Source organism: Sinohyriopsis cumingii, chromosome 6, assembly GCF_028554795.1.
Source record: "Sinohyriopsis cumingii isolate HCF-2022 chromosome 6, ASM2855479v2, whole genome shotgun sequence".
Classification (NCBI taxonomy): Eukaryota; Metazoa; Mollusca; class Bivalvia; order Unionida; family Unionidae; genus Sinohyriopsis; species Sinohyriopsis cumingii.
This window is the reverse complement of record NC_142966.1, coordinates 166,996,452-167,106,438: the sequence shown is the minus strand read 5'-3', so window position 1 is coordinate 167,106,438 and position 109,987 is coordinate 166,996,452. Positions and strand designations below refer to the sequence as shown.

Below are 109,987 nucleotides of genomic sequence, written 5' to 3'. Positions count from 1 at the left end.
CACTTTTGGCTATATAATGCAGAGATCATGGGAGCTAGGTGCCCTTTCCAATGACGCATATTGCCGAAGCACGCCGGCATGGGCAGAGATAGAGCCTGCAATCGTTGACGAGTCCATACCTTCTACCAACCGAGCTACCATGGCTTCTGAATTTCTTGTATGATTTTGAGTCTTCTATTACTAAGACTTACCACTCTCCAGGAAAGGAATTACTCATGAGATAGTTGGGCATCGCTCACAGTGTAAATGAACACTTTCCCAAAGCATATAATGAATGGTTACTAATTATTGCAAATTACTGATATTTTTTATTGCTTGAAGTAATTTAATTTAACTGTCAAATGAGTTGTTGCTTGCACACTGTATTTATGTTGTTGATAAGAAATATTTGTCTTTGAAAACATTCCTGAATTAAAATCATCCCTCTTTGTACCTAACTAAAAACATCAAGCAATTATCGCTGTTATTTTGATAACAATAGTTACGTATTTTGAAACAAAATGTACTTTACTGAGATTTATTATTTATAAATGTGTCAAGAAGAACTTTTGCAAGTTAACAAACCTTTTAACTTTATGCTCGATCAAATGCAAAATGTGTAAACATACATCTGCTGTCACATAACGCGCAATGAGTGAGATCACGCTTTTTCCGAAAAGAAAGCTTTATACAGATTTGATACGCTAAGGAATTTGTGTATATCCTTATAATGAACATACAAAACTTTAGAAACTAACTCGTATTGCCGTCATAAATATATTGGATGTGAGAATATATCGAGCGGATAAAGGTCATTTTTCATTTGTATGTTACGACCTTATATACTCTGCCTTGTATGCCTAATCCGTATACGATAAATCATTGAAAAGGACGTTTAGAATTGTTTCTTCCTTTGGAAATACAAAGTCAGAAGATGATTCGAAAATATGTGGAAAGAAATCGTAAATATTAAATAAAGGAGAGACAAATATGTTCTGGAACCGAAAATTATAAAGTCGATACGTACTTTTTGGACTTTTGACAAGCCTATATATATATATATATATATATATATATATATATATATATATATATATATATATATATATATATATATATAATATCATGCAAGTTAGATGATAGAGAACTTTTAACTGTTACTCCACGGCGATTCGAAAGCAGGTCCCTGGGTAAACGGCACCCTTCTCCTTAGCTGTACGCACCAGACTACGTTCCATCAGGACTAAGAGCACATCACCAATAAAACCCAGAGAGTGTTGTGAAACTGTATAATCAAGATTTAATTCAGAAGCATTTTAAAACGGTTATGAAGCAAACGGATCAAGATCATATACAAGGAAGGAAAATGAATATGACGCACCAGCAGAGGTCGACTGAATGCGCATATTGATTAGGCAAGTCAATCATGGCTTTAAGCTATTTGATGTTAATGAAAATAGTTATGAATGCTTAGAAGTTATGAGTCCTATTTATGAGGATGGATGTTTACTGAATAAGCTGTGGCAAAAAAATATTTTGTTTGGATAAAAGTGCCAATGGAACAATTCAGTTAAATACGAGTACGATACAATTCAATGCCCTGAATTGCTTTCACTTAAAAACAATTATTGTTGTTCGTCTTTCACTTGTTACAGTTCAGTTTTAAAACTTGTGATTCTTGTTTTGGAATCTTTTTCCGTATCCGTCTGAGAGTGATTAAGGGTGCTGAAGTAACCAAAGTTGTTGAATACTTTACTTTATGCAAGATATGTATTGTGCACAGTGGCTAAAAACAAATGTAGGCAATACAACTAATCGATTACATACTGAGCGACCTTGGCGAGATTTTTGTTTTGTTATAGAGATTAGTTTAAGGTTGCTTAAGTTGATATCAATCAATTCTTATCGTCTCATGATTTTTATACTTTAGCCTCAAATATTTTTTTCCAAGTTTATTTTTTCTTTGTCCTAGATGCAGATAAGTAACAACAGGAGGACGTAAAGATAAAGTATATTATGTGATATTATTGCCATAATAAAATGGAACATTCTCCGTTGTTTTTTAGCAGTCGTCACCTCCGGTTACTATAATACGAATTATTAATGTTGACGCGAAATGTAGTATTTTGCTGCGAATAAGGGATTTTAAATTTAGGGCAGTTAAAAGTTAGCGACTGCTGGCTTAGGTAGGTACAACCAGAAACATGTTTATACCATATTAAATGTGTTTATTGCTTCTCTGACAAAACCTCTCGACTAAGCATCACTAATTAGGATCAGTCAAAATTATAATTTTATCCAACATGTGCAAATCAAGAAGACCAAGGCAAGGAAGCGTATGCTGTCATTTAGTTGATATGTTACTGTGCTTCGTTACAATGATACTATCCAACTGTGTCAAACTGATATCGTCTGATATAAAATACATCATACCAGTGCTATTGCTACATTTGATTAACTGTTGCGTGCTATCATCTCCCGTAGTGACGCCTGGAGTTCACATTACTACATAATGTTTATATGACTTATAGGAAGCAGGCTGTTAACTCATTTTTGGCAGTATTACTGACAATGATCAATACATTATATTATATTATGAAAACTTTAATTTAGTCATTATTCAATTGATGTACAAATAAAAACAATATATACCCTCATTAAGGAAGAACATTTATTTTTGGATGTTATCTATAGTATTTGTTCAGTTATTTTTATCCAGCGTGTGCTGTGTACTGAGACTGTTGAAACACAAATTTAGAGCAAATATATTTAATCTAATAATATATTTTGACGCATTAAATTCCTGAGGTCGCCGTTTCCACGGTCTTAAACGTTATTAAGTCTCTGTTATGAAATGATTTTGCTCATTTATTTCGAGAAATGTTCTGCATCCATGATGAGAGAGAGAGAGAGTCTGAGAGAGAGTTTATGCTCCCTAAAATGGGCGTCACTCTTAACGGATCAGACATACATCCAGTGAAAGGCTGATCGAGAGGGAGGGGTTCGCTGCAAGAAAGACGATCCGATGGGTTCTGGCGAATCGAATTAATTTTATTGAGATAAATGAGATAAATGATTATAAAATTTGGTTATATATATATATATATATATATATATATATATATATATATATATATATATATATATATATATATATATATATATATATATATATATAGTACATTTTCGATATAACAAATACATATAAAATTTTCCTGCAAGCTGACCAACTTCATACAATTCTATAATTTCTGTCTTTTAGAATAAAATGCATACAATTAAATATCAAATAAATTCACGGTAGCCAAAAGTATGTAAAATGTCAACATCTGACACTAATACAACAATAATTTTGTAGAAAAGTATTTTACTGAATTTGAAATACAATGCCAAAATAGTATTCTCTATTACTTAAACAATATTTTATTTCTAAATTAATTATTACTGACCATGACGTTGGTAGTGACATCGTCGTTTACAATAAACAACAGCTTTTTCCATGAAACAAGTAAACTTTACTGATATACTCAACAGAAAAGTATTTGGCTTGCTCAACACACCTGGCTACTGAGCCTAAATGTGCTGACTTAGAATATAAGAAGAAACGTGTTATGCAATGCGAGGGATTTTACAATTCCCAAATAAAAAGCTCAAACTTTACAAACATAATGAATATTTGCATTACAAGAATAAAACAAATTCCATTGAATAAAATTTACTGAAACTTCAGTGCTAACATCTTTACCACTTGAATAGCTTAATATCGGTTATTACATCGAGACAAGCATATTATAGATTCATACCTGCCTACCTATCTACTTAAGTAGCTACCTGCCTACCTACCTACATTTATATATAAAAACTACAAACATAGATACACACTAACACACACACACACATATACATGTGTGCGTGTGTGTGCATGTGTGTGTATATGTGTGTAGGGGAGAAAAGTGTTACATCGTACAGTTAGATATAAAAAAAATCTTACTTCCTTGAGGCTTTGATAAGTACTAAAAATGTCAATATCCAAAACAGCTGAACATTTACATTAAATTACATTCAAATAAATGTTATCAGAACTGTGAATGTTAATTTAAAATGATCACTGCATCAGTCTCTGGACATGCGTTCATCACTCTTTGTACTTGCATTGTGGGGCGAAATACAACATAAAATAAAAAGCGTGGAGTAGAAATGAAAATAGCAAGCCATTTAAGTTCAAGTAACGGATTGCAATGTGTAATATTTTTTTCCTAACAAGCATACCGACTGAGCAATTTAAACTTGCACTATGAGGACATATCTCGATTCGCCTCAAACAACTGCTACATTTTTCCATGAGAAATATGACTCGTAGCCAAGGATTTCTAATTGATGTTAACAATAATAAAACTTAATGTATAAAGTCCAGGATTATCCACGTCCGTCTCATTTTCAAAACAAGAAATGTATCAAATACATCTAAACTAAGTGCAAAAATATGACTGAAGTTCAAAAATAGCTGAAACCTTTCTCAGGTTAATTGAAACGTTTTGCAAAGTTAACAGCAACGACAGCTACTTCATTAATAATAGACTCACCAAGAACATGAACTACTGCTTCTCGTCGAGGCAAGTAGATAGAGGAACTAAACAAAAATGTTTGCAAAGGCCTCCGAAAAATTCCTTCCTCTTTCGTCAAGATTAAAATAAAAAACTAAACAAGAATAAAAGAACAACCGTATCAAAATAAAATGTAACTATTTGCCAGGTTACTGATTCAACAACTGGAAGCCGCTTTCCCGACAACAATTTGATATTATTTTTGGAATTTTTATCTTTCTTCGGTGGACACAAAACCTTTGCTGTGAACTCCTGCTGCGTTTTATTTTCTAAGTAGGTACTCTCTCTCTCTCCTCACTTTCTCTCCCTCTTTCTCTCTCTCTCTTTCTTTCTCTCTCTCTCTCTCTCAGCTTAAGAAGTTGCAGCATTCCGACGAAAAGCAGTTACTGCATATTTATATATGATCATAATTTAATTTAAAGAGAAAAAAGAGTTACCGCAATGATTCGACTCTAAAATGTACTTTGAAGGAGTTTGTCTCCTTGCAGGTACTTGTTGAAAGAAATGGTACCTGTATTGCTTTCGTTGTTCTGGCTTAATCCTCTATCTCCACATTCATATGTAAAACATTAGATAAGGCATAACGCTTTATTATAAACCATTAGATCTCTTTGTCATGTCACTGTTTTAAGTTGAAATTAGTAATTTAACGTTCTTTATCTAAAGGATTATTTCATTGCCCACTTGTTCTATAACTCTGGCATTAGTCATTTCATTTTAATCTTCAATATATTTCATAAATTGTTAATTACTACATGCACACTAAGTCATGTGGTTAATAATTAGGAATTCATAAACTTAAATGTTTTTCTGTTAAGTACTTAGTCTCTTGCATTGAAAACAAAATAAATTATGTCACAAATGGTCATCGATAGACCAAATGGTGATATCAACCATAACCTGTTAATAGTATACAGAAATGTATAATACATGTATATCCTTAATCTGATGTACATTTCCAATACAAAAACAACATACATTCATTAGAGCAAAAATGTTATTAAGACAAAAGTTTTACATATTGTTTCATTCAATAGGAGCTGATACATTTATCGATACTTTATTTATTCGAAGTCTTTCACACTATCCTTTCAAAGTAGGGGGTATATAAACAACTTATGTTAAAGTAACGAGTTTCACAATTTATGGATTCGTAAAAAATACTGACCTAAATATCGTTTTTCTTAAACCTGAAAAATTACATTATTTGAATTTGAGCCTTTCTTGACGGGTCGTTGGCTTAACTCAAATGAAGTATTACAAAATAGAATTGGTGGGCATCACTTTTGTTTATTTTTGTTTCTTCTTTCTTTCTATGTTCGCTTGTACGTCTTCATTGGAAAAAAAAACAACTCAAAGAATGATAAGCAAATACTTTTAAAATGTTTCTCAGAGTAAACATGCAAATTGTCAATGTCCCGAAATACTAATGAGAGTCTTCACGCAATAAAGCCCGCAAAGAGAATTGATGTGTCCAATTTTTCTTGCTTTCTTTGTATAGTTTGCCCAGTGGAAGACGGAGTGCTTACAATAAAACTCCTCTCCTACCCATGGGTTAGGTGTACTAACTAGGCTATTTCAATTAAGGTTTGAAAAAGTCGAGAATCATGATCATCCTTCGTCAGATCATATTCATTTTTCCGTCAAACAGATTGTTTTCCGGGATGAAGTAAGCAGGCAGATTGTGGTTCTCCACACAGGATTTCAGAAAGTATAGAACTTTCATTAGACGATCTAGCAAATGATAGGTCCCAGTTCCTGGTGTGGTGATGTTCTAAGTACCATAGGTCTACAGTTTACATTGTGTACGATGTTAATTAATCTTGGAAATCATGGAGGCTTTCTTTAAGATCTTTTGCTACGATTTTTTTAGCAAAATGCATACGTGTTTTTGTGTCAGGTTGGATAACTGCAAAATTAATTTTTCGTGCACAGTGAATGAGGTACACCATTCCATGTGTTCTGAGGGACTTACCTTGAACCCTTTGGGTACGATATGTCATTCAGAATTTACAATAGCTCTCACGGTAGATTCTGGTGGACATCTATTTTCCCGACATCTGTCCATTCATTTGGACGCCTGTGTGTGCCAGGTTTGGTGGGAAAATGCACATACCACATACTCATGTACACAATGACCTAGCAGCTGCACTGCCGGCGCTGGCATCTGATGATTTTCCATATTTGACGGAAGAATACCCTGCATAAATATCTTCTGCTGAAACTGCTTAAAGACATAACCTGTCCTGATAAGCTGAATTTGCCCTCTCCATTAAAAGCAGAGATTTAATGATTTCTGCATCCTTTAATACCCTTGATGTGCTACTCGTAACCGTGTATAACCGTGATGAACTCCAGTGTCATTTGTGTAGAACACTGTATGTAAGTGATTGGGTGAAATAATATGTCGGCCGCTGACTATTGTTAATTTGGGGATATTCATTGTGGCGGTATCACCCTGTTCTAATTGCGGTGTTCCGTCATCTTTTCCTCCTGTTTGGACCAAGCACACAAGCGGAGACAACAATGAACCTATTACGTCTATGTGCATTGTATTGTTTATTCTGAAGTCCATTATATAGACTAAAAGACGATCCATATTAACCATCTTAAACCAGGTTTTTATTTTATCAGACCAAGGGAAGACTAATCTGTGTTGTTTATCTGAACTGTGATATACATAGCTTACTACCCGGTCGATTTATCTCTGCTGTGGGTGTCCAAATCGGGATATCAATATTGTCATGGAAAAAGAAGTAATAATAATAATAATGATAATGATAATAATAATAATAATAACAATAATAATAATAATAATAATAATAATAATAATAATAATAATAATAATAATAATAATAATAAATTGATCATGATGACTGTTATGGTATTGGTAATCGGAGCATAATGAGAGGATAATAATTTGTTTTTGCAAATAAAGAAAATATTCTTTAGTAAAAACCATAAAATAATTTTCTTTTCTACTATGATTGATTTGAACGTCATATTCGCATACATATATATTTGCAGGTAGTTTTATATTGTTGATCCGCTTCTGTTTTTTTAATCATAAATGTAGCACGATCAATTGTTGGTTTTAGAAAACACCATGAGCGCATTGCTGGCTATGTGATGCATAGAAAATTGGAGCTAAGAGCCCTCTCCGAATCCGATGACACGTTGAGGCAGCCGACGCAGGCTGGAAAGAGAAGGTATCGAGCGGGCGATCTTTGACGATTCTACACCCTCTCCCAACCGAGCTATTGTGGCTCCTTATTTTCTCTTGTGATTTCGATTCTTCTGTTATTTAGACTTTTTCCATTCAAGTGAAAGTTCTACATTATTCACGGTGTAAACGAACGTCTTTTTCAAAGGCGAATAATGAATAGTCATTAATTATTGACAATTATTCATAAAATTTCTTGCACGAGATTAACATTTAACAGTCTAATAAATTGTGGCTTGAAAACATATATGTATTGTTGGGATAATATTTTAATATCATCCTGATAAAGAACTATTTGTCTCTAAAAGTATTCCTGACTAAAATATATTCCTGTTTATTCCTAATTACCAAATGTAGCTATCATAAATATATCTGATAATGATAGTTACGTATTTTGAAAAAAGTAGTTCACTGAAATTCACATACATAATACACCCAATCCAATGCCGACAGTGTAGACACAAGTCTGCTGTCACATAACGCGTCATATCGGGGACTAGAATTTTCCCGAAAGGACGTTGTATACACTGGTTAATACAATACTCTTAATCTTCTGAATGATACATGTTCCTCCACATCTTACACAGTAGCGAGGATCTGATGTCACAGTTTCTTCAAGAAATGACAGAAGCTACATTTAAGGGATGAATTTTCTCCTTACTTAAATCCCATAATAAAGATAGTTTGAACTATTCAATCAGTTTATTATGAAATCACTACTCTTCACCTTTTTAGAACAAAGTATGGTAACGAATAGAGACACGAATAGACAGGGGTACTGAGATAAATGCTTTCTCGGCACTTGTGTTTTGAACCAATGAAGCATGTCTTTGTAATTGCTCAATATAATGGGTATTACATAGCCAATGGATATTTTGTAGGCTCAATGTCCATAGTGTTGGACTCATAACAAGAAGTTGCTGGTTCGATTCCCACTATCAGACCTTCCAGTAAAGGCTGCGGAGGCGTTTATTTAGGCAAGACACGTTTCTACGTTTCTACGCACGGTATTTGATGCGGTATAACATTCAATGAGATGATGTGCTTTAAAACATCAAACTTCCAAATTTTTCTCAGGGCTTGAAGCAAACAGTCAATATAATAAATTGATGCGGTGAAATATGATGACCATTTTAAATAACTTTAACAAACACCAGAGAAGTCCAGTCGTTTGAATATATGCACATCTTCAGATGATTATCAGGACATTTACCACGTTTCGTGGTGATCCGCTGAAATATGTGATACATGTTGTGTTCAGAAGATTCTATCATAACTGAATTCAGCAGCAACCAAACAGAGCCAAAACATTTATCCATATTCCGGTAACAAAGTGAACTGATGATACTGGCAGTTTCAGTTCATGATCACTATATTCGTCGACATGTGCATCTTTGGCTCAATTGGGCAAGCTTCATGGCAATCCATGAAGGACTGTGGGATTAGCTGCTCCAACGAGAGTGTAACTTACACTACTGCATGACAAAACTGCATAATAACGCTAACAAAATTTGTTGATTTGTCGATTTGCTCATCTCCTGGTGTTGATCATGATATTTAAATTTATTTAAGGCAATCGATCAAAAACTCCAAGACTAACTGCACAAAGGAGAATATATCCCAGACGGCAAGATGTACGAACAGAAACTAAGATTATTATATGCCATCGCATCAAGAGACGTGCATAACATAAAGTCAAAGCTTGGAAATGATGCCTGTGTATGAATGCACATTTTATAATCCTTTCCGGCAATGAACTGTACTTGTAATAATAAGCCAATACCTTTTGTGAATTTTTTAAATTGCTCTAGTAAGGTATTTGGATTTGTTTGACGAATGCAATTTGTGGCTGTTTGCATGGAAGCATTAATACGCCTATCGTCTTATTTAAATGATTTCACCTTTAATGTGTTTTATTAGAACACTGAATGAATTATACTCCTTTTTATTCAACTTTCAGATATGTTTGATTGGAGACTTATAGCAAAGATACCAGTGTGTCAACGATTATTCCCTTAAGATAAAATTTCCAGCCCTGATGTTTACTTATTCGACTTAGGCTCAAAAAGACTCAAGTATTCCATTATGTAACAAATATTGAAAACTCCTTTAATAAATAATCAGATGAAAAGCAACAGTGTCCTCTCTGAACTGACGTGTCGTATCGGATGGACCTAGAAATACTATTATTCAAATAAATTGGAGTGAGGTAATTTTCAGCAACAAAGTTCGATAATCACTTTAATTCAGCAAAGCCAGCAAAAGAAACTCACACAGATATTTTAACTTCTTTTGCTGAAAATCGTTTCCTAACTGGAGGCGTGGGGCATCTCTCAGAAGAGAGTGAATATCAGTCCCTTCTGAAGGTTTGATTACAACCAAAACCTTACTTGGCTTGTACTTCATTTGTGTTGAAAGCGCCATATGGACCGATTTTTTAAAGACATTAGTGTCATAGTCTTCATGTGTCAAGTCATCTGTGTCAAAAAGGATCGCAATTACTGAGCTTTCTTGCATACTTTCATCAAGCTCATGGAGTAGTTGACTTCCAGGCATCAAATCAAAACAGGAAGTGATATTCAATTTGGTTAATTCACAAAATGATTGCTTCAGCCTCCGTGTTAAGTCTTGGTTACATTTATTGGCAAGGAAAAATACATGTACCTTCTCTTCGTTGGCGTTGTCCTGATCAGAAAACCTGAAGTCAAATGCATCTCGAAGTCTATTTCCAGCTAAAACTGAATGACCCTTTGCTAGTGCCTCCATGGCTCCATCTACTTGTGCTGTGATAGCAAACTGCTGCTTATTTTTAGGCCAGATGTCTAACAGAATCAGCTGCTTTAAAAGAAGTAGCCCCATATCGAACAGTTTTAACTTAATGAAATGTTCGGCAATCTGTTCCTGCTGATTAGGAGGAATCTCACTTTGTTTTTCCTTAAGCTCATCCATTAATTCAAAGACACTATCACTGTCTCTGAGAAGCTCACACATAGCGATTTCTTCAATTATACAATCTGCAGTCCTTTCGCCCAGCTGTAAAAGATACCTCATTTCTGCAATAGCATCTTTTTGAAGTTTTGTCATGGTCGGCAATTCATCTACAGCTTCGTCGGTGCTATGGTAAGATGGGCTTCTGCAACGAGCATGGCTTGTTCGTAAATCAAAAGACATTTCAATAGCTGATGTAAGTAACTCCTTGGCTCGTGTAATGGTTCCACCATTTCTCGACAAAGCAAGAAGACATTTGGCGTGATAAATATGACAAAAGATCAGTACATCACGGTCCAATTCTGCCGGTTGTATTTCAGTAGTTTGCAGTGATTTATATACCTCATCAAATGCAACGACAGCGTCCTTGAATTGGCCAATGTGATATAAAAACTTGGCCTTGTGTTGCATTGCAGAAAAATTCACCTGGGTTTTGATTGATGAATCGAATAAATGTACTATTTCCAGTATCTCCTCGCAGTAAGGAATACATATTGTTTGATCTTGTCTTGAATTTGTGTTTTGTAAGCGCTGCTTTTTCATAAACTTTTTCACCAGCAGCAAAGCAAGCAATTGGTAAGCTCTTCCCGATTCTTTACGACATAATGACTGTCGCAATATATTCTCACGATCTTCATCCTTACCGGTGTTCTTCAAATTGCGAGTGCACTGCTCTAGTGTAGGTATATCATCTACATTTTGGTTTGCCTTTTCTGCAATGGCAAACATATCATCAGCAGAAAGATTTCTGAATTCTTTTGGAAACAAAGTGTTCCGGAGTTTGCAATGTGTCTGTTGCAGAATTGCTAACTCGGCCCAGGCTCTTGCCCTAAATCTAGGTATTTTGTCTTTCTTGGCCACTTCGGACAGCAAGACAGCACAGCGTTTAACTCGATCGTCTAACACACTGCTGTTCCCATGAGCACCAAGATATCGTCTTATTATCAAACCACACCCATACTGCCACAGAAACGAAGGCAATTCGTCCTCGTCTTTGACTTTATCAAGAACTTCTTCGTACATAGTTTCTGCATTTTTGTAGTACATAAGTCCAAACCGAGCATAGGAGTATGCAATTTCAGCTTTTGCTTGAAGAAGCTTGACCCTATTCGAACATAGTTTCTCAGCCATTTGTACAGTGTTCTCTATTTCTTGGCAATACGTATCACACCTTCCCTCCAGGTGATACAGCATAGCTTTATTTCCAAGAGCGACAATGCTTTCAGGATCCATTGTTAAAGCATTATAATTACAGTTTTCTGCCTCATCGATATTTCTACAAAAGTAATATAGGTACGTGATCAAATTATAATATCGTCTTTTCTCTTCTTGGTAATCATATTCTTGGCATTCAAATTCTCTTTGCAGTTTCTTCAACAAACATTTAGCTCGTGGCTGAGTTAGATGCTTTATTTTTAAATTGAACGATAGTGGTAATTTCTCCAATCTGTCTAATAGTTTATCCTTTGCACCAGCTGCCATACTTCCACCTGAAAACAAGTATTTTGTTAAATACTATTTTATGCAAGAAGGGTAATGCTTACGATACATGATTTCATTTGTGTTTACCTCGGTCTACTTTACATGCTAGTATATTAACTTTCAAAGACATTAGTTTGGGGTGATGCTGCTCTCCACGCACGTGAAGCAGTTCAAAACTGAGATTAACAGCCGCTGCATACGCAGGTGGTCTGTTTTGACTGGGATTAATACTAAAAGTGAGTGCACTATGAATATTATTCTAACGGTCTGAACAGAAAGATAATTCTAAATAAATTTGTTAATTAGTAACAAGAGTTCAGATAACCTGTATGTATAATGGCGTGGACTCTGCAGAATGATTCATGTCTACATAGGGTTATTTTCTGGCAGCAGCCATGTTTTAGTTAATAATTCGAGACATAAAATCCGTTTACCATAAACTTTTTTGACTATATTAACCCTTTGACCCAATAAATCTTTTTGAGACTTTAAACATTTCACATAGGGTTTTCCATTACCTACCTAGAGTATGTCGTATTGAGGTCAACTCGAACGCTGTTACTAAGCTTCCACCCCATTGAGATTAGTCACTTGCAACACTGTTGACTTTCTCCCAATGTCCAGTGTCGTGGCGTCACCCATGTTATTTTCCCTTTTGGTCCCAAGTGATATTCCGTGTTAATTCCATGTTAGGGTCTCATAAGCCTCTTTGGGTCTCAGGTGTCACATATAACTACTGACAGTTTTATCTTGCTTCATCACGTTTTCATTTGAATCTTGCTACCCACCCAATCCAAACCACATCATAATAACCAACGATGATTTAGGATTTTTAAATAAGAAAGTATCAGTAGATAAATAATATGAGACGATATTTGTACTTCGTAGCGTCACAAATGTATTAGATGTTAAAAAACAAAACTTTCTGTTTTCTATTGACATCAGCTAGAAAGGAATCACTGTCGAACATGAAAAGTATTCATGAATGCGTAATCTTAATTAGCTATTACTATTTCTCCTGCAACAACCGATTGCAGAACATACGGAAAAAGATTAAATCGTGACCTCTTCTTTTCTTTATTACTAATTTAGTATACATTCAACAAATTCACTTAGCAAGTTATATTAACAGAAAAGCTTCATGAAGAAAATTATCAATCAATCTAATGAATGTCTATGTTGAACATTTTTTAATTTTTAGAATGTGAGGGTAGGCGTGGGCGTTTATTAAGTACATAGTATGCTACAATAAAGATCATTTATTTGTAAATTACTTTGACACAAGTTCAAATTAAATGAATGTTAATAATATCGTGGTCATGATACATGCTTTATAATTAGATAATCAGAACTCGTTTGCAATTATACGTTATTGTGACCGTTTGTAAATATATACTCATGGTTTAGCCCGATAATCTCCCAACCGAGCAAAATATCATATAAAAGTTAAAGTTTTTTCTTTGCAGGGTAAACCCTACCCATGCGAAATTATTTTACTTCTTAAAAATCGCTGAATCTGACCAAATTTGAAAGAAAGTTTCATTGCGAGATTCAAACTTATATGTAAGCACATTGCCATTTTAAAGGCTGATTTATTACGCAAGGTTCCGTGTGTGTGTGTGTGTGAGATTTTATATTTTTCTTTGGAAAGTTACTTTAAAAAACGTGATATGAATTGGTCCTCCTCACTCAAGATCCTAACTGATGGTACGCGGAATTCTTCCTGGGAAAAGTTTCAAAATGAAATTTAACTTTCAGTCGTTAAAGAATACCTATTCCAAACAGAACAACCATTTTCCTGAAAATTCAGTATTTGCATTATTGGACCAGTGAGTATATGAAACTTTCAACTTTCCGAAATGTTAAATTAAACATTGCAAGGTATATATCGCATACCATAATCAGTAACATAAAAACGGTTGCGCATTACCTTGACTAGGATATGATCGTAATGGCTGATAAATGAAAACAAATGAAAAGAGCACAATGGTTAAAAGCTAGGTTATATTTTCACACATTCACAATGAGGTAACGTGCCAATCATTGACTAACACCTTCTCCAGCTAATAAGTGCTAAGAAAATGGGGTAAAAGAAACTATGTATAGATGACAGTACCGCCTCGATATCCGTAGCAAATATTCCAGTTTTGAGGGATGTATTAAGGACGGGATACACAATTAACTTCCACAACTATTTAAAGACATTTTCTACCATCTGAAATAAATGTCGACCAATATATTTGCCATGTCTTTGAATAGCATTCTTCTAAAATTTCCAGGGATTATTCTACACATTAACGTATCTATACTGAATTGTTACGACATCTATTAATACAACTTATATATTTTTTCTGGATAGATTGGATTAATCGCCGACGAATTAGGATAGCTACAGGTTTAATACTTTCTTGGGTCAATATTCGAGCTTTATTAGTTAAAAAGGAATAAACCAGAAGAATGTCAAATGATCATCGAATTAGCTTCTTAACAAAATTCCTGCGTGTTCCAAAGAGACAAAATAGTATTAAAACATACATTTTCGATCCGTTCATCTACATATGGGAAGTAAAGACCGCTATCAATTAGATTCAAACCTTCCTATTGTTTCGTAATACTCTCTTCACTAGTATAGGATACAATCACCGTTTTCTCTCTTTCTGTCACTGTTCTATTAAGAAAGCAAGCCTCCAGATATCATTCAGTGCCCTTAATTGCTTTCATCTTAGAAACAATTCCTTTTTGTCGTCTTTCAATTGTTGCAGTTCAGTTTTAAAACTTGTAATTCTTGTTTTGGAATTTTCGTTCCGTATCCGCCTGAGAGTAATTAATGGTGCTAAAGTAACCAACGTTGTTGAGTACTTTACTGTATGCAAACTATGTATTGTGCACAGTGGCTAAAAACAAATATAGGCACTAAAACGTTTCAATTACGTACTGAGTTCACACTTAATTTTTCCTTGGCAAGAAACACTGATTTCTGTTTTGTTATAGATAATAGTTTAAGTTTGTTCAAATTGACATCAATAAATTCTTATCGTCTCATAATGTTTTTATACTTCAGCCTCCAAATATGTTCTTTTCAAGTTCATTTTCTCTTTATCCCTCATGCAGATAAATAACAACATGAGGACATACAAAATAGTATATTATGTGATATTATTGCCTCAATAAAATGGAAAATTCTCCTTTCCTTTTTAGCAATCGTAGCCTGCAGTTACTATACAACGAATTATTAATGTTGACGCGAAACGTACTAATTTGGCTTCGATGAAGGGATTTCAAATTTAGGACAGTTCGAAGTTAACGACTGCTGGCTTAGGTAGATACAACCAGAAACATGTTCTGCCATATTAAATGTGTTTATTGCTTCTCTGAGAAAACCTCTCGACTTCACATCACTAATTAGGATCAGTCAAAATGATAATTTTATCCAACATGTGAAGATCAAGAAGACCAAGGCAAGAAAGCGTATGCTGTCAATTAGTTGATATATTACTTTGCTTCGTTACAATGGTAATATCCCAACTGCGTCAAACTGTTATCATCTGATATAAAATACATCATACCATTGTTATTCCTACATTTGATTAACTGTGGCGCGCTATTGTTTCCCATAGTGGCTCATTGCGTGCACATTAGTACATAATGTTTAAAAGGCTGTAGAGGAGGCGGCCTGTTCAAATAACTTTCGGCAGTATCACTGACATTGATTAATTAATTATATTATATTATTATGACAACTTTAATTGAGTCATTATTCAAATGATGTACAAGTAACAACTATAAATACCCTGATGAAGGAAGAACATTATTTTTGGATGTTATTTATATTATTTGTTCAGTCATTTTTATCCAGCGTGTGCTGTGTACTGAGACTGTTGAAACACAAATTGAGACCAACTCTATTTCATCAGATAATATATTTTGACGCATCAGTTTCCACGTTCTATACGGTTATAAAGTCTCTGTTATGCAATGATTGTACTGAAAACTGTTCTTAATCCATGATTTGAGAGAGAGAGAGAGACAGAGACAGAGACAGAGAGAGAAAGCGAGTTCATGCTCCCTAAAAGGGTGTCACTCCGAATGGAGTATACCTACATCTAGTTAAAGGCTGATCGAGATTTACGGATTGGCTGCAAGATAGACCAGGCCCTGTGTTCAGGCGAATCAAACTAACTTGTATTGAGATAAATGAGATATATATATAACCAAATTTTATATATTATTCATCTCATTTATCTCAATAAACAGTTCATTTTAGATATAAGACATACATATAAAATAAAACGTTTCCTGCAAATTTACCAGCCTCATACAATTCTGTAATTTATATATATTTGAATACGATGCATATAATTAAATATCAAAGAAATTCACGTTATCCAAAAGAGTGTAAAATGTCAAAACATGACACTTATGCAACAATCATTCTGTAGAAAAGTATTTTGTTACTGATTCTGAAGAACATAAATAACAAAATATTATTCTCTGCTATTTAAACAATACTTTATTTCTAAATTGGTTGTTACTGATCATGATGTTGATAGTTACATTGTCTTTTAAATAATCAACAGCTTTTTCCATGAAACCAGTAAAGTTTTACTGATATGCTCAACAGGAAAGTATTTGGCTTGCTCAACACACCTTGCTACTGACCCCAAATTTGCTGACTTAGATTATGAGAAGAAATTTGTTATGCAACGCGAGGGATTTTACAATTCCCAAATAAAAAGCACAAACCTTACTAATATAATAAATATGTGGACTACAAGAATAAAAAGTTGCTTTTTATACAATGTACCGAAAATTCAATCCTAACATCTCTACCACTTCAATAGCTTGGTATTGATTATTACATCGAGAAAAGTATATGATAGATTCATACCTACCTACCCATTTGTTATACAATACATACCTACGTACATAGACACCCCCACCCCCATATATATAATATAATATAATATGATATAATATAATATAATATAATATAATATAATATAATATAATATAATATAATACAATATGATATAATATAATTTATCGAATTCCTTTTAGTATGGTAACCCCAGACAACTACTGATACTTTATTGAGACATCTTTTGCAATAAACATGATCAAATTTATGATGGAGTCAGACCTTGGTATGAATAATGTGCACATCTTTTCGAAATGCAGCAGTAAGGTATCACCTACGACAATAAATCGAATGACCAGGAATCATTTAGATTCACCCGAATGCTTCACGGCGGTGGAGATGTAAATATTGACTTCGACGTATTTTTTTTATACGTCTATTTCAGTACTTGCTTGCAGTCACTGATGGGCATTGAAAAATGTCATCAAACTTAATGTATCCGTGCAACTTGAATCATAATTAGTTTATCATTCTTCAATGAATGCAGGGATTGCGGGATACTATTGAGACAGTTCTCTTCAATTATTTACTATACACGTTTGTACAAAGCGACTTGATCACTTGAAATTCTTGTAAATAATGTTTACTGGATTTTGTGTATATATATATATATATATATATATATATATATATATATATATATATATACCACCATATCGAGGCCAATTCTGCGCAACGATACGTCATTTCTGTAAGCATTGGGTCACGTGTTATTTGGGTTTAAAATCCATTTTGTATCAAGGAAGGACGCTCGTACTTCAATTAAGAAAAGTGACATTCATAAAGTGTGTATAAATATCCCAAATTTAGTCTCAAAAAGCACATGAAAATGTGATTTCTAAAGGGCAACATGTAGATCCACTCAATGACCCTCTTGAACCTGTAACCCAGAAAATCCGATTTACTATGTATCTTTTAGAATCATACAAATAAATACGTTATATAAAAGATGGAAATGTATACCGTAAAACAATACTGCATTTAAATCCAAGTTTCCATTTTTGCAAGACGTTGCTCCATACGTACAAAATCGTCTGCTACCCAACGTGTCAGCTTACCGCTAGAACATAAATTATCAAGAAATTCACCGGCTTATAGTCTGTTTCTAAATTCTTTAATAATTTTTTCCCATCAGCAGGACGTTGTAAACACATTACATCCTATTCATTGTTGTTTCTCTTCCACATAATAGATTATTTTTTATAAAAAAAGGATTTACTAACTTTTTACAAGATCGGTTTTGTTTGCTTAATATATATTGCCATTTATTGGCATTTTTAAGTTGAATTTTGTAAAACTAGATATAAACCTGACCTAATTACTCGACTTAAATGCTGACAGTCACAGTCCAAAGTAATGCTTTTCATTTATATTGCCTATTAATAAATATCACATCTTTTCAACGCTGTGCGAAGAATAGGCCGACATATCGCGAGTCATGAAAATACTGGGGTGGTATCCCCTGTGTCGAAAATTAATATTTTTGTTAAAGAATATTCTGGTGACAATTGCCTCTTTTGCAATGGTAATCATCGCTGTATTTTATTTTCGTCAATCGGTCGAATTCTATATGCGCTTTATTCAATATTGAAAACGGAAACCTTAAATGTACAGAAATGCCCGATAGCATTATATTTATATATATATATATATATATATATATATATATATATATATATATATATATATATATATATATATATATATATATATATATATATATATATATATGTATATATATATATATGTATATATATATATATATATATATATATATATATATATATATATATATATATATATATATATATATATATATAACCTACTAAAACCTAAATAAAATATATTGTCTGTGTTTGCTTCCCGATTTGTAATGGAATTACTTTTACACTATAAATGATGTACAACATGAACCTTGGCTAGCTATGAATACAAACTGGTGTACGGTTTATTTTTGCCTTTTGTTAATTGGAGAAGCTATATGACACAAATAATAAGAAAGAAATAAAATATCGAAGCTAGGTCATTGCGTAATCAAGTTTACTACTAGTGACAAAACGGTTTGATCATTCAGTTAGATCTTTTGTCTTTCTTCCCTGAGGCTTGGAGAAGTGCTAAAAATGTCAATATCCAAAAATTAAATTATATTGACGTATTCAAATAAATTTTATCACAACTGTGGAACTTTGTTTAGCATGATCTCTGCATCACTCTCTGCACTTGTGTTGTGGGGCGAAATACCATATAAAATAAAAAGCGTGGAGTAGAAATGAAAATACCAAGCAATTTAAGTTCAAGTATCGGATTGCAATATCTAATGTTTTTTCCTAACAGGCATACCGACCGAGCAATTTAAACTTGCACTATAAGGACATAATTCGATTCGCCTCAAGCGACTTTTAAATATTTCCATGAGAAATATGACTAAGGTTTGTAATTGATGTTAACAATAATATAAATGAATGTATAAAGTCCAGGATTATCCACCTTTCCTCATTTCGAAAACGAGAAATGTATCAAATACATCTTAACTAAATGGAAAAATATGACTGAAGTTCAGAAATAGATGAAACCTTTCTCAGGGTAAATGAAAGCTTTTGCAAATTTAACAGCTACGACAGCTTCGACATTAATAATAGCATCACCAAGAACACGAACTACTGCTTCTCGTCGAGGCAAGTAGACAGAGGAACTAAACGAAAATGTTTCCAAAGGCCTCCGAAAATTCTTTCCACTTTCTTCAAGATTAAAACAAAAAACAAAACAAAAATAAAAGAACAACCGATTCAAAACAAAATATAACTATTTGCCAGGTCACTAATTCGACACTGGAAGCTGCTTTCCCGTTAACAATTTGATATTATTTTTGGAATTTTGATCTTTCTTCGGTGGACTCAGAACTTGTATTGTGAACTCCTGCTGCGTTTTATTTTCTGAGGAGGTACTCTCTCTCTCTTTCTCTCTCACTCACTCTCTCTCTCTCTCTCTCTCTCTCTCTCTCTCTCTCTCACCGCTTACAAAGTTGCAGCATTCGCTCGAAAAGCAGTTACTGCACATTTATCTTAGATCATATAATTTAAAGACAAAATAGAGTCATCGCATTGATTCGACTCTAAAATGTACTTAAAAAGAGTCTGTCTCCTTGTAGGTTTTTGTTGGAAGAAATGATACATGTATTGCTGTCGTTGTTCTGGTTTAATCTCCACATTCAAATATAAAACATAGATAAGGCATAAAGCTTTGTTATAAACCATTAGATCTCTTTGTCATGTCACTGTATGAATTTAAAATTAGTAATTTAACGTTCGTTATCTAAAGTATTATTTCATTTCCCACTTGTTCAATACTTCTGGCATTAATCATTTTATTTTAATCTTCAATATGTTTCATACGTGTTAATTACTATATGCACATTGAGTCATGGGGTTAATACTTAGTAATGTATACGCTAAAATGTTTTTTTAAGTACCTTATCTCCTGCATTAAAAATAAAATAAATTATGTCACAAATGGTCATATATAGACCGAAAGGTGCTATCAACCCTAACCTGTTAATAGTATACAAAATGTATAATACATGTATATCCTTAATTTGAGGTACATTTCCAATACAAATATAATGTACGTTCATCAGAGCAAAAGTGTTATTAAGACAAAAAGTTTTACATATTTTTTCATTCAGTAAGAGCTGATAATTCTACCGATACTTTTATTTATTCCAAGTCTTACACATTATCGTCGCGAATGCTTTTCGGGTCGGTACGTTACACTTTGAAAGTAGGGTGATATATAAACAACTTATGTTAAGGTAACGAGTTTCAAAATTAAAACGGTCATGCTAAAAACTGACCTCAAATTGTTTATCTAATAGCTGAACAATTACATTATTTGACTTTTAGCCTTTCTTGACGGAGCGTTGGCATTACTCAAATGAAGTATTACAAGATGGAATTGGTGCACGTCATTTTTGTTTATTTTTGTTTCTTCTTCCTTTCTATATTCGCTTGTACGTCTTCTTTAAAAACAAAACAAGTCAAAGAATGATAAGCAAATACAATAAAATGTCTCTCAGAGTAAATATGCCAAATGTCAATGTCCCGAAATTCTAATTAGAGTCTCCACGCAATAAAGCCTGCAAAAAAAATTGATGTATCCAATTTTTCTTGCTTTCTTTGTATAGTTTGCCCAGTGGAAGATGAGGAACATAGCCCAGACGAGAAGGAGTCTTTTTCTGGTCAGACGGAGTGATTACAATCAAACTCCTCTCCTCACCATCGGTCATGTGTACTAACTGGGCTATTTCAATTAAGGTTTGAAAAAGTCTGGAATCATAATCATCCTTCGTCACATCACATTCATTATAAAGAATCGCAATGACAGAACTTCGATGCATATTTTCTTCAAGACTGCTGAATATTAATCTTCCTGGCATCATATCAAAACAAGAGGTAATATCCAGAGTAGTTAAAGCAGTAAAACATTCTAGCAGTTCCCGAGTCAATTCTCGTTGGCATTCATGTGCAATGAAGAAGACATGCAAACGGTCTTGTGTATCCTGATTTGGAAAACGTATGTCAAACGCGGCTAGAGCTCGTGTCCGACCTAAAATAACATCTCCTTTCTCAAGAACGTTAATTGCACCATCAATATGAGCTTTGATGGCAAACTCCTTTATTTGTTCAGGCAAAGTATTAGATACCAACATTTGATTTAAAAGGAAAAGGCCCTCATCGAATGCAAGTGAGTTAATCAAACGTCTGGCGACTTCTGCTGGTTGTTCTACTGTGAATATGTCTTGTTTGCGATTTTGTCTCGTAACTTGTCTGCACATACTTTTCGTCCAACCAGTTCAAGCAATGCGATTTGTTCATAAATTGACTCTGGTGTCTCTAACTCCGTTTGTAGCAATTTCTGCAACTGTGTAACGGGAAGTTCCAAATAACTGTTTTGCTTTTTTGGCTTCTTTCCGATTCCAACATACATTTCAATAACTGACCAAAGTAATTCCTTTGCCCTTGCAATAGTTGTCTTATCCTTGTGCGAATCGACAAGAAGGCACTTAGCATGATATGTCTGACAGCGTGCCTTCACTTTCCAATCCAAGTCTTCCTGTTCCTTATCAGCCTGTCGAAGTGATAAGTATACATTTTCAAATACTTCAATAGCCTCTTTATCCTTCCCGATCTCCATCAGAAATTTACCTTTGTAACCCAAAGCAACAATATTCTGTCCTGCGATAGCAGAATCGTATAATTCTAGTATTTTGCGAATCTCAGCACATTCAGGATCTGGTTTCGTTCCTTTCAGAGTCTTTAACAACTCTTTCCTTAGATTTCCGGCATGGCATTGATTAGCTCTGGATGTTTCCTTTACTCTTATTGTTTTGTATAGTATATCATTGCACTCGCTGAGTTGACCTAACCGTTTGTAATGGTTTGCACATTGCTCAAGCACTGCGATATCACATATCTGAATGTTCATTTTCATTGCTGTTTGAAACATCTCATCACCTGGCAGTGTCCGGATATCTGCCGGAAAGAGATCTTTAGGATATCATAAAAGTGCTAGATTGCCTAATTCGGCCCAGGCCCTTGCCTTGAATCTTTTATTTTCATCCTGCTTTGCTACTTCGAACAACAAGGACGCGGCTCGCGCAATTGTCTCATTGTACTCTTTATCATCTCCCTGCAATCTGTCTTTGCTGTTATATAATAGTCGTTTTTTTTGTCAAGCCACAACCATACTGCCACAGAAACACTGGTACGTCATCCTCAGGCACGACATCCCTTAATACATCTTCATAGATAGATTCTGCCTTTGTATAATACAATATGCCAAATCTAGCGTAAAAATATGCCATTTCTGATTCTGCTACAAGAAGTTTTAACCGATCGACAGAAAGTCTATCGACTTGTGTCAAGATTTCCTCAATTACCTTGAAATCCTCATAACGTTCTTCCTCTCGAGAACATATCAACGCTTTATTTCCTAGAGCGACAATACTTTCGGGATCCATTTTCAAAGAATTACTATTAAATTGTTTTGCCTTCACGAAGTCTCCACACCAGTGATGTAGGAACGTTAGTAAATTATAATATCTAATTTTCTCCTCAAGATGATCATATTCATCACATTCAAATTCCTTTTGTAATTTTTGTAAAACTGTTCTTGCTTTCCTTTGCGTTAAAGTTTTCATTTGCAAATTGAAAGATGATTGCAATTTCACCAGCTTTTGCAGTAGAGTATATTTTTTCCTTGCTTCCATTTTCGACAACAATCTAGAAAGGTTTAGATGATATTCTTTATTATTAAGTACAGTTTGTTTCAACAGGTGTTTAACCATTATCTAAGTTATAATGTATATGAAGGGTATACATCTACCATGTGCAGGGATGAAGGTGGTACACTTAAAATAGAGCAACGTCATCACACGACAACATTTGCGATTCCCAATGATCCTTTGCGGTTTTATTCTTCTATATTCGTACATAGTCAGCTCTTGTGTCAGAATTGTTAAGGTTTAGCCTGTGAGTTTATTCCCTCATGACTTCCGTATCAGAACTGGTGCACTAGTGATCAAAAGATCATAATACCATAGGTATAGGTATTTAAGACAGGTTCTATCATCCATAATTTTGGTAACCAATTCGTTTCTGGTTTGGTACTTTTAGCTTAGCCTTGAAGAAGCCTATGATATTAAATACCTCTTTGTTTTGCGCGCTTATTTCATTTATATTTACAGTTACTGACAATGAATATTCCTTAATGCACTACTGTTAGAATGGAGTTCCCTCTTCTTGACTACTTCTAACAGGATCAGTGGTCACACATTCCTGATGTAACTTATTAGTTTTAAAGAACATACAGCAGATAAATATAAACTAACTTTTTAATAAGAAGTCAATGGATTTGGAGCTACGTAACTCTAAGCCGATTACTGTGATGTTTAAAGTGATGGCCGACAAACACTAAATAGTATATGCCAAGAGACCAATAACTAATCATCTTGTGTGCCCTGGGTGCTGGTAGACATTACTGTGTACGACTTCAATTAATTAACTTTGGATACTGAAGAACACTATTTTTTTCCACAAACGTCGCGATCTAAATGAAAAATTGAAATGATATAAATTGCTTCTGGTTTGAAAAATCATTAAAATGAAAAAAATCTGACATACTCGAGGTTAACAACTAATCAGGATATGAGACAATTATTATTTTTATGTTTTATAAAACAGTTATGATGTAGGAACAGTTGTTAATTTTCTGAAACCGAATGGTTTTTGTTATCATTTTTCTAGCCCTTTACTTACCAATAAATTCATTTGATCAGAATCTGTGTTTTTATTTTTGTATATTACCTGAAATTACTTTCACATGGCGTGATATGTGCTCAGTTGATAATGCCGAAGGAATTATTTCGAGCACAACCGGCAGACTTATCAGATAAACGTTCTCTCCGTTTCAAGTCATACCATAATTTTAATGTCTTTTATTTCACTAGTTTCCATGTTGTTGTAGTCTAATGACATTTTCACAACTTTTTTCATATAATATTAACGTCCTATGTTTATAGATCATATGCTAGTTTACAGCTTTTTTACTTTAGTTGACAATAGTCCCCATCCCCAGTCTTGCTTTTCATAGTGGCGGCATTTTAGCCCCATCACTTTCTCCATCCTTCCTCTAAAATCTCTGATTCAAGAGCTGTAATAAATTCTCAAGATCATGCTTTTATATGTTCTTCCCTTTTTCTAACTGCTAGACCCTAACACCCATGGAATAGCATGTTTCTGATTATTGCAAGGAGTGAGTGTCCAGAATCCCAAGTCCTCAGATGTATGCATCTCTATCATACCACTCTGCTGTTGCTATTTTCTGTGCAATGTAATAGGTAAACATGTTTATGTCGAACCAATGCATTCAGCTAGCATGATCATATTTAATATTTTATTATTTCATTGAGCCATATCGTTCAAAAGAATTTCCAAACAGGTACATCTTACAGGTGATATTGTGTTTATCATGTCTACGTTTTACATCTACTTTAATCAGCATTCATGAATGTTGATTAGGTACAAATAGATTAATTTAATAATGAAAGCTTAGGCTTTCATACTGATGTCAGGGTACCACTTTAGGAAGCCATGGGTGAATCTATAATGATAAGTTTGTTTTATCTGGTCGACATCATGTTGTTAAGTTGAATGTTGACTCAACCGCGCGCGAAGACAACCCGTTGTTACATAAATGAAGTTAACAAACATTCATCCGTCTTACAATTAGTGGCAGAGATATGACATTTTAGGGCCATGGTTGAAGATAATACTACTGGACAACAAAGGACCGAGATGGTGAGAAAACAGACATTAATAGACACCGAAAAGAAGAGAAGATATACGTTTTAGCTTTCCTGTCTCACTGACACTCAGTATTTGGCAGATTGGACTGAATCATAACTTTAATTTTGGCTTTGTCTGTTTATAACAGACTATAGTCGCTACAACTTTTGATCATTATCGTTCTTAACTAACTAATCTAGCTCTTCGTTATATTATCTAAGATCAATAATTTGATGGGATAAATTCTCCCAATGATTAGGCCAACTAGCACAATAAAGATTGTTACGAGTGAGTACAGATGTAGAGGCTTTCTATATTTAATAAAATAAAGAGATCAATTTGTCTCAAACTTATTTTTTAAGAGCTAAATTGCTGTATCTGAACGGACGTGTCATCATATTGGTAATGTTACGATAGACAGAGTTTTGATAAAGTTTCAAATCGCGGATGCTTTTATATTACAATCTCAGTTACAATTATACAAGATTATTTGATCAACAATTAGAATGGGTTCATTCAAAACCAATCACGAGGAATGATCTTAATCAAAACAGTCATTTCTATGACAAGTTTCTATACGAAGGCCATCGAGAATCAAACGGATGCACTGTATTGCATAATGATACCTCCTTATCTTAGACATAGAAACTAGGTGTGGAAGTTCACAGACTGGTCAACAAAGAAGAACACAGACGCGCCAACGTGAAATAAGGTATTAATGTGTGGAGTCAGCTTTGATAGTATTGCGTATGCTAAATGTGATGGAGGTAGAGGTGCTAATTGACAATGAATCAGTGTCTGTATTGATAATCTAAAAACTAGCATAACGTTGAAGTATAAGATGTTTATTTTAAGTGTCACTTTTATTTGAGCTAATGTAGAATCATTTGAACTTGAAGGTTAAGCAGGCGCGATAACTGGGATATACTGTATAACTTTAACCTACTTAACATAACCGGTTAGTGATTTGTAACACCAAATAATTTGGTCATAGATAAATTCTAAGCATTGAATGCTACGATTGACTTCAGAGCAAAATCAATGAATTGAATAGGTGTCTATAATAGCACAGTAGAACTAAAGGCTCATTAAACGCTCCAATCTGTGAAGTTGTTTTCTGGGTTCCCAGCATCACTTCACGTGAACTCTTAATAGTAGTTCTGGCAAAAAGAAAACCATGAAGCAAAGAGTTCAACAACTTTTGGATATTTGGTGCCCTCTCCCACCTCTAGTGAGAGTTGTAAATTTATTTAAGAAAAACGGTTCTTTGTATAGTACTTCTAACATAACGACGTGCATGTTGTTTGCTCAGAGGAAACAGTAGAACATAAAGTAACTTCGTTTCCACCGCCAACATCGTTAGAACGAAACTCTATTAGTAATAAGGGCAAAATAGCACAATAAATTAAGAGCTAATGTACTCTACATTAGACCGGGCTACGTTGACAGCATCTCTGGCGACTCTCAACATATATATTAAACCAATGATGCAAGTTCTTAATCGCTCCGAAATGAAGTAAGAAAACATTGAAAATTTTACTTTCCAACCATTCTGTAGCTCATTAATGCCGCTTGTAATGTTGATACCAAGCAAGCACAATCTAATATGGAACTTACAGATTTTGCAATTTAATCTTGAGTGAAGACAAAAACGAACACAAAAATGTTGGTGTGACCAAAACGACCATATTATCTGCACTGTGGAATATTATATGAGAGGGACAATTGATAATTTATGAAAAGGTCAGTCATAATTTTGCGGCGAGTTACATTCAATTACGTCAATTGGAAAACATAGGGTTTTACACTGTAACAGGATGAGCGAAGATGAAAAATTGGCTGTCCTCTGATGCCATTCAATAAAAATGCCGGCTGGTCAAGGAAGTTTGAAGATTACCAGAGGTGGATTGTCTTGCTTGCTTTAAATTGTACTAAAATATTATATTTAGCAACGTTTGTCTTGATTTTCATAGAGACCATCTTCGTACGACTAAGGAAAGAAGGGAATTAGATACGAGGTTATTCTGACTAAATAGAAGATATTCTGAATTTTAACGACCTGTTTGTGAAGTGCTTGAATCAAAGAGATAATGTGTTTCTCTACGAGATATAGAATTAAAACCAAATGTTGTTTAGTTATCATGGGAAACGAAACGCCCTTGTTAAGGTAAGGACAGAGCTAGGAATAAGTATATTTTGGTCATAATGGATTACTTTGCAAAATGTGCAATCACATGTACACTAAAGGATAACAAGGCAACACCAATGGCAATAATGTTATTAAATTACTACGTATGTCAATTATTCATGAGACATAACACTTCTCCGCATCACTCTTGATATAAGGAACGACACTCCATTTAACATGAGGTTTTACTTTTACGCCTACCACTGTCAATGACTTTTTCTGGCACGACAAATATGATTCAACAAGACAGGAAATGCACAGAATAACGTTACTGTTTGCCGAGTACAGAGAACGCTAATAAGTTTACATTTTAACATAGTATTGTCCATTGTATCCTTATGCTCTCTCGCTGGATTTTATGAATAATATGACACTTTCACAGCTTTCTAAGTAGTAGATGTTCTTAAAAAGGAATAGTAAACACAGTCGTTTATGTACAGTAACACACCAATACCTCGCAACCAAATTCGCATCGGTACATGACAGGGTGTCGGTAACCAAAACCTTTAAATACAATTAAATCGTATTAAGTGGGACATAATGTAGATCCATTTGCTTAGATTGGGGATCACCTCAAATGAGCTCTCTCTCAGACATTCACACACACACATATATATATATATATATATATATATATATATATATATATATATATATATATATATATATATATATATATATACTATTAATATATTCCCTCAATACAAGATCAAGTTAGGTTAATCAGTATGTTAATATTTTGAACTATATAACAAAAATGTTTTAAAATCGTTTGCAAAGAAATAAGTCAATAAACTATTACATTCATGTCTCCAATTATTAGATTCAGGTCCATATTATCAGTGAGTAGTTCTATCTTTCTACCTATTGTATCCACTATGTTCTACAAGTTTTGGAAATTTACTACATGAATTAAGCTTTATATCTGTTTTCTAAAGGCGCATGTCATGCACCGATGAAGTTATCAAATTTACTAAATGACAATAAATTATAATTGAATCAGATAGATATTTGTCTAAATAAGTGAACAGGTTTAATGTGCCTACTTCAATCAGAGCGTTCATATCGCTCTTGTCCATCTCATACACAAGACCGTAGTTTTGTAAGTCTGTCTGAATTTTAGCAACAATGGACAGGAACTATTCAAAGTATGCCAACGAATGTTACTAACATTTTTTAATGCACATATATATGCAGGAACAACATGAACTTGATTTTTGACTAAGGTAAATTACAAATTAGAAATATACATAACAAATAATCATTAAGAAAAGCCAACAAATTACAAATTAAATGTACATAACAATATATTTCCCAAGTTGTTAAACCCAGTTATAGCACATGACACCTTTGAGTTGACCCTAAATACTGTATTTATAAACATGCGCAATATTATTATCTTTATTTTGTTTTATATTTGGTCCGTTAGAACTTATTATGTTGAAAATATTTCAATTTAGGCATATAAATCATGCAATTGTCTGGGGCGGCCGGTGCACAAGCTGTACACTTGTCTATTTAGCTTTCATAAAGTTAATAATGAATGGGCTATAATCACTTGTCGCATATCAAGCGCATATTTTAGAAAATCTATTTGAAGACATATAAATACATATAAAATTGCTCATCAAGCGTTTGAAATTAAAAAAAATTTCACTGAGAAATGTATATTGACGCCCTATTTAATAAAGGATTACTAAGTTTCAAAAGGATTACAAAATTAAACTGGACAGGGATGCAATATATAGTTATGTTTATTTAATTTAATTGTTTGTTAGTTATTTAATTTTTATTTTTTATTTTATTTCATCACACGCTCTTGTAATTTAACATTGTATATTGGACATGAGTTTGTCAAAAATTGAATTAGTTTCTTGTTGACTCAAATTGACTTTTTATTCGTTGTAAGCAGCTAATTCATCCTTAAATTATTATCTATATGTATTGGTTTAAAATAAGTATTCATATTAATAAAAGAAAAGCAAATATGTTTATTTGGGTTAAAGTTTTGAAATTTCCTAAGTGAATTATACATAATCCAGGTTATTGTTTTGTTAACATCAGGATTATACTCGAATGTTATTTTCCGTTAGGTATTTGAGTTTTTTAATAGAAAATTCTAATTGTGACCTTACGTCAAGTAGAAAATTACATAATCTTGCAACGGCGAGGATTTGGTCATTCGTGCTTTATCTTTTAGCAGAACCAAATTGTATGTTGTGTCCAGTATTTGTTTTATCTCAGGCTGGAAGTGATTATTTTCTCTGGACATATACATATTCAGCATCTAAGTAACCCATTATTATTTTAAAATAAACTGTTTTAAAAATATTTCATTTAGTTCGTGTACATTCTTTTTTTTTGACAGCTGTGAGGTTTGGTGATAATTAACCTGAAATTCTTAAACAAAATACTAATTTATCACCTGTCAAATAGAATAAAGTATTTTGGCAGGTTTACACGCACTTTCTAATATAAAAAATGTGTCATCGTGGCGTCTGACTAATATTTTTTAATTTTTAAAAGATTTAACGGTTCCTGTACCTGATACACTTTTTTATTTTCCTTACATTTTGATCTTTTATGTTTCTTGCTGAATTATTTACTATCTATTAATTTATCGTGGAAAGAGATACAGTTGTCTCTTTAATATACTATACCTTTCAAAATTGTCCTCTCTCTTTAATTGATTTTGTGATCCGCAGTGGCGCAGTGGATAGCTAGCTGGACTAGCGAACGAAATTGTGCAAGCTTGAATCTAACCTGGTCTAATTGCCACAGCAATGAAACAATCTAATTGTGTTGCGGCGCTGTAAAAAACGAAAACAAACAAACACATGATTAATTCTATAGAACCCTTGCCTTTGTATAATATTGTAAATAGTTCTTCATCTGATACAGGCATTTTGTGTCAAAAATTTGCCTTGTCTTGCAAACTTGTAATTGTCACCCTGACAGTTATAGTTAGTATCAAGTCATTTTAATATTAAAAATCTGTTATTTGAGCAATGTAATACGAATACAATATTTTTATGTAGCCTATAATTTGTTTCTGTATTCATTCCTCTCTCTCTCTCTCTCTGTGCGTGTGTGTGTGTGTGTGTGTTATCCTCCTATTTCCTTCCAACACCCTTCCGTCCAGCCGAAGTTAGGTTTATATTGATTTTAACTTGCAATATATTGATAATTATTGAAATGATAGTTACACAGAGGCAGCAATATTACATATCATAAAAGGACTGTCAACTTATTAACTGTGATACAAAATCATATAATTTAATAATATTTTTTTAAAAGTTACAACAAAATATGAAATATTAAATATATAATGGCACGCTTTGCTACATAAATAGCAATCTGAAAAGAATATATAACTTTTACACGTAAGTGTAGTTGCTGGAAATTTAACCGAAAGGAGAAAAGTTAACAAAATATCAAATGCCACTTTGGAGAGTCACCTAAATAAAACTTCTGCTGGTAAGTCATTTTCTATTTTTCCGTAACATTCCGAGCAAAATGAAGGATAGTAAGTATTCGGATCAACTAAAAGGACTCTATCGTTTCTTCAATTTATATATAAAGTAATTATGATGTACTTTGAAGAGGACCCACTTTAAAGACTTCGTCTCAAGGTGACTGTTTGGTTCTTTTATGCAGTAAGGTCAAGTTAGGGAAATGGATTTAATATGTACATAAATGTAAAGAATATGTTCCATTTTGCATACAAGGCGGTATAAATGTAAATCAGGGACACAAAAATAAATTTGTTTTCCTTTGATTATGTGATTATGATACGTCATGAAAACGGAAATAATTTTACAAAGAGTTTGAAAAAAGAATTTGAATAAAGTACTCATATTACGAGCTGTAGCATGTGCATGACATGCAGTCATAATGTAACTATTTATAAATCTGTATTTTAGTATACTTATCACAGATTACATTGTTCGGCGGTATAACTTACACCTATTTATCCATCAAGTATGATTACTTTGATGAATTTCTTTGAAGAAACTGAAAATTTTGATAAAAAGAACCCAACCAAATTGGAAGATTTTCATTAAAAGTAAACTTCAACCAAGGTTAGACCATGATGCTCTTCTTCGGAGGGAAGTAATGGTTTAATAGTAAAAACAATAATTAGTAGAGAAACTAAATATAGCTATTAAGTATGAGAAAAAATATACAACAAAATAAACAGTAATTTAAGGGCAGAGATAATGAAAAGCGAAACTAATGCAAGTAGGAAAAGATATTTTCCTTTCAGCAGTTTATCTGCCAAGGTTGTATTACACAGAAAAAAGAAACTCCTACCTTCATTATCAAGTAATCCAAAGTTACATATATCCCAACATAAAGCATAAATATATAAAACTTTACTTTCGTTATTACTTCCAGGGATAACATGGCTCTGTTTATACAGTATTATACCTGTAACAAGATATTGATTTTTAAGTGAGTCATGTAGACGACCTGTATTCTATATACACGCAATCTATATTGCTTTGCGGTATTTGACTAAGTTTCTAGTATGGTTTAACCTACATCCCGAAATCGACGTGGCCAACTTTGAGATTTGCCTCTCTTCTCAGGCTGCCTTCATGCCAGTGTCTGATCTCGTTCGTTTTCACATCCCACACCAACTAATATTTAATCACTTTTAATATCTGATAATATAGCATGTAGATATACGGGACTATGATCGAGAAATACTCCTTCAGGCGTACGTATGCATATTTGTATCCACGGATGTATCATTGAACGTGTAAATAGGTATACGTGTTTGTATCTAAGTACATATTTACTTATGTATGTATATATGTATGCATGTATGTATGTATGTATGTATGTATGTATGTATGTATGTATGTATGTATGTATGTATGTGTGTGTGTGTGTGTGTATGTATGTATGTTCTCTTCATTTAGGCTTTCTATATTTATTTTTAAAAAATATTTTACGCAATCTACTTCACTTTTTGTCATACTCCTCAACACGCTCATAATATGAAACGGTGTTCAAAACAAATTATGTATTCCTTTGCAATTCACTGTGCGTAAATAAGCTTTAAATTGCGATTTTGCTCTCAAGCTAATCATATTTCAAGTGCAAAATAAGATGAAACACGGGATACCATTTCCCTTACTTACCCACAACTGCATTACATGCGTCTTAATACGGCATATAGATAGACAAAATATATCCAGTTTCTATACACAATTGTTCGCAAGCCACATTAGGACACATGAGGGTATTTACTTAGTACATGTTTTATGAAATCGTTATATACGCATGAGACCGTCACCTATGTTTAGTCATTGTTCCTTTTTAACCAGGGGTTTTGTAGTGGATCACGAACATATCAAATTTCTTTATCGCAAAGTATCTTTTTTCTCTTTATTTCGATGATGACTCGGACAAGGCAGATCAATAAGAAGATTGGCACGTTAGTCATCAAGCAAAGATATATTTATATCGACAAGCATGCATCTTTGAATGTCAGTGATATTGTTGAAGTTAATGCTGCTAAAGAAATATTAATTCCCTCAAAATTTTGTAGGTTTAGCCAAGCTTTAGGTGTGATAGAAGGGAGCTCCACTTTTGCAGCACAGTATATAGTCTTGAACACTGACTTCATTATCTGATAACACCGAATTTAAGTTGCCTTTATTTCAGATTGTGATGCGATTAGTTTGTGTCACTGCATTTCCGCTGTTAATAATTTCCTGTCTCGTTTTCTGTTTGCATGTATTGGTATGTCATCGGATGCTGCTTTGTGTAATTCGGCGATTCTTCATTAGCCCAAATACTGTTGATATTTCCACAAGTGCCAACACTGCATTCCATACATAGATTTCTTTTCCTGCCCTCTAAAATTGAGTAATAATATATTTAGTTCACATATTTGATTGCATATCACCATTGCGCTTCATGACCGCTTTATCTTTACATAAGACTTCTACGCATAAATTTACAATATCGTTCTTACTTGTTTAACTTGTCACATAATTTAAATTTTAAAAAATTATTTTTTGATACCAGGGGTCTTATTCTGCCTTCGGGGTTTAACATTATTTCGGTGCTGTCTGCAAAGATAGCGTCTCCTACACCTAATAAGTCATGGTTTAAAATCAGTATGCAATTGCATTTGAACGTTCATAAGCTATCAAATGATTGGGAGCAAGAATTATTATAGTGGTGGACAACAATTAACTAACAAAAGTCAATACACTATATTTGCATTCCTCATTCAATAATACGAGAACTGTACTTCTGACCCAAACGTGCTTGATTCAGCTGATGCAAGTGTAATGACGGTATGACTACGTATCGGACTTGTTCAATAATTTAAATTTGTTCTGCACTGGAAGAAACAATATTTTGTGAGTAGTTGCTATTCGTAATTTTACGCAAAGATCTGGGTGATTATAAGAATACTTATCATTTATATGAACAAGCTAAATGTGACAAAGAGATAATACAAACATATTTGCATGAATGGTTAACCATCCAATCAATCTACACAACGAAGCGATAATAATACTTCCCTTCACAGAGAGTGGATAAAAATCATGAGGATGATCAGTCACATGCAGACTTGCTTGACATTTAGTCCTATGAATAATGCAGCAATGAATGCACATTTCGACATTGGTACACGTGTTTTAAAATATTCCAAATCTGAAAAAGTAAGAACCAACAAGTGAGATGATTGGAGGTCAGAGGTTGTTTGGATCGGTGGGTCTATTTTGAACAATGTGATACAACTATGGATACTTGCATTGATATTAATGTTCCGAAATTACCTGATATTAAATCCATCCCTAGGAGCTTTTTAGAACAAAGTGGAGCTTCTGTGACAAAAATTGTTTTCCATGTATTCAGTTTGTGAGATGGTGGGGCACGGATGCTCGTGTGTTTAAAGTAAAGCGGGTAGTAATGCAAACCTTTTTGTTGTTGATTTAGAACAAACAGATAGGCTATACATTTCGGCCCGAATAAATTGTACATTTTCTTTTGGATATATATAAGATATAATTTTCCAACCAGAAATATTGTCGTAATATGCGTAACAAAATATGACATGACGAAACAACCTATCTTGACAGGTTCATCTATTCTCCTTCTATATTTTCCATATAATATTGCTTCTGCTTGCACGGTAAATATGATCACAACTGTAGTCCATAAATTATATTGAATATCAAACGGCATTTTTCAAAGGGAGATATAATAATGAGAATATTGGGAATGTATATGATTTAAGTACACTTAAAATTCCTAGTCTGCTCTCTTGAATGGACTTAAAAATGCATTTGCTTTTGCTTATATTGTATATATCTTCGCAGAAGACTATACTGGCTTTTGTTAAAGATGTTATGCATCACATAAAGTGGATTCAACGTTGCACGGAACTTCAAAGTATACATACACCAATGTATTCATATTGAGCGAAGATGTAGAAAAAAGTCCTCTCTCCCCATGTGTTTACGTCATTTTATAGTTATTGACTCAGATGATAAGAAACATGCTCGAATACTAATGAAATAAATGATGGCGGTGCAACCAATCTCTTATTTCTCAAGGTATCATAGAAGTTTATCTTTCCATTCCTGTTTTCGCAAGGGTGAATCTCATCTGCCTTGCTGCTTTGCCGTGAGTCTCGCTCTCTGAGCTTGCGTTTGAAAGTCTTCTTGATGATGTTGAAGCCTGCCTTCTTGAGTGTTTAAACGCTGTCTTCAAAATAGGCTCTTTGAAGCCTAGGTTTCTAGTTCAGTACTCTTGGTATGAAAACATCATCCTCATAAAACATATTCGTATGTTTCGCTGTGGTAAGGCCGAGAGTTTTAGATGCAATGTGCACATATCGTCTCTGAAGTATGTCCAGTTCTCAGATTCGCATCAATTGTTTCTGGTTTACAACACAGCTAATTGATTGTACTGCCCGTGACTGTTACACAGGTGTCCCTGGAAAGTCTTCTCTGGCGGATCAGGCGGCTGAGACAAATGGTAAGAGTAATATGGACAGCGCAGGCATCGGCTCAGGTGCGGAAGGACATGATGGCCATCTACTGCATTCAAGATCGTCTCTAGGGCTGTCGACATCGTCATAGAGCCATTGTGTTCGAATATATGAGAGTGAGGTTGACCCTATGTAACTGTTCCTCACTTGAATCGAACTTATGAACAAGGTGAAGACCTTATCCCCCTCACCCTCTCACCCAACCAAATACCAGTAAGTACCGTGGCGATGGGTGAGAGGCAAATCAACATATGAGGATGCAGTTGCCTCTGTAGATAAAGATCTGCGTAGACATTTGCGCTTCTCACAAGCAGTGCAATATCGGCTGCCCGATGGTCCCATGTTGAGGGTCATACTTCTCACATTCGCAGCATGAGAAAGAGGCTGGAAGAGGTGACCTAAAATTGACCGCTTTACCTTACCTTATAAGAAAATCAAGTCCACGTGAGGTACCTTCTGGTGACAAGTGATCATTGTGTTATCAAATTGTAGCTCCAAATTCGTATCTATAGGAAAATCTTAGTTTTGCCCATGAAACTCCTTTGGATGATTATTTAATGATCACTAATGCTTATGACAAGATTTTGAATCAGTTCTATTGGTCAAATATTACAAGTGATATTAATTAATAATGCAGATCATTTCACACATGGAAAATAGAAAGAAAGACCCAATCAGACCATAGCTAAGGCTTATGTGCAACCTATCCCTGCATTTGACGAACTATTTATTATCATAATGGTAGAACATGTTACGTCCATTACCTAAAACAAAGTCAGGCAACCAAATCAAGTTGACCATAACGTTTGAGTCTACAAGTTTGCCAGAGGCAATTCCTTTGAGGAATATTAAAATTAAAACATAGTAAAAGCTTCGATAAAAAATGTTTACTCAATTTGGCCTGTCCAAATCTCCAATGTGTATAAGGGTCAAATTTTATGTCTGGAATTCTTTAGCAAGGTATGCATGAATTCTGCATCTCTCGTCTTCTATCTATCACCCTGAAAGCCAAGCGGCTTAAAACAAAATTCATCGAAATGTGAATCGGTCATATTTATAGGATGCTGCATTTGTATGGGAAAATATGAACGAGTTTTGGGATGGAATACTGCACGACCTTGGGAGTGCCGTATATTCTTCCGACAAAACGAGCTCATATTGTCCCATACGAATGCAGTAACCTTTTTATTATATGCTCATTTTTTTATTTTACCTAAGGCTTAATTATATAAACAAAATACACTACAAGAAACAACGTAAATGAATGAATGCCGTATTCCAAACTAAATACACCAGCGCAGATTTATCATTACACAATTACAACATTATTAATGTGCACATAACTCCTCCCAGATAAATTTTAATTTAGTCGAGCGCTCGACATAAGTTTCGAAAGAAAATGGCGTGGCTGGATAAAATTGAAATTTGCAGTCATATTGTGAATGAATGCGCATTGCAACAACTTTTCCATGTGATCTGGAATGAATATATATTTGGTATTTTGCATCGATTCGACGAAAGTTTGTGATTTTGGATTGGATTCATCTGTGCAAATTATACATGAAATACATCGGATTGAAGTGGCGCGGGAGAAGCATGTTTACATCTGCAACTGTGTTTCTGTTTCTGTCATTGAATGTTTGAAATCATAATGTGTGAAAAATAATGAAGTCTTTCAATTCCAATTATCAAAATGACGCTATGGAATTTAATGCTTATTTCATTTTGAGTGCAGTAAGGAGGATGCAATTGCACTTATCATCGAAATTAAAGCAGAATTTCGAAATGTGTAATCCAGATTGAAAACCTATGACATGGCTCATGTAATTCGGATTTGCAGAATTAAGAAAATACATTGAAGAAATTCATGATGTAAAACTGTTATTATATTTTATTTTGCCATTCTTATCACCAGCTAAGATGGTATATGACTTGTCACTTGTATGTTATTTGTAAGGACCTTATCGTTCGTCTGTTATATAATGTAGCTAGCCTAAATCCATAACATTGTATCAACGCGGAATGTGCCAAAACAGCTGGATTTTTCTTTTGAAGTCTACGAAACATGTTTTAGTTCATTCAGAAACAAATTTAAACAACCACAACGTAAAGAGCCTCTTACGTGAGTGTACATGATTTTTGTACAAATCAAAAGTGCTGGCGTCTGCGTCCATTGTTTGTTTACAATATAAAGTAGTTCTTTTATGCACGTGAATGCTATATGTGTATTATCGCACGAGTTCAGTATCGGGTAATATTGAACGATTCTGACAATGTAAAGTTAACGGGGGAAAAATGAGCATATGATAATATTTTAATACTGGATAACATTGGGACAAATGTGTTCATTTACTGTTGTTTGCGTTGAAACCTAAGTTCAATAATCATTCGGATTTAGTCCTGTTGAACTAGTATTTTGAAATACTGTACGTAGACTAATTCTTTCAAATGAAGATATAGAATCTAATTTTCTCGAGTATGTTTCTGATTTCAAATATTAGTTGTCAAAGGCTCGCGAGGTTGCAAGAACTAATTTGCACTCTACTCAGTCAAAATGCAAACAAAAACATGCAAAGGAAATGAATTTCCCATTTGATGATAAAGTGCTGGCTCTCTTGCAATTTCCTATGAATCCTAGTCAAGCAAAGTGCTAAGGCCCCTAGGCAGGTGAAAAGAATGTGTTAGTGATCTAGATTAAATCAATTTTGCCACATCAATATTTTGACGGGAGATATCTATAGAGATAGCCTTGTTAATCGTGCAGTCTATTTAGTTGTACCCATCGAACATGCTTAAGCTTTATGAGGTGAAATGCAATCGGACTGTAGTAAATTTGGTGTAACCAAACTCCGGAATTAAGAAAAGTATGAACAACCTGGACCAAAAACTTTCACATCTTCAGCAACAAGAAAATAATTAACTAAAACAAAACTTACTTGAATATAAGAACTTGTTCCCCGATGTTCCTAAATGAACAAATAAAACCTGCCATGACGTTGACATTCTACACCGGTGAAACAGCATCTGTACAGGACGAACCATCGTAAACAGTAATGTTTGAACAAAGAAATTCTGGTTTTGGTCGAGAATAATTTCATAGAACCAAATATATGTGATCGCAGCTCACTATGTCTACTTGTACCGAAACCAGATGATATTTTCCGCATGAGCACTGACTTTAGAAATGTGAAGAGCGTGACCAAAACAGATTAATATCCATTACCAACAATATATGGCTGCATTGACAAAATTGGAAATGTAAAATATGTCTCGCAAGTTCATCTAACGGATAGGGCGTATGAAATTTCGGCATTCCAGATTCCAGATTAACTGTATCGATATAGGATGATGCCGTTTGGGATGAAAAGTTCGACTTGTAATTTTCAACGCTTAAAGAACACGATTTCATCTTGTCTAGATAATTGTGATAATTACATAGATGAAGTCACCATCTACAAAGACACCTGGAAAGATTACTTACGGACATTTTGGAAATTCCTTGACAGACTCACGGCTGCAAATCTGAGAATTAATTTAACCATATGTGAGTGTTGACGTGCTTGTGTTACATAGCAGAATTATTTAAAAAGTGGTTTTTTGACTCACTTGTATCACTGAGTAATAAAAAATGGTCGAGAGAGCCCCCCTTGGGTCTATATACTACTGCGTTATGGGGTTTCTAGCTCACAGCATGATAAATAGTGTTTCATTGTCTGTGGTTTTCTTTTTCTTGCGATAATGTCCGTGTGCGAGTGTGTGAATACCATCGTAGGAGTAACGCTTGTGATCAAAAGTACAAAGTCCTTTTTGTTGATGAGCATGGCGGATATGTTATGTCGTTATGATCGGAAAGTTCAAATGGAATAGTAGTGTAGATGTCCTTGAAGTGACTGTAATGATCGATAGTGGCGATGTGACCAATGATGGGCTTTTTGACGCCTTTTGCATTTTTCCCGATGGAATCATCAAGTATTTGGCAGTACATTTTGGAACCAATTCCTATCAATTCTGTGATGGGTATCCCACAGGTTTCATCCTTGAACTTTACAAATTCCATTTTATTATCTTTGCAGTAGCATGTACTTGTGTCAGGATAATCGCTAAGATCAAACAGGTCTCGATGTTGATATAGATCCGTGTAGACGTCGTCGGTGCTAATTTCATCTATGAGTGAATCGGAATCGGTCATGAACAGTATGATTTTGTCTCCGTATTGTTGTTTGATGTAAACATAATGAAACTCGGGCATGATCATTTCGGTTAGTTCGAGAACGGCTGCGCCAATGTAGACGGGTTTGTCTTGAGATGTGTTGTCTGGATTCGATCGCGACGAGTTTTTCGTCAACGTTTGAGATTGGGTACTAGTATAAAGGAGATCAACTTCTACGAAATATCCATGTTTTTCATCCTATCCTGCTTGCTTTCCTCAAGTTGCTGTTCTCCAGTGATGAATTGAAAATCTCGGGTTGAGATTGTTGACGTTGAGGTACAGAATGTACGTTGATGGTTTTATGGATCGTAGTGTTTCATGTATTTGTTGCTAACGAAGGCGTGCTTTTCTTCGGTGAACATGAACATGTCCGGATTGGTAAAGAGTTCAATCTTACCTTGACTCGTCTTAAAAAGGGCATCCCAGAAGAGGCCAGGAAAAGAGAAACACCAGTGCGGATCGAGTTGGTAATGATCCAAGCACATACATCTGAACTTTTCGAAGACATCCTTGAGCAGGAGTATCTTCGTTTTCAAGTAGAGTTCGTGCTAATCTCCGAAGTCGTTCCATATCTTGTTAGTTTATAGGTATTTCTCATCAGTGATATCGGAGAGACGTAAGTGCTAAAGGAAGATGTCAATGGGCGGCAACGAGGTTTCATCAAATCTCGACAACGCATCGATGTATTCATATGGATCAACTCCTTTTCGCTGGAGTAGATTGGCATGGGGCCCAAATTCATTTTCGAGGTGTGTGAATTTACCAGAGGTATCAGCAAGTTCTTTTGGCGACGAAACCATGAACTGAAACAATTCGATGAATTGAAAAGGTCTAATCGTGAACGATATGTACATCTCAAATTTTTGGGATGCATTTGATTTGGCAGAAACCAACCTATGCGAGAAGCGTCCTGATGTGGGGTTGACTGAGCTCTACGATGTTGAAATGTCCATCTTATCTTGGCAGAATATGTGCCATCACCGGTAGAAACTCTGGATCTTTGATTACAATCAGCATGAGTAGCTCCTTGATAGTGACCAGTGATAACGTACTTGCATTTCTCACCTGATTACTATCCAAGTAAATTCCCGTGGTCTCCTTGAGTACGTGATTGTCATTTTAACCATACGACACATCCTGCATGTACTATCGTGAAACAACAACTGGTAAAATTCAATAGTAACTCTGACCATTTCCTCCACAGCGCAGTTTATAGAATCGGTTAGATCAGCTTATCCAATGTAAAAATTTTGAATTAACTTAACCCAGGATTAAAAGGTTCTGCCTTGAGTTCAATTAATTTAAACGTGAATTTTTCGCGCCAATGTAATATCCATGTGTGGTGACTCTGATCACTGCTGTACCGTTGTAAAGCATATCCGTGGCGCTGTCAGGCTTTATGTTAGCGAGTCTGCGTTGTGTTCCAGAGATGCACCCATGCACTTTCAATTTTCAGATGGCTTCTGCATGAGGTAGCTGCACCTGAAGCCAAATATTGGATCTAATTTCATCCGTGGCCTATTCGTTTCTTCAATCGGACACCACTAGGTGATTGGCAAAAAAAATAATAAGCCTTGTAAGAGCTTGTAAATTCTGATGAAGCTGATAAAGATAATTCACATCGGTTTCTACTACTTCCTGTGAGTGTTGTAATTTATCTTCAGCTGTTTCTGACGCGGCGCGTGTCCACGTACAGTGCTAACTCCATGTTGGCTGTGGGTGGATAATCCGTCACAACCAGTTTGGCTCCGTCCGCAGCGGTGAGAGTTCCTGTATTCCAAACGTTTAGAGGATCTGAAACGGAAGCAGGAATTTGAGGAAAGAATACAAAGCAAGCCCAAACGAGAGGAAACGGAAACAGGAGAAGAAGGTATCGGAAGACACCGTCTCCATGTTGCCAGCATCCGCTACTTCCACACTCACGCCAAGATCTTCTCGCGTCCCAAATTGCTGATCGGCTATAGGCAAGTGGGAAATATTGGTGTGGAAATCGATAACGAGATGGTACAGATCATCAATCATCTTCTGGATCAAAAGATGGTCAGTATAGAATTTTGTTGGAGGACGTAATATAGAGAACAAAGTGTTCCGCTATACCACGCTGATATTTGATTCGCGTTCATCACTTCCACGGTAAGGTATAACCCTCCTTTGGAATTAGACAAACAGTCGTCGTACGAAATCTCGCTGATCTCCGCCGAAATATAGAACAGCTATGTTAACGTTTCCGCGAACACCAATCGGTTTTCGTACGTGCCATCACGATTTTTGCTAGGTGCATACATCATCACAGGCATCGCCACGGAAATCTCCAAACTGATCACAGCTAAAGGAAATGTCTCTGCCAATACTAAAATATAACCCAATTACTTTATGCTTTGTACCAGAATTACGCTCTAGGGAAATTTTACTTATCATAATACTTTTCGCCAAAATGTATCTTATTATACATAAATCTAGTAAGAATATATGCCTATAGTATTTCTGGCCATCGTCAGTTATTTCTGGCCTCGATATGAATCTTTCACATACCGATGCCTCTATACGGCGATGAAAATTGTAATTTAGTACATATTAATTAATTAATGGTCTGCAATATATATTTTATCATGTGATCTTCTTCAGTGCTTGACGTATTAATTTCCTAAGTTATGTCAAACATTTCAATGTACATGTGTCCGAAATCCATAAGAGAAGTCCCACTTGACCAGCTCACATGGGAATCTGACGTGCATATACAAAACTGCATTATAGTCTTATATCAGTGTATCGAAGAGTGGGGGCATTTTCTTGAAACAGTTATGTTATTTTGGAACTAAAATGGTGTCAGTCGAAAACTGGATTCAAATTAAATTATTGCATGACAACTTTCGCACAAAATCCAATTTTGGATTTTATGCTGGCTTTTTTTTATACAAATCCATGTAATTTCAAAGCACGCTATGCTCAGAAAATTACAACAATATATCATAAATCACGATTCTTACTGGGATTAAATGCATACGACCTGTGTCGAGAGAACTCAGAAATAACTGGCGAGGTGCTGTATACGAATAAGATATACTTCAGCTGGATATACGTGTAATTATATCGGACGAATAGCGAGAGTTCTACCCTGTCCAGACTAGGCATGCAAGTGACTTTAAAACATGTCATGATGGGCATGAAAAGGTTATATCTCCAGCTTTGGAAGCAACTAATTCAGATCCCCCACCTTCTCAATAGTTGCAAGAACATGTCTGCTCTAAACATATTACCTGTCTTACTTATCATGCTCTAGGGTACTTTAATTTTTTTTCTTCTCCAAAGGGTTAATGAATATGAACATTCTGGCTTTCCAACAGAAGTATCAGATAATTTACTGTCTATCATATATCAAATTAAGGAAAGTTTTTCAGTGAAAGATAATTGTTCATTTAAATGTGATATAGTTACAGCACATTTTTACTTATTTGATAATTAACCCGATTATGGACGTATTTGTACCTTGTCAGACTCGTCATGTCGTCTGCAATCTCATAACGCCTAAATATGAAAAACATCTGAACCTACGACTGTTACGTTACTACTGTAGTGTGAAATCATGTGCTCTTGTATTTTGGACTTCAATTTTCTTTTAATAATACGAGTTTATTAATTTTCTTTTAAATATTAGCAAATGCCACTCAGAGTAAAGATTTGTCGATATTCTCTGGTCGCTGATCAATACTATAGCTAGAACTGGTAACGTGAGTTACGTTATCACAGACAGTGATAATATATTGATTGTTTAATAGCAAAGATTGGGTTCAGTAACCAAACATATAATTAATAGCCGTTTCAAAATCAAAACAGTTCTCGTTACTAGTCAATCAGCTACGTCAAGGATAAGACCAGAGAAATCATATGCATGAACAATATAAATGTATCCCTTAAGTGTGTCCAGAACTAAAAGACAAGGGCAGATCTAATTTAAAGAGAAAATATTGCTTGTCGGAAATACATATTTTGCAATTAGTAGTTCATCGTTGAAGATTTGAGAATGTATAATATTGATCACTTACCTTTGACTCCGATCAATACAAAGTGAAACTATGTCTCAAAAGTCAATACTATATATGTTATACTAGCGAAACGTTACTTCTTGGTATTGTTACCTGGAATCGTATTATCTATTCTTGCACTTATTATATAAGAATTTATACGCGTTGGTAAATCAACCATACAAACGAACACCATTCTATGAGCACGATAGCTTTATTGTGTATTGGTATTGGACGAGACGGTTAATATGATTTACCCTACATCCCGATGTCGATATTACCTCCTGAGAATTTGACTCGTCTTTCCAGATGGTCTAAATGACAAATTGTCTTCTCATTGGTTTTATCATTCCAATACAAAACATCACTTTATAAATATGATACTATAGTATGACAGGTATGTGTCACTGAATATAAAAATCATTCAAACAAACAACATGACAGTATTTATGGATGGATGAATAGATTCATGCATGTATGTATGCATTCATGTATTATTTATTGTTAACGTACGCATGTAAATACATGCGTACGTTTGTATATATGTATGTGTTTATGTGCGTACACATATATGTCTTGTATGCATGTTTATTTGTATGCATCTTCCCTTAATCTTACTAGATGTAATTCCTATAGTTGCTGAATTTAATATGAAACTTTTAAACCAAGTATTTAGAATTTTCATAATTTCCAAACATTTTTTAAATAAAGTAAACGATAATTCATAATTTCTTGTATTTACTTAGGATTAAATGCTACGAATGTTAATGAGAGAGAGAAAGAAACACAAAGAGAGACGGCGATTTTCTCTGTACCTTTATTCGCAAGCTGTGTTGGAACACGTAAGAGTAATGTATTCACGTTTATTACGTACACATGATTCAGTGAGTGGCATAAAGTCATTTTCCTTCATTTTAAACTGAAACTTTGTGATGGTTAAAGACTAAATTCTTTGCTTGTATAGCGTCGTGTCGTATTTATCTTTACGACGACTGGGACAGAGAGTCAAATTCTTACAGGTCCTGTCTTGAAATGCATCACAATAGTCAAAAACATTATATTTTCGTATTACGTCAATATCATGCATTTAACGTAGCGCCATTCATATTCTCGCATGTATGAACACTAAGAGGTTAGTGGGGTTTAGGGATATTTACATGTGAATGTGAAAATTGTCCAAATGTTCAATCTGTACGAGGCATTTGTAGTTATATATACACGTTGAGAATGATTATTAGTATGTACTTAACTATTCCTTTTGGATGTTCAGGCTTTGAGACACGAAGTGCATTGGGTGTTATTGGCACATTTTTTGACAATCATGTATGGAAAGAGAAAGAGGGAAGAGGTGGGTGGCTTTTGGACCAACTGCTGTTCAGCATGATTAGGGCAATGCGAAATATGGACTCAGAATGATGATTTATTTACGGTGTATGTATGTATGTATATATGTATCCTTTAATGACTGATATACGTATGCATGCATGTATGTATTTAATGTGGCAAGGTACCTTTGCTGACTTTGTAAATGGTTCGCAAAGCTAGCCTGTTAAGTGATAAAGGTCACACTAGGTCAGTGTGTTTGTCTAATGGTGCCGTAAAATGGAGAGACGATCTGATAAGGACAGATGCTGGCTGGTGCGTGTTCTTTAGGCAGTGCTATTGTTATAGGCTTCAGATGTAAGGTTAATGACCTTGTGGTCTTGGAAAAGATTGTAATATGGCACTGTCAGGAACAGTTATAGGGAGGATAGAAAAATCTGAGAAAATCTAGCAGTTAAGTTAGTATAACAGAATCCATTGTAAGATCTAGACCGGGTTGCATGCTACATTATGTATCTTTTTATGTATGTATGTATGTATGTATGTATGTATGTATGTATGTATGTATGTATGTTCTCTTAATCTTTACCTCATTTAACTTCGATGCATGTAGCATTAGTATGTTTAACCTGCATTTACATACTCACACTTTTTTCAATTTTAAAACTGTTTAAAAACTAATTTTATAGTCAATAAACTGAAGCAAGCTTTTTAAAATTCCGGTTCTGCTTACTAGTTATTGATTGTTAAATCGCAAAAATAAAGTGGTAAACGGACATAAATTCGTTTGTTTACCCTACAATGCATTCGTTCTGTCTGAATACGTCTGTCTTGTTTCTATCTCATGGATATAAACATAAGATAATACTTATATCCCTGCACAGTATGTTGCAAGCTGTAGTTTGATACGTGAGGGTACTGAGTACATGTTTACTGAATTTGTTATATAGGCCTTATTGTGCTAGCTGAGCATAGTCACTATAAATTACTCCCATTTAATAGCGAGGCTCTGTATTGGATCACGAATGACGAGCGTCATAAGGCACAGCTCATTGAATAGTGGGTCACGGCCATCTTTGAAATGATAACGATAGAATTCTAAACTACTGTCTCATATTAGGTAAATATCATGCATCGGACACAATACAACACAATTGTTTGTATTATTGACAATTAAGACATTAGTGGGGATTCAGAAGTAGGTCCACATTGGAATTCGAATAAAAAATATCAAATTGTCGAATCTGTACAAGTTAGTTATTATTGTATAAAAATGTCTAGAAAGATTGTTTTGAATGTTACACTGAAAACAATCTTTCTTAACATTTGTGTAGAACACTACATAGCTATTTTGCTTTCAGTGTATCCTTTAACTCGATTACAACTTGGCAATTAACATCAATTATTACAAATCAACACGAAGTTTGGTCATGTAGCTTCGTGGGGTAATGGACAACATGGACTCAATCTGTTAATTTAGTTGCTTATGTTGCTTGTGAGCAGTAACTGTTTGGTGTGTTGCACTTTAAATCTTTAATCGACTGCTATAGTAAACTATCGCAGCAAAGTTCATCCTCTGTTATACGGCAAACACTAACTTTACAAAATTTTCAAATTCAATCATATATCCTTACTTTTTGAGCAAAGTAAACATTGCGACTGGATAATTCACCAATATTCCACCTACAATCCATACTCGATTGACCGTAAGTTTAACAAATATGGAGCAATACGTTATGCAGAGTGTGAAAAATTTATTGCGTAGCTTACAACATTATATAATGAAAAGCACAATAGAAACCTAGTATATTGTATTACGTTCAATCAATACTGAGATAAAGTGTTATTTTTGGAATAGTACATTCAGGTTTGTGATGGAAAGATGACCGAGTTTCATCCTTCCGAATCCAGTTTCGTGGGGTTTTGTACCTTTGTTTTTGTCGCCTTATGGTTTTTGTGGTGAAAATATTGAACTCCATTTGATACGAGTACCAAGATAATGTTTGTAAAGGGTGGTGTTGGGTGATAAGAAGTTGTAACATAGATGATACTATCGTCCCTTCTAATGCGACTATGCATTAAGTTCTGCTGATGTAACAGTGCGAAGTGTTTAAGGTGTGATGGGAAAGCATCACATAGTGTATCTTGCCGTGCGCAGTGTGGCACAGCAAATTAAACTGACTAATGGGTCTATGGACCGTATTAAATCTATCCTTGCAACGTTTTAACATCTCTGCTTGGTGCTTGATTAATTCCGAATTAGTATTCGTCTTGATAACGGTTAAACAAATGGACGAGAAAGGAGTATTGGAGGTATAAGGACCAGAAATCACCTAAGTTGAGCCGATTAATAGACAATATTGTGACAGTTGAAATAAGTGATACAAGCAAGTGTTTCAGAAATTGTTATCAATAAGAGCGGAATAGAGAAAATTATTCTAACTTCGATAGGTATGTATTATTAACGGCTGATATATAAATTATTCCTCCTCGAAAAATTAATCAGTCTAAATTTTTGTTGGAAGGCAAGAAATTCCTAGCTCGGAGGTAAAATACCAAGTATATATTCTCGTTTCAATTATTTAAGGGACGTGTCTCTGGAAGCTTGAGGGACACGGAACCTTACAGGTACATTTAAATTCTAAATCATCTCCATCCTATGGCCTCCCATAATTCAAAAATACTTTGTCGATAAAGAAATATCATGCAATCGGTTATTTCCATCTGAGGGTTTGTTGAAAGTGTTCTTATGCAATTTCAGCCATTATTTATGACGTGTGGCATGGTGAGATAATGCTCAGTTTTATGTATGTGCTTTAACTGTGTCAGATGTATTTAAATGGAAGATTGATTGATTGTGTCTAACAGCTAGTTTACGTTTAGTTTCAGCATTTACTGGCTGGGATAAAATAAATCAGTATACCCAGACATCCTATTAGAGAATTATAACCATAATGAGTTTTAGCTCACAAAAATTTTGAATATTAATTGTCCCATATCTTTTCGTCCCAATAAATAAATAAGTTATTTGATACTACCTAATATGAGCTACGGTATTGCACGTATCAATCTTTGCATTATAATTATATATTGATCAGGATTATAACCCAGTATCATACACGAATGCATTATATCATTTAATATTCCATTTTTTAAGTATACTAGTGATAACGAAACTTACCTAGACAGTACATTTTCAGAGATTTTGACTATAGCAGGACGGATATATTGTTGAAAGAAAACAGAGCCCTGTATACAAGTTAAATCCATTTAACGCATTGACCTTAAAGATTGTAGAATTCGAACTAGTGGGATAACTGAAATTATTGATTCCAAAACGTTAATCAACCTTTCTTATCACATCATATTTCTATAATAAAACTAGGCCATGTGTTCTTTTATTTACGTCTCCGTTTTATGCTTTTGTTAGATTTTAATGAGTTTTGGTTGAAAAAGTGGAGTCCTTGATAGTAAGATATTTATCAAACCGATTAATTAGCCATTTTGTCATGTAGACAAAATAATTTACCAAGCTGTGTTTTCTATTATTTGCGTTAAATGGACACAAATGTTTTAAAACAATGAATTTTCCTGATGTTTTGATGAATACAAATTTGTAATTTATGATGGGAATACTCCTATATATTAGGAGGTTTGGGTCGTGTTTCGTACTGCATGGCCTAAAGTACCATTATTCTACATGGAACGTATTATTGATGTGTTCTACAAATGTGAAGTAAGATAACGGATCGGACATACATCCAGACATACAACCAGTGAAAGGCTGATCGAACGTAGGGGTTCGCCGCAATAAAGACGAGCCGCTGGGCTCTGGGCTGTGGCGAATCAAACTAATTTTATTGAGATAAATGATTATAAAATTTGGTTTTATATATATATATATAAATATATATATATATATATATATATATATATATATATATATATATATATATATATATATATATATATATATATATATACATATATATATATATATATATATATATATATATATATATATATATATATATATATATATATATATATACATAAAGAGTACATTTTCGATATCAGAATTACACATATAATTTTCCATCAAGCTTTCCAACTTCATACAATTCTACAATTTCTGTCTCTTAGAATAAAATTAAGTATCAAATAAATTCACGGTAGCCAATAGTATGTAGAATGTCAACATCTGACACTAATATAAACAATAATTTTGTAAAAAAGTATTTTACTGAATTTGAAATAAAATGCCAAAATATTATTCTCTATCACTTAAACAATATTTGATTTCTAAATTAATTGTTACTGACCATGACGTTGACAGTGACATCGTCGTTTACAATAAACAGCAGCTTTTTCCATGAAACCAGTAAAACTTACTGATATACTCAACAGAAAAGTTTTTGGCTTGTTCAACACACCTGGCTACTGAGCCTACATGTGCTGACTTAGAATATAATTAGAAATGTGTTATGCAATACGAGGGATTTTACAATTCCGAAATAAAAAGTTCAGGCTTTACAAATACAATACATATTTGCATTACAAGAATAAAACAAATTTATTGGAATAAAATTTACTGAAAATCAGTCCTAACATGTTTACCACTTGAATAGCTTAATAATGGTTATTACATCGAGAAAAGCATATTATAGATTCATACCTACCTGCCTATCTACTTACGTAGCTACCTGCCTACCTACCTACATTCATACACAAATACCTACCTACATAGACACACATAGACATACACACACACACACACACACACACATATATATATATATATATATATATATATATATATATATATATATATATATATATATATATATATATATATGTGTGTGTGTGTGTGTGTGTGTTTGTGTGTATATGTGTGTAGTGGAGAAAACTGTTACATCGTACAGTTAGATATTAAAAAATATTACTTAGTCTCGATTCGTCTCAAGCAACTGCTACATTTTTCCATGACAAATATGACTCGAATCCCAGGATTTCTAATTGATGTTAACAATAATAAAACTTAATGTATAAAGTCCAGGATTATCCACGTCCGTCTCATTTTCAAAACAAGAAATTTATCAAATACATCTAAACTAAGAGCAAAAATATCACTGAAGTTCAAAAATAGCTGAAACCTTTCTCAGGGTAATTGAAACGTTTTGCAAAGTTAACAGCGACGACTGCTACTACATTAATAATATCATCACCAAGAACATGAACTACTGCTTCTCGTCGAGGCATGTAGATAGAGGAACTAAACAAAAATGTTTGCAATGGCCTCCGAAGAATTCCTTCCTCTTTCGTCAAGATTAAAATAAAAAAACAAAACATGAATAGAAGAACAACCGTATCAAAATAAAATGTAACTATTTGCCAGGTTATTGATTCAACAACTGGAAGCCGCTTTCCCGACAACAATTTGATATTATTTTTGTAATTTTTATCTTTCTTCGGTGGACACAAAACCTTTGCTGTGAACGCCTGCTGCGTTGTTTTTTTTTCTTCTTAGTAGGTACTCTCTCTATCTCTCTGTCTCTGTCTCTCTCAGTCTCTCTCTGTCTCTGTCTCTCTCTCCCCTTAAGAAGTTGCAACATTCACTCGAGAAGCAGTTACTGCATATTTATCTCAGTTCATATAATTTAAAGAGAAAATAGAGTTACCACAATGATTCGACTCTAAAGTGTACTTTGAAAGAGTTTATCTCCTTGCAGGTACTTGTTGGAAGAAATGGTACCTGTATTGCTGTCGTTGTTCTGGCTTAATCCTCTATCTCCACATTCATATGTAAAGCATTAGATAAAGTATAACGCTTTATTATAAACCATTAGATCTCTTTGTCATGTCACTGTTGTAATTTAAAATTAGTAACTTAACATTCGTAATCTAAAGTATTATTTCATTGTCCACTGTCACTTGTTCTATAACTCTGGCATTAGTCATTTTATTTTAATCTTCAAAATATTTCATGAATTGTTAATTGCTATATGCATATTGAGGCCTGTGGTTAATCATTAGGAATTCATAAACTTAAACGCTTTTCTGTCAAGTACTTAGTCTCTTCCATTAAAATAATAAAAAAATTATGTCACAATTGGTCATATATATACCAAAAGGTGATGTCAACCATAACCTGTTAATTGTATAATACATCTATATCCTTAATCTGATGTACATTTCCAATACAAAAACAATACACGTTCATTAGAGAAAAAAATGTTATTAGGACAAACGATTCACATATCGTTTCAATCAGTAGGAGCTGATACATTTATCGATACTTTATACATTGAACTGTACTTGTACTAATAACCCAATACCTTTTCTAATTTTGTTAATTGCTCTAGCAAGGTATTTGGATTTGTTTGACGAATGCAATTTGTGGTTGTTTGCATGGAAGCATTAATATGCCTATCGTCATATTTAATTGGTTTCAACTTTAATATGTTTTATTAGAACGCTGAATGAATTATACTCATTTTTATTCAACTTTCATATATGTTTGATTGGAATTTCATAGCAATGATACAAGTGTGTCAACGAGTATTCCCTTAACATAAACGTTCCAGCGTTGATGTTTACTTATTCGACTTAGGTTCAAATAGACTCAAGTATTCCATTATGTAAAAAATCTTGAAAACCTCTTTAATAAATAATCAGATGAAAAGCAACAGTGTCCTCTCTGAACTAAAGTGTCGTATCGTATGGACAAAGGTCGATATTCATTTTAATTCAGCAAAGCCAGCAACAAAAACTCACACAAATACTTTTCCATCTTTTGCTGAAAATCTTTTCCTAACTGGAGGCGTGGGGCATCTCTCAGAAGAGAGTGAATATCAGTCCCTTCTGAAAATGTGATTACAACTAAAACTTTACTTGGCTTGTATTTCATTTGTGTTGAAAGCGCCATATCGACCGATTTTTTAAAGATATTAGTGTCATAGTCTTCATCTGTCAAGTCATCTATGTCAAAAAGTATCGCAATTACTGAGCTTTCTTGCATACTTTCATCAAGCTCGTGGAGTAGTTGACTTCCAGGCATCAAATCAAAACAGGAAGTGATATTCAATTTGGTTAACTCACAAAATGATTGCTTTAGCCTCCTTGTTAAGTCTTGCTTACATTTATTGGCAAGGAAAAATACATGTACCTTCTCTTCGTTGGCGTTTTCCTGATCAGAAAACCTGAAGTCAAATGCATCTCGAAGTCTATTTCCAGCTAAAACTGAATCACCGTTTGCTAGTGCCAAGGAGGCTCCATCTACTTGTGCTGTGATAGCAAACTGCTGCTTATTTTTAGGCCACATGTTCGACAGAATCAGCTGCTTTAAGAGAAGTAGGCCCATATCGAACAGTTTTAACTTAATCAAATGTTCGGCAATCTGTTCCTGCTGATTAGGAGGAATCTCACTTTGCTTTTCCTTAAGCTCATCTATTAATTCGAAGACACTATCATTGTCTCTGAGAAGCTCACACATAGCGATTTCTTCAATTATAGAATCTGCAGTCCTTTCGCCCAGCTGTAAAAGATACCTCATTTCTGCAATAGCATCTTTTTGAAGTTTTGTCATGCTCGGCAATTCATCTTCAGCTTCGTCGGTGCTATGGTAAGATGGGCTTCTGCAACGAACATGGCTTGTTCGTAAATCAAAAGACATTTCAATAGCTGATCTAAGTAACTCCTTGGCTCGTGTAATAGTTCCAACATCTCTCGACAAAGCGAGGAGACATTTGGCGTGATAAATATGACACAAGACCTGTACATTACGGTCCAATTCTGCCGGTTGTATTTCAGTAGTTTGCAGTGATGTATATACTTTTTCAAATGCATCGACAGCGTCCTTGAATTGGCCAATGTGATATAAAAACTTGGCCTTGTGTTGCATTGCAGACAAATTCACCTGGGTTTTGATTGATGAATCGAATAAACGTACTATTTCCCGTATCTCCTCGCAGTAAGCAATACCTATTGTTTGATCTTGTCTTGAATTTGTATTTTGTCCGCGCTGCTTTTTCATAAACCGTTTCATCAGCAGCACAGCGAGCAATTGATAAGCTCTTGCCGATTCTTTATGATATAATGACTGTCGCAAAATCTTTTCACGATCTTCATCCGTACCGGTGTTCTTCCAGTTGCGAGTGCACTGCTCTAGTGTAGGAATATCAGCTACCTTTTGGTTTGCCTTCTCTGCCATGGCAAACATATGATCAGCAGAAAGATTTCTGAATTCTTTTGGAAACAAAGTGTTCCGGTGTTTCCAATGTGTCTGTTGCAGAATTGCTAACTCGGCCCAGGCTCTTGCCCTAAATCTAGGTATTTTGTTGTTCTTGGCCACTTCGGACAGCAAGACAGCGTTTAACTCAATTTGCCCTCCCTCAAAAGTGATTCTCTACAAAAGTATGACAGCTACGTCTACCTGTGCTTTTGCAGAACCAAATTGTCAACATTCTTTTACTGAAGATCTTAGTATATTATGGGTTGATGCCACCGAATATTTTACAGAGACCGTGTAATGCACTGTTGACAAATTTGTATTGATTTACCTGTCTCATTCAGAAATATAATCTGTCTTACAAATTTTACAGAGGATATCTTTAAAATCAGGCATGCACTATGAGGTTATCCATTTGTTTAGTAACTAAAACTTATGTAGGGAGAGTAACTATAGGGTTATGCTATCTATTATATAAGAACAAAAATATACAAATAAAAATATGAAAACATATTAATTGAAATCAATATAAATCAACGTTAAAGCGATATGTACTCACACAATTAAAGCTATGATGAATCTTTTAACAGTTGGGAAACAGTGAAACACTCCATGTGTCAAATACACACCGCATCTTGGGAGATATTCTAACTCTGTCAGACTCAACCTTTAGAGAGGACGTCTCAAACGCAAATATGTCAACTGTTGTGACTGGCCAAGAACGGTTACGCCTTAAAACATTGTATGTGCATACAGTGCTTTCATTATAGTGTTCGATTTGAAATCAAAAGTAGATAAAGGTGTCAGTGGAGGACACATTACTTGATTGCCTACTGAGCAATACATTTTTTTAAGTGTGTCGGGGATATTCAAATAAAGAATAATTGGTCTGGACAAATGCATAGAAACAAGTCAATGCCAATAAGTTTGGAAATTGTGGGGTTGGAATTTGCAACCAATATATTGCTTGTATCTATAAGCTGAAAACTCTGAAGAAGCCCACCTACTGTATTGTGGCAATTACTATGTGGCAAGGTACACTGTTACTCAGTATTTCAGTTTCTTTTATACAAACTTATTATTAATCTCAGCACATACATGTACATTATATGCTGGTAATTGTATTTTATTCATTTTGCTTGTAACATAGCTGGTCATATTAGCGCCACCGATGATTTTGTGACAATCTCTCAATTTGGACTGTTCTCCACTGCTCTTTGGGACATAACAAGGTCCATACCTATCCAGTCTTTGGTGTTATCCTCTAATCTCTTCTCATGTCTGCCTTGTTTTCCCTTTCCTTTCATTGTGTTTTGTATGATTGTTTTTGATAGGCCACCTGCGCGTAATACGTGACCATGCCATCCTAGGTTGCGTCTCTTTACGGTGATGAACATATCTTCATATGCTCCAATTGCAACTTTGATTCTAATGCACATCGCTTCATTAGACATTTGTTCTTAGTATGAGATTTTCAGGGTCATATATATATGTATATGTCTGTGTGTGTGTATGTGTTTGTGCGGTTGTGTTTGTTGTTGTGTGTGCGTTTGAACTGAACAAAACCCAATGGCGGTAATTTAGCTCCTACAGTGATAGTTATTTTATTTTACCCAGACGAAAGACATTCAATTTCTAGCACCTTAATCCCACTCTTAACTTTGTGGAGGTGCCTGCTGGCTTTTGGTTTGCAAATCTGAGTTTATCCCGGTAGTCGGGCAAGTGAATTGTTTAAAACACTGACAGCCGTCTGGTCCAAGGTAATAATCAAATAGGATATTTTGTTTAGGGATAAGGTCTGAAATAATAGAGAAATAGAAAAAATACATATATTTGTAAATAACTTATATATTAGAACCTATACATACTACTAACACTGTTGTATGTACGCTTTTAATCTATCATTGAGCTTGTTAACAGTGTCATATGTGAGGCACCATCTGCGCCAATGTCTCCAATCCTCGTTCGCACAATACGAATCTAGCGAAAGCTTGTTAGTTCGGTCGTTATTTGCGTTTGTTTGCAACAGAACAAACGATTGAGTGTCACGTTTAAAGAATCAGATGGCGGTTTGTCACCACCTATAAATTATTTTATATGTTTTGCTCTGTTACCTGCATAAGGCTTGAGGGTTAGACGAAAACGGTGTAGGCGATCTGTTTACTTTTGTTCTGTTTTTATCTGGGGAAAAATATTCATCTAGGTTAACAATGCAAACTTCATCAGTACTTAAAGTCTAAGATAGAGCCTTGTTCATAAATAAAATATATTTTGGAGTGTTTACATATGATATACAGTGACAGAAAGCAAGAATATATGCGGAAGACCTGAATATCTGATAATCTATGTAGTGTACATTCAAAAGGTAATGTTTCATTCACATGATATTTGGTCGATTCGCTCATATCCGATGGAGGTGGTGATTTTGGTCGTGAGATATGGGAGACTGTTGATATCCCTTGCGTAAGAATAAGGTTATGCCATCCACCTGGATGGTCTGTGAGTGAATATGTTATATAGTTAGCCAGCTAGTTAGATAATCATTAGAAGCACTGGCCTTACCCTAATTATTGTGTACCTAATACCATCACACCATTTCTACCCGTATACTCAGTATCATCCTTTGGAATTCTGTGGACTCTTGATATACCTCGAGACTGCTTTAGAAAGATTTATTTATCAACCGAAGTTAGGCAAGCAAGTGCATGCCTTTATAATTTATGTATTCTTCAAATGAATACACCATTAATACACTGCTTTATCAATCTCCTCTATATTATTAATACTTAATATTGCAGGAGCAAATTATAGGACAAATAAATAGCAATTACAAACAAATATATATGTTTAGTTTTTAAAGTTTTTCTAATTTCCTATATATTTATTTATCCCTAATTTGTTTTAAGACGCATAAGAAGCACGCTATCCGTGTAGAAATTAAACCGTCATAAAACATATTATGCTTATTTTAGCTGCAACTGCAAATAATATGTGCGATCTGCATTGGTTCTAGAGACTACATTTTCTTATTCTGCTCCCATGAGGCATAACTGGATCATTACTTCGAAATTATTGCGAAACGACGTTTTCAAAAACGCAGCTAGGCTTTGAGGCCAAAGTCTATCCCAGTCTGAGACTTTGCTCCTACATCATAAGTTGGAAAATATTGAGATCTAGAAATTTAATTCTATATACACTGTATTCTAAAAGTCAAATATCATTGGTCTTTGTTTCTTTTCTTACTCAATGCCTGTTTTATGTTAACCACACATGTAGTTCTTGCTACACACACAGCAAGAAGAATAGGAAAGGATGGGTATGGTCAAAGCAAACAATATTGCCTTGCAAAATATGGTAACGTCAAATGCAAAATGATCTTAGAAGTCCAAAATCTGTGAGAAATCATTTGATATGGTACATATTTCTATTTTCATAGCAATTACCTAATTATACCCTGAATGATTACAGAAATGGACATATTCCTCTCTAAGTCTATATGTCCAAACGATGATTCTGGATCTAGTGTAGCACAATAGTGAAAATCAAATTGTTTATGCACATTTTATTATAGCCATACATAGATAACCTAATGTTACAAGATATTAAAGCAGTTTCTTAATCCTGGGACACATTTCTAGCATTTGGAAGACATAGTCTTTATAACCATGTAAATCCTGGCAAGATTAGACTAAATTTACTTTAGATAGACATATGAAATGTAATATTCACTCTTATATTCAAATGTATATGACCTATAAAATTTGCATACATTTTTTTGTATTATATGTACAATTGCTGTTACACAATTCAAGATACAGAAGTCTTGTTAGCAGGATTATTCGAAACTCGTTTGAGTCAGACTTGAAATTATATATGCTTTTTTAGGAATATGCAGATGACCTAATTATATTTCCATGACATAAGGTCAAGGCTTCAAAAATCCCTGTATTATTAATTTTCGTTATTGTATTGGCCAAAACGTGCATATGTGTTTGTCATACACAAATCGGAATTCCATTTTCAAACTTGAACAAAATTGAACTTAGTAACTCTCTCCCAATATAAATAACCAAATACGACAAGAGTTAATAGGTTAAATGTTTTCTTGAGGCTAAAAGAGCGAGATTCAATTGTATTTCTTGTCGACTGAATGATTGAATGTACATACATGAAGTTTTTAAATCTCATGCAAACAACTTTTGGGTCTCCGCTAGGCTTTAAAATATACAAGTGTATTTACTTACATTGTTGTCTTGACTACACTTGAAAAGTTTATTTACTTAGGCAGGTTTTAGCTGCTTAACAATCAAATCATAATTTCCCATGCTTCTTGAGTGCAATATATTTTCATGTTTTACTACTCCTTTATCTACATACTTACATTTGTTTGCATTGCAATTGATAACGTAACAATATGTGAACACTGAGCAGTGCTTTTGGTTTTCATCGTACTCCAATCTTCGTGGATTCAAGAGATTCAGAGACTGAAACCACCAATATAAAGATCCATCGAGTTGGAACATTTTCGCGGAAGCAGAAGATACATTCCATAAAATGTACCCTTACAAGTACAACAAATGTCATTTTCTACTACATCCGCATCAATATAATATGTATGTATGTATGTATGTATGTATGTATGTATGTATGTATGTATGTATGGATAGATGGATGGATGGATGGATGCAGGCATGTATGTATGTATGTATGTATATATGTATGTATGTATGTATGTATGTATGTATGTATGTATGTGTGTGTATATGCATGTATACTAGCAGGAATGTATTCTCTGGCTCTTTTCCTTGCGCGCTTCCACATAAGTGGGGTATATATTAAGAAATGTTTGAAATAGTCTAGGTTTTAAAAAAAATAAAAATTCGTACCTTAACCTATTTAATTTAAATTTAGAATAATGTAGAGGTAGATAAGTGAGGATTTTCTCCACATGTCTGGGCACGTGCAGACTTGAAAACACAGTTTATTTTCCAGTATTAGTGTACTCCATATGTGTATCTAGCGATAACCTTGGTCTGTTCCGTGGATAGAAAATGAACTATATCAGTCGCTCTATCAGTTTGATATCATGGCAGTGATATTGTAACTTTTTGCGACGATTTAGCTGAACGTTTAAAAATTAAACAAATAGGCCCAAACCATTTATATTTCAGAATAATCCACTATATGACTTTTGATCTCACAGTAATATGAAAAGGTTGCACTTGCGCAAGCGTTGGAGTTGCTGTCAAGTTATCAGAGTGTAAGAAAAACGTACAGAACTTGATACTTAATTTTGTGAAACACTCGTAATCACGTGCGAAATTCGTAGGAGAGAAGCTGATGCTTGGCTGGCCATCACATCCAGCCATGAATGGCCATTACATCACATCACCTAGATTCCATCACACGCTCTCAAATCTCCCAAATATAGTGAATGACGGACTAATGTAGGTGAGACTCCCTCCATCTGGGAAAGGACATGGAACAATTATCGGCTTTAAAGCACATAATGTGATCAACCAAGATGAGACCAAGGACATAATAGAGTTATAAAGACCTGCTGTCTCTTATCTCAGACAGACAGAAAGTACACAAACTCGTCATCTTGGGGATTGCAATGGTAGACTTGGCAGATATCACCAGAAATAACCGGGTATCTTTTGCAACAATGGTTTAAGTAACAAACGATAAGAACGGACTCCTCCTAGTAAAGAAATGCGCTGAGCACAACCTACTAAACATCAACACAAACGTTTGCCTGTCAAACTACATCCAGATGTCTTGGATGCACCCACGCGCCTGGAAAAGGCATCGCACTGACGATGACATCATCGGAACAGAAAGGGAGGTTGTTCGAGTGACAAAAGCCATGAAAAGTGCAGAATGCTGAACTTAGCACATGCTCACAATCTCTAAAATCAAAGTCAAGATTCGGCCTAACAAGCGACAGCAAGGCAAAAGATTGCCCCCAAAAGTACATGTCCACAACCGAAACAGGCATTTATTGAAGAGGTGCAGCCATACAGAGACAATCGATACGAATTCATATCATGTCGATACAAACGGGACATCCTTCATAGTTTCTGAGTACTCAGCTGCATCTACAAAGCTCTATACCACCACATGCAAACGTCAAGATAGTTTTGATATTAATTATACTGCTATGATATACTTCTGAGCAAAACGAATCAGCTATAGGTGTTCTCTTTAGAATAAAGTACTATATCATCTGACAAAGCTGTGTTCAACGACGTAAATATGACTTCCAAATCAAACACAAAGAAATTCAAGATCCATGGCTGGGCAATAAGGCAGAGAAGATTCATTGCTACACAAGCAAGTCGAAGGAATAGCTTTATACACTGAAGAAAATATACGGGACATAGAAATCGGGAATGTTTCCAATTCTGAGTGCTGACACTGCAAATACTCACTGGGAAAGAAAAGGTACTTTACAAATGGGCAGAAAGCTTCAACGACATCCTCAATCAACGGTCAGTGAGGAGGACATTGAACGACTGCCTTAAGTCGAAATCAAGATTTTACTTGCTGAGATAAAACAACAAAGAAACTGAAATTGACCAGTCTCAAACGGCAAATCACCTAGACTGGATGCTATACGAGCAGACAGCTACAATTCCGGAGGCTCTGATATAGCAGACCCTGCGCTATGAATTTGAAACCTGGACGGTGAACATATGCCATATTAAAGAGCTAAACATTTTCACATGGACTATCTGGGGAAAATGATGAGGATAAAATGGTATTACAGGGACACGGACACTGATGTTCTCCTACGGGAAGGCTTCCACACATTGCTGATGAAATCATTATTGAGAGTGCAAGTTATGTCACCAGGACGCCAAACTTACGACTACCGAAGATAACCTAAAAAGGGAAAGTGATTTCCGGGTGATTAGGATAACGCTTCAACAATTATCTCACGTCAGCCTTGAAATACTTCAACGCGGCCACCGAGTCCTGGATATATGTCGGACAGGATTGCTCCACTTGGCAGTGCCTCATCTATGACATAGGTATATATTTTGAACTGAGGATAATCGCAGAGGCAGTGCAGAAGCGAGACCAGCGTATATATCAGAACTGCGACACTTCGTCTATTGATCAAGCAACCTCAAGCGACATCTTCTGTCAAGTGTACTACATACAGTTCACGGCACAGAAGGGTCTGATTAGCCACACACGTACTCACAGAAACCACGTAAGATAGTAATTGCAGAGTCAACATCGAACTCGAATGACGAACAACATGTATGCATGTATTGATATATTCGTTGATGGATGGATGGATGTGTGTATGCTCCCTCAATATTTCATTCATTTGCTTTCTCAGTGTTCATGTAGTTATTATTTAAACACTTGAGCTAAAATTAAATCGAAAAATATTTCGATCTTTGTTCCTTATTTTCCACTCCTTCAAAAGTCTTCAGCGGTTTTCAAACTAAGATTGCCTCCTATTTTCTTCTCTCTTAAGTTTATTATTGATTTTTTAAAATTGGAAACTAATGTATGTCGGTCTTAAACCATATTAAACTGGTATAATTTGGGAGAGTGGTACATCGTTTATTCATGTAAAATACTAAATTCTATCGGTCCATACATCTGACCATGTTTTGAATGCATAACGGATGATTGGAGTTGGTCAATCTACCTCAACAGCTGAGTGGGTTTCCTAAAGCTAACGGACGGATCTGTCAGACTCAATCCAGCCATAGCATACATACATATTCCTCCACCTCCAATGTTTTGTTAGGTGTAAATGTACCTAAACTATTTAGTTAGCTGCTCATTTTATCCAAGAGACCGCATCGGTGGCCTAAGTGGTTAAAACATCCACGCCGGCTGCGGAAGATCGCCGGTTCGAAACCTGACCGAGTCATTATAAAGATATATAGAAATGGTAGTAATAGCTGCCTCGCATGGCTCTGAACATTAAGACGTTAGCGTTAGGACTGGTTGGCCTGGTGTCAGGATAATGTGACTGGGTGGAACGTGACGCTACATGTCTGCGGCATTATGCGCCAGCGCTGGACATCACTTAAAACTGCCACACTCCAGATATCGTAGCGACAGGTCTTGAAAACTTTTGAAGCTACGTTAAAAATCCAAATCACACACACGGTACTTTACCCAAGAAAAATAATGTATTACTGTAAATATTTGATATTAAGCAATTCATCACTCAACGTATGGCTATCTTGACTGGCAAATAAAATTCGCTTTCATTCTACTCTGTTTCGAAGATTTGAAAATTAAAATGATCCTTAAACTTTTGATGCATTGATAGGGTGATATACGACCTCCCTGATGAAAAAGACCGTGACACCCTATTAATCCGGACACGTCTGACCCAACCGTTTTCTTCCAAACAATTAAGAAATATATAATATTTAGTCACATTAAAGAACAAAAAAGGGAAATATATTTAGACAATTTTTACTTTGTTATCTAGACAGTTTGATCAGAATAGTCCGAATATAAAAGATTTCAATTCCAATTACCTAGATACATCTACGTGTTTTTTAGTTTATATTTTTATCTTTAGAAGTAAAACCACATGTTATGCATACAAATTATTGGTTGTACATATGTGACGCGTAGACAACTGATCGATCTCATTTTATTTTTAGTGTAGATTCTTTGAGATATGCAAACATTTTTACAACTTTGTAGCCTAACGCATATAGAGATTACGTTTGTTTCTCAAAAAGAATCCTTATGATACACCTTGTCTCTTGAAGATTTTTATTTTCTGAAGTTCTACATTCACTCCTTAAAATATCCTCATATCAGTGAAATCGATCATATGCAAGCACATAGGATATACAGTCCTGACACTCCTTGGTCCTGCCAAGTGGCATACGATCAACTGCCATTGACCCTCAAGCTACCTACTCGCCCCTATTTGCATAACCCCCTCGGTCATTGATTGAGAACTTTAGAGATCCACACAAATTATTCATACCTTGTACACTTGGATTAGAAGTCATATATTACGGGTGACAACAACAAACGTCTTAAAAATCAGATTCGAAATTGATAGATTTATTTTAGATACTATAACATCTTGGGTTGGAGAACCTTTACTGACATACCATTTTTTTACAGTCAGGCAAGGGTGTCTTCTATAACAATTGTATTAATATACTTCTGGACATGATAAAGAATATATTCAACTTTCATTGGCACTGCGTGATCTCTATTCCTCCCCACCAATGGACCACAGTAATGTACATCTGGCGCAGAACAAGGCGTTTATTAAGCTACCACAAATCAAATTAAATTATGTAGCTGACATTATTCATTTGATTACAAGTACATGTGTATTTCTCGTTATGGGAATGTTTGACTGTAAAGCAAGAATAAAATATATCAGATATAGACAATTTCTTGTAAATTAAGGAATGATATTGAAAGTGAACGCCAATGCTTATTTATTCGTGAAAACATTGAGCGGTTAGTTTTCCACTAGAACTAAATAATTCACTGCTTTTGCGGGTAAAATGTTATAAAAATGTGAGGTGAAACAATTTACCACACGACCATTCGCTATAATAAATCTAATTAGGTCTTTTTATGGGAACTTATGAACAGTAGATATAATCGTAGCACCAGGCATGTATCAGTGATCGGTGTTGACTGTTTCTCTAAGACTATGTAGACATTGTCCGAAAGTACATCATAAAGAACTTACACAGTGTAAGACATATGCATCATTGACAGATACAAATATCGGAAATATAGATTCACATGATGGAAGATAATTCTTCATTTACAATGCAGAACTACGATAAATTGATATATATATATACAATGCGAACTAAAGCAATGCTGCATACAGGAAAAAGCCCAAAGCAGTATATGAGGGGTGTGTGGCGGTCTTCACAATCTTTGCATTAGAGATTGAGTCCCAATAAGAGCAATGCACATATTTATAAGAGACTTCTTTAATATGGTGGGGAATCATAAGGACCAATTTACTAAATCGTAGTAATGTTTAATTTTTTTCAATATTCGCCATTACACGCTTTTAATGTTGCATTTGTGCGTTTTCTTTCTTCTATAAAAATGCAAAACATTGTGATACAAACATTATTGGAGGCATCCGAACTAGCTTGATCAGTGTTACATTTCTTGAGTAGGGCTATAGCTGTGAACACTATTATTTAATGAAACTTGCTGATATGCAAAAAAGCCTGTTTTGGTCAGTAAAAGATTTGGGGTGAGGGAAATCGAATCTCATACCATAATTTTTCATTTGGTTTTGATGGAATTCATTCAAGACACTTAATACTCTGAATTTTAAAACGACGTGAGCGATCATGAACTCATTCTTCATCAATAATTGATCATCTATTTCTACCTCTGACATCACGGCTAGTAAACAAATTCACTCTGCACAATTTGCTAAGCGAGATCAATTGAAATAATCAATGCCAGGTTTATCGCCTTACCAACTTAAACAAAGCAGAGTAGACAACAATGTTTACGTATCTAATCCAGACGTTGTTAGTCACGTGGACTAAAAACACATGTAAGTTTGGAATGCATACATTACACCAACCAGCATAAGCCTACTGTAAGTAAACTTTCTTGTTATTTGGATTTGTATCTAAATGGATAATAGATTCAAACACACGAGCTGACGCAAAAGAGATTTTTTACATCACATAGCAATCATTATTGAATTAACATGACAAATTATTACATAAATAATACTTTACATTATGAACTATAAATGCCGTACATAAGATGATCTCATTTTAAAATTCATAACATATCGTTTGCAAGCAAATGTGCGTTTACAATAGAGATGACACAATTCGCTTCTCCAAGAATAATTAATCAGTACTTAAATGTATATTCTTGTTTAGATTGTTTCAGTAGTAACTTAGTCGCAGAATTTATCACTTTATCACATCTGATACAATGTTATTACCTGTAACTTTCATATATATATATATATATATATATATATATATATATATATATATATATATATATATATATATACATATATATATATATATAAATATATATATATATATATATATATATATATATATATATATATATATATATATATACATGTCTAATGACTGCACAATTACGGATTGACTCACATTATAAGAGTCAGTTTGCACCCGGGAAGCTGACTAACAATGTAATTTACCTTTGGAAAGAGTTAGTTTGCCGAAGCAAAAAATATCCCAATATGAATAAAATAATAAGACACAATATGGTATATTTTAAGTAGATATTTATTGGAACATTGTTTCTGTGTATCTCAGCTTATAATCATATCCGGATTGCTAAAGTTATCTTATTATATACATAATTTCTTGCACCAAGATCCCGCTCTTAACTTTGTGGAGGTGCCCGCTGGCTTTTGGTTTGCAAATCTGAGCTTATCCCGATAATCGGGCAAGTGATTTTTTTTAAAACCCTGACAGCAGTCGGGTCCAATGTAATAATCAAATAGGATATTTTGTTTAGAGATAATGTCTGAATTTAATTTAGAAAAATAAAAAAAAAAATATATTTGTTAATAGTTTATATTTTGAAACCTATACATAATACCTACCTTGGTGTACGTACGCTTTTAATCTATCATCGATCTTGTTAACTGTGTCATTTGTGAGGCAACATCCATGCCAATGTCTCCAGTCCTCGTTCGCACAATACGAGTCTAGCGAAAGCTTGCTAGTTCGGTCGTTATGTGTGTTTGTTTGTAACGGATCAAACATTTGAGTGTCACGTTTGAAGAATCAGGTAGTGATTTGTCACTACCTATAAGTTATTTGAGATTTCGCAATCTGTTACCTGCGTAAGGCTTGAGGGTTAGACTAAAACCATGTATGTGCTATGTTTTATTTTGTTCGTCTGTTTTTATCTGGGCAAGGAATATTTATCTAGGTTAACTATGTAAGCTTCGTCAGTACTTACAGTCTAATATTAGAGGCTTGTTCATACATACAATATATTTTGGAGTGTTTACATATGATATACAGAAAATTAGAGTATGGACACAAGTCATGAATATCTGATAAACTATGTAGTGTACATTCAAAAGGTAATGTTACATTCACATGACATTTGGTCGATTCTCTCATATCCGATAGAGGTGGTGAATTTGGTCGTGAGATATGGGAGACTGGTGATACCCCTTGTGTATGAATAAGCTTATGTCATCTACCTGGAAGGTCGGTGAGTGAATAGGTTATATAGTTAGCCAGCTAGTTAGACAATCATTAAAGGCATTGGCCTTACCCTAATTATTGTGTACCTAACACCATCACACCATTTCTACCCGTATACTCAGTATCATCCTTTGGAATTCTGTGGACTCTTGATATACCTCGAGACTGCTTTAGAAAGATTTATTTATCAACCGAAGTTAGGCAAGCAAATGCATGCCTTTATAATTTATGTATTCTTCAAATGAATACACCATTAATACACTGCTTTATCAATCTCCTGTATATTATTACTACAATAATATTGCAGGAGCAAATTATAGGACAAATAAATAGCAATTACAAACAAATATATATGTTTTTTTTTTTGCACAGGTATCGTTTTCAGCTCATCCTAACGGGTAAGGTACAGGAAAAGTAGGGAAATGATGGCGTTGTCTCGATTCCGATTTACATCGTGTATTTCATTTTTTTGTGGATAATGGCAACTTAATATGTCGGTTACGTCTCCTTTATTAAAGATGATTGGTGTTTCTATTTACAGAAAGTGGAAATAATGTATTCTACATTGTATCTACCGACCAGTTTACATTTATCGTATTTGTAAATGTGAGGATCTCGGAACCAAGATTAAACCTGTTGAAGCCTGCTTCCTGGACATGGATCTAGAGGGTTTGTTGTCCATATATGTTTAATCTGGAACTTTAGAAAGTATGTTACCATAAAAAGTGACATACATTCATATGTTGCTATTTAGGCCATGTTTGCCTAGTTAATTTTACATTTATAATTTTGGTCGTGGCTACATATCCTGTACTGTATCAGTCTATCATTGCAAGAGGTGGATCGTGATAATTATAATTGGTTAAAATATGCAGTGTGCACACCGTTTGCGTCTTCCTAAAGATATGTTTCAAAATATCATACTTTGTGAAAACATTTAAAAAATCTCCAATGGTTTATGTAACAGTCAGCACTGGCTGCCGTATAAGAGTGAAGAAACGAAAGAAAGAAAAAAAAAATAAAAAAAATAAAAAAACAAAAACAGAAAGGGTTCATATCAATACTTTAAATGATTGGCAATTCATACACGATGCGAAATATGAGATTTTACTGAACAAAATTAAAGAGTATTTGAAAGCCATTTTAAGTACTATATGCAACATTCTGACAATATGATCGATTTGAAGTTTATCCATCATGTAATTATTTTTCCTGTATCAGAACAAAACTAGGATGTATATATTGAAGCATATGCATGGTAAAGAAATCGAAAATGAAGTTAAGAAATCTTTAAAGCAGCAGTTCACAAGGTCACGAAATATGCACGAACCTTAAACGTGCAGACGTAAAATAAATTGTCGGCAAGAAAAGCGACACGATTAACAAATAACCTTCAACAATGGCTAACATACTTGACACAGTTGGATAAAATTACATAAAATTTCAATATTAATTCTTCACCTGTTAACAAAAAAATCTTTACGATGGACACATGTAAAATTCTTACAAAGGATTAACACAGATTTCATGAGTCATTTAAGCATACTTGAAGCATAAACTAAGAGAGTAAAGTTAAATAGAAATTCATACACAAACATACAAGCAAAGGGCCAAGATAGATCATTTTATTATCGAATGCAAGGTTTGTAAATTAAACTAAATATTCTTCAAATTTGAATACTCCAAGCTCATCTTCATTTCTAATGAAAATTCTTCTACACATTCCGTGTAGCTGGCTATCACTTGCATTTTATCGTCCGCCGCTTAGAGTATGAATGCTTGTTTCAACTTATCAATGTTTCCACGGTTCGTCAGTGCTTAAGCGAATTGCTCCGTTCTTTCTTAGGCCCATTTATGCATTCGTCAGTTCATGAACAAAACAGAAACTCATACAAGGTCTGAATATTTTGTTGTATTTATTAAAAACGTTATGATGCTAAAGCACAAAGAAATTTATCACTTCACAGCGTTTTAAGTAATGTATTATAATGGACGTATAACATTATTACTTTTAACACAATCCCACATGACCGATTTTGATGATAATAATAAAATACGTTCAATATTCAATTATAGGATGTCCGATCAGTGCAATTATCCGCTACTTCGTATCATTTTAGACAAATGTATTGCCGTGTGTCGACCAAAGCTACATAAATTGCGAATATTTAAGAAATTTCAATTTTAATAACTCCAGCCAAATTTACATTGAATTTGTAATTTAATTAGATCTTAGAGACATTGCTAGATTAAGCACGATTTTATCATACTTTGCCGAGTTCCTGCTCGAAAGCGACTCGGTTCATTCAGATGATGCAAGCAATTAACACATTAACCTATGGAACAGACCCCCCCCCCCCACACACACACACACAAATTATGAACTAAAGATTGATTGCTAAGTTAACTTGTGGATGGAGATAAAGATTTGCTGCTTGTCATTTCGTGTCAACTAAAGTAAAAGTGCACCCAATTTCACAACTACCGAGTTAATGTAAAATATCAACGCATACTTCTAGTTTGTACTTCGCATGTATAATTTATTTATGCATGTATTTATGTTGTATATTTGTTGGCTGTGTCGATGTATCCTAGCATAAACTAACTTTGTTGTGCTGCATTATGTCTTAATCTTAATCATATAAGAGTCCACCGAACGCGTGCGTTCAAACGATTCAAATTCATTCAACCGAAATACCGATTTTTAAGTTATAAGGTTTTGTTTCGTCCTTGCCTTATGCCTTCGGAAAGACAAATTTTGTGGGGACACTTATCGTCTATTACATCATGACCTAGAAAGATTAACAGCTCATCACATCCAAGAAATTATTGAGGGTTTCAGTTTCATTTATTGTATAAGTCGGTATCATCAATCTGTACACGTGCGTTTAGGACTATGTGTAAAACGGATGCTGGCGTTTGAGATAACGAAACAGGATGCACGGTCGACAAGCTGGGGGGACCGAGGATAAATTCCCTGGGCCCGAACCCGTTAGAGGATGTCACCGTATGGAGCATGAAACGTATTCACACATTCCTATTCTACAGTTCTATGCATGTCAAGATGCCTATAGAGTAACGATAGTGATCTTACGTCTTAGTGTAGAAACAATTATTGGAAAGAAATGACAACACTTAAAAATAATTCCTTAAAGTAAACTTGATCTATCGAACCACTTTATTAGCCGAACTGAAAAAAACCCATAAAGAATACGAGCTAGTAGCGTTCAGTCAACGGACAGTCCAAGCCTGATTTAACTGCGCTGTACTCGTTCTCAGACTTTGACTTTAGCCCACACACGTTATGTTACCAATCTCATAAAGAGTCATTAACTTATGTCACGACAGGATGTTGCACCAACAAAGAGAGAGAGAGAGAGAGAGAGAGAGAGAGAGAGAGAGAGAGAAGTTGAATTGAAATACAACTACTTAACTTTATAAGTTGCGTCATGATAACCAAATGCATTTAAATTTTCGATGGACTTATCTGCAAGAGATGCACACTAATATTGACAAAAACGGTTAGACAGGGCAGTTACGTTAAAGAAACATATCCCATTTTGACCAACCTGGTCATTCATCTGGTACCATTGCATTTCAACTAACCAAACTGTATGTAAATGCTCTTGAAAACGCTTCCAATTGCTTGAGCCTGGATTTCATTCAGTCAGCAAAAAGATCTGTGTAAGTATAATCCGACATAATTAGACTTTAATCTGTGCATATTCGTCCCATAGCAGCATTAGCCCACTCATCTTCTCGGCCAATAATGAACTCTGAATACTCAGATTTGTACATTGCCTACTCAGCCTATTGCGTACTATGTACGCGGCGCAATCAGTAATTTGGTATCACTCTCTTTCTCTCCCTGCCTCTCTGCATGTCTGTCTGTATGTCTCTCTTTCTCGCTCAATATTTATATATATATATATATATATATATATATATATATATATATATATATATATATATATATATATATATATATATATATATATATATATACATATATTCTATGTGATGATGAAAAATTATTCATAATTTTGTACAGATTCTATGCTTTGGTCATTCTTGGTGACAGAGTTCTACCTTGTTTATAGTGGAAATCCTATACTTTGATAGCCTTGATGATAAATGAAACATTGTCATTTATGTGTTTAAATTATAAATAATGATCATCCATGGTGATACGTCCATATAACAATCACATTGTTTTAATAAGTTTCATACCTTCATTCGTATTTGATTATTCGTTTAAGTTACATGTTTTGATTTTTTCCCGTTAGGAACGATAAAGTACCTTATATCAGTTGTTTAACTTGGTGCGTATCGTTCTGTTAAATGTACTTTTGGACTATATGGGCACTAGTTTGGTGCCAAATTCATTCATCGTTCAATTGCATTATAAATTCATTCCTGAAATTGCGTTCAGGGTGTTTGCTATAATCTGATCCCAACACGACTTCATCCTGTTACAATATTATTAAAGGTAAGTATCACAAAAAGACTACAGACGGTTGCCAAAACCAACATCGTTGGATAGTGTGGCCCGACCGTGACAGTTAATACAAAATAAAAATAAATCGTACTTACTGAATCTGTAAAGACTACCTGCGACATGTTGTATGCATTGCAAAGGTTTGTTACGGACAATATATATTCTAGTTTTACAAAAACCCTATCGTTAATTGAATGTTAATTGAATATGTTTGTATAAGCCATCGATTTCCCTTTGTAAATAATACAAATATTACTGGTTCAATTTTGAGAAAACTTTACAGGATTGAGTAAAAATCTTATTTCCTTTGGGAGTCAGTGTCTGATTAAGAGTAATAGTTTGTATCCGTTTCAAAGTATCCTTTGGGATCTATATGTGAAAATTGTCTGCACATACATAATTTCTTTTGAATAGTTTGTATCATCAAACATTGCTTGAATTCAAGACAGAACGTGTAGCCATATTCTTTGTACCTCCAAGATCATGTGTTAATAATATACATCATTTCTAATAGAGGCCGACCGAAATTCGGTTTCGGTTTCAGTTTCGGCACCGAAAGTTGGCAAATAGCTTTTTTCGGCATAGTTTCTGTTTCGGCCGAAGCCAAAAAGTTAGCTTTCGGTTTGCTTTCGGTTTCGGCCGAAACTGATATTGACTTTCGGTCATCAGCCGAAGATCTATTCTAACTTTCAGAATGCAACGCTAGTGCTGCGTCTATTAGTCTGCTTGTCGGCCGGTTAGTCGGCGCTAGGCATTTCTAGGCACTGTTGCATTTTAGTGTACTCGCGTGTTGAATACAGAGATTTCGAAGTCTGAAAATATTGATAATTTCAGTTAGTTAAACTGTAGCGAATTAATCTGTGGGAAGTAGAAAATTGAAGTTAATAATAAACGGATTAGTTAATCACCGCAAAGAATGTCGAAAAATGCAGTATGTGATTAATTCACAAAAATCGATTCTGATGCTAGCAAGGCGCAGTGCAAAGAATGCAACAAACTGTTATCACTTGGCAGCGATAAACCAAGACTTCAGACAGATTCAAGCTTGAAAGGTCATCTGGCCAGCTGCCACAAGGAGCTCCATGGTACCTATCTCAAGAGGTCCATGAACGAAGGAGCAGAGCGTGCCTCGAAAAAGATGATGATAGAAGAGAAAGCGACTAAACATGCCTTATCCAATTTTGTGCAGACGTCCTTGACATCAATGGTCGAGAGCAGAATAGTCTGGCCTGATGACCACGTTGTAGTTCAGCGACTTGATAAGTGCATCATGGACTTGATCGTTGTCGACATGTTACCCTAGTCAGTTGTTGAAGTGTAGCATTGCATAATGACCCAGGCCTATTTAATAAATCTTGTGTTCGGCAACTTCGGTTTATCTTTTGGTTTCGGTTTCGGCCGAAGGTGTAGTTAAACTTTCGGTTTCGGCTTCGGTTTCGGCCAAAGGTCAATTTATATCTTTCGGTCTGGTTTCGTTTACGGCCGAAACCAGAAATTTAGTTTCGGTCGGCCTCTAATTTCTAACAGCAAATATCGTACATTTACAGACATATAAGTGTTGTCCTTAATGGTACCTCTCCCTTTGTCTCTTCTTCAGTTCACACACTCACTCAGAAGCACACACACGCACAAACACACACACACACACACACACACACATATATATATATATATATATATATATATATATATATATATATATATATATATATATATATATATATATATATATATATATTGCGAAAGCTGCAGTTTTGTATTTACTTTCGAATCTGCTCAGTTAGTTTGATTCTTGTATTATGCTTTGTTAAATATTCAGTCTTAGGCACAAAAACAAAATAAGTATATAAAGGTTACCATATTTGTATGGTCAAAAATGAACTTGCTTTTTTCTGAGTAATTCTGTATCCCTAACGTTGTGTAGCATTGCTCAAAAAACCTCGTTCATATTTTCCCATACAAATGAAGTACCTGTACATATTATTAATGTTTGATTCAGGCAAATATTGACACATTTTATTACCAACAAAACGTAGTACACATCTGTGGAATGTTGAATGGTGAAAATTATTCCAGGCAACTAAAAACGGTGCCGCAACTGTGAGACTCTACATGGTTCTAACTGATTCTAAAATGTATAAAATGGAAGAAAAGCTCAGGGATTGCATACTTTTACATACTGCTTTATACTAAAAACCATAGTTCTTCTAGTGTTCTATCGGTTTCTGATTGCCGTTGCAACGCTTTCAATACATTCATTCTCATTGATTTATTGATTATTATTTTTTATCTTATCTGATTTTAAGACCAAGAGAGCTTAGCGTATGGCTGTATTGCCTTGTGCAACAAACAATGTGACACGTATCATATGTCAACATTTGCAGTTGTGTTCTTTACACCAAACCTTATGGGAGTATTCTTGAATCACGACATTTTAGTTTGAAACAATTGACGCTTATATGCAGTCACATACAGCGACGGTTGTTTAAAGTAGAAAGCCCTCGAATGACTTGACACGAATCAAATCATCGTCTTTCTATTAGGACCTGTCAGGAATATATATGGAAGCCCAACATATGATTTGTTTTGTCGCTAGAATTTGACTATTGATTACAGTATGCACTCACCATAATGTTAGGAAATAATCTACACTATGTCTTGAATAGTTGTATTTCCTGTCTAACATATAGACCATTCTAATAGCATCTGTGCAATAAACATGTTACTGGTACATTTACGTGTTTGTCACCAAACCACTGTTAGGGGTTATGAGCATGTGTACATGGTGTTTTACTTATCATACAAGTGGCCAGGTAATTCCAACTAAGGTTCTCCCCAAACTGTTAGATAATACTGTGTAAAGCACCTCATCACAACAAAAGTTATTCAGTACCAATAGAACATTCTAAAAATGTAAAGATGAATAATTGCATATCACTTAAGCCAGATAAACTATTTCAGTTAAATGTGAACATGAAATACATAAAGATAAAGATAATGCACTGCAAGAGGCCCACGTGTATACTGATTGGTATTTAATTTAAGTTCTCGCAGTGATACGATCTAGAATGCATTACCACTTGATATCGGTTATAATTCCTGCTTATTTCTACCCATACACCTGTAACGATGGTATAGTATTGACAACTAGTGTTACTTCCAGACATAACAGATTTTTATGAATGCTTATTTATCTCTGTTCGTGGAATTTCTCTTTGGTCAATATCACTGATAGTCACTGTTTTGTACATTTGTTCTGTAGATCCTGCTTTGATTTTCACTTCCAATATATATATATATATATATATATATATATATATATATATATATATATCAGTGGGACATATATGTTCGAATTATACAAGTTTACGATCTAAGAGTACACATATAAGAGGCACCAAGAGTACTTGAGTTTGCAGTGTCAAGTACTATATGCCACAAATAAGATACGATCGACCATCATGTACAAACACCTGAAGGTCGATTAGAGCCAGACTAGTTCGTACCAATGGTAATTTACGTTTGATCCTACACCTTAAAACTGAATTGTAGAGTTATCGAGGTCAGTTTTCTGCGCTTAGTGGATTCTGATGAGAACGTTTTTGCAAAGTCTTTGTTTACTCGACATAACTGGAGACCACCTCCTCCTCAGCCACATCAACATTGCACCTGCTGCATATCGCCCTTCTGGCCAAGTAGTGCATCTTTTCTAGTTACATAGTTCATTCGACTTTGATCTTGACGGTGATAAAACAGTTTCTGCAACAGTAGTGGAACAAAGAATGACTGAAAGGGGAACATCTAAGGAGAAACACCCTCCTGGAAATTACTGCTGGTATCGATGCTAGTTCAGACAATTGCTTGTGGGTAATGACACGGCCTATCCCTTGTTTCACACTGGTGAGGTGAAGTTGTGGACCGAAGGAAAATGCCCATGGCATCAACCTTCTGGACGTTTATTCTATTAAGGACAAGAAACCCTCATAATGTCCATTAACTTATTGGTCATGTCCTACATCGTAAACAGAGTGGTAAACAAAACATCCTGTTGTGGGACAACATGTACTGGTGCTCATATCACAAGACAACTGTCTGGACCAGATATATTCCCATTCGGTGACCTGCCTAACCCATTATTATACCTAATGGCCTCTCATCAATCCATCGTTCTTTGGATTTGCACATCTTTCGAACTTACTGATATATGTGTATATATATATATATATATATATATATATATATATATATATATATATATATATATATATATATATATATATATATATATATATAATTTTGCAATGAGGTGGAACCTTAGACAGCTGCCTTTTGTTTATCGTGACTATTAGTCAGTTATAGTGGGTTCAATGTCTTTACCTTCCATACAACTAGCGGTATACGTTCCCAAGAAAATCCCAGTAATGCCCATTGTACTTCTTCAGTCTTGGTTGCAGAATGACCATTTCTGTCCAGACATGATACAACTTGGAGAGTTATGTGCAGGAAGGACTTGAGTCATTCAGTAATAGAGATGACTCCAAACAGGAAGGCCCTCCATATTGAATATATGCGAAGGAAAGTGATATGTTTTTATGCACTGGTGTAAGAGCAACATCATCTCCTTGCAGGCCTCATAAACTCAGCATGCTGATCTTTTCTTTATCATTTAGGAACTTAGCTTCTTATTATCAATAAATATATTCGAGTTAGCTGGTTTAGAGCAAGAGCGGTTAACCTCATTCAGTTTGTTCCCCAAATGAAACCTTGTCTGGGCTCATACATGGCTCACCTACATGTTTGGGCCATAAGTAGAACCTCGCGGAAGTTGCTATATTTTAAATGATGCAGTTTGATAGCCATAGCATTGACAAGTGAGTTGATGTTTTGTATGCCTTTTTAGCAGCTCTGAACTGTCCAATTTCATAAAACCAGATATGTCTAATAGTCAGGGTACCGATTGTTACGAATCTCTAATGCTTCAATTTCTCAAACCTTTAGCTGTTGAGAAAATTGTTGAACATCCACAGGCTAAACTATACTTAGAATTAATCACTGACACGCACTGAAACAACACGTAGCACTCCAAGAGACAAAAGTTATATATTACCTACAAAAAAGCAATAATAATAAGAAACGAACAGTAGACTAGCGGTATAAAGAACGTGTATTCAAATACATTTACTTGGTCAATGGCTAATATAAAAAGAAAAAGCGAAAAAACAAAAGACATGCGCATGAGTACCGGCCGCACAGATCTTGTATACCTCGACCGGAAGATCAGGCACATGTATTTCCGCAAACCCAGGGACAACGTGTAACTGCACCAGCCAAGAAGTCACCATTTCCGCATCTCCAACCAACTGTACGTACTTAGGAAAAAATACAAAGAAAGAAAATAGAAGTGAAAATACATCAAGCCGACCAAAAACATTCATATGAGCAACGAAGAAGTCCAGATGACGAGACACACAGGACCCTAGAAGGTTTACCAGATTCTCTAGATGACCCAAACCCACAAGAGCGAGAAGCTTGATGAAGAAAACTCGTAGGTTTGGCTTGCGTAGGAAAAAACGCACCAAAGGTCAGAAATGATACCCCATCAATGTGTCATTGGTTGCTTATAATGACGTCTTGCATGAAAGGATGTTTCACGCGTTGAAGCATGAGCTTATTAAAAAAAACAAAGATTTATATAACAAACTAAGTTCGGAAACCAATAATGAGTTCGGAGGCAATTCTTCGCAAAATCAATACAGGAAACAGGACCCGTCGGAGTTACCTGGATGTTCATTATCTCATCAACGACACAATAAGTGTATGTGACATTATATACACCAATCGCGCCGATAAAGGTTGTTTGCGTCAGATCACAGTAACATCGTTGCTTCTTTGTTGTAGTTAGCCCAATTTTGTATCACGGACTTTTGTAGGCTTCCCCAAAATTAACTCTGGCTTTTTCGGTAGCGCCACGTAGAACACTGTTAGGCGAAACAGAGTTTCAATCAATAAATAATGAGATCTGAGGGAGGTTAATATTGGTGGCCGAAACTCTCACATTACACACGCGTGCACCAGAGCACACTCGATTCTGATCTCTCGATCTGATCTCCACCACACGAGGTTGATATCGAGCGGTAGTCGCTGCAAACAGTTCTTGGTTGAGCAGAAACTATTAATAACTTTAAGATTCTACAGTCCTAAAATAGGTAACAAAATGAAACACAACTAACATGCTTTGTAAACCATAAGAAATAATTTAGTATTCTAAGTTATAAAATGAAACTTTAACAGAAACTTACATCATTAGGGATTAACTAAAAAATAATCCTGAAAAGTTCTACACGTGTTCTAAACATCCATTGCTCCGAGTGAATTCCAAATCCTCAAAAAGGGCTGATGTGCCATTATAAATTTTGTTACGAATCTTTACAAATGGAATAGGATTGCAGGTGTTTCAGCCGATTCGAGATCGTCTAAGACGATTAGTATATCGAGTACAACCGATAAAATGTTATATAACTAATAACGGTAATATAACTACCTCGATTAGTAAGATTATCAATGTAGCACAGCTGATTTTGCTATTGAAAATTTGACATTAGGACGCAACATACGGTTGTCTGATATACGGCATTTTGAGAAAACTAATAAGGTATAATTAAAGGTTCAATTCAATGAGACACTCAATCCCTCGTTCCACATATGTACGTCTGTGTAGGTGGATTGCAGCACAAACTATGTCAGTATTATTTGTACCTGGCTAGGATCTCTGATCTCTGATGAACCAAAATTTGAATTTCGAGTGCAGATTATTCCTTCCTTGAAGTTGAGGGAGAATTTATACAAACCGACAATAAGATTACCGCGTCGATGTCAGGGTTGGATTTGTTATTAACGGTTTCATAGCCTTGGTTATCAGTATCCGTTATTATATCGACAAAAAGGAAATTGAGGCAATTATCGACAATATTGGCATTACCAATGCAGATCATAAACCGTCTGCAATGAGACGACCTTACTACAAACCTACGCTGCTATTAGCTTAGATGTCGAAGCTGTAGGCATGGACTAAAACTCAGATTTTAATCTTATATTCAGCATCGTTGACTGCAACTGAGGGAGGAGGCTCAATAAAGTCAATAAGCGTTTGCTGGTTTGTTTATTGCTTAAGTCCATGCAGTGCTTTCACATCAAGAGGTCCGCATATGGGTCAACCCAAGGATGCGGATTGGAAGAAACCATCAGTATATGACAAGTGACCAATACACCATCAAAATAATCAACTTCTTCAGGTGGTAGTTCAGGTCCGTACGAGTCAACATTTTAAAAAGTTCACTTGTGTCGCCTGGTATGAGTAAATCAAATTTGGATAATGGCGAAGATACATCTAGTGACCTTGACTCAAAGTCTGCTCTGGAAGACTATTTCCTTTTCTTTAAATTCTATCAACTTTCCAACTGCCTCTTCCAGAGATATTTCGGAAGCAGTCTCGATGGTCTCCAAATACAGCCGCGTTTGCGGAGTTTGCTAAAGAGGTTGTGTTTTATGGAGAACGAACTTGAAAGAACATATAACGTTGACATTAAAGATATTTTTTTAAAGCTAACAGGTCCCGTCGCGTTACAATTCTCCAAAATTAATGAAATTGTGGAAACCAGATGGGATGGTTTATTGATTGCCATTATTAACAAATATGTTGATATCAACGAAATTGAAAGTCAAAATATATGTTGATCAAATGAGTGGAAACTTTATTATCAATCGAAACTGAATTCAGCTGATGCAATAACCAAGTACCGAATCAATATACGGATATAAATATCAGTGATATCAACGTCTTGACGGATAACATCAGCATGTCAGAAAATATAATTAAGAGGTTTCTGATGGTCCATATTGAAAAATAAAGAGAGGAGGAGGATATATAACCTCTGTAGTATTAGGTGCATTACATGCAAATATCGATGGGTTTCATCCCAGCAGTGACTTCAAACATGTTGCTAATACAACTGGATATTATTTTGATTTATAATGTGCGCGTCCACTAACAGATGGTGTACCTTCGTATTCAATTAGTAGAACCAACACAATCATTGGAAACTCCCAATGATACAACCGAATTATTACGATCTAAAGATTCCATATTTAGGTGAATTTACAATGATACGTCGTCAAACCTTTTTGGGCTGCAGGCTTATTTAAGATCAATAAGAACGAAATGATAGAAATCTATTTGAAAAATATTTGAAATGAAGCTTCATTGATGATCTTTAGTGTTTGTGTCGAAGATTTCTTATTTCAAATAAGTGATGAATTCTGAGAGCGGGTGATGAGAGTGCAGAATATACATACCGGGTGATAGATCGGACAGCGGTTGCTAACATAGATTGTGATTTTATTCTCACTTCTTGACGAATATATGCTTCAACATTAATACATTTAAATAATCATCATATACAGGGAAATATAACCTTGCTAAAGGTCAAATAGAACTTAACGATTTGAATCACCCTGGTATGCCAATACCAACATGTAGCTACCTTGAATTCATTGCATTACCATTTCAAAACGCTCACTTGACTGCATCTACAGAAACGAACACATCCCGGGACAAATACGGAACCGAAACATTAACGACTTTGATTAAGAGGCTGTGATAATCTGGTAAATGCTTGCACGCTTTCCGTTTCACCTATGATAGGTTAAAATCCCTTAGAACATTGTAATAACCCTTTCATCTAGCAAAAGAGTGGCTGGGAAAAGTAGTATGATATTATAGGTTTTGTTGGTCGCTGATCACGGTTGAAGTCATTTTCCCCTTATAATTTTGCTCCTGCAGGTGAACATGTTTGTAACTTTCACGCGAGGGCTTGTGGATGTAATATGATGACAGAATTATAGGGAATACATTCATTTGATATAAACCAACAACCATTGTCAAAAACTGTTATTAACATACTACTACGTCAGAAACTTTGCACACTATATCAACTGTGAAACCTAAGAGCGGATAATATACTGCCGATATGATACGGATTTCGCATGCATGGTTGCAGACTCGAATCTACCTTGTGTTTCCTCAGACTCGTTTTTGGTTATTTTGTTACAGTTATCGCATCTTTTGACATTTTCATGAAGTATGAATGAATTGTGATTCATGTTGCATAAGTTCACATTTTGCACAACACTAGGTGCATATGAGGTTGCTTTGATGTCATTATCACCTGATACAATAGTCATTATGTTGAAATAGAAGTAGATAATGAATGTTGCATTGGGTATAAATGCAAATTATTCTTAAGGACAATCCATATCTGGCACTTCTATTCCTCACTTCATTGTTATAACAGTTATTCTTCCCTCTATAGTCCATGAGCCAGCAAAGGCTTTCGAAATCATCCAGGTAAAACATCCATTATAACTCTTTGCCTTTTCTCTGTTTTCACCAAATGTGCAACCATAGACCTGTATTCGCCAAAAATTACATTTCTACTACTGTGCTACGTTTTGTTTATATCTCCTAATATATGTATTGGTTACACAAGATAAGAAAACTTATGAGTCAAGCTAGCTAAACAACAGTACTAGCCAGAGTACTAACGAGTATGGACGCATCTTTACTGTTTCGCCGCTGGCAGCCTGTCTAGATGACAATATCTAAAATTCAATTTAAGAACACTGTACTAAAACTAAGCAAAAGGTGACTCAAAACATCTAAGCTTGACTCGTTGGAGATCATGTTGTTGTTGTTGTTGTTGTTGTGGAGTTTAACGCCACGATAGGCTATACATGGTGGCCTGTATTAATGTTGGAGGAAGAACCCGGGAAAACCCCGGAAAGAACCATCGACCCTCGAGAAGCTACTGGCAAGCTTTCTCACATACCCACATTGGCTGAATCTTAAACTCGAACCGCCGCAGACAGAGGTGAGATGACAGTGATCCGTAACGTAGAGCTCTTTAGACCACTCGGCCACTCGGGGCCCCATTCGAGATCTTAATTCATTTGTGTAGCAAAGATATTCAAGAACCACTCCATCATAAGCATTTAGGTATTATATTATCTAGTGACACCTCACGTCAAGCATTTGTCTGAAAAGGCTTGCGAAAACATGTATACTTTGAAGAATTTTGAAACATAGACGGGATCGTTTTTCCTTGGAATGACTATATAAATTGTACTGTCAAAACTGATGGGATTTGAATTCTGGTCAAGGATTTACCGTAGATAAAGACAGTGACCTAATTTGGGACTGGTTAGCTGGCAAAGAACCTGACCTTTATTGCCAATATATAATGATCTCGAAATGCATTATTCAAAAGAGCTCATGAACATCATGATGAAGTAACTATTTCAGAATTACTGTGAAAACATCTAGATACATTTTGTATTATATCATTGTTATTAACCAACCCAGGTAGGATGTGAAACTATTCCAGACTATTGGCACATCAGCACAATAGATTGAACTTCATTCGAAACACCACTGGAACTCACTTGGACAACACAATAGTCTTAGACTTTTGATAGAACTTGTCTAACTATTTAGGATTTTACTCAATATTCTGTTAGTAATTTGAATTTTTTATTTGTATTCGAATAGAAAAATTAATTATTTGTAACATTTTGCAACAACTTGATAGTTTTTTTTTAATATTGTCTTTTATTTAGTTTACGACCATATAGTTGTAACAGAATAATAACAGTGCGGCACTGCCATTATTATATGAGGAAACAGTGACGACCATAGAGTTGTAACAGAATGATAACAGTGCGGCACTGCCATTATTATATGAGGAAACAGTGACGACCATAGAGTTGTAATAGAACAATAACAGTGCGGCACTGCCATTATTATATGAGGAAACAGTGAGTAATAGCCATAATATTCGACGCTATAAGTAGAAATTAACTCATTTGTTTAAAATGCACAATGGGTTTTGTTCCAATATATTTGCTAGTACTAAACAGAACATACACTACTCGTTGATTAAAAACTATTCAACATCCTTTGTGCAGAACGGCGTAGTATCAAAACTATGCCTTCCACAATTAAACCATGGAGCATGTTACCAATTGAAATGATAAATAACCCATCCCGTATGAATCGTAAAACTTACCTGAATAAGATAAAATATATAATTTCTTCATATTATCAGATTGGTGATAGAGTAGGAAAAGAACAAAAAAACCAAATGCAGTATCATATATAAAGAGTCATTCTTAATTCATGTTGTTAACATTAGGTACAGGCAGGGACGGAACAGCTGCACACTTTTGCTATCTTTACTCTATCGTCTCGGCTTACAATTAAGACTTTTCTTCAGATTAATACATATGTAACAACGTCACACGTGTATTCCATATTTTGCAACAAATATATTATATATGAAATAATTACACTTTCATGAGTTGACCATGTGTATATTTATATATGTATAATATATATATATATATATATATATATATATATATATATATATATATATATATATATATATATATATATATATATATATATAGTCAGCTGACAATTATTGATTGGTGAAAATCGTTCGGTAAAATGAGCAGCAGTTATCAACACACTTCCTGCTGTCTACTGAATACCGATATGTTGCATGGTTATAAATAATACACGTGGATCTTTTATTGTATAAATGATGTTGAAACCAAGAATAGATGCATCCTTGTCACACCAGTGGATCCATTATTATTCCTTGGTATTGTACCAACTCAGTCATTCCTAAAAGGAGTCTAGTTCAATTCATTCATATATCGTCTTTAACGTTGCAATTCAGTAATATTTTATTTGCAACAATTAAATGAATCATCAAACGTGTGATGCTTTCGTACATCCAGAGCTGGAAAATATTTGCACGTAGTTCAAGTCTTACTAATTATAGAATATTGAAGTATAACATAACCACCGTCAGGGAAACATATTTGTTCGAGTTATCCAGGGTGTCAATGGGCCTACTTGATATGCTTGGATATAGTAAAGATTATTTAAACATATTTCAAAATGTGTTTTTGTTATTTGTACTTTTACCATAACACAAGCGACTGACTAGTATGCCGTATAGAGTAAGCCGATTGGACTATGATAATTAACAAAAATAATCGCAGATGTTTTGGAACTTGACCGTGATTAGCCCAGTGCTCAATCGATATGATACTGGGGAATTTCGAGGTGCAAAGAAAGCAGCGTTCTTCCTGCACTAAAACTGCATGTCTTTGACTTCCACTGATACAAGCACTATTGCAACATTCATAATAAATTACAGTTAATGGATGTGCTAAATGTTATGTACAGTTTGATACGGTTTATGCACAGGAAGAGTAGTGCTGATAGTAGTTTTTGACATTTAATTTATTTATTCGCCATTTCAGACTATATGCGTTAAATCACTATTGGCCAACTTCCACGTAGTTATATCTAGATTTGTGACTGATTTACAACATTTGCCAAATAACAATAGCCATATGTATAGTTGTGTTGATATTCTGTATTACCAGTATCGTTGGAGGAGTTTCATGCATATTTAGTTCAATTAGTTTCTGTTCGTTTTATGTTCATATCATTGTTTTATTTTCAAACATTTTTTTCTGAACGCGTATTAAAACGTGTTTGATCTCAACAGCTACATTATTTGAAATTTGTCTACGATATGTGTTGCCATGGCAATGGACAAGCCAAACTTGTTGCACTCCAGCATTGCCTCAAAACATCAAGTTTGTTACCTCCTAAGACTAAAATGTAATTTTATTAAGGTGGGACAATACATATGTTAAATACTCCTGAATACAGCATACCAATAAGATTGTCAAATGTAGTGTCAATGGGGAACATCCAGCTAAGGTCAAGCATGAACTGAGTGGAGACTCAGGAGAAAAGGGTTAATATGCACATATCTTACTCATATACAAACTCCTTGGATATTTTCATGACATAAGACTATTTACTAGGGCGCTTCAAATACGACCATAATTTGTCAAAACGTTCTAATCGGAAATATTCACTCAAGTGTAGACCACCTCATCCAATAAGATGCAGGATCACCTCACTAATATGCGCTGATCTCGCACATAATTATATATGTTTACGATCTTAATGATTTATGCCTGTGTATATCAAGTTTACCCCATTTCAGCTCCAAAATACAGCCTAAACAGTTTTAACATGATCATTCAATTAGAAGCAAGATCATACGATTTGTATGCGCGGATCTCGCTCAACATGAAACTCGTGTAAGACCGTGATAATATAAGCAGACATTCCAAGGTTAATACAAGTCGGAGCAGAAATATGAGGTCCAGAATGGTAACAAGTTACACAAAACGTTTTGACCTTAAGACCAGGTGAGCTGAACATGTGCTATTTACGGCAAAATAAGTTATCTAATAATGAAAAATAGATGTTTGAGGTCATCAACTTTTTCAGGACAAAATCAGCAATCAAATTATTTCATTCAAAGGAGAGGATCTGAAAACTCACTATTTAATAAATCTCTAAAGACCATTTTCTTAAGTTAGAATTAAACAAGATTGTTTCCACAGTAAGTTTGCAAAGTCAGTTTGGTCATAACATATTCAAAATATTCATATCTAAGCAGATTTAGAATAGTTAAATTTGTGATATGGGAGTCTCGAGGACACAAATTATTTTATTAGTTTATTTAAATGTAAACGGAGTCATACATTTTCATTTGGAGAGATTTGAAATAATGTCATAATTAATTTCTTCTGCAAATCTACTTTATGTCACGGCAAACTTTTGGAGTACATGATGACAAAATACGTTTATAGCACACATAATGTATTTAAAAGTGAAGCTGACATACGAAGTTTTATGTGGGGTTTTCAAGAGTCATTTGTTTTCAAATTTATACAAAATCTGCATGTATTCTCCAAAAGTAAAGGCAACAGATAAAACCGAATAACTAGAACTCTATTCGGTAGATGCATCTTAAAAGGTTCCTTGCACTAGCGTTTCCTCGGCAAATCTGTAAACAGATGAGCATCCAAAAAGAAAGCAAAATTAGGAGGATAGGCAATCAGGGAACACAATTCTTATATATGATGGCATATATATTAGAAATCCATACCATCAAGTCTCTTAAATGTAATGGTGCAAGATAAATGTGTTTGACATTCCGCGTTTCGTAGTAAAGTTATACTGCGAAACCAAAGGCGGATGAGGAACCGGAGAAAAGAACTCCTCTAAACGATACTGCTAGATGCTGTAAACTAAACTCATCAAGGGTTCAAGCAGCACGAAACTGCATATAAAATTTGGTTTAAAACCAGCTATCCATGGCAAAGTTATGCTGCAGAAACAAAACTCAATTGGACAGGTAATAAGAAGGCATACCCCATGCAATGATGTCAGAGAACGCTAGAAATGACTTTCATTTAAGATCGCATCATTACTAAGTCCTAAACCTAATTTATTAAAAGGTCAACAAAGCTTATTACATTTATGATATGGAAACAAAGGTAGAAGTGCAATATAGGGGTTTAAAACCTAAATTTAATATCTGCGGAAATGTGATAAAATGTATTCTGCAATTGATGTCGTGGTATGTCTGTAATCAAGCTCTTTAAATGTCTTTTTAATATAAAGCAACAGGCCTAATTGTACTGAAATCTCAAAAGAACCTGTAACACTTATGCTGCAGAAAACAAAGTTAGGAAGACCATCAGCAGACAATTAGGGGTATAAAAGTAAATGATGTCATTAAATGCTGGATATTGAAGTCATTCGAAGTGTTTGTGATGATTCACATTTTAGTGAACTGGGTATGCGCACTTGCATTAAACGGTTATCAAATATATTAAAGCAGAAGTAGCATGTTGACTCTCAGCACGTTAAATGGTGATTAATGCTAGAAAATAGAGATAAAGACTAATCGACCATATGTATGTTCTATTTATAACCACAAGGTGCATAGCGAAACAGGTGTATGTATGTGCATACACATTTAGTTAGTCTTCCTTCGTCTGACGAGCAAGATGGATCAGCGGCAATTTTCCAATGAATATGACTTATCCATTTATGATCGTACGGCGACAGGAACCGATTGGAAATTGGCATATCATGTCGACAGCTTTCCAATAATTTCGATTGGATTTGTAATTCACCCTACAATTTATTACATTGCAGGGGATTTGACTCGAGAACTAGAAAGGGTAATATGCAATTCTGGAACACCCGGAGAATATTTGCCTAGATAGGGCTATATAAATTGGTATAACAATGAATTTTGTGGCGCGCAATTGAGAATTCATTGTACTACCGGACAGCCAATTGAAAAACATATATTGCAAAACTGGCTAGAGGATACCAGTATTATTCGACATTGGTTTGCACATAGTCCAAATTTATCAGCCACTGACTGGGTTGAGTGGAAAACATATAACAGACGCAAATTTGTCTGTAGAGCCGAATTCGTGGTTTTATGAGACTTGTTGCGAACATTTCAATTGTGACTGTGCAATATGCACGAATTCCTTGACTACTACGTGTTCTACTAAGATCCATTGTCCACGTCTTGTCTAACATTTGGATTTATCCCATTGACTAGAAAACAACGGTCTCTTACTGGTATGCAATGCAGGTGGCCAATATCGACAGATTGTATCATATATGGTGCATACTTATGATCCGTTAGTAGATATTTACTTTGCCAAAAGTCATTTTGACAATGTTATCCAAGGTAATATGAACGCTTTATGTGTATGAATAGATTTTAACATTTCCCGTTTTAGAATAGGAAGATGTCACAGACGATACAAACGATGGTATGTGACTAGGAAATTCGCCTATATTGGTTATATCGATCACAGACGAAGACAATGTGAAATGGACATGGGTATATGTCATATTAGATAGGAATGTATACTGAAAGTTAACGTCGGAATTTATCTTCGTTATATATTGTTTAAATATAATTTCGTCTATATTTTCTGTATCTGTATGTATACTTACCTATCTGTATCTAATTCTTGCTAATAATTCGTGTGCTTATCTATATATACCACAATTCCCGTGAAGAGAGTTTATTCTTTATAAAACATAATCAAGGTATATAAATTCTGATCAGAACATTTAACCCAGTTGAATATTGCAATTTGTAGTCACAACAAAGTTGCTTTTAGTACAATAAAAAAAGATTCCTTTTAGTGTCAAATGATAATACGTTTACTTCATAAATGACGATTATCGTCATTACATTTTGTGTGGACAAATAGTAAGATGACTGTTAAAGGCATTGAAGCTCATTTAATGTCAGTGTGTGGGCATGCGCCGCTGACTGGAATACAAATCTACATGCAGATTAAATTCCCTTTATTTCCACTGCTGTAGCACAGCAATTAAATTTGGAAAAATCTGCGTCTGACAGTTGTCTGCTGGCTGAGCAACTCCTACTGTGAGTTCGATTCAATTCTGTAACTGTTCCGGACAGTGTCATGTATTTCCTTGAATTGTATCAGGGTAGGACAAATACTATGTGAAATGTCCTTTCCTAAATACAAAATAGCAATAATGTTGTAAGTTACGGTACTCTGGCAAATACCCCGAGGAAATCAAACATTAAATGACTGGAGTTTATGCTGATCAAATGGTTAAATGGGTTCTGCGCTGATTCACTTTGTGACAAGACGAGTAGGATTTCACCATCAATTGACCCCACTTCAAAAAGAGTTGAAACTGATGAATATGGCGTTCAAGCCTTCTAGCTAAAGAATCAGTTTATAAACTGAACATGGTGTCGATGATGAACATTTGAAGAACAATCAGATAAGATAATTTACATCTGGCATCACAAGGACATGTCCAGGGAAATCGGTAACATTTTGTTTCTAGGAGAAAGCTGACAAAACAGATGGAAGATGGTATCTACACACTAAAGAAGCACAAAAATTATTAAATTAACTGGTAAATGGCATATCTGTGAAGCTGTTTAACCAAAACTCTTCCCACTCATTTAAGACATTTTCCAAAATGAAGGATTCCAACGCAGCAGTAGTTACTCACTCCGTGAGAAAACAATTAAAGCTATGGGTAATGATGGATACTAATAAAAATATCTTATTAAAGACAGATAAAAATCGCATAACAATACTTATAGTCGCAGACCCAGCACTGCAAAAAGCGACTTATCTGTTTAGATTTTCGTCATGTTTTGTCTCTATCAGAAGATTAACATTTTCACTTGAGATTAAAATCAATAACCCTCATTAAAATCTCCAATACGAAGTTCAAAACATTCTTTTTGAACAGTCCTTCTAGCACACCAATTGTCACTCTGAAACCAAACAAATCACATGATTAGCTGCTTTCAAGAGCTGCATATTTCAAACCACAATACAACACATTATATGCCTTGCAACTTCTTCACATATTCCTAGCATATTTATCTAAATTGTAATGATAACAAGAATAAATTAAAACTTACAAAATTACTCTGAAGTCAATAAGATTAGAATGAAAGTTTGGGCTACAGCTGCAATATTCATATAGCAACTGGGGTAATATTTTTTCCAATTCAAGAATAAAACTTAATGTTTGCTGTTTCAAGCAGATTTGTTGGAGACAATATAAAATTCAATTGTTAAATAATATGATGTGGCCTTTGGTAATAATATATAAGCATATATATTTTACTTTCAACCAAGAACAGAACAATTTTAGTCACAATTATTTACTTTCATAAGTATGCAGAAGGTACAGCAGATAATACTTTAAAGACATGATGATACATATAAAGCACAGGATCATTTAATGAAGTTTAACCCTTCATATACATTGCCAACATATGCACAAAAGGAAAAGGGCGGATGGGAGAAATCAAATGGCACACTCACTGGTCTGTATATTTTTCAGCATGAAATGAAAATTAACTTTAACGGTTGAAACATCCAAGTAAACTCCATTATTTAAAGGTTCCATTATTTCTATACGCGTAAAGTAATCAACAGGAACTCACATATTTGTATAATGACTGTCTTCCTGCGCCATCGTATGTCCACAAGTAGATTCTGACCAAATATTTGCACAATACCACATCAGTTAGTACATATAGATCAATTTTGTTTGCATATTTTAACATGTCATAAGTATGTGACCTAAAGAGATTTCAAGCCATTACACCAAATGTGTTAGAAATTAATTATTGTACCTTAGACTTTAAAAAATTACTTGAGGTGGACAGGTGACTTTTAGCATTTAAATTAGTATTCTGGTACAGACAACATAGTAGACTTAAACCCAATTTGAGCATCTTGGTCATTTTATTTTACACATGTAATTCTCTGGACTGAATTTGTTTGACAGCAACTTTGTTAGGAAAATATGAAAAGTCTGTTGAAGCAGACAAGTGACATTTTATAGATATGTTATATGCATATGCAGATGACATGGTCAGAATTTTATGCTATTATAGCATGTTTCAAGTGTGTAAGTAAATTGTTTACCTTCTAATTGTGTCCTGATGGACATAATTGTTTATCAAACTTAAATCTGACTTTCATTTCCAATTCATGAAAATGTAACTCCGTAAACCCTTTCCAAAGTAAAGGCCCAATTCACACTGAATCCAAGGTTTTAATTTTGTACTGACGAAAGCAAATGCAATACACATGTATTTCCTCAAACCATTGTTGATTTATAGTATCTACTAACGAAGCTACATTCAAAGACAGTACGAATCTCATGCATTTATGTATAACGTTATGAGTCATCACTAGCTTCAAGTTATGTATACTGATGGATTTATCTGCAATGACCATGCAACTATATATGTCTACTCAAACTGGCGTCAGCTGGTTTAGAGTCATGTAATATTTTCATTGTATCTGTCCTCCAACTTCCTGATATCGCTTTCTTTATGAGTAATGTCTAGTTTCTCGGTGTTTTATAAAGGTATTTTGATGTTATGTGCATAGCAGTTAATCCCATAAAAATAATTTAAACACAGTGAAGTCAATGGTTTTCATGATGTACTTCTTTTCATGCGTGTTAGTTTGAAACCAAAAATCCGAACCACTAACGAGCAAGAACCTTTATGTGGAAAAGAAAGCTCACTTTCCCTGTCCACATATTTATGTACAAACAAATCTCTTACCTTTTGGGGGGAACCACTAAACTAGATACCCGCATGGTATGTATGTACTATTATATAGGATGTACCTGCGTTGCATCGCAGAGCTGGTTATATAGTTATCAGTAAGGTTTGGTATCCAGAAAGACACAGAAACAAAAATAACAGCACAATATTGCATACTCCTTAAAATGCAAAACAAAATTTCGAAAAAATATATTACCGTACTCATTTAAAGCTCCAATTTATTTTAATGTAGAACACATTTCAGTAAAATTGTTGCCTCCATTACCGAAATAAATAAACTAATTAACTGTATATATTCATAAACCAATGAATCCATTGAAGATTTAAGGCTAATTGCAACTCTCTGCATGATCGCTCAGAAATGGGATTACTCAAGAGTCTAAAACTTTTTTATGTTCTGGTAAATATATGCACAGGTAAATCACGTATTCTTTCTATTAAGTTTCTTATATTAAATGCTGATTTATTATTTGGAAGAAGATGTATGTTCTGTAAAATTGCATAGGTCTTTTGTGAGAGTTACTATTACCTAGTTCGGGAACATTAAGTTCTTGTAAAGTATATATCCAAATAATATATACCTATATGTGGATTGAGTATAAGGTGAGACGGCATCGAAATAATGGAGGCCTACAATGTTAAACTTTTTCCTTACATCCCTCCGTCAATTTGTCTTACCGTTCGCACTTATGGTTTTTACCCAAGTTCTGCATTTGTATTTCATATCGATCTGAATATTAATAATGTAGATATTCCGACAAAAACATTTATTCATGGGCTCTAACATAAATTTAATTGTTTTTGAATGATTTTTTGTCATTATATTATCATAACGCTGAGAAGATGTGACAAAATTAACCTCTTTGAACATATGGGTTTATCAAGTGTTTGTATAGCAATACTCGACAAGGCTATATGTCACAGAAGAGGGATGCGTCCTAAGTTACACAAGCATAAAATATGATGGGGACATAACGGGCATTTAACATTATTCAACTATGTTGAAATTATAGCGATTCTCAATTTAACAAAACCTAGGTATGTTATGTGCAGTAAGTTTAATTTCAAACATGCAGAGTATCAAGTCATGTAAACTTTATTCATAGTATAGTAGGCCACGTGAGCGTTAAAATAGAATCCTATGTTAAACAGCGTAAAATGAATTGGGATCTATCGCGGATACAACAAAATGCAGCGATGCTGGAATATTTGCAGGGACAATGTCGTAAAATTGGTTCCTATAATTCGCATCATGTGCCTAACTGCCTAAAAGTATACCATGTTAGGTCTGTTTGGCGGGAAATGCAAGATGCTGATTCTGCACAGATCTAAGAGTTATCACAAAACTATTGCTACATATGCTAATGGCAACAACTTTTACTTCGAAAATACAGAGCATCATGCCAGGAATATTTGCATTTTTCGGTCTAGAAAATATGGCAAATTTAACAGTATTGCTAGAAAGCTAACGAATTTGTCGTGCTTGAAACAAAGATTGATATACCGTATGAATGTAAAAATGTTCACAATTTCGCTGATCCACACACACATATACACACACTTACACACACACACACACACACACACACACATATATATATATATATCTATATATATATATATATATATATATATATATATATATATATATATATATATATATATATATATATATATAACGTTCCTAATTTTTTCAAAAGCTAAGTTAGCTTCGCGTTATACAGTCCCTAGATTATAGGCCACTATTTTAATGATTTATAGTGGTAAAGGTATATTCTTTGTATAAAAAATATTGATAGGTTTAACATTATGGGTCTCTGGAATATATTCCGGCGATTCTCGCTGCTCCTTAGGTTAATCGTGTAGGAGTCTCCCTCTCTCTCTCTCTCTCTTTTTCTCTCTCTCTCTCTCTCTCTCTCTCTCTCTCTCTCTCTCTCTCTCTCTATATATATATATATATATATATATATAAATATAACCATACCTATTATTCAAATTGACACTAGAAATATTCATCACTCATCGATAAACTAATAACACAATGTAGAATGTTAAAGTGGAGATATCAATATAGACTATAAATTGTTGTTAGATTTAACCATCCTCCCTTTCACCTATCACCTTATGACGCTTTGCTTTAAGAAAAGCAAACTTGGGTATCCAATAAAGCTTGGCAGTAGATTCCCGTGGGTTGTTGGTTCTTCCGGACGTTTCCCCGTGTTCTTATTCCATCAAATATAAAGTCACCATGTAACGCCTAGTAGGGTTTTAACCCCATACGAACAACAATAAGGTAGTACTATTATACAGACACGAAAACACGCATGCTTAGTTGCAAAACAATCATGGCAAATATTTGAGAAAATATTAAATTGGTCTTAGGATTAGATGCTTTCTATCAATCTAATTATCATATGTTAATAAGGAATTACTATTATGTGTTTTTTTTAATGAATATTAATTACTTCCTGAAAATGCTACAGTGGTATGTTGAAGAAATTACGTTTCTCATACCATCTTACTTCCATTTGCCACCAATTCCATCCTTTTTTATTTCCTTCTCTCACTGTATCAAACAAAAATTGATAATGTATTATCCCACGTTCTGATATAGTACAGAGATCATGTATAACATCTCAGCTCTTATTCAATGTAGGCATGTGATAGAACTTGTCAGTAGCTTCCACTGGTTCGGTGCTTCTTCCTGGATTTCTCCGAAATCAAATGTAATGGCCCCATGTATGGCTTAACATGTGCTTTAAAATGGCCTAAATAAGAACAAGCCACAATCAATCCCACTTTATATCTCCTTTATTCGTCAGTGGTTTGTGTCACAATGACAGTACAGTTACACCAGAAGCATCGACAAAAAATCTAAATATATAGTTTATATTATTAGTTTAGGGTAAAGTTTACTTGCATTTGATTAAGGTACAAGTTATAAACAAACATATTGGTTGTATCTTTGAATCCAACAGGAGAAAGCATGCCAACAGATGAAGTAATGCTTCATAGAAAATTGTCATTATCAGTATGAAAAATGCCATGGCCTAAAATTTGTCTCCCACTGAGAACCACCTCCTAGTTATTTATCGATTTCCATGATTATATGACTTCTAACAATCAAGATTTTAACAGTCATTGACAAATTCCGCTTAGACTCAACGCATTTGTCTTCAAGCCCAATGCTGCCGCTTGTTATAACTATTATTATGATCTAATCAAAACTTGGAATGAAGGAAAATATTTGCGAAGAAAAAGCTGTCTGACAGAAAGCCTTCTTTGAAATAATCAAGATGTTACGTTTAAACGGCGTTCAATTTAGGTAAATTCGACAAATTTCCTGAGTGACTAATCGAATAGCAATAACATTCGTACGTGTCGCACACATTGAATCGATAGCAGAAATACGAGAGAGGTATGCCCGCTTTTTAAGCGTATCTGAGGAAAAAGGCATGCAATACATAAAGATATGTGATAATTGGTGAACAGATGCCGCGCTATAATATACAATGAAGCGTGCACTTAGGCTCAAAGCAATACGACTTAGTGTAATGTTATTTTATCTCTACAAAGGTAAAATCATCAAATTTTGTGTTGCTACTTTCGACTAAAATCGTTTCACCATTGGACGTTGCCAATCAACATTGGATTAATTCCTACACGTGTGGAAAATGGCCGGGTTTGGGAGTTTGCTCGAGAAAATACAGGACTCATAATGTAATGAAACTTCGATATTATACGGTTTTAATTGAACCCGATCATGTATGGGACCAATATCTTTCAAGATTCAGCATTATTCAGATGATTTGGAATATACGACTCTTTCCAGTTAACTACTGCATAGGGGCTTTATTTAAGAATGATGTATTTGATAACTGCCTGGCATTAGTTTTTGTTTTGAAATGTGCAGTCTAACTAGTCATTTTCAGATATTTCGAATTGAAATTAAAAAGATGAAATAATGCTTATTATACATATATTTCTAAAGGAACATTAATTAAGACGCATGCGTTTTTCGGTTTGTAATGTGTGCTATTCCTGTTGTTACATAAACGCTATATTAAATAAAACTATACGTACTCTCAATTTATAGCATAGGTATATAATGGAAAGATTGTACTTTAATCAACAATAAAGGCCCTCCAACCAACGTTGTCTCAAGAGAGGGAAAGAACAATACCAAAAATACGGCTTATAAATATAAGAAAGAAACGTTTTCATACACACAAACAATGCATACATTTTCTGCATTAGGTAATTCATCGGTGTTCAGCAGCTTCGTCGTATAATATTACAGCTGGCACTCACGGAAACCTTTTCCCACATACGCAATATGCAACTTATTGAAAACATCTATAAGAACCAGATCGGTGAGCAAGTGAGCAGGTTGATGAAACGTGTAAATGATTTATAACAGATATCAGGATCGCAAGGGTCAATGTACAGCCAACTTCTGAATTTTGTATCACGTCTTCAAGATATGGTCGGATGTCTGCTTTCCAATTAAAGTTTTTGAATTTCTTTCCTCTAAAGCTCAGAAAATTCACGAATTGACGAAGAGGACAGTTTTAAAAAAGCTTTGCGAAAACGTTATACAGACAATATCCCGATAGTGCTATTATATACAATTAAGATTTAACAATCGACCATTTGTTTTTGATGTCACGGTGCGATTCAATGATAATATTCCATATCAAATTCTTACAAATTACTTTAATATGCAAATCGGTAATCGTCTAAATAAAAACTACCAATATTACAGTTTCACGACTGGAGTTTTGCACACACGTGTTAAAGTATTGTGTGGGACAGGACATATATCATCGAAGACAACTTTTTATCTTCATAACGTTATGGAAATATTATTCCCTCAGAATCTGTCGCAGAATAGAAACCGAGTGGGTTTTTGGACTAAATGAATAAGACAAACACAATGTGTGAAAGATGGAAATTTATGAAATTAATTAATAAAGAAAAACATATGGTGTAAAAATACAATGATTCTCTGACGCTCTCAGCATACGATTGACCCAATCACTCTACACAAACATTCATACATTGAAAATAAACCAAGAATATGAATTCAATATGAAATACAGATCCAAGAAACCTCATGGACTGCAGATACGTTTCAAATAATATTATACACTACAAGAGAGATTCATATAATCTCAAGCATGGACTACGATTAAGTTTCAAAATAATTTTATGATATTCAAATGTATTTCAAATCATGTTATAAACTATAAGAGAGATTCGCATAATCTTAAGTTATTCAAATGTATTTCAAATAATGTTATAAACTGTAAGAGAGATTCACATAATCTCTTGGAACACAACTAAGATTCAAAATAATCTTATGAACATACAAATGCACTCATTTGAACCAAACATTGGACCAAACATATGTTTCTAGACCTTGTACAGTCGTACGATTCATATTCTGATGAACCGCATAGTTTCACCGTGCCGTTGGATTGGCCCACACTTTTATCGGCCGCTCGCACCCTTCCCGGATCCACCACATGTACAGTCATAGGTATATACGCGTACATACAGCATACATCACCCTCTAATTAGCTACGTCTAGGTCCGTGGCTCCACCACATGCACAGACATACGTACATGCATACATACGTATCGAAAGCACGCAGCCCTAAATACTCTGGAAACTCCAGACAGATCTAAACAGTTCTAGTCAGCTCTAGTCATAGTCAGCTACAATAAAAGCAAACTGGTCATAATAATGGGTTCTGTAAAATCTCTAGATATATGCTAATACATTAACCTGTAATAGCAACCTGTTATTCAAAGTTCAAATCTGCGTTGTAATAAATGCAATATTACACGATATGACATTACAAACCCAATAAGCATCGCATATCAAATGAAATATAAAGTACACTTCTTGACGTGATCAAAAGCGACCAATGTGTCGGTTAGAAATTGATCTTACTTAAATCTATAGGAGAGTGAGCAATAGTCAGGGTAAAATACTCGATCATATCATGATTTTAATGTCCCTCGTCGCAATTAATTTCCGGCGAGGTACATGCAAATACAGTACCTTACCTGGAAAAGAAAAATTATTCACCCTAGATAACGTTGCACGCATGCACAACAAAAAATAGTCAAATAGTTCTAACGCAAAACCAAGTTATTTTTTTTTTGCCTAATTCTGTGACAGAATCATTGTCTCCATTTAGAGGTCCAAAAAGGTCAACAATTTGTTTTTAGCTTATTTGCAGAAACTTTGTGAATTAAGTGTCACATTTGAAATTAATTGACCAACCACAGAAGTGTCACAGAGCACGGAAAAGTTCCAATCACACTGTGAACTGATACAGTTATAACATTTAAAGCATTCTCTTTCCCATGTGTCATGCGTACTAACTGAACTATTTTGAAGGTGTTTTAAACCACAATCATCACTCATCATGTCACCTTCATCGAAAACAATTACAAGTGCGGAACATTTGTGCATGTTCTCCTCCAGCTATTACATAAAAAAACGAAAGGTAGCATAAAACATAGTAGAATTAAGTAGGACATTCTAGCCGTATCAAATATTTGTTTGCAGTTATTGGCAATAAAGGAGACGACCAACCGCTCTCGGGTAATGGAGCTGGTTGAATTCGGATACTGTATGCAAAAGGCGAATTGTTCTATTCTTTAGGCAAAGTCACATCGCCTCTCTCCAAAGCGTGAAGTGATCAATAGTTGTGCTGGTATAGCAAAGTCTTTCATTTTCAAAGTAAATGTATTAGATACACAAAGTTGCTCAAATTGAAATGGCCCTCATTGAGCTGACATATTTTAAGTAATATACGGACAACGTTTGGTTGTTTTACCGTAATAAGTTCCTCTTTTTCAATTTGTTATGTCATTGTCTACGTAGACATTCTTAGCCGCCAATTCAAAAGACTCAATTTCTGCCAGCAAGGACCCTGAAATCTAAATTTCTCATGGAAACAGACATTGTTAATTCCTGCTTCCCTTGCAAAGGACAGAACATTATGATCTTTAGAAGATAGAAAACGTTCTTTTACTTGTTTCTTGTACCGTTAATCGATTAATGAGATCCTCCATCATTTTACCAAACACACTAATCTTCATTGCTCTAAGGAAAACTATTCGTCAAATTTATTTATTGCTGGTTGTCCCCAAGGTCGTATTAAACGTAATGTAAGAGTTCAAACAATGGTGTTGATCACAACTATCTGTCACTTTTTAATTCCGTTTTAGCACAGTTATAGTTCAGATTTTAGCCGTGTCTAGCATAGTTCTCTATTTTAAATAATTTCGTAAGAGTTATATCTATGTTGTGGCAAATATTTAATCTAATTATATGTATTAATGCAGTCTTGACTATATCCTCATTGAGTGTTGTAACAGAATATTGCATTTTTAACTACTCACTTTGTTCTTAAGTACATTATACATTTGCTTCTGTAGCATATACTGATTCACAGCTTTCTTTTGTATCTATAAAGCATCATTTCGGCTGTAATATATTTACATATACATAACGATTATTGCTTGAAATAGTTTTTCAAGTAAAAATAGAATCTCCAAGTCAACTTCTAATACGCACACAATAACATCATCGCCGGGTAAATAAAAACGATGATCTTTCTACCTATCTATTGGTAATACATTTAGCAATATTTTAGGGGATACAATAACGTTACATCTCCATGGGTTCTTGTATTTTAATCAGACTTTTACCGTCGCACATTGGAATCTCTGGCAACGAAACAGCAGACAAAGTTGCAAAAACCAAACTAGGAGATCAAAACTCTATCAAGCTTAACTATAGCTCTACAGAAGCAATAAGCTTCGCACAAACATATATAGACCAAACATGGCAAGATTTTTGGAACTCCTCCACAAAAGGTAAAAAGCACCATGAAACCCCAAAAAACGTAGATAGGAACATACAGCTACCTAAGGGTACCTATTTAGAACAGAAAACCATAAACAGGATAATAACTGGAAAAACTAAACTAGCAAGCAGTTTTGGAAGGTTTATAGGACCCAAACCAGGAACCATTAACTGCTTTAACTGCCACACCACCGAAGATCTACACCACGTATTCAATATATGCCTAAAATATCAACCCGCTCGGAAAATATTTATCAAAAACCAAAAAGAGATTGGATCACCACACACATACCCAGAGTTACTTATGGACTCTAATAAAAATAAACAATCAGCATATAAAAATATAAATCAATTCATCGACTCAGCAGGACTTAGGAACCAAATATAATTACTATCCCCACAAAACCAAAAGACCCAGTAACTAGCTAAATAATTTAGAAGCCACCACAAAAAACCCATAACATATCTTTCAATTTTATAAAAGTATTAATAAATAATTCACTTACGAAGCAACTATAAAAAACTAAGGAAACCGCAAAATCGGATGTCCTAGATGTCCTTAACGAACCGAGTAATCAGCTAGGATTCCGGTCTCTTGCTAAATAAAGTATAAATAACATTCAATCTCTAAAAACATTAATTAATAAATAACTTAAAGCGGTAATATCTAAAAACTTATAAATAACATAACGTAGGAAACATACCCTAAACACCTCGAGTAGTAATACCATAATAACCTTGACAATCTCTCTTCATACCTGATTTCTACTAAGAACTTCTATAAACAGCATAGAAACAACCGCCCCCCCCCCCCCTTTAGAACATTTTGAAGAAGAAAAGAAAAATTTTTTTTTCAAGAAACACCAGACAAATGCAACAAGAAACCATCGATGTAAAGCAAGCAGGACCGTTCCCAAGCCCTCCTTCCCACTAATGACAGCCAACCATTCAACTATAGGGACCTTTATGGACCCACAGACTGAGGCCAAACTATCAGGGTTCCTTGAATCCATAAAAGCCTGGGGGAGGTGGCACCATCCCCTTCCCCAGGAACAACTAGCAGGCTGCGGTGCAGTCAGAAAAAAGTGGCACATGCACAATTGTGCGCACGCCACTATAATTAAACTCAACAACAAATCAGACTTAATGATTAACTGAAGACCATGAAGATACTGAAGATGAAGAACATAAAACCGAAGTCCATACATATGAAGAGGACCAGCACGGGGTAGTATTTTGGTGTGCACTAGTCATTCTCTTCGATACAATTCGCAAACATTCAGTAATATATTACACTCACAAGTTGAAGTTTGCTCCTGGAGAGTCGTTGGAGGCGTGAACAGTGGAACAGGGAAGTTGTTAATGTAATAGGTGGTTGCATGTTAGACACGTGCAATGCAAGCAACTCACGTACTGCTCACTCACCATACGTACCACAGAGCAGCAATAAATTAAAATTTAAAATCTACATTTTCCTACAAAATTTACTTATGTTTAATAAAAAAATTTCAATGATCATTTAGCAGACTTTCAAAAAAGCATTGTGTTTCGACTTCATACTGTTTGCCTCCAAATTAGATTTGCTCAGTTCTCTGATGTAGACACATCAATGTTTCAAAACATAAATAATTCGTTTTGATTTTATTGTTATTGAAAGAGCATACACATGCTCCCATTAGGATCTTTCAAATGTGATGTTACTATGAAACACTGATGCACCGATGATGTTGCTGCCTGCTCAAGTAACATATTCCATTAAAAGTATTTTTCAAGCCGGTGAATAGATAATTATAATGACTGAATTAATACAAAGATATCAAGATTCAATATCAATCAAGTCTCTTTGGTAGATCAACGTCTGATTAAGATTAATAGTCCTCTCAGTGTATTCGTTTGGATTTATATTCGAAAACCATATGTACACATACAATATATTTTGAATTGTACTATTTTTTAGTATTGCGAGAATTCAAGATGGAATGAACGACCAAATCTTATTTACTTCCAAGATGCGTCTATATTTACCATTTCTTTTATTAATTATCCAAACACATTTAATTATTGATGTAGAAGTGTTTTTAATGGTTCATCTCTTTCACAACATGCATACATACATATACACATAAACACACACGCACACGCACACACACACACATATATATATGTGTGTGTGTGTGTGTGCGTGTGTGCGTCTTTCAAAGAAGGCTTTCTGTCAGACAGGAAAATAGTGGTGGTAAAGGGAAAACAATGACACATTTTACAATGTATGATAATGAAAGAGGAGAAATATGTTTGTATATGTGAGTGGTCTATATCTGACTTGTGTAAAAAAATACATTATTTAAATGGGTTACTTGTTTGCATTAGTTTCGGTGAAAATATGCATATATCTTTCTCTGACCTTTGCTCAAATTAAATACATTAATATCTGTACTTAAATTAGCGCATAATACGTATAAATATGAAGACATTACAATATTTTAAAGTTTGAAACTTTCCAAGAGTCCAAATATTGCACGTATATCGTTTTCAGCTCATCCTAACGGGTAAGGTACAGTAAAAGTAGGGCAATGACGGCGTTGTCTCGATTCCGAGATACATCGTTTATTTCATCTTTTGTGGCTAATGGCAAGTTATTATGTCGGTTACTTCTCCTTTATTAAAGACGATTGGTGTTTCTATTTACAGAATGGGGCAATGATGTATTCTACATTGTATCTACCGACCAGTTTATATTTATCGTATTTGTATGTTTGAGGGTCACTGAACCAAGAGAAACGCACAGGTGCTCGACGCGAGCTTGATATTAATATATATCTGATAATAAAGTCTTCTTTCAGTCCATTTAATAAGTCATACACTGCATTGAATATTTTATTTAGTATAGACTAAGTCAAAATCCATTGGCTCTTGTGTATAATAAAGAAATATATAATTTTATTTCAGAATATGTTCATGAGGTTGTTTGCACATGGCAAGGAGACTTATCAAAAATAATTTAGAACATGAAATGATGTCTAAAGTGGTCATAGACGTAAAATTTTAAAATCTTTATTTTGACTGCCAATATGAGCCTGCTGAATTTGCAAGATATGACCGTTGTCAAGATGACGCACCTTGGAGTACAAGTTGGTATTAAGCTTGTAACAGGACATGAACAAATAGATGTATTGTGCACATAGCTTTTAAAGGAATCTACAAAAGCGCACATCAGATTCATTTCATATCATATCAATAAAATATTATGAAATATTACAACAAACCAATTACATTGCTGACTCACTGCATTCGATACATGTTACCTTTAGGAAATAACATTGATTTATCCATGTCAAGCAAATGTCTCACCTGCGCCCAGGTTGATACTAGTCCATTTTAACTTTTTAGTGACCAAAATCTTGCCAACAAGGCAGAAGCGAGGTGGACAGGTGTGAAGATAAATATATAATCCCAAACATTACAACAATTTCCACCCCTCCCGCCCAGGGGTTGGGGGTAGGTCTTTGACTATAATAATAAAATTATTCAAGATTCTCAAATGTGCATTGGAATGCGATTGTGGATATGTTCGTGTCGAGACAAATGGGAAATGTTTATGTTACGACTCTGAAGTCTTGAACTATTTTCCGAAACACGCAAAACCAACAAGTTTAGTGAAATCAACAAATAAGTGTATTTCTATAAGTTACAATGTAAAACGTTTCAGAGGAACTTACAGTAATGTGAATTTAATCCGAAATATTCTTCAAAGTTATATTACAAGTCTAAAAGTATAAAAGTATTCCGAATGAATTAATTGAATTTGATAATGTGCTAATCGTTTTGTATGAGATGATGTACCAACAGTCTTGAATAGGTTGATGTACCAACAGTCTTGATGTGTTACAATAAAGATTTGTTATTTATTTGAGACTTCCAGCAAAATATTATACGGATCTTATTTTCTTAATGTCTGGCAAAAGAATTCATCCAACCACTCTTGCCCATTCTGAAGTGGTTTGATTAATATAAGACCATGAGCATATCTCAAACAATTGCCGCAGGCTAGAGTTAATCTCTAACGCAATGTTACAGTGACCAGAGAGAAGATCTGGCACAAGCGTTGGATCGGGCGACTTCCCACAAATGTGCTACAACTTTGTCCAAAGATCAGAGGAATCGCAAAGAGCAGGGCGTGTTCTAAATCCGTCCTCAGATGGACAGACAGCGAGAAGAAAATTGTCCGCTTTGTTTGATTGGACCGGGTCAAACCGACACCCAATCGGAATGGAGATGGAGAGTGCGATAACAATTTCGATCCGAATTATAACTTCTAAATAGCAAGCGAAAATTGAGTCTCGCCTAAGATGATTGCTGAGCAATATAGGGTTACTCCGAAAGATCCTCTCGTAATTTGGCGGTACAACGTTGTTTTACTATACAAAAACGTATGAGTTTTTCGATGCAATATGAGATGACTGAGATAAGGAAAATATTGTACCGTCCTTGTCTTTTCACAGGAAGCTTTTTGTGGACATAACTTCCGCTGAGTTAAGTCACGAGTCTCTAATAGTTGAGACGGAAGTGAGACTAACAGAGCAGTCGAAGTCGACAAGTCTAGTCGGTGGAGAGAGTTGATGAGGAAGAGGAAAAGAAGTCGAGGAGAAGAAAGTGGAGAAGGAGAAGTGGTATAGAGAAGTCGAGGAGGAGAAGGAATTAGGAGCAAGTCGGGAGGAAGAGAAGGAATTGGAGGAAAATGAGTGAATAATACACATATGAGTAGAATACAAGGAGAGGTAGAAAGGTATCTCACACTACTAATCAAATGATGCAACAGGCTATCAAGGGGTCGACCGGAAGGAGGGTACTTGGAAAATTTTAATCATTTGATTATTGAATTATCATTAAATTTGTATTCGTTGAATTTCACTTTTTGTATATTCAATCGTTTAACCGTCGGCATTGCTGACTGGGGGCTCTGAGCTTTACATCTATATTTCACTAATTTAACTTCCAACCGAAATCGACCATGGTTGGCATTTCTATAATAATTTAAATAAAATATTGGAAGCTTCCACCTCACGCCTACCACAGTGATGGAATAACAATCCGACACGCCACAGGGGCGGCTTTGTCTGGGATCTGAATTAGACATTTAATGTAGTCTTTACGACCTAAAGCATTATTCATTAGGAAGTTTTAGTGAACAGTTGTGAGATATTTTCCATCCTGTGTATTTTGAAATTTTATGATTTCTCAACTTGTGTATATTATATTTTGATATCTGCATGTTGGTAAATTTTAGCTACTTGCAGCAATTGTGAGGCAAATATCGGGCACAATATCTTACCTGAGCGAAGTTAGTTATTGTCAACAGTTAAGTATTGGGTTAGGAACGTGTACCATCTGTCAATTGTTTAGTACGTCCAGACAGGATAACACTTATTGCTAATATCATCAGAAAACGGCTACAGAAAGACAGATGATTAAAGATTATCGCGCAATGGGCAAGGAACATCTAGGGTACGATAGAGGTCGCTTAGCAGCGTTCATGGAGAGGAGATAATCAAAGAATCTAGGGCCGAAGAAGCAGCCGAAAGAGATCTGGTCAATATAGTAGCGGACAGAGAAATGGAACTGGACAGAATAGCAGCGGACAGGAAGACACAGAAGGAGCTGGCCAGGATAGCGGCATATAGAGAGACACAGATGGAGCTGGCCAGGATAGTGGCGACTGAAACAGAAAGAGAGCTCGCTGATGCTCTCGAAATTGAGAAACTAAGGACAGAACTAGAACCACCGATAGGGACGACTCCAATACGAGTTCGAATGGTACAGATAAGTAATCAGCAGTTCAATGACAAAGAAGAGTCCATTGACGATTACCTCATACAATTTAAGAAACTCACGTATGTTCATAAAATTCCCGAGCAACATTGGTCGATTAACCTCTCAGCCTTTCTGCATGGTGCAGCTCGCGAAGTTTAGAATATCTTAGCCGCAGAAGAAGCTGACGACTAAACGAGATCAAAAAGGCCCTTCTTTTCCATTATTGGCTGACCGTCGAAACGTACGGAAAACTTTTTAGGAACTCGATGAGAAAAGGCAACGGAAATCCACTCTCTATTCCACACCCGTGTTCGAGGGTTATTTGAGAAGTAGATAAAAAATGGCAGAAGTCGATCGATCGTACGACGGGCTACGCGAGGTTATACTCAGTGGGGATGTTCTGAGTACTTACCATCGCGAGCATACAGTATTCCTAGCGGAAAGAGATCAATGGACTCTCGAAGAGATCGTCATCATGGCGGAGAGATACGAGCAGGCACACTAAAAGAGTGAAGGTTCCGGAGGTATGAACCGACTCCGACCCACTGGGTCGGGCTGTGTGGTTGAAAGGGAGCTGGCTGTCCGTAGCCGTCAGGTCGACGGGAAGCTCCAGAGGGGGATCTACAGGTAAGGATGTCACCCATGGACCAGGACAGACCTCACCCATGAAAACGGGTCTTGCAGGACGGCGAGGGCTGCCGATGTGCTACAACTGCATGCGCCCGAGCAATTTTGCAAGTGACTGTCCAACGGGCAGGCAAACCAAGGTGAATGCCGTCGCTAGGAAAAAGTGCGAGCCGGAGGAAACCTAGCGTCCGCAACGGTCAACATAGAAGGTGCCACCCTCTTGTACGACACTGGGTGTAGCGTTACCGCCCTTGTCGATAAGAAGTATGTTAAGCCTGAGGACTTCACAAGCGTAGTAATTGATTTCCTGTATGCGAAAAACGCTCGTGACTCGTTGCCAGTGGCTGTCATTGACCTGAAATCACCGTACACGAAGTGGAAAATTGAAGCTGCGTGCTCGAATGGACTGTCACATGACGTCATACTAGGATGTCGTTATGTGTTGCCACAACAATACCGCGAAAGCTGCACACCGACGCAGGTGAGAGCTTTTGAAACCAGGTCCAAGAGTCGACAGACGAAACCGATGTCGAGGGAAGTTACGTCGACCACGGTCAGTAACGTACTTCCGGTCGAATTGAGCAGGAAGACGCAACTCTGGCTCAGTTGCATAAATATGCTACATATGGAACGGAGAAAGAAACTCCGAATGGTGGAGTGAAGTTTGTATACAAGAAGGGGATCTTGTCTCGCCACGGCTGGAAAGAACATGAACACTTCAAGCAAGTCGTCGTGCCAAATGAGACGCGAGTTGAAATGTTGAAACTCGCGCATGAGAGTCTCACACGAGAACATATGGGAATTGCCAAGACCCGTGATCATCTTGACAAGGAATTCTACTGGCACCGAAAACGGATCGTCGTCCCGTCTCCTTGGGGAGTACATCCCTTATCGGTGAACCATTTCGACGGTTTATTGAACCGAAAAAACCCGCGTCGGCACAAATATTTTAATGGTCGTAGATTACGCTGGACACTCCGGAGGTTCTTCTGTCGCGTCCGGCAGTCGAAAAATGTCTGCTGCCGAGAATAATTACTCCCTATCAGAGAGGCAATGCCTCTGAATCGTGTTCGGGATTTCACGGTTCTAGTGCTACTTATACGGGCGGAAGTTCATATTGGAGATCGACCAGCAACCCTTTGATGCGATGGTCGCTGTTTTTACAGAGTACAAATGCAGATCAGATACTTGAAATGAACCGAGAACGTAGCAATTTCATTGGCAAGAGCGCTGAAATGTTATAGATCGCTCAGTATATGACCTAATATTGTGTGTATATTCGTGTCCGTAGTCGGCCTGTAGCGTCGTTATGATTTTGGTTCTTGTATTGCGTGTAGTAAAGAACATTTGCATTTGAAGCAATTTTAGGGGAATACAATCCCTGTTTTATTCTCAAGCGTTGGGTGTGCCACGTTTTGTCAGCCCCAATTAGTAAGTCGGGTATAAACTAAGTAGTATTACAAGCTATATTTGATGTCTGAACATTGCTGCAGGTTAGAGTTAGTCTCTTACGCAATGTTACCGTGACCAGAGAGAAAATCCAGCATCTTGGATGAGCACAGGTATTAGATCGAGCGACTTTCCACCTATGTGTTACAGATTTGTCCTAAGATCAGAGGAACTGTGAGAATCAAGGCGTGTTGAAATCCGTCCGCACGTGAACAGACTGCACGAAAGACATTGTAACTACTAAATAGTATGCGAACATTGAGTCTCTCCTAGGAAGATTGCTATGCAATATAGGTTACTACGAGAGAGCCTCTCGTAATTTGGCGCTAAAAAGTAGAGAGGATATTCAAGGGAAAGAAAAAGCTTCGTATAGGTCAGTTATTTGCTCGATTTTCGCAGAATATTACGGCTTTGTAATTGTAATTATGTGTAGTATGTATGCTTAATTACTAGGAACGTTTAGTACATGTAATTACGTTTGTAGTGTTTAATTTACATGCGTATTTGAGAAATGACCAGCATTATGTAGCAAATTATGTAGATTGTTAGCTTGTGGTCCGAATTAATTTTGTAATTTGCTATTAAGTTACTTCGTAGTAAGCTAGTGGTATGTTAGATTTTACACATGCTTGAATTGTGAATTTGGAATATGGTTGAAATGTGTACCATTAGTTAATATGGATGTACGGATATATCAGAGTATGGAGATTTGAATATCTGTGTACTTTGCATGAGTTTTAATGTAAAGAAATGCTTATAATTGTTTTGATATTGTTTAGTATAATGGGATTAGGAATATGTACTGATGTGCCGTAATTTATTCATGTATGTATCAGAATAAATTGATACCGTTCTTTCATTAGAAGGTCGTTCTACCAGACAAAAACGTATGAGTATTTCGATGTGAATGAATGCGTGACCGAAGAAATTTAATAGCCGTTATCTGATGATAGGCTTGGTGTAGGGTGAGATGAGAGAGCTAAGGAAAATATTGTACTGTCCTTGTGTTTTCACAGGAAGCTTTTGGGGGACAGAACTTTCAGTTCAGTTAAGTTCCGAGACTCTAAGAGTTGCGACGGAAGTGAGATTAGCAGAGCAGTGAAAGGAATCGAGGAGGAGAAAGTGGGGAAGGAGGAATGGTATGGAGAAGTCGAGGAAGAGACGAAATTTGGAGACAGTCGGGAGGAAGAGAAGGAATTGGAGGAATATGAGTGTAGAATACACAGACGAGTACAATACAAAGACAGGTGGAAAGCTATCTTAGAATACTACTCAAATGATGCAAATGGCTATCACAGGGTCGAGATGAAGGAAAGTACTTGGAAAATTTTAATCATTGATTTTTAAATTGTCATTGAATTGTTATTCCTTGAAATTCACTTTTTTGTATATTCAATCATGTAACTGTCGGCATTTCTAACTGGGGGCTGAGAGCTTCGCATCTATCTTTCACTGATTTAACTTCCAACCAAACTCGAGATTGGATGGGACTTCATAATAACTTAAATAAACTATTGGAAGCACCCCTCCCCACACCTACCACAGTCACGGCATAACAACCCGTCACGCTACAGATTGTAATATCTTTTAATTTCCTCGTGGCGTTCGTATTCCTGACACTCGAATTCCCTTCGCAATTTTATCAACACTATCTTTGCCTGTAGCTTACTTAAATTTGTTGTATGTAAATTTAATAAAAACGGAAAGTCCTCGAATTTCTTCAGTACTGTTGTATCCTCCTACCTCACTGTGATCTTCTCAAAGCTTTAAAATCATTTCCTTTGTTTTAAAACTAACAGCAGATTGTTTGCAAGTGAACGTGTCATCATTTATTTACTGCTATGTTACTTTCTCGTGAAGGACACAACCCCCATATTAATAACGCTCTTCATCGTAGGTGCTAGCGCAACGTTTAGGCTCTGGTTTTCTGCATACAATGTATATCATTACAAGTAAAACAAATGTGTGTCTCGTCGTCAGTGTTTCTAATGCCGGCCAACTTATGAATTCCATTTTAATGTACGTCATTCTTTCCTCGTCACATTAGGTAACTACAAGCATAACATTTCAAGGAAGGTCTTGACTACAAAATTTACCCCAGCTTAAAGCTTTAAAAAATAATTTCAAGTACTTCTTTGAGAAATACAATATGAAACCAGTGAGAATTATTACATTTTCAATGTCTGCTTTAAACATCGCATAATTAGAACCTTGTTATAAAATGGAGACCTAATAATGGATTCACTTGTCTGAGAACCTTGTTTATACATGAACAACTTTTGTAATTGTGAGAACACATCCCTAATGTTGAAGAAAGGAATACTGGTTGACTTTATTCTTTTGGTAAGGAACCTGCTGGGTGGAGTTTGGCAAATTTCGATGTTTTTCTATTTTAGGAGGATAAGTATGACATATTGTAGTGTAAGCCTTAATCTAATTAGCTTTAAAATATCACTTGACAGTAAAAGTAATCAGATATCCCACACTGGACTAGAGCTGATACACACCAACAGCTGGTTTATGGTATACATTCATTAGGGTTTAAGTTCCATGGGAAATATACTCTCAGGCAGAATTTACTCCCCTTCCAAGCTGTATTGATGTCTTGTATTTAATATATACTATAGAAAGCCTTATGCAGTTATTCTTCAATAACAAATACTATTACATGGTAGCAGCGGTAAAAACACAGGATTGAAATTATCAGAGTTGAAAATGGCTTCATTTCAATTTACAAATCCGGACAAATTTGACTGTTCGAGATCTGAAACTTGGGAAAAGTAGTTTGAGCGCTTTGAACGCTTTCGTCAAGAGTCTGGACTTAGTGAAAAAGAGGAAGAAATTCAAGTGAATACCTTGATTTATTCCATGGGAAGTGAGGCTGATGACATTTTGTCCTCGTTCAACCAGACAGAGGAAGATCAAAAGAAATGGAAGCCCGTGACAGATAGATTCATGCGATATTTCATTCCAAAGAGGAATGTAATTTTTGAAAGGGCAAAATTTTATCAAAGAAAACAGGAAGAGGGAGAAACAGTGGACAGTTTTGTTACAGCTATATATGTGTTAGCAGATAATTGTAATTTCGGGCCACTACATGATGAATTGATCAGAGATTGACTTGTAGTTGGACTGCGAGATTCAAAACTGTCAGAAAAATTGTAGCTAGATGTAAATCTAACTCTAGAGTCTGCTGTTAGTCAAAATCGTCAAAATGAGGCTGTGAAAAAGCAACAAACAATGATACGAACAAGTGGAGAACGAATGTCTGAAATGGATGCAGTAAAATTGTCTTCACTGAAATATGAGAAACAGAAACATAAAATCCCAAATGTTCAACAAAATAATGTCAGCAGAAAAGGATGCATGAGATGTGGGAAGAAAGTTAATAATTCTCGAGACCAATGTCCAGCAAAAGAAGCAGAATGCTACAAGTGTAAGAAAAGAGGACACTATGCAAAATGTTGTCTGTCAAAATCAACAGTTCGCACAATAGAATCTAGAGCGGAATCTGGATTTCTAGGGACTATTAGCACAAAGAAGGGTCAGCCGTGGATAACGCGTGTGAGATTGAACAACACTTCACTTGTATTCAAGATTGATACTGGATCTGATGTGACTGTAATTCCTGAGAGGGATATACGAAATATCGGAGACCAAAAACTATAAAAGTCTGATTGAAAACTGTATGGACCTGGAAACGTTGAACTTAATGTGCTGGGAAAATTTACATGTGGACTGGAATCAAACAATGCATTCAGTGTACAAGAAATATTTGTTGTAAAGGGACTGAATCAGCCACTCTTGGGCAGGCCCGCGATATAGGCTCTCAAAATTATTGAACAGGTATATATATCCTCTGTAAATGCCTCAGATAAAAACTCACAAAATGCAAGCACAATTCACGATAAATCCATATATTTAGATAGGGATTATCGCGAGAAATTTCCAAATTTGTTTAAAGGGCTAGGGAAAACAAAATGGTTCCACACCATAACTCTGGACAAAAATGCCAAACCTTATCCCTTATCTACCCAAAGAAAGGTTCCTATCCCTTTACTGAATAAAGTTCAAGAGGAGTTGGATAGAATGGAAAAAATGGGTGTTATCTCAAAAGTAGATGAGCCCACTGAGTGGTGTGCGGCAATGGTTGTTGTTCCGAAACCAAACGGTACGGTAAGAATTTGCGTGGATCTTACAAAACTGAATGAATCTCTTAAAAGAGAAAACCACCCGCTACCATCAGTTGAAGAATCCCTTGCAAAATTAGCAGGTGCAAAGTTTGTCACCAAACTTGATGCAAACTCAGGCTTTTGGGAGATAAACCTGTCAGAAGATTCACGCCGCCTTACAACTTTCACTACTTCTTTTGGTAGGTTTTATTTTAATCGCCTTCCATTCGGAATCAGTTCTGCGCCTCAAATGTTTCAGAAAAGCATGTCAGAAACTCTGAAGCGACTTGACGGAACACTCTGTCACATGGACGATGTTCTTGTCTTTGGGGAAACGCAGAAACAGCATGACAAAAGACTAGAAATGGTCATAAAATCAATTCAAAAGGCCGGCGTCACTTTGAACGCTGAAAAGTGTGAATTTTCGAGACCATCCATAAGGTTTCTTGGGCATGTTGTTGACGAAAATGGTTGCCGACCTGATCCAGAAAAAGTCAAAGCTATAACTGAAATGGAAACACCGAAATGCGTAACAGATATACGGCTATTTCTCGGTATGGCAAATCAGCTTGGCAAATTTAGTCCAAATTTGGCAGAAAAATCAAAACCATTACGTGAGCTTTTGAAAGGTGAAAACTCGTGGACTTGGGGTCCAGATCAAGAAC

At 35.1% G+C, this 109,987-nt stretch overlaps 1 protein-coding gene and 1 long non-coding RNA gene across 5 annotated transcripts; one reads left to right on the top strand and one right to left on the bottom strand.

Annotated features, from left to right (window-relative positions):
- Positions 1 to 3,189: 3,189 nt before the first annotated feature.
- Positions 3,190 to 65,389, bottom strand: LOC149798486 (uncharacterized). 4 transcript variants are annotated; one of them, XM_089963685.1, is made up of 3 exons: positions 32,875 to 34,636; positions 30,385 to 30,534; positions 3,190 to 12,284 (listed from the first exon to the last, which is right to left on the bottom strand). In XM_089963685.1, exon 3 carries the CDS (start codon positions 12,274 to 12,276, stop codon positions 10,048 to 10,050), a length of 2,229 nt encoding a protein of 742 aa, XP_089819811.1. In that variant the 5' UTR covers positions 12,277 to 12,284; positions 30,385 to 30,534; positions 32,875 to 34,636; the 3' UTR covers positions 3,190 to 10,047. The 4 variants fall into 4 exon arrangements, 2 of the variants coding, with proteins under 2 accessions (XP_089819811.1, XP_089819809.1); XR_016422029.1 differs by lacking the exon at positions 3,190 to 12,284 and adding an exon at positions 16,708 to 18,795; XR_016422030.1 differs by lacking the exon at positions 3,190 to 12,284 and adding an exon at positions 23,089 to 23,472.
- Positions 65,390 to 66,290: 901 nt separating this feature from the next.
- LOC149798485 (uncharacterized) lies at positions 66,291 to 86,430 on the top strand. Its single transcript, XR_016421630.1, has 2 exons — positions 66,291 to 66,419; positions 86,017 to 86,430. It is a non-coding gene; the product is annotated as an uncharacterized LOC149798485 (long non-coding RNA).
- The last annotated feature ends 23,557 nt before the right edge of the window (positions 86,431 to 109,987 follow it).

Excerpts from the sequence above, each read along its gene's own strand:
- LOC149798486 (XM_089963683.1), bottom strand. The coding sequence starts at position 65,297 with ATGTTTGATCCGTTACAAACAAACACACATAACGACCGAACTAGCAAG. Across the intron at positions 12,285-65,134 it reads AAAAGCGTACGTACACCAAG|GTGGAAGTATGGCAGCTGGT; the intron begins GTAGGTATTATG and ends ACTTGTTTTCAG.